The following is a 144,179-nucleotide window of genomic DNA, read 5'->3' on the forward strand; positions in this document are numbered from 1 at the left end:
GTGACAAACTGTGTCGAATGCTGCTGAGAGGTCGAGGAGGATGAGGGCGACTGTGTCTCCATTGTCCAATAGAGTTCGAATGTCGACTGTTGCTGCGATGAGGGCGGTCTCAGTGCTGTGTTTTGCTCGGAAGCCAGATTGTGAGGAGTCGAGGGATTTGTTGGCTTCGAGGAAAGCGGCGAGCTGGTTGTTGACGGCTTTCTCGATGACTTTGGCCGGGAATGGAAGGAGCGAAATGGGGCGGTAATTTCTGAGTTCGGTGGGGTCCGCTGTGGGTTTTTTCAGAAGGGCGGTGAGTTCAGCGTGTTTCCAGCTTTCCGGGAAGGTGGCGGAGTTGAAGGAGCAGTTGATGACGTCTCGTAGGTGCGGTGCTATGACGGAGTCTGCTTTGTTGAAGATGTGATGAGGACATGGGTCTGTGGGGGAGCCTGAGTGGATGGAATTCATCAGGCGGATTGTGTCCTCAGTAGAGATTGGGTTCCAGTCGTTGAGGGTGTTCACGGGGGGGGGGGAGTGTTCAGCAAATGGTTGGGTGGGTTGGTCTCCGGGTTGGTTGTCGAAGCTGTTGTGGATGTCTGCAATTTTGTTGTGGAAGAATGAGGCTAGGGAGTCGCAGAGGGCTTGAGAGGGGGTGATGTCGTTGGAGTTGGCTGAGGGGTTGGAGAATTCCTTGACGATGTTGAAGAGTTCCTTGCTGTTGTGGGCGTTGTTGTCAAGTCGATCCTTGAATGCTGTTTTCTTGGCCTTTCGGATTAGTTGGTGGTGAGTGCGGGCGGCGTTTTTGAAGGCGTCCTTGGTGCTAGTGGTTGGGTCTTTTTTCCAGGCCTTTTCAAGGGAGCGGCAGAGTTTCTTGGACTTCTTAAGATCATCGTTGAACCATGAGGCCTTCTTGTTGCCAGGTTTGCTTTGACGTTTTTTCAGTGGTGCTAAGGTGTCGGCGGTGTTGGATAACCATAGGGTGAAGTTGGCGGCGGCTTGGTCTGGGTTAGAAGAGTGGGCTGGAGTGTTTCGAAGGAGCGATGCGGAGATCTGGTCGGTGGTGATCTTGTTCCAGTTTCTTTGCAGAGTTGGTTGGAGGTGGTTAGTGGGTTTTGGCTTGTTGTAGGTGAAGTGAACGCAGCTGTGGTCAGTCCAGAGGAGATCCGTAGTGTGGCTGAAGGAGACATGATTGCTGGAGGGGAAGATGGGGTCGAGTGTGTGACCTGCGATGTGGGTGGGGGAAGTGACTAGTTGTTTAAGTCCGAGGTTGGCGAGGTTGTCCAAGAGGGTGGTGGTGTTGCGGTCGTTGATCTTTTCGAGGTGAAAGTTGAGGTCTCCCAGAAGGATGTATTCTTTGGAGGGGAGCGCGTGTGGAGTGATGAAGTCCGTGATGTCTTCACTGAATTTAGCGCGGGGTCCTGGTGGTCTGTAGAGGAGGGTGCCTCTGAGTGTGGTCTTGGGGTCGATGTGTATTTGGAAGTGGAGGTGTTCGGAGTTGGCGAGGTTGGTGTCAGAGCTGGTTGAGATGCGGATTGATTTCTTATGGACGATAGCGATGCCTCCTCCTGTGTGGCTGGTACGGTCTTTGCGTGTGATCTTATAGTCTTCCGGGATGGCAATGGTGATGTCTGGGGCGGAGGAAGCGTTCATCCATGTTTCCGTTAGGAAGGCGACGTCTGGAGAGATGGTGTCTAGTAGGTTCCATAGGTCAATGGCGTGCCTGTGCACCGAGCGGGTGTTGAGAAGGATGCATTGTAGGTGGTTGGGATCGGGTATCTGTGGTGTGGTCGTAGCGGAGATGTTGTCGGTGCCGCTGAATTTGCAGGAGTAGCAAGAGAATGGTCCATGGGTGTGTCCAGGAGCGACTTGGACGCAGGTGGGGGCGCGACCGGGGTTAAGGGCTAGGAGGGTGGCGGCATCGTAGGTAATGCGGGAGGGCTGGGCAGCGCGAGGGGCAGGGGGTCTGGCGCTGGGCGCGGTCCAGGCGCGGACGGGCGTAGACGGGCTTACCTTTGGCGCACCTTCGGCGCAAATGGGGCGCGGTCGCTGCGCGTGAACGCTGCGCGCGGGAGAAACTGTCATAAATGGATGGTGGAGGGGGGTCGGGCACACGGGGACGACAACAAACAAGCAAAATGGAGGCGGGGGGAGGAGCAGAGCGGAGCGCTATTGACAAATGCGCAATCAATGTTAGGAAACAAGCAGATTGAATAGCTACAGCGCTAATTAGGCAAAGCGCTATACAAGGCACAAAGCAGGCGAAAATAAATGCAAGTTTTTAAGAGCTTCTGAAACGGAGCAGCGCTACGATACCAGGTGTCTGCCAGGGAGTGACCACTCAGACCGTGAGGAGGAGCGAGTCACAGCGTCTGCAGGGTGAGGAGCGCTATAATAAGTTAGTGGGAGGGCGGCTCAGCTGGGAGGCGGGTCGGGCACACGAGGACGACAACAAACAAGCAAAATGGAGGCAGGGGGAGGAGCAGAGCGGAGCGCTATTGACAAATGCGCAACCAATGTTAGGAAACAAGCAGATTGAATAGCTACAGCGCTAATTAGTCAAAGCGCTATACAAGGCACAAAGCAGGCGAAAATAAATGCACGTTTTTAAGAGCTTCTGAAACGGAGCAGCGCTACGATACCAGGTGTCTGCCAGGGAGCGACCACTCAGACCGTGAGGAGGAGCGAGTCACAGCGTCTGCAGGGTGAGGAGCGCTATAATAAGTTAGTGGGAGGGCGGCTCAGCTGGGAGGCGGGTCGGGCACACGAGGACGACAACAAACAAGCAAAATGGAGGCGGGGGGAGGAGCAGAGCGGAGCGCTATTGACAAATGCGCAATCAATGTTAGGAAACAAGCAGATTGAATAGCTACAGCGCTAATTAGGCAAAGCGCTATACAAGGCACAAAGCAGGCGAAAATAAATGCAAGTTTTTAAGAGCTTCTGAAACGGAGCAGCGCTACGATACCAGGTGTCTGCCAGGGAGCGACCACTCAGACCGTGAGGAGGAGCGAGTCACAGCGTCTGCAGGGTGAGGAGCGCTATAATAAGTTAGTGGGAGGGCGGCGCAGCTGGGAGGCGGGTCGGGCACACGAGGACGACAACAAACAAGCAAAATGGAGGCGGGGGAGGAGCAGAGCGGAGCGCTATTGACAAATGCGCAATCAATGTTAGGAAACAAGCAGATTGAATAGCTACAGCGCTAATTAGGCAAAGCGCTATACAAGGCACAAAGCAGGCGAAAATAAATGCAAGTTTTTAAGAGCTTCTGAAACGGAGCAGCGCTACGATACCAGGTGTCTGCCAGGGAGCGACCACTCAGACCGTGAGGAGGAGCGTATATCACTTTATGCTTGGGATCGAGCCGTCATGGTCAATAAATTGGACTGGCAATAGTGAGGGGGTCTGCACTGATCTCACAACACCAGTGTTTGATCTGTTGACATATAGTGCATTGCTGCACTTTTTTTTCATCTGCTTTGGTAAACATGGTTACCAGTATCGTGAATGTAGCATTGATACAGTAGCCCTTATGCCAGCATCTGAAGATGCTAGCCCTTCATAAGCTGCACTGACTGAATTAACATGGTTCATTTAATAATTGTCTATCCCCTACTCCGGGAATAAAAACTATTGTAACATTATCGTGAGGGAGTCAGTGTCAATTCCTTCGCTTTTATTTCCATGGTGTGCTATACATGGACCAAAGGATACTTATCTTGGAGGGTAGCCACCTTGCCCTAAATTTGCTTATTCTATACTGATTTTCCTTTCGAATCTGTGAATCTGTCAAAGCACTAATGTGGTAAATTTACATTGTATCCATACACACAAAATGCTGAATCCAACACTATTAGTGTGGGAACTGATGGATGAGCCTTTAGTAGAGCAAATAAAAAGGCATACATTTCTGCTAGCTGAGCAATGGAATTGCCTAAACCGTTAGCGTGTGTGAGCATAGGGCCTTGAATTAGCCATCTTCAAAAACTGATTGCAGTGCAGCACAAGCTGCAGAATATTTGTTTAATACCAACCGCATACTCTGCAGAGCCGTCTAAGTAGAACACACTCTTGTATACATGTATGGGAGAAACATTAGGAGTTTTTGGAACATTTTGGGTGTACAGAAAAAATCTTGATTGTGGAGTATAAGATCATATTCACATTTTACATCAACAGAATTTTAAGAAGAGGTCCACTGCACACACCGCTGGTCTGATTGCAAGCATTAGGAATAATTACCTTTGTCGCTGCCTCTAGTGCATGTGCAGGAATAACTAGAATCATTTGTTCACCCTGCGCCAAAATGTGCTCTTTCAATGTGGCCGTCTATACTGCAATGAACATTTTTTTGATGAGTTGAATCTTCCGTGAGCAGGATTACAGATGGGCTCTAAATACTATGAAAGCTGTTTGACCCTCATTTTAAACTATGTAGTAGTAGCCTGAGCTACTAGGAACAACTTTAATAGGTTTATTTTATTATCTTTAATATGTAAATATTTAGGTCCTTATTATGAGAACAGGGGTCCTAGGACTGCCATACTTGAGGTCACAGTCCAATCACCGCCACCACTGAGGATCTGATCACCGCCACCACTACGGATCCGCCTGCTGTATTTTTAATGTAGCGGTCACCGCCACAGGACTGCAGCCTCTGCCAGGATCCCGACAAGGAGGCGCAGCTGTCAGGGGCAGGAATTTGCTGGCGGTGCAGCTGCACCACTTCCAAGCATATTTCCACCGCCCATTGCATGGCGGTGACCCCACCATGAAAAGAGTGGCGGAGATGCAACTAAGGGCCCGCTTCTGAGCCTGGGGTGCATGCAGGGATGCACATGTTGTGCCCCCTAGAAACTGCACCCCCTTTCCTGCATGGTGTGGCATGTATGACATGGTGCATGCCACACCATGCAGGAACATGCTACAGGCGCTGTCACTGTGGCGGTCTGCTGCTAAGGGTCTCCTTGGAGCCTAACAGCTGCCGCCATGAGACTGCCGCAGCATCTCCCGTTAGCCCTGGATTACACTCATAAAACCAGCTGGTGGGTACATCACGGGCTTGGCGGTCCTCCTGCCATCGCAGTGGTGGCAGTGCGGCAGGAGGACTGCCAAACTCGTAATAAGGCCCTTAGTCCCATAAATGTCTGCTTGTAGTCCACATAAGATAGCTGTGTGCTCTTTCTTCCAGAGTTTTTTCCGAAAACATGGGGTAATCAGATCATACAAGGGCTTCACTTGCTCATCATATTGTGGCATGTGAGTTTTCCAAAAGATAAGAAGTCCCATCAGAGCTTGAATTTCTTTTTTTATCTCTTTGGAGGTTGTAACGTAGCACATTTCTCAAAGAGGTCATATACCATGCCTTTACCCTCACTGGATTGTTTGTATGAAAAATTACATTCGAAAATGTAATTTTAGATTTTTTGCAATTACTTTTATGCCCTTATGATGGGTAAGCTCTGGTTGTCTCTTCCTGGATATACGCCAAGCCTTTGATACTCTGAGTTGGTCTTATACGTTAGCTGTCCTGACCAAGTTCGGCCTGCCTCCGGCATATTGTAACTGGATAAAATTATTCTATACTAACCCTACAGCCCGCGCAAAAACTGGTTCAATTATATCGCCAGCATACTTTATTTGTCGAGGCACGCGGCAGGGCTGCCCCATCGCCTTTATTGTTCGTCCTGGCGCTCCAGCCTCTAACCCAATATCTGCTGCAAATCATGGGCCCTTATGGTATTCTCGTACATAGTACAGTTCATTCTGAGTCTCTCTACGCAGATGACATGTTATTGTACTTCCAGGACTTGAACAGATGCATGCATACAATAGCGGGCATTTTTTCACGATTCAGGGGGTGTCGGGATTACATTACGAAAAAATAATATTGAATGGACAGAATATCGAATTGCAAAAATATAGTGGTGCAGAATATCGAAATTCAGGTCAGAAATATCGATTTTAATATTATTGAAGTTAGTAATATGGACAGTCATAATATAGTTGTTAAAAATATCGACTTTTTGTACAGTGTTTCAAGTGTTAGTATATGTGTTAAAAGTATGTAATATTTTTGTAAGGTATGTTTGAATTTTTTTTAAAGTAATGAATTTTATGTTATTTAATTTTTGCGTAGTTTAATTCTGTAGCGGGTTGTGGCTTTATTGGGGAATAGGGTGGAAAGTAATTTAATTATAGTAAATTAAATATCAATTTTTAATATTTAATTTTTTTTTTAAACATATTTTATTGCACAAAAGCATTACAGTACATAAGCAGACAGTGCATCACCCCGACAGAATTATGACAAGATAGGATGCAGAGCTGCAAGGAGACCTAGCCATGGATTACATCTTCGTACCTTGCTTTTGAGGGCAGCACATCATGCATAAATCAAACATCTAGTCCAATAGTACTGTGCCTATATATCACTTCTCAATTAACTTGTAAGAAACCTAAAAGGGAAACAAGACCCAGCAACCAGCCCCCCACCTCCTCCCCCCCTGGCTCATCCTACTTATAAATGCACAGCAGAACATGTAGTAGTGTCAACCTTATTTCTCTGTGCGCATCTGCGCTAGGAACCAAAATAAATGCGATACATTCCTGGCCAATAAAGAGTCTTGTTTACAGTGCCCATCTAATGGCGCAGGGCTCTGTACTCCAGAGACCACTGCCACAGCAATATATGAAGCGCAAGCGGGCATTGGGCTTAACCGAGAAACAGGTCCCGCCACCAGAGAACTGAGTCAAACGAGCCAATTGACCTACAACCCCCCGCCACCCCACCCCAGATTGCGCTACTGACCACCAAGCCCAACGCATGGAATACCAATGAATCACCCGCTGAAAACGACATATATACAGAGGAGTACCCGGAACAGAGTCCCCCCCCCCTTGGCCCAGCACCACTCGGGAGCACCCGTGCTAAAAAGGACCGATCTCTACAGTCAGCCCCTTTCACATCAATCACCAGAGGGATCATTAGACTCACCCGGGGGATCCAACCACAATCCTCTATAATCCGCCAACCTCTTCAATATTTTATAGTCTTTCCGCGAACAGCCACGGGCAACTAAGATGGGTTGTTCGAGCCCCATGTTAAAATCCAGACCATTCCTTCATGCAGAGAGCGGGGGCCCCAGATCATTCTTCCAGCCCCTGGCGATGTCCCGTTTTGCCAGGGTGAGCCCCAGGAGCAGCAGATGCCGTTTATAGGAGTTGCCACCGATCCCGTTCATCACATGGAGAAGAGCCAACCGCGGGGTGCGCAGGAGCATCCACCCCAACACCTCTGACGAGCATGCGAAAACCCCTCGCCAAAAGCGGTCCAGTGCGGTGCATGACCATACCGTATGGAAAAAGGTGCCTTCCTCCCGGCCGCATCAAAGACACTCCGGGGAGGCGATCAGACCCGCCCGCCACAACCGGGCACGGGTGAAATAGACGCGATGCAGAAATTTAAATTGAATGAGCCGCAGACGCATGGCTATCGTTGCCCCCCGTGGGGCCGCTGGGGCCTCCCTCCAATCCTCTTTCTCAAGAGCGCCGACGTCCTCCTCCCACACTTCTCGCAATTTGTCTGTCATCTAAGCACTATGAGTGACCAGGGTCTGGTAGATCCTCGAAATCTTTTTAGTCTCCAGATCTCCCATAAAGACCTTGGCCTCCAGGGAGCTAACCTCCAGGAGCGCCTCAATGCCCACCAAGCTAGGGGAAAGGGCATGGCGGAGTTGCAGGTAGCGGAAGAATTGAGAGCGAGGCATGTGGAATTCTTTCTGCAGGTCCTTTAAGGACTTAAGCGTCCCATTCCGCACCACATCACCCAGGGTCGAGATCCCTATGGTATCCCAATCCCGAAAGCCCTGTAAAGTCGCGAGCTCCGGCAAGCGCCCGTTGTGCCACAATGGGGTCTCATCCGTCAACTTATTCCACCACACCATGCGCTTCAAGGAGTGTCGCCAGACAAAGACTAGCTTCGTAGCCGACGGCAGATCCCTCCGTAACGGCGCCGAGCACAGCATCGTGTGCAGGGTGTGTGACTCCATCAAGAGCCGCTCCAGTGCATACGCCGGATCTCCTCTGTCCCCATACCACTGCTCATTCAAGATCAGGAGATGGGAGGCCTGATAATAGGAGAGAATATCGGAGGTCGTCAGTCCCCCACAGTATGTGGACAGAAAGCACGTACGAATCGCTACTCGGACCGTCTTACCCCCCCCCACAGGAACTGTCCCAGCGTAGAATTTACCTGTGCGAACCATCTGGGCGCAATCGGATATGGGTGGTTTTGCAGCTGGTAGAGTAACCGCGGGAGTGTGACCATCTTGAAAATCGCCGATCAGCCATAGATCGTGAGGGGCATACGGAACCAGAGTTTCATGTCCAATCTCGCGCGCTCCCAAACCGGTGCCAGGTTCTTCTCCCATGACACCACGGGCACGTCCGTGAGGAACACTCCCAGGTATTTGAGCCCACCATCCGGCCTCTGCATCGCGTCGGCCCAGGGCCCCACCGCTTCGGGATTTCCCAGTATCCATATCATGGACTTCCGGGGGTTCATATACAGTCCGGAGGACTCGCCAAAGATTCTCATGACTCCAGTATTCTCGGCCCGACCTGTTCAAGTCCGTCAGAAAGAAGAGGACATCATCAGCGTACAACGCAATTCTGTCAGAGGCCCCGGAGCCCACTCAAATCCCTTCAACTGCGCATCCATGCGAACCCACACCGCCAGCGGCTCCATTGCCAGGGCGAATAGGTACGGGGACATGGAGCAGCCCTGTCTCGTGCCACGCCGCACCGAGAAGCGGGAGGACACTTCCCCGGACACCCTCACAGACAGGGTTAGCTCGGTATACAGGAGGCGGATATATGACAAGAAACGAGGGCCAAAATTGAGTCTGCGCAGAAGGGCGAAGAGGTAGACCAAACTGAGGGAATTTTTTATTATTTGTAATTTAATTTTGTGTTTAGTTCTGTAGCACGTTGTGGGTTTATAGGGGAATAGGGTGGGAAGTAATTTAATTGTAATTAAGTCATTATTTATTTTTATTTATTGGTATTGATAATTAATGTATTGTTAATTAATTATGAATTTGTAATTAATTTGTAGTAATTGATTAATTGATAATTATATCAATTGCATTAATTTATGATTCAGAGCGGGTTGTGTGTTTATAGGGAATTAGGGAGGGAAGTAATTTAATTGTAATTAAGTCATTATTTACTTTTATTGGTATTGTTAATTAATTTATTGTTAATTCATTATTAATTGGTAATTCATTTTATTAATTGGTAATTCATTTTCATTAATTGATTAATTCATAATTAAATTAATTGTATTAATGTGTTTTCCGGAGCGGGTTGTGTGTTTATAGGGGAATGGGTAGGAAGTAATTTAATTGTATTTAAGTAATTATCGAAGTTATGTTCGAATGTTGATAATTAATTTACTGCAAATTATTTATTAATTGTTTTTTTTATTACTTAATAATTTTGGGTATTGGAAATTAATGTGTTGTAATTAGATATTAATAAGTAATTATTTTTTAATAAATAATATTTATTGGTATTTATAATTAAAGAATTATTAAATATTTTGAAATTGCTAATTCATTTTAATACATTTTTTTATTGGAATTGATAATTAATTAATTTTTATTTAAATATTAAATCATTACTTTCCCTATTGTTGCACTCACTGGAGTGGGTATAGTAATTTTTACCCCTACGCTGTCCAACAATTACCCTACTGTTGCACTCGCTGGAGTGGGAATAGTAATTTTTACCCCTACGCTATCCAACACTTTCCCTACTGTTGCACTCACTGGAGAGGGAATAGTAATTTTTACCCCTATCCTATCCAACATTTTCCCTACTGATGAACTCACTGGAGTGGGAATAGTAATTTTTACCCCTACGCTATCAAACACTTTCTCTACTGTTGCACTCACTGGAGTGAGAATAGCAATTTTTACCCTCCTGCTATCCAACACTTTCCTTACTGTTGCACTCACTGGAGTGGAAATAGTCATTTTCACCCTCCCGCTATCCAACGCTTTCCCTACTGTTGCACAAAATGGATTGGGAATAGTAAATGTTTACCCTCCCGGTATCCAACACTTTCCCTACTGTTACACTCACTGGAGTGGGATTAGCAATTTTTACCCTCCCGTTATTCAATGCTTTCCCTACTGTTGTACTCACTGGAGTGGGAATAGTAATTTTTACCCCTACGCTATCAAACACTTTCTTTACTGTTGCGCTCACTGGAGTGGGACCCTCCCGCTATCCAACACTTTCCTTACTGTTGCACTCACTGGAGTGGAAATAGTCATTTTCACCCTCCCGCTATCCAACGCTTTCCCTACTGTTGCACACACTGGATTGGGAATAGTAAATGTTTACCCTCCTGGTATCCAACACTTTCCCTACTGTTCCACTCACTGGAGTGGGAATAGTAATTTTTACCCACCCGTTATTCAACGCTTTCCGTACTGTTGTACTCACTGGAGTGGGAATAGTCATTTTTACCCTTCCGCTATCCAATGCTTTCCCTACTGTTGCACTCAGTGGAGTGGGAATAGTAAATTTTAACCTCCCGCTATCCTACGGTAATACTATTAAAAAATAAAAATGCATGTTTTTTTAAATTACATAAATTATTTATTAATTTTTAGGTTATTTAACTATTTTTAAGTATGTTTTACTTAATTATATTTATTGTTTCATTAATTTTACATTACTTTTAAAGCATTTAAAAGATTGGATATTTTAACAAACTATATTATCTACAACGATATTGTAGCGATCACCCAGCATGGCACAAGAAGGAAAAAGTGCATCTTTGTTATGGTTCCCAAATGGAGGAACTACAGGTCCCAGAAAGCAAAGCGGCACCAGGAACCAGGAAAGTGGGCGGACACTATATAGGTTCCTCCCTATCACTGGACTGGTGCTTGTCAATGAAGTTCCAGAGCCTGTTTTGTTTGCCTTCCTGTGAATGCCTGTTCTCACGAACCGTCAGGGTGAGCGGAGATCCACAGAACACGAGCCAGCGCTGCCAGATTCCCTGGAGTGTTTAACCCCCGCCGACCAAGAGCCAGCGAGGTCAGTTTCCGTGGAGCAACCCCCGCCGACGAAGAGCCAGCGAGGTCAGTTTCAGTGGAGCAACCCCGCCGACCAAGAGCCAGCGAGGTCAGTTTCAGTGGAGCGTTTCACTCTGTTCCCGAGACTGCGCGGGCAGAGTATTCCGACGCGCCTCTCTGGAAGTGAAGCCTGAAGGATTCCCGTCTCCGTGAACTTGCTCCAGCTGCAAGCAACGCACAGCAAGTATCACGGGGAGAGCGGGATTGTTTCTGTATATTACTTGGTGTTACACTTTATTTCTGAGGTCCGTATTGCCGCCTCACCATTTTCGAAGCCCTACGTGTGTGGGGAAGTTTGTTTATTCCTGTGCCCTCCCGTTGCAGGGGAGAAGAGGAAGATTACTTTGGTGTTACACTTTCTTTCTGAGGTCCGTATTGCCGCCTCCCATTTTCGAAGCCCTACGTGTGTGGGGAAGTTTGTTTATTCCTGTGCCCTCCCGTTGCAGGGGAGAAGAGGAAGTTCGCTCTTTTGGTTTAACTCTTTGTCCACACAAAATCGTGTGGTATGAATAAGACGTGTTGTTAACGTCTATTCTGAAATCCACTACCAGCTAAATACTCATCCGAGGTGAATGATATTTTTGAGAAGTGAAGTAACTTCTTGTACTCTAGCAGCAAGTCTATGTGGTTCTGATTATTTCTGGGATTTATACCGAGAGAAGAAGAATAGATCTCGGTAGGTTTCACTATAAGGGAAGGCGGGGAAGACAACAACTGCATGAGTACTAAGAGCCTGTTGTCTTTCTTTTTATCCTCCTGCAGTACTGTCGACCCCTGTGTCTCCAATGGTAGTGTGTATCTGAAGCAGTCGAAGAACCCTAGACGTCCTCTGCCCATTCACCTCGTGGCCTCTTTTCTGATTCCCTTAAACAGTGGTGGAGTACCCATTGTTGAGGTATCACGGAGAGAGGCTTTGAGGACTATCTTCTCATCGTCCCCGCTGGTCTTAGGAAGAAGGTTAGTGGCGCATGCGTGTTCTTGCGCCGCTTGTAATCACGACAGATTGACAAGCCCAAGAATACTGTCTAGCCTGGACGATGGATACAAACGCGGTCCTTACCTCCTTACTGGAAAGTTTCTCGAACCTGCAACAGGAAGTACAGACCTCCCGTGCAGAAAACCAAGCTCTGTACCAAGAAGTGGCAGATTTGCGTAAAGATCTGTCCGATCTTGCACAAAGAGATCCCGTTATCAAACCATTGTTGAGGCCAGCTACCTTGCCCCCACCAGCCTCCTTCCCGTCAGGAGGTTCCTTTGCTGCGCCCTCCACCTCTACTGAGACTACTCCTACCGTACACATTATTCAGAATCAAGGGATACCTCTTGCCCCACCCGAAAGATTCTATGGAGACCCCAGGAAATTCGAAACATTTTTGAACCAATGTCGTTTACATTTTTTATGTAAACCCAGGGTGTTTCAGGATGATTCAGCCAAAACAGCATTTATGATGTCGTACATGGGAGGGAATGCCTCCAGTTGGACAATCCCTTTGATGGAACGAGATGCTCCTGTACTCCAGAATTTCTCTGATTTTTGTCTAGAACTGCGGAAGTTGTTTGACAGAAAGTCGCACATGATGTCCTTGGACAGGGAATTAATGACCTTAAGACAAGGTTCCCAAGACCTCTTGTCTTATATCACCACATTTAATCGTCTTATTGTGGAAACGGATTGGCCAGTTCAAAAAAGAATATCCTTGTTTTACCAAGGACTGAGGAGTGAACTGAAGGACGTATTGGCTCAGGTGGTGCAACTACCGTCCACTTGTGAGGAACTCATTGATCTGACGGTCCAGCTTGATCATCGATTGCTGGAACGAAAGGGGGATCGAGGAAGAGGTGACTACAGGTTCTCGTACCCTTTGGCCAGAAGTCGACAAGGGGGTGAAGAAAAGGCCAAGGTGTCAGATAGTTCCGAACCTATGCAGATCGGTGGGATCCGTGGTCCACTCACCAAAGAAGAGAAGGACAGGCGAAGAAAATTCAAACTGTGTCTGTACTGTGGAAAAAGTGGGCACTTCGTAAATGATTGTCGAGCGAAATCTTACGTAACTGGGAAAAATCCTCCTTCCCGTGTACAGGCCCTTTCAAGAACGGAAGAACCGACGGAAAACTAGAGGTCTTGGATCAGTTGGAGGCCTCTGATTCGAGACACCCTTCTCCTATGGTCTCTCCTTTTGTGGCGAATACCCTTCATCCCGCTGTTGCCCATATGAATGTCAGCGTCTCCTTATGGATTACGATGCAAGAGTCTTTCCTGGTAGATGCTCTGCTTGATTCGGGAGCTACGGGCAATTATATTGATCGAGAATATGCCCTTCGCATGGGCATACCATGTGAAAAGAAACAAAAACCTGAGACCGTCAAGGCAGTGGACGGAACGGTTCTTTCTTCAGGACCTGTTGTGTCTCATACCCTTCCTCTCCGGATGGAATTTGGAAAGGAACACAGCGAACATATTCAGTTCGATCTCATAGACGCACCACAATTTCGCCTGATACTGGGAATGCCCTGGCTCACATTACACGATCCTGCGGTGAGCTGGTCCTCGAGAACAGTCAGTATGACATCTGAGTATTGCAGAGAGCATTGTCGAGGTCAGGCAATCTATAGTTCCACTCCCGAACCATCACCTGCTACTTACTTGGCAAATGCCTGTACCATCGACATGTTCTGTTGCGCCACGACATTGCCAGAAGAGTACATAGAGTACAGTGCTCTGTTTGACAAACAAAAAGCCACCCAATTACCTCCTCACCGGGCATACGACTGCCGAGTGGACCTTGTTCCTGGAGCAGACATTCCCTGCAGTCGAGTGTATGCCTTAACGGAGAAAGAGACACAGTATCTTAAAACCTACATTGAAGATAACCTGGCTACGGGTTTTATAAGACATTCCACCTCCCCTGCCTCATCACCCATGTTTTTCATTCCTAAGAAGGACTGTGATGAATTGAGACCCTGTATTGACTACAGAGCCATAAATAAAGTGACAATTAAGAACAGATACCCTCTCCCCCTGATTCCGGTCTTAATGGACCAATTAAAAGGCGCTCGATACTTCACCAAACTTGATCTCCGTGGAGCATACCATCTTGTACGGGTGAAACAGGGGGATGAGTGGAAAACCGCGTTCAGAACCAAATTTGGACTCTATGAATATCGGGTGATGCCTTTTGGGCTTTGCAACGCCCCCGCAGCCTTCCAGTACTTTATGGATGAGGTTTTACGGGGGTGCTTAGAGTCTTTTTGCATAGTGTACATTGACGATATCCTGGTGTATTCAGTTTCTTATCCTGAACACATCTCCCATGTGAAGGCCGTATTGGACAGATTGCAACAAAATTCTCTGTATGCGAAACTGGAGAAATGTCTCTTTCATGTACAAGAAGTGGCATTTCTAGGGTATGTCATTGACGCACAAGGATTCAGGATGGACATGAAAAAGGTTGAAGCCATTTTGTCATGGAAGACGCCTAGAAACGTGAAATCTGTGCAAAGTTTCCTTGGCTTTGCCAACTACTATAGGAGATTTGTTCAGGATTTCTCAAAGACCATCCAACCCATCACGGCGCTCTTGAGAAAGAATGCTCCATTCATATGGGGAGAGGAAGCAGAAAGCGCCTTTCGGCTGTTGAAACAGAAATTCACACAAGCCCCTGTCCTACGACACCCAGACCCCCACCTACCGTTCATTCTCGAGACCGACGCTTCACAGTACGCGCTTGGGGGAGTGTTGTCTCAAAGACATCCTTCTACAGGACAGCTGCATCCCGTGGCATATTACTCGAAGAAGCTCTCTCCCTGTGAAGTTAACTACACTATTACAGACAAAGAACTTCTTGCCATTAAGAGAGCATGCGAAGAATGGAGGCATTATCTTCTGGGGGCCTTGCACACGGTGGAGATCATTACAGATCACCGTAATTTGTTGTTTCTAAAAACGGCTAAAGCTCTGACCCCTCGTCAGCTGAGGTGGACTCTCTTCTTTTCCGACTTCGATTTCGTGATAAAGTTCAGACCTGGAACAAGAAATGGGAAGGCTGATGCCCTCTCGCGACTTGGAGAAGAAGAGACGGCTGCCCCCTTAGACCCACCGTCCATTCTTAAAGAGACACACATTCAGGATGACGTTATAGCCTTGATTACCTCTAAGGATTTTCTGGAGGATTGTAAAGTTGCCCTTTCTGTTCTTGATGTTTCTTCCTGGATACAAGAAGATCCAACCCATCGCTGTGAGAAAGACCAACTCGCATACCATTATCATGCATTGTATATTCCCCAAAGAGAGTTACAACTACAAGTGTTACAATGGGCTCACGATTCAGTACTAGGTGGACACATGGGTATACATAAAACCATTGCCACGGTGGAACGATCTTTTTGGTGGCCTAGTCTTAGAGCCGACGTGACAGAATACGTCAAGAACTGTGCTGTTTGCGCTCAAGGGAAGTCTAGTCATGCGAAACCTTCAGGTCTCTTACACCCTTTGCCGATACCACCTAAACCCTGGCATACTGTGTCTATGGATTTCATCGTGGAAATGCCCCCGAGTGAAGGCCAGACTGCTATTTTGGTGATAGTGGACCACCTCACGAAAATGGGTCATTTTATAGCTTTGCCAGGTCTACCCTCGTCATTGGTATTGGCCAAGGTGTTCCTGCAACAGGTCGTGCGGCTGCATGGCTTACCGAGTGTGTTGATCACGGATCGTGGAACGCAATTCACTTCCCATTTCTGGAAAGCCTTATGTTCCTTACTCCAGATCGATGCACGCCTCTCCTCTAGTTTCCATCCACAAACGGATGGAAAAACGGAAAGGCTCAACCAAACCCTTGAGCAATACCTTCGTTGTTTCACTTTGCAATGCACAACCGACTGGACCACCCTTTTGTGGTTGGCGGAGTTCGCCTACAACAATGCGGTGCACTCTACCTTAGGATGTTCCCCTTTCTTTTGTTTATATGGTTTACATCCTAACATGCTTCCCTTTGAGTGGCCGGCCACATCATTGGTTCCTACAGTTCAGGAACATCACGCTCATCTCCGGGCTGTTTTGATTGATGCTAGACACTGCTTGGAGAATGCTCAAAAGGCCCAGAAGCGTTATGCAGACACACATCGTTCCTTGGAACCTGAGTACCAGGTCGGGGATAAAGTGTGGCTATCTACAAGAAACCTGAAATTGAAAGGGATCAGTAAATTGAAGCCGAAGTTCATAGGTCCCTACGGTATCTGTGAAGTGATAAATCCTGTGGCCATGAAGCTTTCTCTTCCTCTGTCATGGTCCATACATCCTGTGTTTCATGTGTCACTTCTTCGCCCTTGTCTGCCTGATGTTCGGGTGCCGGTCCGACCTCCTCCTCTGGAGATAGAAGGTCAGGAAGAGTACGAAGTCGCAGCTATCCTTGACTCTCGGATGGTGCGAGGTAGGATACAATACCTCGTGGATTGGAAAGGATTTGGCCCAGAGGACCGTACCTGGGAACCGGCTGCCAATCTACATTGTCCTGACTTATTGGCGTTGTTTCATGATACCTACCCTGGAAAACCTGGTCGTCCGCCGGGACGGCGGTCCTCGAGAGGGGGTACTGTAGCGATCACCCAGCATGGCACAAGAAGGAAAAAGTGCATCTTTGTTATGGTTCCCAAATGGAGGAACTACAGGTCCCAGAAAGCAAAGCGGCACCAGGAACCAGGAAAGTGGGCGGACACTATATAGGTTCCTCCCTATCACTGGACTGGTGCTTGTCAATGAAGTTCCAGAGCCTGTTTTGTTTGCCTTCCTGTGAATGCCTGTTCTCACGAACCGTCAGGGTGAGCGGAGATCCACAGAACACGAGCCAGCGCTGCCAGATTCCCTGGAGTGTTTAACCCCCGCCGACCAAGAGCCAGCGAGGTCAGTTTCCGTGGAGCAACCCCCGCCGACGAAGAGCCAGCGAGGTCAGTTTCAGTGGAGCAACCCCGCCGACCAAGAGCCAGCGAGGTCAGTTTCAGTGGAGCGTTTCACTCTGTTCCCGAGACTGCGCGGGCAGAGTATTCCGACGCGCCTCTCTGGAAGTGAAGCCTGAAGGATTCCCGTCTCCGTGAACTTGCTCCAGCTGCAAGCAACGCACAGCAAGTATCACGGGGAGAGCGGGATTGTTTCTGTATATTACTTGGTGTTACACTTTATTTCTGAGGTCCGTATTGCCGCCTCACCATTTTCGAAGCCCTACGTGTGTGGGGAAGTTTGTTTATTCCTGTGCCCTCCCGTTGCAGGGGAGAAGAGGAAGATTACTTTGGTGTTACACTTTCTTTCTGAGGTCCGTATTGCCGCCTCCCATTTTCGAAGCCCTACGTGTGTGGGGAAGTTTGTTTATTCCTGTGCCCTCCCGTTGCAGGGGAGAAGAGGAAGTTCGCTCTTTTGGTTTAACTCTTTGTCCACACAAAATCGTGTGGTATGAATAAGACGTGTTGTTAACGTCTATTCTGAAATCCACTACCAGCTAAATACTCATCCGAGGTGAATGATATTTTTGAGAAGTGAAGTAACTTCTTGTACTCTAGCAGCAAGTCTATGTGGTTCTGATTATTTCTGGGATTTATACCGAGAGAAGAAGAATAGATCTCGGTAGGTTTCACTATAAGGGAAGGCGGGGAAGACAACAACTGCATGAGTACTAAGAGCCTGTTGTCTTTCTTTTTATCCTCCTGCAGTACTGTCGACCCCTGTGTCTCCAATGGTAGTGTGTATCTGAAGCAGTCGAAGAACCCTAGACGTCCTCTGCCCATTCACCTCGTGGCCTCTTTTCTGATTCCCTTAAACAGTGGTGGAGTACCCATTGTTGAGGTATCACGGAGAGAGGCTTTGAGGACTATCTTCTCATCGTCCCCGCTGGTCTTAGGAAGAAGGTTAGTGGCGCATGCGTGTTCTTGCGCCGCTTGTAATCACGACAGATATTTTGGATTCAATACTTTTGTACTTACCTGTTTGTAGATAGGAATTCGATATTCTGGTAGTCAATATTTTGTCATCAATATTTTTCTAGGTCGATATTTAGCTCCTCGATATTCTGTCAGTGATTCTTCAATATTACGTATGCTGACCACTTTTCACAATTTGGTCCCTTGCAGTTTAAAATTTAACCCATAACCTTTAAATACTTGGGAATTTATATATACAGGACTACCGCCAACACAATAGCTGGCAATGTAGTAGGAACCGTCAATTCCCGTAGGTCCCAGATTTCCTTTTGGAATACTCTACCGCTTACAGTAGCGGGCCGTGTGGCGGTGTCCAAAATGGTCATGCTGCCCTGGCTCTTATATCAACGTTGATCACGTTGTGAACCATCCTGTTATCCTCCTAGCATGGATTTATAAAACACCAGACACCCTTTTGACCTCCTTGCTTTAGGGTTCGAGTAGACATAGACTGGCATTAGCCAAGATGCAGCTCCCCATTGCTGCAGGAGGGATGGGGGCACATGATTTTAAAGCATATTGCATAGTTGAGCAATTGTAATGGCTGGCATACTGGCTAGCAGGCCCAAATTTATGTGAGATATTGTATTCTGAGGATTGCCTTGACCGTGGTACCTTACAGGCGTTGCTATGCCCGAGGGCAGACAAAGTACAAAACTCTCCCTTTCTTTTACACATAGCACTTCACTATTGGAGACCAGCTTATAAGTATGTGAAAATATTTTTTCCATATGTCCCGAATATCCCGCTCTGTGGGTTACCCACAACACGTGGAATAATAAGAGAGGTACAGATTCAAGTTTGGACACAGCTAGAGTTTGAGACAGTTGGAGATTTCTTTCATGTTTTTAACCTGATGCCTCATGATGAATTTGTATGCACCAACGCAGTACCTGACCCCCTAGTTCTTATTCATGCCACAATTACACACTTTGGCCCCCATTAGAATGGCGGGCGAACTTTACCCGCCCGCCATCCCCGTGCAAAACAAGACCACCCGCCATAGGAGCGACGGTCCCGCCTTGGCAATTTGGATGCGCATCCCGTATTTTTACCATTGCGGCGGGCGGTGCTAAAAGCGCCGCCCGCCGCAATGGTAAAAATGCACGTTGTGCATTTCAAAGCACAACATGACAAGCACTGCATGGTGCCTGCCATGTTGCACTTTGAAATGCGGGGGGTACCATAGGTATCCACCATGTGCACCCCCTCACCTCCCCCCTGGAGTCCCAGGGGGCCCGCAACGGGCTCCCGCAGGGAGTCTCCTCATGCCTTTTCGTGGCGGCATTGCCGCCATGGAAAGGCATGTCTGAAAGCCCGTCATAATATGACTGGCGGTGTCTAATAGACACAGCCACCATATTAAACATTTTCCTCCCCGGCCGCAAGGCGACCGGGGCGGAAAAGCGGCGGACGGTGTTTACGTCCGCCACGGTCCCCCCCGCCATAGTGATATGGAGATGAAGAAATGGGTGGCGGGCGGGCATGAATGTTGGGCGGATCGCCATCGCCACCATGGAGGTGGGAATCCGCCCGACATCGTAATGGACCCCTTTATTCGCAGATATTGGCTGGTGGACCAGGGTGAGCCTCCCACCTTTCCTTAGCTTGAGTCCATTCACATAATCGGAAATTGCCGTCATCTTGTTCGATGGTTGTACAGTGGGTTACATTTGAAACCTACTGAATCAGAAAGTGGTTAAATACTACGGAGAGAAAGAGAGAGAGAGAGAGGGAGAGAGAGAGGAAGAGAGCGAGAGAGAGAGAGAGAGAGATAATATTTGAATTCCTATAATCTAAAACTATGTATATGAAACATCCGATTTCAAAGCTGAAAAAAGAAGGGTATTCATTGTAGAACTGCAAAGAACCAGTATACTTTGATATTGTAGAGGTTCTAAAATAGATTTTATGTTGTGTTTCTCTTCTGGCTTCAGAGGTTATTGAGGGTCACTCCTTAAAGGAATGACATGTGAAACCAATCCTTTGCCCCCCCCCCCCACCTCGGTTTCTGTATAATGGCAGCCTGTTATAAAGCCCACTCAGTTACATTTTTGACCTGATTTCTTCAGATACATAGGAGGAAAATGCTTGCACTATCATCTCCTCACCCCAGGATGTTTTCCTTATAAAAACTGGAGGCCAGTAATGTTCTGAAAGAAAAAAATCTAAAGCATTTGACAATTGAGGGCAGAAGGTTTCACACTCCACGTTATATTCACCTCCATCTGTAATTCTACATTATAAACCCTATCTAGAAGGTCTACATGTCCATCCTTTGTCTCAACCTGGATATGCTCTTTAGCTGGAGTCACTACCAGATGCTCTTTCAAAGTCCGTCAAACCAGAAGTGCTACTGCCCAGCTTCCATTCTGCATAGTTCTTTGTTAGACCAGCTACTTTCTTCTTTTTAATAGTGAGTGATGGAGTCTGGACATTTCTATTTCTCCTTTCAATAACCTCAACTTCATGTCCTGATTAATTTTTCTGCTTGACCTACGGATCTCTGACAGAATATTGATTCAAACTTTATCGAGGTGTATACATATTGAGTCAAAAAATCGCTTGTAAATGGTGTATCCCTCTAGTTATAATGGTAAGTACGAAAATATTCATTAATAAATATCGTTTTACAGTAATATTGTTTAGAAATTTACAAAAATATATTTTTTTATATATATATATATAGTTTAAAATAGTAAGTCCTAAATATTTTAATATATAACATTACTATAATGTAAATTAAATAAATTTAAGTAAAATAAATACTATATATAAATCTATACTACTATTATAAAGAGAGAACACAAACCTTTTGGCAAGGTAAACTCGGGAACCACAGCGCCAATCCACACACCCAATACATTGTTGTAATCCTCAGGGTGTGCAGATGGACATAGGCTATAGAAAATACAAATAAAAACGTAAATTTAAAAATATAACTTAAAAAAAAAGTAGTGCCCTGAAAGTAGCGCCGGCCGCGACGCTGCGCTGGCCGCGACATAGCGCTGGCCGCAACGTACGTGATGACGAGAAGGAGCGGCGGTGAAGTGAGGAGTGCCGGGAGGAGCGGCAGCTCAGGTGCGTCATTACGAGGAGGAGCGGCGGTGAAGTGAGGAGCACGGGGAGGAGCGGCGGCTCAGGTAAGGCTCTGGGACACGGGAAATGTCAGGGCGTGAGGGAGCCGGTGTGGGAGGTTGGCCCTGAGCAAATGCTGCTGAGGTAAGGTTCAGGCTCTGGATGGCAGTATTTCAGGCTTGCGTGCACTCCCGCCCCGGCCCCCGCCTGCCACGACATTGTCCGGGACACAGACAATGTCGTGGCGGGCGGGGCTGGGGTGGGAGTGGACGCAAGCCTGAAATGCTGCCCCCAGCCCCCTTCTGCCCCAGGCAACGCTGGGGCGGGCTGCTAGTATATTTATATAAACATACACACAAAAATATAAATGCGTCTAGATTTATATATACATACTAGCAGCCCATCCCGACGTTGTCCGGGTATGAATTGCTGCCGGCCAGTAGTATATTGTTTTGTAGGATTTCGTTTTGATAGCATTTCTTATCTGTGACAGGCCTGTGAAACGCTCCGATTCACAGTGAGCTGCTGATGCACTTAAGAGTGCGCGTTCATAGTGTGTAAACTCGAGTTTCCCTACTTTATTTTTCCTTGCAATATTATATAGCGCGAACTCAACAACATGGCATAAGCACAATTTACTTTACAGAAGAACACATTCATTTGAGGTAGGCACGGGGAGACAAAGCGATTTGCCTGGAATCACAAGATGTTGAGCTGATGCCGAGATTCAAACGCAGCTCCCCAGCTCTAAAGTTCGCAATTCTAGACTAGTGGAGGGTGGTGTGTCTAAAAGTGTATGAAGTGCTGGCCCTCAATGAGAGAGACCTGGGCATTTTTCAAATGGGTGGTGAAAAAATATGAGTATGTTGCTGGAGATGTGGGCTGTACTTACCGGGGGGGGGGGGTAAACACCCATTGTTCCGCAACTTTCTTTGTGCATACCATCACTCTGCATACTTTCATTACGAAAAGTACCATGACTCCGCAATGCCATTATAACGCATGGCATTATTTATTTATTTATTTATGACATTTAATTAAGCGCGAACAAATGCCCTTGGGCTTCTCGGCGTGGCCCTTGGGCGTCTCGGCGCATACATTTTATATGCTTTTACCACGCATACATTTACAACGAAATTCGTTGTAAATGCATGAATGGTAAAAGCATGTTTTTTTTAATGTTTGGATAAGGTAAGTATGGGTATTGGGGTATATGTTTTGGGGTACTGAGGTATATTTTTTAGGGTGTTTGGGTATTTTAAGGGTTCAGATATAGTTTTGGGTTATGGGGTACAGGGGTAGTTTTAGGGTTTAGGGGTTGGTTTGGGTTTTGGGGTACATGGGTATTTTAAGGGTTCAGGGCTAGGTTTCGGTTTTGGGGTACAGGGGTATTTTAGGGTTCAGGGGTAGATTTGGGTTTTGGGGTACTGGGTTATTTTTAGGGTTCAGGGATAGGTTTTGGGGTACAGGGGTATTTTTAGGGTTCAGCGGTAGGTTTGGGTTTTGGGGTACAGGGGTATTTTAAGGGTTCAGGGCTAGGTTTGGGTTTTGGGGTACAGGGGTATTTTAGGGTACAGGGGTAGGTTTGGGTTTTGGGGTACAGTGGTATTTTTAGGGTTCAGGGCTAGGTTTGGGTTTTGGGGTACAGGGGTATTTTTAGGGTTCAGGGCTAGGTTTGTGTTTTGGGGTACAGGGGTATTTGTAGGGTTTAGGGCTAGGTTTGGGTTTTGGGGTACACAGTATATTTATAGGGTTAAGAAGGGTTAGTGTTTAAGGGTGTTGGGGTATTTTAAGGAGTAAGGGTGGGTTATGATTATGGGGTGCAGGGGTATTTAAAGGGTGCAGGGTGGGATTAGTCTTTAGGGTGTAAAGGGTAATAAAATAAAAGAATAAATAAAAATAATATAAATAATGCAATTTAAAAGAATACATGTTTTAACTAAATTAAAAAAAATGTGTGTGTATTTATATATATATATATATATATATGTATATATATATATATATATATATATATATATATATATATATATATATAATACACATATATACAAACATATATTTGAAGTTTTAATAATGTACTTTTACAATGTATATGACTTTACCACACATGCATTTTCGTTATAATGGCATGCGTGATAAAGTCATATGCGTTGTAAAAGTTTGAGAAATTATGGGGTCCATTAGTATGACGGGCGGACTTTGCCCGCCCGTCATCCTATCGTAAATCGGGACCGCCCCCCATAAGGGCGGGGGTCCCGGGGTGCCATTAGGATCCTGTATTTTCAGCATTGTGGCGGACGGTGCTCTCTGCACCGCCCGCCACAATGCTGAAAATGCGCTTTCACATTTTCGTATGCAAAGCGGCAGGCACCGCCGCTTTGCAAATGAGAATGAAGGGGGGTACCACAGGTACCCCCATGTGCACCCCCCTAATTGTACTTCACTCTGGGGGCCCGCAGGGGGCCCCCAGAGTGAAGACCGCATGCTTTCCATGGCGGCATTGCCGCCACGGAAAGGCATTGAAAAATGCCCATTATAATATGGCTGGCGGTGTCTGATAGACACCGCCACCATGTTATCCCTTTTCCACCCCGGCCGCAAGGCGACCGGGGCGGAAAACAGGCGGGCGGTGTTTGCCACCGCTGCGGTCCCCTCCGCCATCGTAATATGGCGGGGTGGAATGCAGGAAAGGATGTCGGGCGGATTGCCTCTGCCAGGGTGGCGGTGGCCACCGCTACCCTGGCGGAGGCAATCCGCCCGACATCCTAATGGACCCCTAAGTGTTTGCGGAGTAATAGTCCCGCGTTATAAAAATTGCGGAGTGATGGTATGCGGGATGGTGGTTTGCGGAATATCATCACATATTCCTGTGGGAGGGATAGTCCCTTTCTTGCTATTTCCGTGGAGGCGGGCCTTGTGTCCGGATGTGCGTGGCACAAGGCCTGTGCGCAACAGAAGTGGAAAATCTCCAGTGTGCGCATCAGGCGTCACCGGAAGTTAAGGCGAGATTACATTTCCTGCACAATGGCCCCTGTTTGCTCTCCTTCCGGCCCTTGGGAATAGCGCCATGCCTGACCGCCATACAGTAAAGCAGGTGCACGTCACTGGGAGCACGGGGCAAGCACACCCGGAGCTGGAATGTACAGAACCTGGGAAGAAAAAACAATAAAATATTGGGCACACCGCTTGCTTTTTTGTTTCTATAATCCTGCGCCCTGCACACGCCCACGCCCCCAGCACACGCCCACAGCACACGATATGAGACATGGCATGAAGGGCGGAACGTACCACACGCCACCAGCATTTGTCACACGCACAGCACACGCCCACAGCACAACGCAGACACTCCCACAAGGGACTACTTTGCTGGCACGGTTCTTTTACCTTTCAAATGTATATGGTGGGCGTCTGTATAGCCTATGTCCTTCTGCTGCAACTGCTCTTTCCAACGCTGTATTGAGTGTTGTGATTGGTGCTGTGGTTCCTGAGATTACCCGCCACAAAGGTTTGGGCTCTCTCTTTATTATATTAGTAGTAGCAGCCCTCCCCAGCGTTGCCCGGGGCAGAAGGGGGCTCGGGGCAGCATTCCAGGCTTGCGTGCACCTTACCTCAGCGCTTGCTCCCAGTCGCACAAACCCAGGCCCCTGCTCCAGTCCACCTCACTTCACCGCCCCCCACTACTCTCACTTAAATGTCTGCACCCTCCAGTCCACGTCACTTCACCGCCCCCCCAGTACACCAAGCCAGTCTGCACGCCGTGCTGCAGTCCGCTATCCCGCTCCATTCCGCCTCACTTACTGCTCCTCCCCACGTACTTCACCGCTCCTCCCCGCGTTTCACATACCTTATGGCGCTGCAGTCTTGCTACGTTCTCTGCTCCTCCATGCACTGGTGTCCTCCATTCCGCTCCAGTCCGCCTTACTTCACCGCTCTTCCCCGCGGTTCACGTACCTCATTCCCTCCAGTCTGGCTAAGTTTTCCGATCCTCCCCGCGCTGTTGCCCGCTCCTCCTCGCGTTCCTGTCCTCCAATGATGTCAGCACACACGTTGTTAGCACACACGGCCGGCACTACTTCTTAGGGACTACTTTTTTTTATTGTTTATTTTTTAAATAACGTTTTTTTTTTTTATATAGCCTATGTCCATCTACTGGACCCCCCCTTTCCAACGCTGTATTGGGTGTTGCGATTGGTGGTGTACTTTTCGAGTTTACCTGGCTCAAAGGACACAGTTCTCTCTTTATAATAGTAGTAGTATAGATAGATATCTATACTACTATTATAAAGAGAGAACACAAACCTTTTGGCAAGGCAAACTGCAAAAATGGTGTATCCCTCTAGTTATAATGGTAAGTACGAAAATATTCATTAATAAATATCGTTTTACAGTAATATTGTTTAGAAATTTACAAAAATATTTTTTTTATATATATATATATATAGTTTAAAATAGTAAGTCCTAAATATTTTAATATATAACATTACTATAATGTAAATTAAATAAATTTAAGTAAAATAAATACTATATATAAATCTATACTACTATTATAAAGAGAGAACACAAACAAGGTAAACTCGGGAACCACAGCGCCAATCCACACACTCAATACATTGTTGTAATCCTCAGGGTGTGCAGATGGACATAGGCTATAGAAAATAAAAATAAAAACGTAAATTTAAAAATATAACTTTAAAAAAAAAGTAGTGCCCTGAAAGTAGCGCCGGCCGCGACGCTGCGCTGGCCGCGACATACCGCTGGCCGCAACGTACGTGATGACGAGAAGTAGCGGCGGTGAAGTGAGGAGCGCCGGGAGGAGCGGCAGCTCAGGTGCGTCATGACGAGGAGGAGCGGCGGTGAAGTGAGGAGCGCGGGGAGGAGCGGCGGCTCAGGTAAGGCTCTGGGACACGGGAAATGTCAGGGCGTGAGGGAGCCGGTGCGGGAGGTTGGCCCTGAACAAATGCGGCTGAGGTAAGGCTCAGGCTCTGGATGGCAGCATTTCAGGCTTGCGTGCACTCCCACCACGGCCCCCGCCCGCCACGACATTGTCCGGGACACAGACAATGTCGTGGCGGGCGGGGGCCGGGGTGGGAGTGGACGCAAGCCTGAAATGCTGCCCCCAGCCCCCTTCTGCCCCAGGGAACGCTGGGGCGGGCTGCTAGTATAATATAAAACTACTATTAGAAATATATTTTACATTCTATTATTTTTTTACTAATATAAAAAGCATTTATATAAATATATATTTATATATATAAATACATAAAATATAAAAATAAAAAAATTTAAACTATTAAATATATTATAAAATTCAATACATATTTTAAAATGTACTAGAAATATTAAAAAACAAAAATATACAAAACAAATACATATAAATACAAACTTTAGAACATTTAACCTCTAAACAAATAATAATATGAGATATGTTTAAAAAACATTAAAAAAATATGAAAATCTGGAAATAATACATATACTTGACCTAGTCCAGTCTGTGCAACAGTAGGGAAAGCTTTGAACTACGGAGGTGTACAATTTTCTATTCTCTCTCCTGTCTGTGCAACAATAAGGAAAGCGTAAGATTTTGGTAGGATTACATTTACTATTCCCACTCCATTCTTTGCAACAGTAGGGAAAGAGCGAATCACAGCAAAGTAGAGGATTCCCATGTTTGGGGTTTCCAACACTCTCTTTGTCAGAGGAGGTAAACTTCCTGGGACAGGACAGAAGGCAAACTTTATGTCCAAGAATTCAAAATGCGAACCCAAACAAAGACGCAACAAAAAACTCAGTGAAAGACGCAAACAGTGCCAGAAATGGCAAAACGTACAAAAAAACAGTAAACAACAAATGGAAACGCATATAAATAACATCAATAAATATTCTAATACAATAATAAACTTGTCGTCAATAACTCTAAATAAGGCTGAGACACAACTGTTCTCCTTAGGGTTATCGCTCTGCCCCGAGAGCAACTTCAGCTATGCTCAAACCTTCATAAATGTGTACAAGTTTATTCGAAAGTTAAAATTGCGCAAATACCATCTTCTGCAAAACACAAATAAAAAGAACCAATCTCCAATAGAACATACTAGTGTAATAAGTCAAAGCATCCTAACATCAGCGGACGTTGAATTACTAACGGATCTCCATCAATTGCAACATGAAAATATGGAAGACACAGGCAAACTAATCAATCAATTGCCTAATACCTTTGGGACTCTGCAAACCAAATTCAAACCCAAGTCTACATTTCAACCTATCATGTTATGAGACTTATTAGATATTTTCAACGATCATGTAACCTCAGAAATAAAAAACTGAACTATTGAATATCACATGCTCACAAAAGATATCATTATAAGAGTGACAAGTATTAACAACTGAAATTACAAAGGAATAATCAAATCATCATACGGAACTCAGATAGAGGAGGAAACGTGGTCATTTGGCCAAGAAAGGATTGTATGGAAGGAGCAACAAAACAGCTAAATGATAGAGAATGTTACAAAAGGAGTAATCTCCAAAAAGTCAAGGCTTCTTGGAGTGACTTTTATGCCAAATTACTTGCGTGGAAGAGCTCTGGGATCCTGAGGGTTATGATGAACTGAAATACCTTAAATATGATCAACCAACCGGCATTGCCGGTGATATACATTATACCTAACGTACGCAGGAATGCATGTAGGAGGCGTGGCCAAGCAAGCAACCAAGATGGCCGCTCGCACTTGAGGCTCCACCAGCCAGGCTCCGCTTCTACCGATTATCCTCTTTTCACGGCATATAATCAGCATCGGACACACTCCCATACTGTCCGGGTGGAAATGCGGAGCAGATCAAAGCCCGGATTTGCCCGCTTCAGGGTGCGACGAAGCGTTTCCCTGGACCCGCGCTGCTGTACCATGAGCGAAGGCCTGACCAATTCTCTGGCTGTCGGAATCCCTGTGTGGCTCGATGCGGGAAATCTTTAGTAAGCGGCGGCATTGGTGGGGCCCCGGTGCTAGATTAGGGCCCCCCCGCTGGGCTTGATCAGCTTCTCCTCCCCTCGTCTTCCCCTGCTGGGGATGGGTGCCGGCTCCTGTTTTGTGCGGGGCGGTCGCGGGGCTCTTCCGGCCTCGTGGGCGCCGCTGCACCGGGTCCCTGAGTGCCTGTTCTCGGCGGGTGCGTGGCGGGCTAGGGAGGGGGGCCCTGGGTTTTGCTCGGGGGGCCGCGTCTGCGTTGGGTCCCGTGGGGCCGGCTGGCTGCCCTCATTTGCCATATGCGGACCTATCTGTGGTTGATGCCACCTAAGACTCCACTGCTTCTTCTGCTCCACCAACACCTTTGTGCCTTCCCAGTTTCTGCCTGACTGATCTCACTGAGCGGTGATCACTGCGGGAGGTGCGACTCCATTGAAGCTGTATCGTGAGGGGTTCCACGTTCTGTGCTCTGGTTTTCTCACTCCCTGGAGGCTCTTGGACTGCGCAATATCTGCCACACATGCTCCTGATGGCAGAAACACCACACGCCCTCACCTGCCCTTGCACTTTGGTGAGTTGCCTGTCTGCTGCCATTTGCATTTAGTGCCCGGGGGCTTGGTTTGCACCCTTTCGCCAGCCCAGTATTGCGGCGTGTGATGTGCTGATGAAGCTGCAATTTGAAAAAGCTCCTGATCCTACCTCGGATGAACTTTCAGGTAAGGCGGATGAGGCGCATGGTTCGGATGATACGGATGACTCTGCCCCCCTGACGGCGGCCCTGCTCAAGGAGATGAGAGCTGGGTTTAGGGCGCTGAACGGCAGATTAGATGCGCTTGACAAGAAAATGGGGGACATAGGCATGAGGGTCCAGGCACATGACAGGCGGTTGGATGTGGTAGAGGCCAGGGTCTCTGACATCAAAGACGGAGCGGCAACGCCACAAAAAAGGCAAGAGAGGGTGGAAAAGATTTTGAAAGCTGTGTCGATAAAGAATGAGGATTTGGAGGCTTGCAGTCATTGAAACAGCATCCGCATTATTGGTGTGCCGGAGACCGCCACCACTGGTCGGGTTGACATCTTTTAACAGACTTGTTCGGTAGAGAGACTTTCACGCAGGGGTTTGTGGTGGAGCGAGCCCACAGGTCTTTGAGTCCCCGCACCAGGCCTGGTCGGCCTTCGAGACCCATCATCGCCAGGCTCATGAACTTCAGGGACAGGGATACAGCTCTCCACGCTGCTCGTGAACGAGGAGAGGTTCAGTGGCAGGGGAGTAAATTGTCATTTTTCCCTGATTTTACAATCATTGTCCAAGATGTGAGACGCAAGTTCAACGGCGTTAAGGCCACCCTGAAGAATCTAGGGCTTCACTATGGCATGCTTTATCCGGCCTGGTTGAAAGTGGATGTGGACGGGCGATTCCGTATCTTTGAGTCCCGACGGGGGCACAGGAGTTCTGCCACGATTATAAACAGACACACAGCAAGGTGGCGTCCACACCTCGTGCTGCTTCCCCTCCGTAAAATGAGTCACAGGCCAGTGTTGACCTTTTCTCCGATCCCAGAACTGGTTGATCCATTGCAGCATTTATTCTCTTTGGTCCATTGTGTTTGTGTTAGATACAGAATTTTATCTATTTTTGTCATAGCAATATTCGACTATGCCTGGCTGGCAGGGCGTTGCTACGCCTCATGGCGAATACCAAGGTTTCTTTGTTGTATATGCCAAGTTTTCAGTGTGTAAGGTTGCTGACAGCATTGCTATGGCTGTCTACATTACACCGTCCTTTGGTTGGGTGGGTGGGGTTCTGCTTCGCGAGGGTTGGAACGAGGCTGGGTGGTGGGTGGGTAGGATATTTGCATGTTTTTCGTAGATCTTTAGTGAAGATAGCACAGTCTATTGGTACATGGCATCGGTTTTCTTCAACCCGCTGTATAACTGTTGTGATTGCCTTTAAAATGTACAATTAGTTTGGCAGCCCGGACCTTCCGGGCTTTCCTTGATTTCCTGGAATGTTAGGGGATTGAATAATACCCGCAAAAGGAGACAGGTCCTTAATTATATTGCACGGCACAACATTGACATTGTCTACATGCAAGAGACCCACCTCTCCAGATCTACCGAATCGCCTCTAGCGGCGGGCAGGGGCTCCCACAGATATTTTTCCAACTATAGTAGTTATGCCAGGGGGGGGTGACTATATTGATACACAAAATAGTCCCCTTATCTTTACACAAGACGGTGGAGGACGGGGAGGGCTGCACACTGATTGTGACTGGCTCGTTGATGGGACATAATGTTGCACTGGTCTGTGTTTGAGGTACCAATGTTGATTCTCCTGACTTCTATCATGAGTTGCATGTGCGTTTACTGGCCCTGGACCCTTGTTTTGGTGATAATGGGTTGAGATTTTAATTTATTTCTAGACCTCACTAGAGATAGTACAGCCTCCTCCCCTGACACAAAACCCCGCTCACGCCATGCGCTGGAGGACATCTGTGCGGATTTTTCTTTGATAGATTTTGAGAACAAGCACCCGCACCTTGCAGCCTACACACACTATTCTGGGTTCCTTATTACCTGGACTAGGATAGACTACTGGTTGATATCTCCTGAAGTGGTTGGATGGTTAGGTGGGTTGGTTACCTTGCCACGCACGTTCTCGATCACTCTCCGATTGTACTTAAACTTAACATTCCCAGGCCTGGAGGGTACGAGAGACAGTGGCGGTTCCCTGGGAGAGCTCTGTTAGATCAGGTTTTCCTTGAGGAGGTGCGGGAGTCCATTGAGGAGTACTTCAAAATTAACACTGGGTCAGTGGATACATGGGCAATGCTCTGGGAAGGTTTTAAGGCCTATATTAGAGGCGTCTGCATTGTAAAAAATGCAGGGGTTTGAAAGATCTCCGTTCTACTATGAGCCGCATTGAGGAAGAAATCGCTGCTCTAGAACACGATTTGGTGGGGTCTGGATCAGAGTCTTGGGAGGCCCGGCATCTGGCTCTGATGTTGAGTTTAGAGAATCCACTGAACGAGAGTTGTTATTCCTCAACAAACAAATGTTGCCAGACGACCTGGTAAGATCCTGGCACATATGTTCCACCCCCGCGTAATGCGATCCATGTTACTGAACTTGTAGGCCGGGATGATAAGTTGATACATTCCACCCCGGACATATGAAACACATTTCTCTCCTATTTTTAAACGTTATACACATCTAAGGTCACTGGGAATCTTTGTGGCAAGGGGAATATCTAGTGGAAATAGCGCTGGTATACCTGAAGCGACATATGCAGGATTTCCTGTCCATTTCCATATCCCAAGACAGCATTATTGAGGCAATAGATGCATTGCGGGGCTCCTCGGAGCCCGGTCTCGACGGGGTTTCCACTGATTTTTATAAAGCATACAAGGATATATTAGTCCCGAGAATGGTAGAGGTATATGCGGAGGCACTTGAGGTAGGCATCCTTCCTCCTACGTTCAGGGAAGCAGTCATCATCCTTCTCCCCAAACCGGGCAAAGACCCCCCGCTATGCGGCTCCTATAGGCCGTAATCCCTGCTAAACCGAGACTATAAAATACTGGCTAAAGTGATAGCTATCCGGTTATCTCTCTTGATGGAATGCATTATTTCTCCAGCCCAATCTGGTTTCGTCCCTCATAGATCCACCTCACTTAATTTGCGTACTCTGTTCCCAGTATTCATAGAATAGACCCTAATACACCTGCCGCTGCAGTGCTTCTTGATGCCGAGAAGGCATTTGATTCCCTGGAATGGCCGTTTTTAGGTCGAAGCCTGCATTGCAGGGCACGGCCCCTCGCAGGGGGATGCCTGGCTTTCACCTTGGGAATGCACAGTAATGGGTTATCTCGCAGGGGAATACCAGGACGGGTTCCCTAAGCAAGCGCTGAGACGCTTTCGGGCAGCCATGCGCTCTACAAATCAAATTTCATTTCATTTCATTTCATGGCCCTGCTGCAGGCAAAGAGATATTGTGAGCAGGGGATTTCAGTATGGCATGAAGCCACGCGCCTTTTTTCCATTGGCAGGCCTCTTGAAACGGAGGCCTGCCATTGGAAAAAGCTCCTGTTTAGCAGATTTGTCTGCTCTGGATCCCACCTCTCGAGGACTCCATGACCTGCCTTACGGTAGCACGGCAATATTTTCAGAAATATTGCCTTAGCAACCATGAGGCAGGTCAGGGAGTCCTGAAGGGACGGGAATCAGTATTGTGCGCCGCAAGTAACAATTATCACAGCATGAGACCCCACTTATCACAGCATGTCAACAGGCGCCCCAGGCTGCTGGAGCACTCAACTATAATTAATGTGCAGTTGAGTGCTCCAGCAGTGTGGGGCGCCTCTCTGCATGCTGTGATAATTATCACTTTGGGGCCTCATGCTGTGATAACTAGGGCCGAAGACGGCTGTAATGCCAGAAACCGGTCCCCGGAAGCTTGTTTCCTTCCCAGTATAAGAATTGGCTTGGTAGTTTGGTCTGCCCTGTTCCCATGATGCACTGGGCCAGGGACAGACTAATTTGCATATAGCCAGGTTCTGAGCTGGGATGGTGCAGTGAGCTAAAAAACGGTGATGGATCAAGCCCTGATCTGTTGACTGGGTATGAGTGTTCTGTTTATTTCAGATACTCTGTCCATCACCACCCCCTTTTCTGAATCGTTTTGTCCACCATAAGCGTGGAAGGGTATACTCAGATGTGTGTCCCTTGCTCATTGCACCATCAGGATTCAAGCAAGCCGGGCCGAAGACGGCTGTAATGCCAGAAACCGGTCCCCGGAAGCTTGTTTCCTTCCCAGTATAAGAATTGGCTTGGTAGTTTGGTCTGCCCTGTTCCCATGATGCACTGGGCCAGGGACAGACTAATTTGCATATAGCGAGGTTCTGAGCTGGGATGGTGCAGTGAGCTAAAAAACGGTGATGGATCAAGCCCTGATCTGTTGACTGGGTATGAGTGTTCTGTTTAATTCAGATACTCTGTCCATCACCACCCCCTTTTCTGAATCGTTTTGTCCACCATAAGCGTGGAAGGGTATACTCAGATGTGAGTCCCTTGCTCATTGCACCATCAGGATTCAAGCAAGCCGGGCCGAAGACGGCGGTAATGCCAGAAACCGGTCCCCGGAAGCTTGTTTCCTTCCCAGTATAAGAATTGGCTTGGTAGTTTGGTCTGCCCTGTTCCCATGATGCACTGGGCCAGGGACAGACTAATTTGCATATAGCCAGGTTCTGAGCTGGAATGGTGCAGTGAGCTAAAAAACGGTGATGGATCAAGCCCTGATCTGTTGACTGGGTATGAGTGTTCTGTTTAATTCAGATACTCTGTCCATCACCACCCCCTTTTCTGAATCGTGATAATTAGGGCGGCATGCTCTATTTGCAGCACTGAACATTTTCAAAGAAGGCGAAGCAGCGACATTCATTGGAGACACTCACCCTCATGCCCTCACCCCCCTCACTCGCCCTCACCCCTCACACCCCCTGACCCCTCACACACCTCCTCACCCTCACACCCCCTCACTCTCACACACCCTCACCCTCTCACCCTCACACATCCTCTCACCCTCACACACCCTCACACCCCCTCACCTTCACACACCCTCACACCCCCCTCACCCTCACACCGCCTCACCCTCACACCCCCTCACCCACACACTGCCTCACCCTCACACTGCCTCAACCTCACACCCCCTCACCCTCACACACTCTCACCCTCAAACCCCTCACATACCCTCACACACCCTCACTCACCCTCACACCCCCTCACTCACCCTCACACCCCCTTACCCTCTCACCCTCACTCACCCTCACACCCCCTCACCCTCACCCTCACATCCCCTCACTCTCACACCCCCTCACCCTCACACCCCCTCACCACCTCTCACCCCTCTCACCCTCACTCACTCTCAGCCCCTCACCCTCCCACCCCCTCACACCCCCTCACCCTCACACCCCCTCACCCCCCTCACCCTCTCACCCTCACACACCATCACCCTCAAAAACCCTCACCCTCACACACCCTCACCCCCCTCACCCTCACTCACCCTCACACACACTCACACACCATCACACACCCTCACATACCCTCACCCGCATAGCATAACAAAACATAGCATAGCATAACGAAACACAGCATAGCATAGCATAACAAACAAAAGCATAGGTTAGCAAAAGCACAGCATAACAAAACAAAGCATAGGATAGCAAAACAAAACATAGCATAACAAAACAAAACATAGCATAGCAAAACACAACAAAGCATAGCATAGCATAACAAAACACAACAAAACATAGCATAGCATAACAAAACATAGCATAACAAAACAAAGCATAGCTAAACAAAACATATCATAGTAAAACAAAACATAGCATAGCATAACATAACACAACAAAACATAGCAGAACAAAACATAGCATAACATAACATAAAACAAAGCATAGCATAACAAAACACAACAAAACAGCAGAACAAAACAGCATAACATAACAAAACATAGCATAACATAACAAAAAACAAAGCATAGCATGACAAAACATAGCAAAACACAACAAAATATAGCATAGCGTAAAACAAAACATAGCATAGCATAACATAACACAACAAAACAGCAGAACAAAACAGCATAACATAACAAAACATAGCATAACATAACATAAAACAAAGCATAGCATAACAAAACATAGCATAACTAAACACAACAAAACATAGCATACATAACAAAACACAGCATTGCAAAGCATAGCAAAACATAGCATAGCATAAGAAAACACAACAAAACATAGCATAGCATAACAAAACACAACATAGCAAGCATAACAAAACAAAGCTTAGCATAACAAAACATAGTATAACAAAGCATAGCATAACAAAACAAAGCATAACAAAACATAGCATAGCAAAACAAAGCATAGCATAATAAAACACAACAAAACATAGCATAACAAATCAGCAAAACACAACAAAGCATAGCATAACAAAGCATAGGCTACCAAAACTAAACATAGCATAACATAAAAAAACAAAGCATAGGATAGCGAAACAAAACATAGCATAGCATAACAAAACATAGCATAACATAACACAACATAGCATAACAAAACACAACACATAGCAGAACAAAACAAAGCATAGCATAACAAAACAACAAAACACAACAAAACATAGCATAGCATAACAACACACAACTAAACATAGCATACATAACAAAACATAGCATTGCAAAGCATAGCATAGCATAACAAAACATAGCATAGCATAACAAAATACAACAGCATAGCATAACAAAACGCAACATAGCATAGCCTAACAAAACAACGATTGGCATAGCATAACAAAACATAGCATAACAGAGCATAGCATAAAAAAGGATAGCATAACAAACCATAGCATAGCATAACAAAGCATAGCATAATAAAACAAAACATAGCATAGCATAACACAAAATAGCATAACAAAGCATAGCATATCAAAACACAACAAAGCATAGCATAGCATAGCATAACAAAACACAACAAACCATAGCATAGCATAACAAAACAAAGCATAGGATAGCAAAACTAAACGGAGCATAGCATAACAAAACAAAGCATAGGATAGCAAAACAAACATAGCATAGCATAACAAAACATTGCATAACATGACAAAACATAGCATAACAAAACACAACACATAGCATAACAAAACAGCAAAACACAACAAAACATAGCATAGCTTAACAAAACAATAAAACATAGCAGAGCAAAAGAAAACATATAATAGCATAGCAAAACATAGCATATCAAACACAACAAAACATAGAATAGCATAACATAGCATAACAAAACATAGCATAGCAAAACAAAGCAGAGCATAATAAAACACAACATATAGCATAGCATAACAAAACATAGCATAGCATAACAAAGCATAGCATAGCAAAAGATAGCATAGCATAACAAAGCATAGCATAACAAAGCATAGCATAGCATAACAAAACATAGCATAACAAAACATAGCATAGCAAAACAAAGCATAGCATAGCAAAACACAACAAAACATAGCATAGCATAACAAAGCATAGCATAGCAAAACACAACAAAACATAGCATAGCATAACAAAACAAAGCATAGGATAGCAAAACATAGCATAGCATATTAAAACAAAGCATAACAAAACATTGCATAGCATAACAAAACATAGCATAGCAAAACAAAACACAACAAACCATAGCATAGCATAACAAATCATAGCAAAAAACAACAAAGCATTGCATAGCATAACAAAACAAAGCATATGATTGCAAAAAAACATAGCATAGCATAACAAAACAAAGCATAGAATAGCAAAACAAAACATAGAATAGCAAAACAAAACATTGCATAGCATAACCAAAGACAACAACACATAGCATAACAAAACATAGCAAAACACAACAAAACATATCATAGCCTAGCAAAACATAGCATAGCATACCAAACACAACAAAACATAGCATAGCATAACAAAATATAGCATAGCAAAACAAAGCATAACACACACAACCACACACACACAACCACGCACACACAACAACACACACAACCGCACACACAACTATCTATCTATTTATCTATCCATCTATCTATCTATCGATCTATCTATCTATCAATCTATCGCCCTCACTCCTATCTATCTAGCTATCTATCTATCTCCCTCACTCTATCTGTCTATCGATCTATCACCCTCACTCTATCTGTCTATCGATCTATCGCCCTCACTCTATCTGTCTATCGATCTATCGCCCTCACTCTGTCTATCGATCTATCGCCCTCACTCTATCTGTCTATCGATCTATCGCCCTCACTCTATCTGTCTATCTATCGCCCTCACTCTATCTATCTATCTAGCACCCTCACTCTATCTATCTAATCGCCCTCACTCTATCTATCTGTCTATCTATCTATCTATCTATCTATCTATCGGCCTCACTCTATCTATCTGCCTCACTCTATCTATCGCCCTCACTCTATCTATCTATCGCCCTCACTCTATCTTGCTATTGCCCTCACTCTATCTATCGCTCTATTGCCCTCACTATCTATCTATCGCCCTCACTCTATCTATCTATCTATCTATCTATCTATCTATCTATCTATCTATCTATCTATCTATCTATCTATCACCTTCACTCTATCTATCGCCCTCACTCTATCCATCGCCATCACTCTATCTATCGCCCTCACTCTATCTATCTATCTATCTATCTATCGCCCTCACTCTATCTATCAATCTATCTATCTATCTATCTATCTATCTATCTATCTATCTATCTATCTATCTGCCTCACTCTATCAATCTATCTATCTTTTGCCCTCACTCTATCTATCGCTCTCACTCTATCTTGCTATCGCCCTCACTCTATCTATCTATCGCCCTCGCTATCTATCACCCTCACTCTATCTATCTATCTATCATTCTATCTATCTATTTATCTAGATACTGATCGCCATCACTCTATCTATCTGTCTAGCTATCTATTACCCTCACTCTATCGCCCTCCCTCTATCTATCTATCGCCCTCACTCTATCTATCTATCTATCTATCTATCTATCTATCTATCTATCTATCTATCTATCTATCTATCTAGCGCCCTCACTCTATCTATCTATCGCCCTCACTCTATCGCATCACCACAGCATTACTCAGCACCACCACAGCATCACTAAGGGGCACAACAACATCACTATGCGCTACCACAGGATCATTGAATGCCACAGCATCACTAGTCGCCACCACAACATCACTCAGCGCCACCACAGCATCAATCTGTGCAACCATTCAACAACAACTGGGTCAAATATGTTCTCTCAATGTTTTAAGCTTTATTACAAATGTCACAAAAAGAGGTTAGTATTTCACTTCTGTTCTTGGATTTTCGTCACAATAAAATACACTGAACATATTCTTCACAAAATTTATTTACAAAAGTTTAAGCTATTGCCATTATAAATTACAATAACTTTTATTTAAGTATTAATTATTAAAAAAATTAAAAGCCATTGTTATTTGTAATATCAATACATCTAAGTCATGTGAATACAACACATATTGCATTACAAATGCTATAGGTGTCACAAGTTATAACTATTGGCATTGTAAATGACAAAGCTATTATTTTTGCTATTTTCAAAACCAACACATAAATAAAAAATGTGTCATTTACAATACCAATAGCTCAAACTTTCCTAATGCGAGACCTTATGCATTGCAAATGCTTGTTTCTATCTGTCATGCGTCGCATGGGAATGCCCGAGTGTTTTGTCTCTACTGATGCTTTACTGTACACTGAGCCTACAGCTTGGTTGCGTCTGAATGGTACAATTTCTGAACCTTTTCGTTTATCTTCTGGCACGAGGCAGGGCTGCCCCTTATCTCCATTACTTTTTATTTAGGCTATGGACTCATTAGTTCGGCATTTCCAGGAAAAACATTAGCATCGTGGACTACAATTTCGCACGGGCCCACTTTTGGTGTCACTGTATGCTGATGACACAATTTCATATGTCAGACTACCCCATCTTAACCTCGACCCTCTTATCCGAGCAATTATTCGATTTGGCAGGTTCTCCGGTCTCAGTGTCAATTGGCACAAATCTGTCATTTTCCCATTGACTACTCGCACTATCCCTGGGTACTCGACTTCCCGCTTAAATAGTGCCAAGATGCTATAAAAATATCTTGGAGTTTATATACACCTGGATGCCGCTACTATCATCAGGCTAAACTCTGGCCGTTCGATTGATCTTTTGGAATCACAGGTCAATAGATGGTTGTGGCTGCCCTTATCTATGGCCGGTAGAGTGGCCATCATTAAAAATGATAGTCCTCCCTCAGGTTTTGTATCTTTTCAACAACATTCCCATCCCTCTTACCTAGACCTTCTTCCGACAACTGCGATCACTTCTGCTGCAACTCATTTGGGGAGATAAGACACCGTGTGTGAATTGGCAAACCCTGACCTTGCCATATGAAAGAGGAGGCCTTGGGGTGCCTGACAAGTATCTATATTACCTGACTACACAATGTTGCTATTCCTATGCCTGTTTTCATCCTGATGCTTGGATTCCCTATTTGAAACCGGAAGCTGACCTAATACTGCCGCAGAAATTGTCTGCCATTTTACCCACAGGCGTCCCGAGAGACCCTCGGAACATACAGACGGTGTCCACCACCTGCAGGGCATGGGACAAATTGCGTAGGATGTTGGGCATTGTTCAACTGTACTCCCCGGCACTGCCCCTGCCTGACCCATCATTGTTGCCCATAACAGGTTAGGTCTTGGTTCAGAGCACACTGGAGAAATTTCAGATTTGCACAGTTGGTGACCTGTTTCCGGACGACCACGCTTCCTCGGTGTCGGAAGACGCCCGGTTAAGTGAACACTCCTTTATGGATACTTTTGTACTTACATGTTTGCGTTCCATGTTATGTGCGACTTTTCCTACTTTTCCGTCTGCCCCCGAGCCGGCTCCGCCATTGACCCTACTTATAGACAGCCCATCGGGCGCACATTTGGTTTCCAAACTCTACACACAGTGCATGCTGTCCCGCCCGTTGTCTGATACTAAAGCCCGTTCAGCATGGGAGATGGATTTAGGCAGGCCTATTGCAGATGACCAGTGGGAACAGTGCTGCAGGGCAACGAGGGAGGTGTCCCTTAATACCCAATACAAGTTACGTCATTTTAAGTTATTGCTCAGGATGTATCACACCCCTGCACGGTCGATAGACCCCGCAAGACCCCACCACTGCCAGAAATGTTCGGCACCTTTTGCTGATTTTGCCCATCTCTCCTGGACCTGTCCCAATTTACAACAATATTGGGTCCAAGTGCACACTACACTTGGGAACATCCTTTCCATGACTTTAATCCCCACCCCTGAGATTGCACTGATGGGATATGTGGTGAATTTTCCCAAGAAGGTCCGGAAACTTGCAGCGCTTGGTTTTCTCCTGGCCAAACGCGAGGTGGCATTGCTATGGGGTAGCAAGAGGGTTCCTTCTATACAGTTGTGGCTCCGCAGCTTAGCTTTTTGTCATATAAATAGTGAGGAATATGCTGCACTCATGCCCAGCTCTTCGAGACCTGTGGACATTTGGGGACCATACAAAGCGTACATCACCAGCAAGAGTGCTGAAGTAGACACTCCGATAGATAATGCATTGTTCCTGAGGGTGTCGGCTAGGAGCCTGGAACGACACAAAGCGCACTTGTTCCACACGTATTTTCGTCCCTGCTGGGGTTTTTTAATTCTTCTTTCATTCTATATGTATAGCTTTATCACTGTGAATGCGGTAGTGTGTTGAGGTACTTGCCTCAACCTGACATCGAGAATGTAATGTAAGCTGATTGATCATATATCCGTGCGTCCCCCTGACTTATATTGTATACAGATGCCATTAACTGCTACCTATATTTTGTATCATATTGCATTTTCTTATGACTGTGCCGGGATTGTGCCTTGCTCTATTCACGCTATTTTGTGTTTGATTGTATAAAACTGAAAATAAAGCTTTAAAAAAAAAAAGGATACATGTAAACCGCCTTGCAGACTGATCATATCTGCATGAAAAAGCTTGCTAGAAAAGACCTCCCACTACATACTTTTTTCTACAGGAGCATGTACGATCATTGCTGTCGTTTATACAGGGCACTAGTGACTTTCTAAGAAATATACGGCCAGATGTAGGTAGGCATTTACCGGTCGGTAACGGCCGAATTCGGCCGTTACCGACCGGTAAATGCAATTTGAGATGTAGGGCCCTGTATTTTACAGTATCGGTAAATTTACCGATCGGTAAATTTACCGATTCTGTAAAATACCGAATCGGTATTTTTTCCGATTCGGTAAAATTGATATGTAGGTGGGACTCTTCTGAGTCCCACAAGCATTACAGAATCGGTATTTTACCATCAAATATTATTTGATGGTAAAATACCGATTCTGGTGTGCATGCACATGTGTGCATGCACACCTGTGCCATATGACAGGCAGACCTGCCCTTAGGGCAGGTATGCCTGCCACATGGCCCCCGAAGCTTTTTTGGGGGTGCTAGAGGGTGTCAAAGTGACACCCCCTGCACCCTTGTCAGAATCGGTATTTACCGATTCGGTAAATACCGACCGGTAATGCCCCATTCATTCCTATGGGCTTCAAAGCCCATAGGAATGAATGGGGCATTACCGGTCGGTATTTACCGAATCGGTAAATACCGTATTTTACCGATTCGGTAAAAGGGAACATCTGGATTCCCTACATACCAACCCCTCACATTTACCGAATCTTAATTACCGAATCGGTAAAATTCGGTAATTTTCGGTAATTAAGATTCGGTAAATGTTACTTACCTACATCTGGCCCCAAATTACTATAAATGGCAACCAAACTATCTGCTAATGTCCCTTAACGTTACTTCATTACAGGGGCGGCCTTAGGCATGTGCCAGCTGTGCACCTGCACAGGGCCACCAAACCCCAAGGGCCACCACACCAATATATATCCTTAATATAATAATCCTCTGAGGATGGATACATATTTGGGTGTTGGCCCCTGGCAGGGATGTGGCGGCCTCAGGCTCTGTTCCACTTCCAAACACCCTAAACCCCCTCTTCACTGGCCTGCGTGCCATGCCCCGCCCGGACCCCCTCTTCCGGGGCCCCCTACCTATGCTCCCTGCCCAGGGTCTCCATGAGCCTAGAGCCGCCCCTGTTCATTATACACCAGCATCCATCACCAAAACGACTTTAAGGACGTAGAACTTTATTTAGGTTCTAGGCCAATGCACCTGTATCAACATAACAAAATGCTTGTGAACATGATCTCATTCTGTTTAGAAAATAACTATTTTTTATTTCAGAATCAAGTATTCCAGCAAACGTGGGGTGTAGCAATGGGGGCATGCTTTTCACCTAGTTATGCCTGCCTCCATATGGGGTAACGGGAAGAACTAGTGGAGAGGTGTGGTGCAGCGGCCAGGGCAGCTGACTTTGGAGCCCAGGGTTCACGGTTTGATCCCTGTTCTCCGGTGGCAGCTCAGCTCAGCACCATGTGACTCTGGGCAATAGCTCACTTAATTTCCACGATGGCCCACAGCGCCTTGATACCCGTAAGGGTTAGTAGTTTGTGCTTTACGAATACGGATTTAGGGGAAGAACTAGTCTTAAAAGTCAAGTATGAGAGCATATTGAAGAATCATGTTATTGGCTCGTTGAGGTAAAATTATGATTTGTTAGTGATTTGCCTACGAAGTTTGGTGATCCCATCACCCCCTCTCACATTAGGTAATACACGGTCTATGCCAAATAGCGTAATAGGTCCCTATTACTGTGGTGTTCCTCGGCAAAATGCCTGGCCACTGGATACGTGGCATCCTTTGTGGCTATAAACAGGACAGTGGTCCCTAGACAAAGCAATTATATCAAATCAATATAGGCTCAATAGACGCTATATTCTTAGTCCAGCCGGACAGATTTATTTTGTGATAAACAATTTTTAGAAAAAGTTTTTTAAAAAAGTGTTACAGCAGGACACCAGCCGATGTCAACTGACACACTAAGGAAAACAAACAAGGCAACAAAAACAGTCTGTGTATTCAATTCACAATCAGACAATGATACAAACACACTATTGCCGGTATGCATTAGTACATTTCAACTGCATATAGTGTAGTACAGTCGAGGACGTTTCGAACCAATTGTAAATACAGGTTCATCCTCAGGACATTACATATATGCCTTTTTGATTTGCTCAGCCTTTGTAATTAGGCGCCAATAGCCTCGAGATTTAACAAGCTATCAACTGGTGCAGCAATGTAACCCTTGTAATAAGAGAGAGAGACATGAGGCTGGAAAAATTACGGACGAGCCGACAATGAGGTCAGGGTGAATTGTTCCACAGACGCTGACCGCATTGTCGGCTCGTCCGTAATTTTTCCAGCCTCATCTCTCTCTCTCTCTTATTACGAGGGTTACATTGCTGCACCAGTTGATAGCTTGTTAAATCTCGAGGCTATTGGCGCCTAATTACAGAGGCTGAGCAAATCAAAAAGGCATATATGTAATGTCCTGAGGATGAACCTGTATTTACAATTGGTTCGAAACGTTGTCGACTGTACTACACTATATGCAGTTGAAATGTACTAATGCATACCGGCAATAGTGTGTTTGTATCATTGTCTGATTGTGAATTGAATACACAGACTGTTTTTGTTGCCTTGTTTGCTTTCCTTAGTGTGTCAGTTGACATCGGCTGGTGTCCTGCTGTAACACTTTTTTAAAAAACTTTTTCTAAAAATTGTTTATCACAAAATAAATCTGTACGGCTGGACTAAGAATATAGCGTCTATTGAGCCTATATTGATTTGATATAATTGCTTTGTCTAGGGACCACTGTCCTGTTTATAGATTTAGTTACACTAAGGTCCCTAGCTTATTGCTTCCTTGGGTTCCCTTGTCCACTGAAAATGATCCTATGTGGCTATAGCACGCATCCGTTCGAGAATTCGAATTTTAATGGGGTGAATAGGGCTTTCCTATATACCTAAGTCCACATGGACATATTAGGCAATATCCTGCATAAACAGTGTTACACGTAAGAAACGTGCTCATTGTTTGACACTCTTTCAAACCTGGTACATTATCTGTTAGTGGTCTTTTACTGGTAAAACAGGCCTTACATTTCCCAAACGGGGGAAACCCCCTCATCTCTTTCGGGGTTCCCTTGTTATTAGACTTATATTATACTTTGAAAAAGCCCCAGGCTTGCATGCCGAAGATGGGGCGAAGCACTAGTAGGATGTGCTAATGTAAGGTTGGGATTTAGTGATTCTGATGCTCTAAGAATCACCTTTTTTTAGCTCTGGATAGCTCTGGATTTTGGGAAATAAAGACCTCACAACTACAGTGAATACGACATTATTCGTCAATATTCTGGTTTTCCAAAATACTATTCATATACTTACCTGTCCTGGTTCACATATTTCTACAAAATGAATGGGTGAGGGATTCCCCATTTTTAAGGCCAAGTGGTAACATACATATTCTCATTAACACAGGACCGGCAAATCAATAGGACCCATTACCTCTTACACTTTTGAACTACGACTTTCTCTAAGAAAAGGTGCCACGTACAGGGCTCGCGTGAGAACAGTTTAGTCTCGTGGCTCATGTAATGGCACTGTTGCCAGGGTGGGGGTAGAAGGGGTTTGATAAGTACATTCCAGTGCTATAAACTGACGTATTAATATCAACTTTTTCCCATCTTAATTTAATCGTTTTTGAACTTTGAAGGGATTCATCATCATATTTTATGCTATGTTTATTTATTTAAGGCAAACCTTTGCAGGGCTTTGCTTATGCACGAGCCGCAAGAGACAGCCAGACCCTTGGCTCGGCTCTAGCTCGGCTCGCCCTATTAATGTTTTGACTCGCCCACATCCCATTTCCTAAGTGATGAAGATATCGTCGCATGTCAAATGTGAGCAGATTGTCAGATCGGGTTTTTACTTTGAGTTCTGGTAAATTAAGCTATGAATTTGTGAAGGTAAAACAAAGTATAACATAGGCCAGACAGCGAAAGAAGGCAGCGGCGCGGTACTCACCCGCGGAAACCAGGCCTGGTGGGCGAGATTCTTCCTGGGCACGGAGGAGAGTATGTCCCGAGCAGCGGCTGAGCTGGGCCGTCGTGGGCCCGGGCATCGGCAGCATATAACAACATGGCAGAGAGACCCCACCCTGTGTGACGCAGTAAACCGCGTGACTTGACACCGCGTGCCGCCTGCAGCAGGGCCTCGTGGCTGAAAGCAAATAGAAAGATTAAAAAACGTTTACACGCGCCAGGAACTAAACCCGGAGTAAACATACGAGTGATCTTCAAGTTCACTCCTGGTCCTCCTCATTTGAGATGCCTCCGTCCTTCTGGTCGTGCTAAGTCAAACTCGATAACATCATAAGCAAGCATTTGCAATGCAATAGGTCTTGCATTTGCGAGATTTTGAGCTATTAGCATGACAATGCCTTTTATTTATGTGTTTAAAAAACCAGCAATAATAAAAGGCATTGTCATTTACTATACCAATTGGTCAAAGTTTCGAAAATGCGAGACCTATTGCATTGCAAATGCGTGTCAATACAAAGTTTAAAAAAAACAGATTTACAAAAAAATATATTGTACATTTACACCTCTAGATGTACGCTCAAGCACCAGTGCCAGTGTACTGAAATCTGTAATTCACAAACATTCTCACAAGTACACCTGGAAAGTTTAGCCTGTCGCAGCTTTCGTCCCTAACTACTTGAAATATTTTGTGACATTTGCTATTTTCCAAATCCACAGTTGTACGCAATGTACAAACGTAGGGGAAATTCAAGTAATGTGCAAATGCATTATTTTTCTCCTCATTGATTTTTAGGTCTCGCCTACCGTTGCAGCACATGCGTTGCTCGCTTTGCGAGACATATGGTATATACTATACGGGGGAAAGCTTTGTGTAAGACTTGCACACTCTCCACCCATCTTTTTTTGGACTACATCTGAAATGCTGCCTTCTGATTGGTTTTTAGCTTGTTAGTCCCTCCTCCTAACGTCCATGGCGTAATTTGTACACATCCTGGGCTATTGGTCCCTTTCCTCAACACTATTTTTTCCCCTGCGTGTCCCCCCACCCCCTCCCGCAGTTCGTAACTTTTTGCCTTACTATCACCCCCCACTCCCGTTTGTGTTTTGTTAAAAGTCCAGACTCCCATTTTTAATGCAATACGTCTTGCCTAAATGTGAGTCGTATTGCATTGCAAATGCTTGTTTTTAAAGTAGTTCCTGCTTTCTTCCATCGTCTGGCCGCACTAAGGAGGAGTAGAGAGCTGAAGATGGTAGAGTGTTTGTGAAGAAAGCATGCACAGTCACACGTCGGCACATAGGTTGAGTCACCACGCTCCCGTAAGCTGCCCTGCCCTCTGCAAGCAGCGGAGGTCCTTGCTGGCCCGGCCGCTCTCTGGTGATCCCACGTGCAGCCCCCGATGGACTCTGATACCAGGTCAGAGTCTGCTATGCTCCAAGGGACGGCCGGACAGGAAGGCTGGACGCGAGCCTGTCCTTCCGGCAGCTCCGTCCTTTGCCTTCACAGCGCTTGTGCTCTACTGTGTGCTCTGTGGTTGCACAACATGTCCTGTTTGTTCCTGTGGCTGCAATAGAATAAAACCCTCCATGAAACCAGGAGGTGCAAGCTCTAATTCCAATAGCACTCACCAGTACCCCCAGCGCAACGCACACCTAACAGCCCCCTCAGGGCCGAAACAGGCATCCACTCTAGTGCTAAAGCCTCATCTGAGGACGGCACTTGCTTTAAAATGAAAACAGCCTGTACAACAACATGAAAGCCAGTAAGTATATGCTGAGTGTTTTGACAGGCTTTTTTACGTCGCGGGTTGTTCCACTACGTGCGACTATTTGGTTTCACTTTCAGCCATTCTTTGTTTGATCAGCATTCTTTTAACTCTGTATTTCCATAGCTTGGTAGGCTTCTTTCTAATATATGCTCGTGTACAAACATATTACTGCATGGCTGCTCCCTTGTCAATTTAAACGTTCCCAAAACAAGTTTTTCCTCTTTAATTGCTGTTTAGTACTGTTATGGTCCGGGATGCCCGCCACCCCTTCCACCACCACCAATCCCAATGGTAGGAGACAGACACATTTTGAACTTTTGGAAGGCAGGGGGGCCTCGCGACCCCCCCCGGCCGTATTTATTAAAATGTGAAACAAAATTTAAAACTTTAAATTAAAAACGTTTCATTTATCATGTACAAAATTCAACTTTCCTTACACTTGATGAAGACAGGTATCCAGGCTAACCTTAACAAATCTTTAATACAAAGATTTTCCTAACCGAGTCAGTGGGGCCGGTGGGTGGGTCAAAAAACTGCTGCTTGTTCCCTTGAGGGCTCACGAGCGACGAGTGGTGCAGCCTTCAGAGCGCCGGAACAAGAGGACGCCTGCCTGGACCCCCGCGCCTTTTAACTTGCAGCGGGGAGGGGGGGCGACATCTCCCTCCCGCCCGAAAGTGCACGGACTTCCGGGCGGGTGTTAGGACAACCCTCTTAGGCGGCGGGGGTGTGCTCCAACCACGCCACTTTGGGCATACCGGCCGGGGACACGCCCCCCGCCTGCAAAGGTTTCCCGGACGGTCGGGGCACCCAGCCATACGTTCGGGGTGACCGAGAGGTCTCCCCTTTCCATATGGTCCGGGATGCCCGCCACCCCTTCCACCACCACCAATCCCAATGGTAGGAGACAGACACATTTTGAACTTTTGGAAGGCAGGGGGGCCTCGCGACCCCCCCCCCGCCGTATTTATTAAAATATGAAACAAAATTTAAAACTTTAAATTAAAAATGTTTCATTTATCATGTACAAAATTCAACTTTCATTACACTTGATGAAGACCGGTATCCAGGCTAACCTTAACAAATCTCTAATGCAAAGATTTTCCTAACCGAGTCTAACATCATGACATCATGCATTGCATACGAATTTTGTACATCCTATCGTTAGGGGCCAACGGCAAGGTCTTAACCGGTGTCAGATCCCTATCACCAAATTTGCGCCCTCACGTGTGAGTGGCGCATGCGCAGAGGGCTTTACCCTCGTAGCCAACCGTAACTTCCCTTGTCATGGGGGCCCCCATCCACTCGGCGCCATCCTAAGGACGTCCGAGTTCCCGTGCGGGGTAACCGTAAGAAGGACAGCATGGACTCCCACCCTTTCCCCGCACTCTCTTCCGCCGCAGCAGATATCGGGCCCCCGGGAAATTTGTGGGAGGGGCATATAGCCGTCTCCCCCTGGGAGGGGCCTATGGCCGTCTCCTCCTGGGCGATCCCATCCGTAATGGGTTCCGCCCCCCCATGGGAGGGGCCAATGGCCGCCTTCCCCCGGGCGCTCCCATCCTTAATGGGTGGCGCCCCCACTAGGGACCTTGAAATCCCTGCTCACCGATCATGGCCTTACCGCCCGACCGAAGACTAAATAAATACAACAGTTAATGACCTACCAGTGGGAAAAACCTATGCATAATTTATATCACAGCTAGATATATCCCTCACTGCTACCCCCGCCCTTGTAGAGCGGATGTCCCAGAATAGTGCCCAACATACTATAAACATTGCTACAAAGGAGAAAAAGGTCCTATAACAGAGAAACCATTTTATTGCATACAGTTTAACACACTTCTACAAAGGGAAAAAAGGCCTATAGACAAGTATTCAGTTGCATACACAGTCTTGGAATCAATCTACAATGGGAGAAAAGGCATGGACAAGACGTTTATGCATCACAATCAATTGCAAATCACAACTTTGTTTACTCCCAAACTTCTGCAACAGGGGCCGGTGGGTGGGTCAAAAAACTGCTGCTTGTTCCCTTGAGGGCTCACGAGCGACGAGTGGTGCAGCCTTCAGAGCGCGGGAACAAGAGGACGCCTGCCTGGACCCCCGCGCCTTTTAACTTGCAGCGGGGAGGGGGGGCGACATCTCCCTCCCGCCCGAAAGTGCACGGACTTCCGGGCGGGTGTTAGGACAACCCTCTTAGGCGGCGGGGGCGTGCTCCAACCACGCCACTTTGGGCATACCGGCCGGGGACACGCCCCCCGCCTGCAAAGGTTTCCCGGACGGTCGGGGCACCCAGCCATACGTTCGGGGTGACCGAGAGGTCTCCCCTTTCCATATGGTCCGGGATGCCCGCCACCCCTTCCACCACCACCAATCCCAATGGTAGGAGACAGACACATTTTGAACTTTTGGAAGGCAGGGGGGCCTCGCGACCCCCCCCCCCGCCGTATTTATTAAAATATGAAACAAAATTTAAAACTTTAAATTAAAAATGTTTCATTTATCATGTACAAAATTCAACTTTCATTACACTTGATGAAGACCGGTATCCAGGCTAACCTTAACAAATCTCTAATGCAAAGATTTTCCTAACCGAGTCTAACATCATGACATCATGCATTGCATACGAATTTTGTACATCCTATCGTTAGGGGCCAACGGCAAGGTCTTAACCGGTGTCAGATCCCTATCACCAAATTTGCGCCCTCACGTGTGAGTGGCGCATGCGCAGAGGGCTTTACCCTCGTAGCCAACCGTAACTTCCCTTGTCATGGGGGCCCCCTTCCACTCGGCGCCATCCTAAGGACGTCCGAGTTCCCGTGCGGGGTAACCGTAAGAAGGACAGCATGGACTCCCACCCTTTCCCCGCACTCTCTTCCGCCGCAGCAGATATCGGGCCCCCGGGAAATTTGTGGGAGGGGCATATAGCCGTCTCCCCCTGGGAGGGGCCTATGGCCGTCTCCTCCTGGGCGATCCCATCCGTAATGGGTTCCGCCCCCCCATGGGAGGGGCCAATGGCCGCCTTCCCCCGGGCGCTCCCATCCTTAATGGGTGGCGCCCCCACTAGGGACCTTGAAATCACTGCTCACCGATCATGGCCTTACCACCACAGGCCATATAGTTGACCGACTATCTGGCCCCCCCACAACTCCTATAGGTCATGTCTCCTCAATCCCACTAGCCAAGCTATCATGTCTCCTATCAATATGTCATTCCCCACCCTGGACAGATGTACCCCATCATCTGAATAACAGTGGTCCCCCCAGATGCACCCGTGAGGTATACTTTGAAGGTGGTTAGATCGAAACAATTTCTCCATTTTATTGTTGACCCTCTTTACCGAATGGTTCAACGCTGTTGTGGACAACCCACCCCTCCATACCCTCCTCGGAATCATGTGTGACCAAGCTATTGTACACCCCGGGAGTGTCTTTGCTAACCAACTAACTGCTGAAAGCATGTGTTCGATTAAAGCCCGTTTGACCAACTTCACCAAGTCATTGCCCCCAATGTGCACTATGACTACTGATGGCGGTGACCTGTGCCGCCCTAACAATTCTTCGACAAAACTTTGCAGTCGGTCAATACACAAACCGCCCTTCCCATGGAAGGTCACCCTGAAACCATATTCCTCAGATGTGTGAATCGCATCACCTGCCCTGAATATGTCCGCGGCCCGTCTCACGGTAGGATCGAGGCACAAGAGGTGGCAAAAACAAAGGGGGAAATGACCATAAGGGGGCAGAGTAGACCCCCCCTGACCCCCTAGGTTTGATGTGGGGGCTATAAAGTGTGACTCACTCGTGACCAAGGGGAGGAGCCCCGAAACGCGTCGGAGAGACATTGTTTTTGTTTGCCATTGCTGAATAAACGAAACTTTTTGAACACGCTAATTTGAGTCCGTACTTCGCACTGTCCTTTCACCTAAAGGACGTGAGTGTGACTTTCTGGAATTCATTGGGCTCGCTGCCCGGTACGGACCGGTGTTGCCAGAGGAGGGGACATAGCGGAGTGCAGCGGCTGCTGCGCTAAGAATGGATATATATATATATATATATATATATATATATATATATATATATATATATATATATATATCAAAACCAAGGGTGTCCCTAATAAGATATCACACATGGGGGAGTTACCGCTCAAACACCTCCGGCAGTGGCCGCTACAGCGTAACTTTGCACTTCCCTTATGCAAATCGCTGAACGCGTTTCGAGCCGTCGCTCTTGGTCACTAGCTTGCAATGAAAAGCCCACCACAGACTACAGTCAGGAAACCAAGCAGGTAAATCAAATACTAAAAAGGAATTGGAAGCTTTTACAGCTGGATCCAGTGATAGGAGAAAAAATGGGCAACCACCCCATACTGACATACAGGAGAGCGAAAAACCTCCAGGACCAATTGGTTCACAGTCACTTCCAAACCTCCAGTAAGAAGTCATGGTTGCAAACTAAAGGCTTTGTGAAATGCTATAACTGCAAGATCTGCGAAATAGCAAAACCAACCACGGAAATACTTATGCCCAACAACAAAGCCTGGAAAATCAAAGTATGCATCACATGCAATAGCAAAAATACGGTATACATGATTGAGTGCCCATGCAAGCTAAGATATATAGGCAGCACGATCTGCGAATTAAAAAAACGTATTCTTGAGCACGTAAGGGCTACCGTACACAAGGACAGAAGCAACGCAGTTGCTAAACACATGGAACTGAACCATGAAGGAGACTGGAAAAAACTACGCTTCTGGGGCATTGAGACCATGAGTATTTCAGCAAGGGGTGGACACAATGAGAAAGAACTCCGACGAAAGGAATCGAAACATATCTTGAGCTTCAGGACTATGACACCTTTTGGGCTCAATCAGTCGGAGGAACTATATATACACCTTTAATCAAATTGAACTCTTGAACCTTCTGCAACATCCCGCCAACCATGAACAATTTTAACATGATTTCTCCCTTATTTAATTTTTCACTACCTCACCCATTATTGTCACTTGATTTAAAGCTCACGTGTGAAACTGGCTGCTTTTCCACTGTACACTAACCAGCCCACCAGAGGGCAGTATTTCTAACAAATAGAAGGGAGGATTGGCCACACAGAACCCGAATAATAGGGATAAATGTGCCCCGCATATATACTGTATTGTTGCTTGATTAACGTGAACCATAGGAAACGCTATGACTTGCCAAGACTGTATAAATCTGTAAGGACACAGTGTAGGTTTTATGAGGAACGCAGTTCAAATGTAACCCCTTAGGGACTACCAGTTCCATCAAGCACCACACAGTATATTCGCCACCATAGCCCACTGGAGGGCGGGATTTCGGCACAAATGGGTTCCCGATGGCTTTCCCAAAAGAGATCGACATTTGCAATGAAATTGTTAATTTATACTTAAATGTTAAAATGAACAAATGTGATAGCATGCCATAATAGAATGATGAAAGGGAATGCATCCCCATGTGCTCGCTGATGAGAATGTTTAAAATGTTTAACCAGTGCAACGCAGGTAATTCACGGACTACCAGTCCCAGAACACCTAGAACTAAGGGGCGGGCCCCAGAGACCAAGGGGGTGTAACCTTAATGTTTTGCTTGTTTCATAAAACTGTGAGCCTCACAAACCAAACTGACCGTGATCAAGACAGCGGACGCTGTCGAGACGCGTTGGTTTCTTTTTGTTGTTTGAATCCCCCACATGGATTGATGAAAATAAATCTTGAATCTTCACTGAGATAAGAGTGTCAGAGCCGTCTTTTCTGCGACTCCACTCCTCCCCGGGACCGGGGAAAACCTGTTGTAATTGCCAGCGGTCGGCTCAACCGCAGGAGTAACGCGACCGAGAACAAAGGAGCGCCTAGCGAAGGGAAAGGGAGCCAAGCGGTGGATATATATATATATATATATATATATATATATATATATATATATATATATATATATATATATATATATATATATATATATATATATATATATATATATATATATATATATATATATATATATATATATATATATAAGTTGTTGTCAGCTGCCTCTTCTTCAGAGAGACAGTTCTTGGAAGGATGTTTCTAAGAGCTGGATAATGCAAGAGTGATAGTTTCCATTATTGATTTACAAACTTCTTGGGGGGGAGTGGAAATAGCAGTTCCTCGTTGTTTGGCATGCCCCCCAGAGATTAATCACCAGCTTGGCTGCTTCCAAGTCATGAAGGGGGGAGAGAGTCAGCCTCGTGCAGCTGAGGTGCACTGTGGTTTTATTAGCCCATGATTCATCGTCTCTTCAGCAGTCTCTGGGAAGGCAGAGACTGCTCCGCCAATCCTGAGCAGTGCCAGGATTGGTCTGAGCAGCCTGCTCTGCTGCTCAGACACTGCCTGTGAGCCTGAGGCATTTCTCCAAAACTCCTGTGAACTCAGCCAGATTGGAGAAATAGAATGCCTAGGGCAGCCGCCCAAACATACATGGGCACTTCTAAGTACCACCAACTGCCTGTCATGTCCCGGCCTGGCTCCACCCTGCATGCATGTCAGAATCAGTCAAAGAAAAATAAAATTATATTGTTTCATTATGGAGGCCCATAGGAATGAATGGGAAGCCATTCACTATTACCGATTAGGTAAATACTGAATCGGTAATAAGGGGAACATATTCAAAGGTGGCAGGGTGTCACATTGACACCCTGTTGCAGCCCTGAATCGTGCATGTGTGCACATGTGGCGCACATACATGCCCTAAGGGCATGTATGTCTGCCACATGGCACTTTTAAAAAAGCACAAAATTGCTTTTGAAAAGGTACTCTGTATTTACCACCAACTTGTAGTTGGTGGTAAATAACGAATCCTTAAACCAACAATGCACTCACTTGAGTGCTCCCTACATAGGAGTTAAGGATTCTGTAATTGACTGATTCCTTAAATTAAGGAATCAGTATTTTACCGATTCCTTAAAATATGGAATCAGTAAATTACTGAATCCTTAATTCCAGCCTCCTACATCTCAAAGGGCGAAATACCGGTCGGTAACGGGAAATTTACTGATTTTCGGCTGTTACCGACCAATATTAGCCTACCTACATCTAGCCCTTAATTCTTTATTTACAGTTTGTTACATAGTGCTACTCAGCTCTGAAAGGAGTCAGTGCGCTTTACTTGTGGATCACACAGTAAAAATTAAAAGAGACAATGTACATTTACTGTAACGATAAGTTGTAAATTTTAAATTAGGACTGAAAGATATTGGTTCAGCAAGAAAAGCTTGAAGAGAATGAGATAATGGAAGGGAAGACTGCACACATGAGCGCAATATGCAGGACAACAAGACCACGGACAAACAAAAGCAGTCCTGAGAAGAGAGTGTACAGGCGGAAGGTGGGGGTGAGAGTTTCACAGAAATGCATTTGTTTATGGCTCTGGGGCTGTTTTTATTAACATACATAAATACATTAATATTGTCAACACCTATAGCTCTCAGATTGCCAAAACGTATTGATTTTTAAAATGCTTACAGTCTCTGCAAGACTGTTCTAGTAGTATTAATGAATGGTTTCTAATGGATTATTATTGTGATAATTGACTGGTTACCCTGGCCATGCACCCTTGCATTTGACTATGGACGTGTAATTTCAGTACACTGGAATCACATCATAATTATGTCCTCTAGAACCTTCATTTTTGCAAAGGTAAGATTCTATGCAAGGTCATATATATCTAAAAGCAATTAGGTAAGTACCACACCTGTGGAGGAACATAACACATATTTGATTGGCGCTATTGTGTGCCCATGGTGGTAAGGCAGTGATGGGTGCAAACATCTTTTACAGATATATCATAAAAACAGATTTGTGAAGGTGGTAATGTATGGCAAGGATATGTGTACAGGTCTGTCGTGGTATGTTGCATTTTGTACTATATTAGTGTGGCGTGTTGTTGCTGTATTTTACTGTGGTTGTGTTGCATTCTAATTTAACTGTTTTGTTGTGTTTGGTATTTGTTTTGTTATTTTAATTTGTGCTGTGCTATTTTATTATGGTTTGTTTTGCTCTATAATTACTTTAGAGATGTCAACACATTGCCAGCTAAATTTTTATAGGAAGGACAATGGTTCAGGGGAGGCCTGATTAGGTCCAGTAACACAAGGTTAAATATTATTTTGTCTGATGAATAAATCATTTAGGGAGCAGGCTTCAAAGGGCAACTTGTAGACATTTAATCATAATAATATGCAGATTGATATTTAGACAAATACGTTCAGGTGCTCACCTAAGTGACAAGGGTGGGTAACGTGAATGAGTGGAAGTGACAGTATACGAAATATCATACAGATAGACAAAGAAATCCAAAACGATATGTACAAGTGGGGGGATTCTCAACAGGGGGTCGACGAAATTTCGATCTTTAGTTAGTTTAGATCATCATCAGGACAGGGTGAGCGTTCTGAAACTGGATTAAAATGAGCATGTATTAGCGCTGTGCTCTACTGGACAGTTAATTGCTTTAATACTGTGCCAATGTGCTCCCGGTGCTTAGTCATATACCAAGGAATGTTGGTTGCAGTGGACAACCCATGCAGCTCAATGGGAGGCCGGTACCCACATGCGGGGGCGCTTGCGCAGTCCTACAGGCCTAAATTAGCCGTACTAGGAGGGTGTGTTCCATTAGCAGATTCTCACATGGTGCCAAAAGTGCTAACCGTGATTATTCAAAGGCAATAAATGAGAATGTAATATGAATATAAAAGTATACTAGATTGCAAGTATACTTTCCTGAGGCACAGCCGGGAAAAGTCAGGAGTGTAGCATTGTGTTTTTAAAATTGATTACAAAGTTTATACTTTTGTGTGTCTTAATTAAAATTGAGTGCTGCTCACCCCACGTTACTTTCACTCCCTCCCGCACTGCCACCGCGACCCCTGCAGCCGACTAGGAGCTGTTCAGGGATTCACGCGGGCGCCATTTTTTCGTCCTGTTTGGTGGTGACGGTATAGTTGTTTGTTAGACGCCCGCCCTCCAGACACGCTGACGCTATATAAATCGCGGTAAAATCCTTGCGCTTCAGCTAGATTGCTAGTATACTTTCCTGAGGCACAGCCGGGAAAAGCCAGGAGTGTAGCATTGTGTTTTTAAAATTGATTACATATTTTATACTTTTGTGTGTCTTAATAAAAATTGAGTGCTGCTCACCCCACGTTACTTTCACTCCCTCCCGCACTGCCACCGCGAACCCTGCAGCCTACTAGGAGCTGTTCAGGGATTCACGCGGGCGCCATTTTTTCGTCCTGTTTGGTGGTGACGGTATAGTTGTTTGTTAGACGCCCGTCCCCCTCTCCTTTCTATATATGGCCACCACCAAACGTCCGGGCAGCGGGCGGGCGCAGCGGGAGCGCCAACGGCGCGCCGAAGGCAAGCTCGTCTGCGCCCGTCATCGCCAGGTCATCGCCTCTCGCCAGTCCCCCTGGTCGTTCGTCACAGGAGCATATTGTCTATGACAGAGAGGAACTTTTGACTTTGAATTCTGGTAGGGAGGAATGTGGGACGCTGCCAAACCAACTGGGGTTGTCAGGTTTGACCTGCTCCGTATGTAATTTTGCTGTCCCATCATCGGATCGAGTGAGTGCCAGTAGGAGTTTGGAGACATACACTCAGGTCACTGTACTTCAGCTAAACGTCAGATCACTTGCCAAGCACCATCTGGAGGTACATACACTTATTGAGGAAGAATCTCCTGATGTCTTTTTTATCTGCGAAACGTGGCTTCGAGATGAGGACATGACAGGCATAGTGAACCTCACTCTCCCCGTGGGATATTTGATTGAGACACTGAATAGGAATACCAGAGGTGGTGGAATCGCAGTTATCTACAAAGCCCAATACCCCTGCTCTTTTGTCAAGGAGGATCTATGTGGTAGTGAATGTGCCCGCTTTAAGATCACTATCAGTGCACAATTCACGCTCTCGGGTCTGTATATTTACCGACCTCCGGGGCCTGCCATGAAGTTTATTGAGGCTCTGTTGGAAACTGTTAACCCTCTTGTGTTGGGATCCGCCAATTTCACTATTCTGGGAGATTTGAATCTCCATCTCGATCAAACCCAGTATCCTACTATTTGTAAATTACTGGCGGACCTAGCCGCCCTCCAGCTAGATCTACTGAATAAAAAGGCTACGCATCTGGCTGGTCATAACCTGGACCCTGTGTTCTCGAACTTTTCATTTATGAAAGGGGAGGCGCCTAAGCCTATGGGCTGGACGGACCATTTTTTGGTCAAAGTCAACATGGATATCCCGGAGCCTCTATTGGTGAAGGGGGTGTACAGAGTCCAAAAAAGGCCTTGGCACAAACTCAAATTGGAGGACTTCCATGCTTCTTTAGGAGCATTTCCCCTTCAAGATCTAGCTGACCCGGAGGCGGCGTATACTGCCTTTTGTGACTGGATTGTGAAAGGTTTGGATGCGCTCATTCCTGTCAAATGGACTAGAGGGCGCAGGTCCATCGCAAACCCATGGTATAATGAAACCCTGAGAGCTCTAAGGAAGCAATGTAAGAGAGCCGAGCGCTCTTGGAGAAGGGACTACAAAGAGAGTGGTAAAGCAACCTATCTGGCAAAAATGAAGGTGTATCACAAAGCGATCTGTTCTGCGCGTGCGACCTTCTATGTAGAGGAAATAAAATCCAGCTCGAATCCCACCAAATGTATTTTCAAAATTGTGCAAGAATTAAAGAACTCTAGATCCAGGATATCTAAGATATCCTCTGCACAGCAATGCGAAGAACTAGCTATCTTTTTTATCGAAAAGGTGAATAATATCTATAAGACCTTCCCGCTGCACCCTCCTGGCCTACATGATCTTGCAGACATCAGGGCGGGAGACACCACTTTAACATCTATCCCAGAGATTTCTGGAGAAGAGCTAGTCAAACTTTGCAGGAAAGTGAAAGCGGGCTCGCCATCTGATCCTATGAGACCAGTGCAATTTATGGAGTCCCTGGTGCACCTTCAACAGCCGATTGATGCAATACTCCATCAATCAATCAATCAATCAATGCATTTATATAGCGCACTACTCACCCGGAGGGTCTCAAGGCGCTTGGGGAGGGGGGGGGTTCGCTACTGCTCGAACAGCCAGGTCTTGAGCTGCTTCCTGAAGGCGAGGTGGTCTTGGGTCAGGCGGAGGTGGGTAGGGAGGGAGTTCCAGGTCTTGGCGGCCAGGTAGGAGAAGGACCTTCCTCCTGTGGTGGCTCTTCGGATGCGGGGGACGGCGGCGAGGGCGTGGCTGGTCGATCGAAGCTGGCGTGTGGGAGTGTAGAAGTTGAGGCGGCTGTTGAGGTATCTTGGGCCTTGGTTGTGTAGGGCTTTGTGTGCGTGGGTGAGAAGACGGAAGGTGATTCTCTTGTTGATCGGGAGCCAGTGCAGGTCTCTCAGGTTTCCGAAAATGTGGCAGTGTCGGGGGATGTCGAGGATGAGTCTTGCTGAGGCGTTCTGGATCCGCTGGAGTCTCTTCTGGAGTTTGGCGGTGGTTCCGGCGTAGAGGGAGTTGCCATAGTCCAGTCGGCTGGTGACGAGGGCCTGGGTGACCGTCTTCCTGGTCTCAGTGGGGATCCACCGGAAGATCTTACGTAGCATGCGCAGGATGTTGAAGCACGACGAGGAGACGGCGTTGACTTGTCTGGTCATGGAGATGGAGGAGTCCAGGTTGAAGCCCAGGTTGCGTGCGTGGTCTGTAGGTTTGGGTGCGCTGCCCAGGGCGGTGGGCCACCAGAAGTCGTCCCAGGCGGAGGGTGAAGAGCCCAGGATGAGGACTTCCATCTTGTCTGAGTTCAGTTTCAGGCGGCTGTTCATCATCCACTTGGCTATGTCTGTCATCCCTTCGTGTAGGTTGGCTCTGGCGGTGGCGGGGTCGTTGGTGAGGGAGAGGATCAGCTGGGTGTCGTTGGCGTAAGAGATGATGTTGAGGTTGTGTTGGCGTGCGATGGCCGCGAGGGGGCTCATGTAGACGTTGAAGAGGGTGGGGCTGAGTGATGATCCTTGTGGTACGCCGCAGATGACTTCGGTGGCCTCGGAACTGAACGGGGGAGGCGGACTCTCTGTGTACTTCCGGCGAGGAAGGAGATGATCCATTCTAGTGCCTTCTCTTGGATTCCGACGTTGCTGAGGCGCTGCACTAGGGTGGGGTGGCAGACAGTGTCGAATGCCGCAGAGAGGTCCAGGAGGATGAGGGCCGCAGTTTCCCCGTTGTCGAGCAGGGCTCGGATGTCATCGGTGGCTGCGATGAGGGCGGTCTCGGTGCTGTGGTTGGCCCGGAAGCCAGACTGCGAAAGGTCGAGGGATCCGTTCGTCTCGAGCTGCTTGTTGACGATCTTCTCGATGACTTTGGCCGGAAACGGGAGGAGCGAGATGGGGCGATAGTTTTTGAGTTCGGTGGGGTCCGCTGATGGTTTCTTCAGTAGAGCGCTGAGTTCGGCGTGCTTCCAGCTTTCCGGGAAGGTAGCGGTGTCGAAGGAGGTGTTGATGATGTCCTGCAGGTGGGGTGCGATGACAGCGTCGGCCTTGTTGAAGACGTGGTGAGGGCAGGGGTCGGTTGGGGATCCGGAGTGGATGGAGTTCATCGTGCGTCGGGTTTCTTCAGTGTTGATCGGAGTCCAGGCGCGGAGGGTGGTGGTGGGGGGTGCAGGTGCGGTCGTGGGGTGCGTTGGCTGTGTGATGAAGCTGTTGTGTATGTCTGCGATCTTGTCGTGGAAGTAGGAGCTGAGGGAGTTGCAGAGGTCTTGTGATGGGGTGATGTCGTTGTTTCCGGCGTTGGGGTTGGAGAGCTCTTTGACGATGTTGAAGAGTTCCTTGCTGTTGTGTGCGTTGTTGTCCAGTCGTTCCTTGAATGTGGTTTTCTTGGTGGTGTGGATCAGTTGGTGGTGTTTTCGAGTTGCGTGCTTGAGGGTGGTCATGTTGTCTGCTGTTGGGTCTCTGCGCCAGGCTCGCTTGAGGGCTCGGCAGTTCTTCTTGGAGCTCTTGAGTTCGACGGTGAACCAAGGTGCTTTCTTACTGCCGGGTCTGCTGGGCGGGGTCCTCAGTGGGGCGAGGTCGTCTGCGCAGTTACTGATTCACTTCGTGAAGTTGTTGGCGGCCTGGCTGGGGTTGGCTGAGCTGGCAGGGGGGTCTTGGCTCAGGGATGCGGCGAGCTGGTCGGCTGTGATCTTGTTCCAGCTTCTGCGTGCGACCTGTTGCTGGTGGTGGTGGATTGTGTTCTTTCTGAAGCTGAAGTGGACGCAGCTGTGGTCCGTCCAGTGGAGTCCGGTGGCGTGGCTGAAGGCGATGTGCTTGCTGGATGAGAAGATGGGGTCGAGTGTGTGTCCGGCGTAGTGGGTGGGGGAGGTCACCAGCTGCTTGAGACCGAGGTTGGCGAGGTTGTCCAGCAGGGTGGTGGTGTTGCGGTCGTTGTTGTTCTCCAGGTGAAAGTTGAGGTCCCCGAGGAGGATGTAGTCAGCGGAGGGGAGGGCGTAAGGGCTGATGAAGTCGGCGATGTCTTCGCTGAATTGTGTGCGTGGTCCCGGGGGTCTGTAGATGAGGGTGCCTCTGAGGGTGGTCTTGGGGTCGGTGTGGACCTGGAAGTGCAGGTGTTCGGCGGCTGTGAGGGTGTCGTCGGTGTGGGTCGTGATGCGGATGGTGTTCTTGTGGACGATGGCGATGCCTCCGGGTGATCTTGTATCCGTCCAGGATGGCGATGTCTGGCGCTGAGGAGGCGTTCATCCAGGTTTCCGTGAGGAAGGCGAAGTCTGGGGATGTAGTGTCGATCAGGTTCTGGAGTTGGACGGCGTGTCTGTGGACCGAGCGAGTGTTGAGCAGGATGCACTTCAGGTGGTTGCTGCTGGTGCTCGGGTTGGTGGGTGCTGGTGCTGTGCAGGCCCAGATGCAGGTGAACTTGCAGGAGTGGCAGCTGAAGGGTCCGTGGGAGCATCTCGGGGTGGCTTGGTAGCATCCAGGGATCCATCCGGAGTTGAGTGCGTTGAGTTCGTGGCGTCGTAAGTCCGGCGGGTGGGCTGGTGTCTTCGGGGGCCAGGGGGTCTGGCGCTGGGCGCTGTCCAGGCGCGGACGGGCGCAGACGGGCTTACCTTTGGCGCGCCTTCGGCACGCTTAGGGCGCGCCCGCTGCGCGTCAACGCTGCACGTTTGCCACTCTGCCATATGAGGAGAGTGGGGGGGCGGAGCGAGGGAGGAGCAGCTGGGAGGCGGGAGCGGGGCGGCGAATGGGAAGGGAGTGAGAGGGAAGGGGGCGGGGCCGCAAGGGGGCAGCAGCGGGGAGCGGGCGGGAAACGCGACCGGGGCTGGACACACCAGAGGGGGAACAAAAACAGCACAGAAAAGTACGATACAATGTAACTTAGAATGCAGTCACAAAACGAAAGAAATTATAGCACAGAAAAGTACAATACAATGAAACTTAGAATGCAGTCACAAAACGAAAGAAATTACAGCGGGGAAAAACGCAGAGGCAGATCGATATAAAAACAACAGGGAACAGCACAGAGACAGAGCGGTGTAAATTACGACAGGAGCACAGCTGCGGGCAGTGGCGGCACTCGGCGGGATCGGGGGCAGCCTGGGCTCACTCGCAGAGAGTGTGCGCGGTGCGTGGGGTGACCGGCCCAGCGGGTCGAAGGTCACTGCCCCCCACCGCGTGCAATCAGCAATATATCGCCCAGTGGGAGGAATGAGCAGCTGGGAGGCGGGAGCGGGGCGGCGAATGGGAAGGGAGTGAGAAGGAAGGGGGCAGGGCCGCAATGGGGCAGCGGCAGGGAGCGGGCGGGAAACGCGACCGGGGCTGGGCACACCAGAGGGGGAACAAAAACAGCACAGAAAAGTACGATACAATGTAACTTAGAATGCAGTCACAAAACGAAAGAAATTACAGCACAGAAAAGTACAATACAATGAAACTTAGAATGCAGTCACAAAAACGAAAGAAATTACAGCGGGGAAAAGCGCAGAGGCAGATCGATATAAAAACAACAGGGAACAGCACAGAGACAGAGCGGTGTAAATTACGCAGGAGCACAGCTGCGGGCAGCGGCGGGATGGGGGCAGCCTGGGCTCACTCACAGAGAGTGTGCGCGGTGCGTGGAGTGACCGGCCCAGAGTATCAGAGGTCACCTCACTCAACTTGTCCTTCTCAACTGCCATAGTTCCTAAGGCCTGGAAACAGGCACAAGTTACTCCCATCATTAAGAAACCTTCACTAGATCCCTCCAAACCCGAAAACTTTAGGCCAATCTCCCTTCTCCCGTGGATGGCCAAGATTGCTGAGGCCCATGTTAATAATGTTCTTTCTGAGTACATGAGCCAAAATAACATTCTGGATCCGTCGCGAAACGGATTCAGGCCTGGCCATAGCACGGAGTCCGCCCTTCTTGCCTCTACTGAACATTTAAGGCTGATCCTTGATGCCGGTCAAAGTGCAGCGCTGATTCTGCTAGATCTCAGCGCTGACTTTGATACGGTTTCCCATGAGATCCTTCTGCACCGATTGGAGGTGGTTGGGATTACGGGAGCTGCCTTACAGTGGTTTCGATCCTTCCTAGAGGAGAGATCCTTTTGGGTTTCGGCACCACCTTACATTTCTCAGTCTCACTCTATCGGCCAGGGAGTTCCGCAAGGTTCGGCACTTAGTCCATCATTGTTTAATCTATATGTGCAACCCCTGGCGGTCGTGGCTAAAGAGTGGTACCTTGAGCTGGTATCATATGCGGTTGATACACAGCTGGTCATAACTCTAGCTGAAGGGCCATCAGTGTCTGCCACGAGGTTTAGAGATGGCATGGCAGCAGTGGCCCAGTGGATGTCTGAGAACTGCCTGCAGCTTAATGCCAGTAAAACTGAGGTTCTGCGGGCAGGGAAAAACATTGCCCTCTGGAACGAACATTGGTGGCTGGCATCGCTGGGTACTATACCAACGCACAAGCCCCTAGTGAAGAATCTGGGAGTATGGATGGATGCCTCGCTTAGCTTTCAGTCCCACAAAAAGAGAGTGGCAGCTACTTGTGTGGGCTTGCTAAGAGGCCTAAAACCTATCCTGAAGTACTTTGAGCCAACAGTTCGCCAGCTCATAGTTCAAGCCACGATCATCTCTCGCCTGGACTATGCTAGCGTGCTGCTCCTAGGGGCGAACAAAGCCGAGATTTTGCGACTTCAACGAGTCCAGAATCTGGCAGCTAGAACTTTGATTGGGCTCCCTCGCAGATGCTCTGCTAGAGCAACGATTGGAAGACTACACTGGCTCCCGATTGCGTCGCGGATTAAATTTAAAGCCCTTGTCATGGCTTTTAAAATCCTTAAAACCGGGACACCGGTTCTACTACGCCCATTGCTGACCTGGTACAGGCCAACCCGGAGCCTGCGCTCTTTGGGGCAATACTTGGTGGAGGTTCCACGTACCAAACTCTGTCGCATTGGTGGTCGTTCCTTTCGGTTGTTAGTGGCCAAACTATGGAACACCTTGCCGGCCCACATTTGTGGTATTGAGAATCTGCTGGCTTTTCGTAAAGCCATCAAGACCATCTTGTTCTCACTGCCATAGGCTCCTTTATTTGCCTGACTGTCCTTGAGCATGTGTTCTTTCTGATCTAGCAGCGCCGGGACGCCTCTTTGCTGGGGCAACTGTTGCGCTTTACCAAATCTCTAACATAACATAACATAACATACAACTGTGTTTTTATCTTCAGTAGGGGAATCTCGTAACTGCAAGGGTGCTGGCGCCACTACTTACTGATTAAGGGAGTCAAGGGATGTATTGGTGTCTTGGTCTGGTAAGAAAGGGAACTTCTCATAGTCTATTTGGAGGAGATCTGTCGCGAACAGAGCAGAAGTGTGAATACACTGGGTCATATTCAAACTAGACTGATTATGTGAAAGGAAGTGTAGGTGTCTTACTTCTCAGTTGGTATGTCGATCTTTTGCCACAGGAGTGATTATGCTTGTCTCAGACTGTGAAACTATTTGGATTGCGGCATCTTGTGTGGAGACTTTGCCTTCACCGCATTGCCAGCTAAAAGCACCACAGTCCTTTGTTTTAAAGTTATGCTCGTCGCTCATAAATGAAGTGGTGCATGCTGCACATGCCACACAGCTGAGTGATCTTCAGCGCTGTCTTCAGCCTCAGGTTGTGGGGCATAGGGCAGGGCAAGGCTGGGCTGGTGTGACTGAATTGTTATGCGCAGTTAGGGAATCTGCACATGCACTGGCTGGTGGGTCCAGGTCGGACACTGGGAACAAACCAAAATTTAATTTCTAGCCGCGGTCTTCTGCCGCCTGCATGTGCCTGCCACTGAAGCTACGGATCTCAGGTGAGTCAGTGAGAGAGAGAGAGAGAGAGACAACGGGATGACGAGTAGTCCAGTCACTCACTACTGTATTGAGCTCAATTAGGTTCTCACTTCACTTCTCTGCAAAGGGGGCTGTTTTTATTCAGGGGCCTGGGGCCCCCAGACAGGGTTGCTTGAGTACCGTTGTGAGACATGAGCCACGTCATAATAATAAGCCTTACATTAAACTTGTCAAATGACGACTTGTGCAACAGCCATTCTTAAGGCTTATAGGCAGCGATTCCATTGCACCCTGGTGGGAAATATGAAACCAGACAAATGGCAAGACAAAGATGTTTTCAATGATTGCATGACTCCTCTGGAGGAACAGTGTGGTTTTCTGTTAATATGGTAATGTTCATTTTTCATTGTACTAAAAACCCCAATCGTGCTTCGCATCCAAACAGAGTAAATTGCGTATTCCACCATTTCTTTATTTCTGTAACATTCATGTGAATATTAAGCAATAATTCAAGTGATTATGTTCTGCAGAGATGATGGTCGGCAACCGCTTGCTTGCTTTATTTTCAATGTGAGTGTCTATTAAGGGCATTTTGTACAGACATGTTGTGTTTGTGTTACATGCAACAGCCATAAAATCGCTTCTTTAAGATCAAATCAGGACATCACGTAAGAGAAATGGGAGACTGTCACAGAGATTATATGCAGTAATATTAGTGAGAAAATGCTGTGTTACTATTTTGAAAACACCCATCACTATCCCTGAATATTACATGTAAACATATTTAGAAGTTAGACAATTGTGCCTGTGCACTGTCAGTGGCCCGGCCAAAGAGGGCATGAAAGAGCTGAAACTAGATCATAAATTCAAAACTTTTCCTAACGAGGTCCCCTAAAATAAGCTTGGCCCAGGGCCCCCAAAATCCTTAAGATGTCCCTGGCGCCATCTGCGAATATTATGGACCTAATTACCATGTGTGCTGGCATGTCTAGGCCCATCATGGAAAATACATTTTGTGTAAGAGCTTCAGCAAAACAGAATTGTCGCAAAGGTACAGAATGTTTAAACCCTGCGTATGTGTATCTGAGGTTATATGAAATGCTACAGACACTGTGCATCTTTTCTCTTTGTATTACAAGTGTGCTCACATCCCATGCACTCAATGTGAAAAAGTACCTTAGTGAAAGAGCATCATGCTGCAGAATCGAACACTACATCAACAAATATACTTCATCCACACAGCATTGGGTAAATTAAGATGGACACATTCTGGATTGGCCAAAATTCACAAAATTGGGAGCTGGTTGAACCCACAAAGCCTTTTTGTATCAGTGACATAAAGTGCAGAAAAAAGAACTCTATGCTTTGGTCTATCATTCTGTCCATCCGAACCCTTCAATTATTAGGAAATCCGGATTGATATATACAAATTAATTAGGAAACTGAAATTAATGAAGTGGCACATCCTTAGGCCTACTGGACCTACAGGGTCGAAACATAAGAGGGGGTTTAAGTTATGACATCACATCAGGGCTGAAGGGTGATCCTAACTACCTAATAGATCTCACTGTAGGGGATATGGACACTCTTTTTGCCTTACATGGGTTAGAAATGGAGACAGGTACGGATCACACTAATGTCACTGATACATTTAGGGAATTTGATAATCTGTCTTTAGCCCAAATTGAGATTATCCAATCTTTAGCAGGAGACAGAAATATCATTGTAAGTCCAGCAGATAAGGGCGGGAATACCGACCTATGGACAGGGAACAATATATCACTGCGGCACAACGACTGGAGGACACCATAGTTTACAATAAAATCACCAAGGAATACTATAGTTATAGATTTCTAGAAATTTGAAGGAAGCTCACTGAATGGAAAGACAAAGGTATACTGGAGTGGGAGGAATACTGGGACCTAAAAAATGACTACTCTAAATTTCCTATACTGTAACTCCTCACCAAGCTTCACAAAGACCCAGTGAATCCTCCGGGAAGACTTAATGTATCATCCAAAGGCAGTGAACTAGAAAATATATTCAAATATAGATTTTCTTAGGGAGTACGTCACTGCTCTACCCTCACACGTGAAAGATACCAAAGAATTTTTGGCCAAACTGGAAGGGGTGGTGTGGGAAGATGATTTTCTTCTCATCACCTTAGATGTAAATTCCCTTTACACAATCATAGACCACAATCAATGTATTATGGCTTGCTATCATTTTATGAAAAACAGACGTATAGGGTACCTACAACACACAAATAAGCTGTTGGAAATGGCACGCACTGTCTCCGCAATAACATCTTTGATGGCACAATTTTTAAACAGGTTCTTGGTACGGCCATGGGGACATGTTTTGCCCCAAGTTTTGCTAATTTATTACTGGGGGTTTGGGAGGAGGAAATACGTGCAACCTACTCTGAAATGGGAGAAGATGGCCAAATGGCGATATGGCTATGGTACATCAATGACCTCTTCATAATTTGGAGAGGCAATGACGAAAGTGCTACTGCAATTATTGATAAATTGAATCAGAACAACTACAATCTGATACTTTCATCCAATATAAGCAGGGCTATGATTGAATTTCTTGAGGTTAGTATTGAGATAGTGAACAACACGACACACACCAATATTTTTCGTAAAACCACAGCAGGCAGCAGTCTTCTCCATGCTCTCAGCAGCCACCCAGAGAACTTGAAATGGAGTATCCCATTTGGGGAACTGCTCAGGGCAAGGAGAAACTGCAATACTGAAGATGCTTACAACATGGAGAAAGTTAATATGGTTAAGAGATTTCAGGAACGAGATTACCCAAACTGGGTTCTCAACAAAGCTGTAGACACGGCTATCAAAATAACAAGAGCTCATACACTGATGGGCCACAAAGTTCGAGAAAATGAAGACAATTCCAATAACACAAGGGTTATACTTACGTACAATACCAACTCACAGGAGATACATAAAATCCTGACCAAGAACTGGGGTATTCTGACTGGTGATCCAGTTATCGTTCACACCTTCCATGTGAGACCAAGGGTTACTTACAGAAGGGGCCAAAATGTGCGTGATATTCTAGTGCATGGCAATATCACTTTGGATTCCGAACTCTGCTGCCAGACTACTCATACATGTAAAGCCGCTAGTCCACATCTCCCCTGCCTTGAGGGCCCTACATTAGTTACCAGTTGCCAGAAGATCCACCTTCAAGCTGCTTTGTATTACCCAAAACGCAATACATTTATTTGTACTTATTTTTATTTTCAGTGTTTTATATTATGTGAGCTAGACTCTTTCAGGTGACAGAGTGCTTTATAGTATTAACTAAGGTGGTTATGATACAACAGTAACATATTTACAGAAAAGTATGTGACTAAAATTGGTGTCATTACATAAGGCAGAAAATTAAGACAGTCAGAAACACATAGTCGTTTGTAACTACTGGTGTGAGCAAAGCTCGACCGGTGTCAGTGACAGGAAACGGAAACAGCTTGAATCTTGGTGCTGTGGAGAGGTGTAATAAAATAAAGTGCTAGATAGGCATGTAGACATCTCAACTGCGGTGAGCAAGGTATCACCTCAATGTGAGATAGATCTGTTGGAAAATAGGATTTTTACGTCCTTCTTGAAGATGAAAGTGGAAGGGTTGCACCTGATCTCTGGAGGAAGGGATTTCCAGATTGTAGGAAAAAATCCGGAAAAGCATAGACTGAAGACTTTCTTTTTGTTTAATTTGTGCTCTTAACAAGGAGGAAGCTTGTGCAAGCAATTTTGAGATGGATCCAAGCCTCATAAAGTAGCCATGTTAGTGATTGCGGGTCAGGGGTGATATTACCTCCTTTCTTTTGAGCCAGTGATGAGCCTTGTAGTTATGTTCAAGGTAGCCTTCAGCGGTGCAATTTTGCTTTTTGTAAGGCACACCAAGTTGGCACTACCATAGTCTAGTTTGGATATCACAAGTGCTTGGACCACTGTTATCAGTTCTGACATGGTGAGGAAAGGTTTTAGTTCCCTTAAAGCATGTAGTTGGAAGGTGGCTCCTCTGGTGGCAGCACCGATGTGACTTTGCATGGAGAGAGCATTGTCCAAGATTATTCCTAGGGATTTAGCTGAGTCAATGATGTGTGGGGTGCAGTTCAAGGCAGCAAGTTGAGGATGCCATTCTTTGATGCTTGGTGCAATACTGGGTGGTGAGATCAGAAGAAATTCTGTGAGGGTGTTAAGTTTGAGGTGGTTATGAGTTAGCCAATGTTGAGTTTTTGTCAAGGTGTTATTAAGGATGCTGATGTCTTCAGGAGAGGTGATTTACATGTTGAGTTGAGTATCATCTGCATAAATATGGTAGGAGATGTGGGAGAGTTCAAAGATTTTGGTAAGGGGCTCCATGTATAGGATGAACAGTGTCGGGAGAGAGTTGAGCCTTGGGGAATGCCTAGAGTAACTGGCGTCTGATTGAAGAGAGTGTGGTTAATTAGAACCCACTGAGATCTGTTGTGAGGGAATGAGGTGAACCATTATACCACGGTAGCAGAGAGACCAGTTCTGAGTTCTAATAGGTTCAGTAGGGTTTCATGGTTGACAGTGTTGAATGCGGATTATAGGTCCAGTAGTATTACTAGGCAGGATTCATTCTGATCAAAAGAGCATAGAGTGTGATCAACAATAGGGACCAGAGCGGTTTCAGTGCTGTGACTCGGTCTGAAACCAGATTGACATTGGTCAAGTAGTTGTATTTCCTTGATGTGATTATAAAGTTGTATGTGCATGCATATTTCAAATATTTTGGCCAAAGTTAGGATGTTGGAGACCGGGTGGTAGTTGCTATGGTCAGACTGGTCTGAATTAGCTTTTTTTAAGATAGGAGTTACCTGACCAATTTTTTGGCAGTCAGGTAAAGAGCTTTGAGTAAGTGATGCACTGATAATCCGAGTCCATAGGGTGAGTAGGAGGTGAATGTATTCTTTAAGGAGTTTGGAATGAAGGGGCTCATTGAAGTGGTTGAAGTATTTCAGATTTCGTTCAATAAAGGAGGAGAAAGTTCAGTAATTAGGTAGGATTTACCTGTCAGAGGCTGGGACATTGCTTTTCCTGATCGTTTAATTTTAGACAATTTCGAACAGTTTATTTGGCCGGTTAATTGCCATACCAAGTTGGTTCTGAAAGAATGCTGTTTTGGAATTTCTAATGTGTTTATTGTAGACGTCCGTCTTTGTCATAGAAGTTTGAGGTTAGACAAAAACGTGTGTGTGTCTCCAGGTTCTCTCATTAAGTCTGAAGCAAAATTTTTCTTCATTAAGGTTGCAGTTGAGCCAAGGTGTTGGTTGGTACTTTTGGATGGGACTCTCTTTAGATGCTTGGGATCAACCGAATCCATGAATTTTGACATGGAGTTGATGTAGTGGTTGGTGAGGGCATGAGCGATATGCATGTTAGAAGGAGGTAGCTGGTTGTGTTTACAGATAGCAGACAATGTGAGTGGGTTGATGTTACAGGTGTCTCTCACTAAATGTTTGTCTTTCATAGGTTGGTGGTGGAGTTTCTCAGATATGAAAAATGTGATGCAGTCCAATCGCAAGGTAGGATGGTTTCAATTTGAATGATGCTATCTTTGTGGTATCTTTTGTGGCGATTAAATCCAAAGTGGCCGCTTTGTTATAGGTAGGGCTGTTGCATGATTGTATAATGTTGAGGTCACAGAGGAAGGGTTTAAAGCTGTTCACCAAAGAGTCATTAGAGTTGTTTCAGTGAATGGTGAAGTCACCAAGGAAAATCTGGTTGCTATGCTCTTCATGGTTGGAAAAGATGATCTCCATGATCAGTTCTATAAATGTCGATTATCGCCAGGAGGGTGGTAAATCATTTTGAGAGGGTACGTAGAATTGTAATTGGTTTTGACATTGATCCTAAGGTATTCACAGGAGGGCAGTGATAGGGAATCTGTTTGTTTCATGGATAGTGTTGATCTGTGTATGCGGGCGAATCAACCCCCCGGAACGTCCTGAACGGTCTAGGCTGAGGGTGTCATGACTTAGTGGGATAAGTATGTCAAGAATTGGGGATGAGGATTCATTCAGCCACGTTTCAGTGAGTATTAGGGATGTCAAGGGGTAGTATAAGATCTGCTATATTAGCTGTGTGTTCCATAGCTGAGTGACAATTGATTAAGAGCATTTAGGGCATGTTTCGTGGTAGCAGTAGGGGTGTGTGAGATGTTATCATCTAAATAATGATCATGTTATTAATGTATCTAGTGTTAGGGTGGGATTTCCTAGGTCGAGGAGGGTGATTTATAATAGTCTGGATTTTACCAGCAGGTAATGCTTGGAAAATTGGAACAAAGATATAAGTGGCAAGGAGGAAGAGGATATCATTATTTGATAGATATCTGACTAGTCTATTGGCTTGGGAGTAGTGTTCAAGATTCGGCTTGGGACACTGGTATTGGAATAGTAGGTACCAGAGAGGCAATTGGGCAACAAATGATGTGCTTCTGGCGGTGAGTCAGCTGTAATAACCTAGTGGGTACCAGGTTGGAGGTGATATGCACTAGTTTAAGGATATCAGCCCTGTTCTACCGTAATTATGATTTTATGGTACCGAGCCTAGAATGAATGTCACGGCTCCTACAGGGATCTTGACTGATAGAAGCACATAGGTCTGGAGAACGAACCGAGTCAGACTGAATTAGGAGGCAGTTGCAGGTAATATCCACTGTCGGAGTCTTGATAGTGGCTGGTTGATATGTAGTGAAGCATGTACTATTCCGGCCGATGAGGGATTTAGTACTAGGTTCCTTAAAAGGATAGGAGGGAGTGTTGCCAGAGTATTTTTGTTGTAAGACCTTGCAAGCAATTAGAGTTGAGGAAAGGGTATGATGCACTGAATGTAAACTCATGGGTGAGTTGGAGTCCGCCAGGGAAGAGAGTTGGGATGAGGGGTATGGGGGGATGGGAGAGATTATGTTATTGCATGTAGAAGACTCAGTGGGGAGTTGTGAGGGGATAGCAGCGGGTGAGTCTAATTTGTTCTCAATGTAGAAGATATTGATGAATAGTTCCAGGTTGCAGTCTGAAGAATGAATGAGCACGGGTCCACTGTTATAGGTGGAGATGGTGGTTTTCCCATTGGACAGGGAGAGGGTGCGATAGTGAGTTTCTGGCTATGCAGTATTTTCTTGAAGACGGTAGTATTGGGTAGAGAAGATAGCACTTTCTTCCATTGCACGCGTCGGTTGGTGGCGAAGATGAGGTCATTTAATATATTGCCCTTGTTGTGGCAGATGTAAGTGTCTGTGATAGGAGTTTATTTATTTAGGTTGAGAATTTTATGTTTGAGATTTTTTATAGCGTTTTTTGTTAGGTTAGGAGGGTAGTTTATGCTGATCGAATTGTTTCTTGCAGAGGAGAATAGGGCACTCATCTTGCTGTCTTGGGATGCTTCCATGCTGGGTGATATTGTTGTGTAACGCTAGAGGACATAGGGTGAGGAAACCTCTTCCAAGATGTCTTTTCTGGATTAAGAGTTAGGCTACTGTATAAAGAAGTTTAATTTCTGTTTTAGTTATCTTATAGAATAAGATAGTCCTTTGTCAATTTCTATGAAGATTGCTGTGCAATGGCTCATGAGAATCCTTTGTCATTTTTTATGAAGATAGTTGTGCAGTGGCACATGTGAACACAAATAAAGGAGTCATCTTAGGTGGAATAAATGATTTGAGCAGTAGACTAAAATTACGACTGAGGGGTCGAATACGATGATGTTTGGAATTGGATTCGGGTCTTTTGAATCAGATTCGAAACTTGTCTTTCCCACCGATTGGGAAAGGTTTTCTAACGACCAATTACAATGTTCGTAAGTGTTCGGACTTTCTGACTCAATTTCGGATGGCATTCGGGAACCGAGTCATCGGAGCCGACTCGTACATGTCGACAGACTGCGTTTCCCACCGAGTGATTACGATGTCAGCTTCGGACAGCCTTCCAAATAGGTTGTTCTGACTCAGATCGCAGTCGGAATCTGGCTTTGGGGGACTGCAGCAGGCCCCCCTTCACCCGGGGCCTTCTGAATCGGTCCTGTGGGGGTGCCCAAGGGACCTTCCCCTTTCCAACCATGCACAGTGTGCATGATATTCCCCAACCACCCCTTTCTTCATTGGGAACCTATGTCTTTGGTTGGAACACAGGCTCCCATTGAAGTCAATGGGAGTCCAACCAAATCGTATCCAGAAGCATTGTAATCGGTAGGTCAGACTCCCCAGATCTGTTTCGGTCAGAAACCAATCCGACACCGATTCCGTCAGAATGCTTTCCAGTGGCATAGTAATCGACCCCCTAGTGGGGCATCAAATGGTTTTGGTAACAGAGTTATTGAAGATTGGTCAGGGGCGACATGCAGGACCCAAGTAGGCTAACATTCCACCCAATAGAGGATCACCCTGCACAGATACCAATAAAATACCCAGCGGCTTGGGCTCTGTGGGGACTGTAGGAGCTGAAGTTCTTGTGTCAAGCCCACTGAAGATCTGACTTTTTTCAGGAGTGTGCCTATGTGTGTTTATGTAAGCAAGCGACAGACTAATATGGACTTTTGTACTTTTGGCTGCACTACTGCTTGTAAACCAGGTGAGGAGTGCACTTGAGATGTTTGCCACTGTTGCCATGTGAAAGACGCTTACCTGCTAATATTAACAGTATTAGTGTGTGTGTGTCATCTTGGGTAGCACTGTCATTGTCTCTCTGTTTTCTTCATTGAGGTTGTCGCATGGAATTACGGGGTGTGTCTCTTTTCTTGCCGAATGGTGATTGGCTTTTGCTGAATAACTTTGGATTACAGCAATACATTGTGTCCTTCTTCGCAATGCATTCTGGGGCACTCACATGACGGAATCTCCAATGCTATTCAAAGCACACCAGGTGAACTTTGATTGGGCTCCCTCGCAGATGCTCTGCTAGAGCAACGATTGGAAGACTACACTGGCTCCCGATTGCGTCGCGGATTAAATTTAAAGCCCTTGTCATGGCTTTTAAAATCCTTAAAACCGGGACACCGGTTCTACTACGCCCATTGCTGACCTGGTACAGGCCAACCCGGAGCCTGCGCTCTTTGGGGCAATACTTGGTGGAGGTTCCACGTACCAAACTCTGTCGCATTGGTGGTCGTTCCTTTCGGTTGTTAGTGGCCAAACTATGGAACACCTTGCCGGCCCACATTTGTGGTATTGAGAATCTGCTGGCTTTTCGTAAAGCCATCAAGACCATCTTGTTCTCACTGCCATAGGCTCCTTTATTTGCCTGACTGTCCTTGAGCATGTGTTCTTTCTGATCTAGCAGCGCCGGGACGCCTCTTTGCTGGGGCAACTGTTGCGCTTTACCAAATCTCTAACATAACATAACATAACATACAACTGTGTTTCTATCTTCAGTAGGGGAATCTCGTAACTGCAAGGGTGCTGGCGCCACTACTTACTGATTAAGGGAGTCAAGGGATGTATTGGTGTCTTGGTCTGGTAAGAAAGGGAACTTCTCATAGTCTATTTGGAGGAGATCTGTCGCGAACAGAGCAGAAGTGTGAATACACTGGGTCATATTCAAACTAGACTGATTATGTGAAAGGAAGTGTAGGTGTCTTACTTCTCAGTTGGTATGTCGATCTTTTGCCACAGGAGTGATTATGCTTGTCTCAGACTGTGAAACTATTTGGATTGCGGCATCTTGTGTGGAGACTTTGCCTTCACCGCATTGCCAGCTAAAAGCACCACAGTCCTTTGTTTTAAAGTTATGCTCGTCGCTCATAAATGAAGTGGTGCATGCTGCACATGCCACACAGCTGAGTGATCTTCAGCGCTGTCTTCAGCCTCAGGTTGTGGGGCATAGGGCAGGGCAAGGCTGGGCTGGTGTGACTGAATTGTTATGCGCAGTTAGGGAATCTGCACATGCACTGGCTGGTGGGTCCAGGTCGGACACTGGGAACAAACCAAAATTTAATTTCTAGCCGCGGTCTTCTGCCGCCTGCATGTGCCTGCCACTGAAGCTACGGATCTCAGGTGAGTCAGTGAGAGAGAGAGAGAGAGAGACAACGGGATGACGAGTAGTCCAGTCACTCACTACTGTATTGAGCTCAATTAGGTTCTCACTTCACTTCTCTGCAAAGGGGGCTGTTTTTATTCAGGGGCCTGGGGCCCCCAGACAGGGTTGCTTGAGTACCGTTGTGAGACATGAGCCACGTCATAATAATAAGCCTTACATTAAACTTGTCAAATGACGACTTGTGCAACAGCCATTCTTAAGGCTTATAGGCAGCGATTCCATTGCACCCTGGTGGGAAATATGAAACCAGACAAATGGCAAGACAAAGATGTTTTCAATGATTGCATGACTCCTCTGGAGGAACAGTGTGGTTTTCTGTTAATATGGTAATGTTCATTTTTCATTGTACTAAAAACCCCAATCGTGCTTCGCATCCAAACAGAGTAAATTGCGTATTCCACCATTTCTTTATTTCTGTAACATTCATGTGAATATTAAGCAATAATTCAAGTGATTATGTTCTGCAGAGATGATGGTCGGCAACCGCTTGCTTGCTTTATTTTCAATGTGAGTGTCTATTAAGGGCATTTTGTACAGACATGTTGTGTTTGTGTTACATGCAACAGCCATAAAATAGCTTCTTTAAGATCAAATCAGGACATCACGTAAGAGAAATGGGAGACTGTCACAGAGATTATATGCAGTAATATTAGTGAGAAAATGCTGTGTTACTATTTTGAAAACACCCATCACTATCCCTGAATATTACATGTAAACATAATTAGAAGTTAGACAATTGTGCCTGTGCACTGTCAGTGGCCCGGCCAAAGAGGGCATGAAAGAGCTGAAACTAGATCATAAATTCAAAACTTTTCCTAACGGGGTCCCCTAAAATAAGCTTGGCCCAGGGCCCCCAAAATCCTTAAGATGTCCCTGGCGCCATCTGCGAATATTATGGACCTAATTACCATGTGTGCTGGCATGTCTAGGCCCATCATGGAAAATACATTTTGTGTAAGAGCTTCAGCAAAACAGAATTGTCGCAAAGGTACAGAATGTTTAAACCCTGCGTATGTGTATCTGAGGTTATATGAAATGCTACAGACACTGTGCATCTTTTCTCTTTGTATTACAAGTGTGCTCACATCCCATGCACTCAATGTGAAAAAGTACCTTAGTGAAAGAGCATCATGCTGCAGAATCGAACACTACATCAACAAATATACTTCATCCACACAGCATTGGGTAAATTAAGATGGACACATTCTGGATTGGCCAAAATTCACAAAATTGGGAGCTGGTTGAACCCACAAAGCCTTTTTGTATCAGTGACATAAAGTGCAGAAAAAAGAACTCTATGCTTTGGTCTATCATTCTGTCCATTCGAACCCTTCAATTATTAGGAAATCCGGATTGATATATACAAATTAATTAGGAAACTGAAATTAATGAAGTGGCACATCCTTAGGCCTACTGGACCTACAGGGTCGAAACATAAGAGGGGGTTTAAGTTATGACATCACATCAGGGCTGAAGGGTGATCCTAACTACCTAATAGATCTCACTGTAGGGGATATGGACACTCTTTTTGCCTTACATGGGTTAGAAATGGAGACAGGTACGGATCACACTAATGTCACTGATACATTTAGGGAATTTGATAATCTGTCTTTAGCCCAAATTGAGATTATCCAATCTTTAGCAGGAGACAGAAATATCATTGTAAGTCCAGCAGATAAGGGCGGGAATACCGACCTATGGACAGGGAACAATATATCACTGCGGCACAACGACTGGAGGACACCATAGTTTACAATAAAATCACCAAGGAATACTATAGTTATAGATTTCTAGAAATTTGAAGGAAGCTCACTGAATGGAAAGACAAAGGTATACTGGAGTGGGAGGAATACTGGGACCTAAAAAATGACTACTCTAAATTTCCTATACTGTAACTCCTCACCAAGCTTCACAAAGACCCAGTGAATCCTCCGGGAAGACTTAATGTATCATCCAAAGGCAGTGAACTAGAAAATATATTCAAATATAGATTTTCTTAGGGAGTACGTCACTGCTCTACCCTCACACGTGAAAGATACCAAAGAATTTTTGGCCAAACTGGAAGGGGTGGTGTGGGAAGATGATTTTCTTCTCATCACCTTAGATGTAAATTCCCTTTACACAATCATAGACCACAATCAATGTATTATGGCTTGCTATCATTTTATGAAAAACAGACGTATAGGGTACCTACAACACACAAATAAGCTGTTGGAAATGGCACGCACTGTCTCCGCAATAACATCTTTGATGGCACAATTTTTAAACAGGTTCTTGGTACGGCCATGGGGACATGTTTTGCCCCAAGTTTTGCTAATTTATTTCTGGGGGTTTGGGAGGAGGAAATACGTGCAACCTACTCTGAAATGGGAGAAGATGGCCAAATGGCGATATGGCTATGGTACATCAATGACCTCTTCATAATTTGGAGAGGCAATGACGAAAGTGCTACTGCAATTATTGATAAATTGAATCAGAACAACTACAATCTGATACTTTCATCCAATATAAGCAGGGCTATGATTGAATTTCTTGAGGTTAGTATTGAGATAGTGAACAACACGACACACACCAATATTTTTCGTAAAACCACAGCAGGCAGCAGTCTTCTCCATGCTCTCAGCAGCCACCCAGAGAACTTGAAATGGAGTATCCCATTTGGGGAACTGCTCAGGGCAAGGAGAAACTGCAATACTGAAGATGCTTACAACATGGAGAAAGTTAATATGGTTAAGAGATTTCAGGAACGAGATTACCCAAACTGGGTTCTCAACAAAGCTGTAGACACGGCTATCAAAATAACAAGAGCTCATACACTGATGGGCCACAAAGTTCGAGAAAATGAAGACAATTCCAATAACACAAGGGTTATACTTACGTACAATACCAACTCACAGGAGATACATAAAATCCTGACTAAGAACTGGGGTATTCTGACTGGTGATCCAGTTATCGTTCACACCTTCCATGTGAGACCAAGGGTTACTTACAGAAGGGGCCAAAATGTGCGTGATATTCTAGTGCATGGCAATATCACTTTGGATTCCGAACTCTGCTGCCAGACTACTCATACATGTAAAGCCGCTAGTCCACATCTCCCCTGCCTTGAGGGCCCTACATTAGTTACCAGTTGCCAGAAGATCCACCTTCAAGCTGCTTTGTATTACCCACAAAGCAATACATTTATTTTTACTTATTTTTATTTTCAGTGTTTTATATTATGTGAGCTAGACTCTTTCAGGTGACAGAGTGCTTTATAGTATTAACTAAGGTGGTTATGATACAACAGTAACATATTTACAGAAAAGTATGTGACTAAAATTGGTGTCATTACATAAGGCAGAAAATTAAGACAGTCAGAAACACATAGTCGTTTGTAACTACTGGTGTGAGCAAAGCTCGACCGGTGTCAGAGACAGGAAACGGAAACAGCTTGAATCTTGGTGCTGTGGAGAGGTGTAATAAAATAAAGTGCTAGATAGGCATGTAGACATCTCAACTGCGGTGAGCAAGGTATCACCTCAATGTGAGATAGATCTGTTGGAAAATAGGATTTTTACGTCCTTCTTGAAGATGAAAGTGGAAGGGTTGCACCTGATCTCTGGAGGAAGGGATTTCCAGATTGTAGGAAAAAATCCGGAAAAGCATAGACTGAAGACTTTCTTTTTGTTTAATTTGTGCTCTTAACAAGGAGGAAGCTTGTGCAAGCAATTTTGAGATGGATCCAAGCCTCATAAAGTAGCCATGTTAGTGATTGCGGGTCAGGGGTGATAATACCTCCTTTCTTTTGAGCCAGTGATGAGCCTTGTAGTTATGTTCAAGGTAGCCTTCAGCGGTGCAATTTTGCTTTTTGTAAGGCACACCAAGTTGGCACTACCATAGTCTAGTTTGGATATCACAAGTGCTTGGACCACTGTTATCAGTTCTGACATGGTGAGGAAAGGTTTTAGTTCCCTTAAAGCATGTAGTTGGAAGGTGGCTCCTCTGGTGGCAGCACTGATGTGACTTTGCATGGAGAGAGCATTGTCCAAGATTATTCCTAGGGATTTAGCTGAGTCAATGATGTGTGGGGTGCAGTTCAAGGCAGCAAGTTGAGGATGCCATTCTTTGATGCTTGGTGCAATACTGGGTGGTGAGATCAGAAGAAATTCTGTGAGGGTGTTAAGTTTGAGGTGGTTATGAGTTAGCCAATGTTGAGTTTTTGTCAAGGTGTTATTAAGGATGCTGATGTCTTCAGGAGAGGTGATTTACATGTTGAGTTGAGTATCATCTGCATAAATATGGTAGGAGATGTGGGAGAGTTCAAAGATTTTGGTAAGGGGCTCCATGTATAGGATGAACAGTGTCGGGAGAGAGTTGAGCCTTGGGGAATGCCTAGAGTAACTGGCGTCTGATTGAAGAGAGTGTGGTTAATTAGAACCCACTGAGATCTGTTGTGACGGAATGAGGTGAACCACTATAACACGGTAGCAGAGAGACCAGTTCTGAGTTCTAATAGGTTCAGTAGGGTTTCATGGTTGACAGTGTTGAATGCGGATTATAGGTCCAGTAGTATTACTAGGCAGGATTCATTCTGATCAAAAGAGCATAGAGTGTGATCAACAATAGGGACCAGAGCGGTTTCAGTGCTGTGACTCGGTCTGAAACCAGATTGACATTGGTCAAGTAGTTGTATTTCCTTGATGTGATTATAAAGTTGTATGTGCATGCATATTTCAAATATTTTGGCCAAAGTTAGGATGTTGGAGACCGGGTGGTAGTTGCTATGGTCAGACTGGTCTGAATTAGCTTTTTTTAAGATAGGAGTTACCTGACCAATTTTTTGGCAGTCAGGTAAAGAGCTTTGAGTAAGTGATGCACTGATAATCCGAGTCCATAGGGTGAGTAGGAGGTGAATGTATTCTTTAAGGAGTTTGGAATGAAGGGGCTCATTGAAGTGGTTGAAGTATTTCAGATTTCGTTCAATAAAGGAGGAGAACGTTCAGTAATTAGGTAGGATTTACCTGTCAGAGGCTGGGACATTGCTTTTCCTGATCGTTTAATTTTAGACAATTTCGAACAGTTTATTTGGCCGGTTAATTGCCATACCAAGTTGGTTCTGAAAGAATGCTGTTTTGGAATTTCTAATGTGTTTATTGTAGACGTCCGTCTTTGTCATAGAAGTTTGAGGTTAGACAAAAACGTGTGTGTGTCTCCAGGTTCTCTCATTAAGTCTGAAGCAAAATTTTTCTTCATTAAGGTTGCAGTTGAGCCAAGGTGTTGGTTGGTACTTTTGGATGGGACTCTCTTTAGATGCTTGGGATCAACCGAATCCATGAATTTTGACATGGAGTTGATGTAGTGGTTGGTGAGGGCATGAGCGATATGCATGTTAGAAGGAGGTAGCTGGTTGTGTTTACAGATAGCAGACAATGTGAGTGGGTTGATGTTACAGGTGTCTCTCACTAAATGTTTGTCTTTCATAGGTTGGTGGTGGAGTTTCTCAGATATGAAAAATGTGATGCAGTCCAATCGCAAGGTAGGATGGTTTCAATTTGAATGATGCTATCTTTGTGGTATCTTTTGTGGCGATTAAATCCAAAGTGGCCGCTTTGTTATAGGTAGGGCTGTTGCATGATTGTATAATGTTGAGGTCACAGAGGAAGGGTTTAAAGCTGTTCACCAAAGGGTCATTAGAGTTGTTTCAGTGAATGGTGAAGTCACCAAGGAAAATCTGGTTGCTATGCTCTTCATGGTTGGAAAAGATGATCTCCATGATCAGTTCTATAAATGTCGATTATCGCCAGGAGGGTGGTAAATCATTTTGAGAGGGTACGTAGAATTGTAATTGGTTTTGACATTTATCCTAAGGTATTCACAGGAGGGCAGTGATAGGGAATCTGTTTGTTTCATGGATAGTGTTGATCTGTGTATGCGGGCGAATCAACCCCCCGGAACGTCCTGAACGGTCTAGGCTGAGGGCGTCATGACTTAGTGGGATAAGTATGTCAAGAATTGGGGATGAGGATTCATTCAGCCACGTTTCAGTGAGTATTAGGGATGTCAAGGGGTAGTATAAGATCTGCTATATTAGCTGTGTGTTCCATAGCTGAGTGACAATTGATTAAGAGCATTTAGGGCATGTTTTGTGGTAGCAGTAGGGGTGTGTGAGATGTTATCATCTAAATAATGATCATGTTATTAATGTATCTAGTGTTAGGGTGGGATTTCCTAGGTCGAGGAGGGTGATTTATAATAGTCTGGATTTTACCAGCAGGTAATGCTTGGAAAATTGGAACAAAGATATAAGTGGCAAGGAGGAAGAGGATATCATTATTTGATAGATATCTGGCTAGTCTATTGGCTTGGGAGTAGTGTTCAAGATTCGGCTTGGGACACTGGTATTGGAATAGTAGGTACCAGAGAGGCAATTGGGCAACAAATGATGTGCTTCTGGCGGTGAGTCAGCTGTAATAACCTAGTGGGTACCAGGTTGGAGGTGATATGCACTAGTTTAAGGATATCAGCCCTGTTCTACCGTAATTATGATTTTATGGTACCGAGCCTAGAATGAATGTCACGGCTCCTACAGGGATCTTGACTGATAGAAGCACATAGGTCTGGAGAACGAACCGAGTCAGACTGAATTAGGAGGCAGTTGCAGGTAATATCCACTGTCGGAGTCTTGATAGTGGCTGGTTGATATGTAGTGAAGCATGTACTATTCCGGCCGATGAGGGATTTAGTACTAGGTTCCTTAAAAGGATAGGAGGGAGTGTTGCCAGAGTATTTTTGTTGTAAGACCTTGCAAGCAATTAGAGTTGAGGAAAGGGTATGATGCACTGAATGTAAACTCATGGGTGAGTTGGAGTCCGCCAGGGAAGAGAGTTGGGATGAGGGGTATGGGGGGATGGGAGAGATTATGTTATTGCATGTAGAAGACTCAGTGGGGAGTTGTGAGGGGATAGCAGCGGGTGAGTCTAATTTGTTCTCAATGTAGAAGATATTGATGAATAGTTCCAGGTTGCAGTCTGAAGAATGAATGAGCACGGGTCCACTGTTATAGGTGGAGATGGTGGTTTTCCCATTGGACAGGGAGAGGGTGCGATAGTGAGTTTCTGGCTATGCAGTATTTTCTTGAAGACGGTAGTATTGGGTAGAGAAGATAGCACTTTCTTCCATTGCACGCGTCGGTTGGTGGCGAAGATGAGGTCATTTAATATATTGCCCTTGTTGTGGCAGATGTAAGTGTCTGTGATAGGAGTTTATTTATTTAGGTTGAGAATTTTATGTTTGAGATTTTTTATAGCGTTTTTTGTTAGGTTAGGAGGGTAGTTTATGCTGATCGAATTGTTTCTTGCAGAGGAGAATAGGGCACTCATCTTGCTGTCTTGGGATGCTTCCATGCTGGGTGATATTGCTGTGTAACGCTAGAGGACATAGGGTGAGGAAACCTCTTCCAAGATGTCTTTTCTGGATTAAGAGTTAGGCTACTGTATAAAGAAGTTTATTTTCTGTTTTAGTTATCTTATAGAATAAGATAGTCCTTTGTCAATTTCTATGAAGATTGCTGTGCAATGGCCCATGAGAATCCTTTGTCATTTTTTATGAAGATAGTTGTGCAGTGGCACATGTGAACACAAATAAAGGAGTCATCTTAGGTGGAATAAATGATTTGAGCAGTAGACTAAAATTACAACTGAGGGGTCGAATACGATGATGTTTGGAATTGGATTCGGGTCTTTTGAATCAGATTCGAAACTTGTCTTTCCCACCGATTCGGAAAGGTTTTCTAACGACCAATTACAATGTTCGTAAGTGTTCGGACTTTCTGACTCAATTTCGGATGGCATTCGGGAACCGAGTCATCGGAGCCGACTCGTACATGTCGACAGACTGCGTTTCCCACCGAGTGATTACGATGTCAGCTTCGGACAGCCTTCCAAATAGGTTGTTCTGACTCAGATCGCAGTCGGAATCTGGCTTTGGGGGACTGCAGCAGGCCCCCCTTCACCCGGGGCCTTCTGAATCGGTCCTGTGGGGGTGCCCAAGGGACCTTCCCCTTTCCAACCATGCACAGTGTGCATGATATTCCCCAACCACCCCTTTCTTCATTGGGAACCTATGTCTTTGGTTGGAACACAGGCTCCCATTGAAGTCAATGGGAGTCCAACCAAATCGTATCCAGAAGCATTGTAATCGGTAGGTCAGACTCCCCAGATCTGTTTCGGTCAGAAACCAATCCGACACCGATTCCGTCAGAATGCTTTCCAGTGGCATAGTAATCGACCCCCTAGTGGGGCATCAAATGGTTTTGGTAACAGAGTTATTGAAGATTGGTCAGGGGCGACATGCAGGACCCAAGTAGGCTAACATTCCACCCAATAGAGGATCACCCTGCACAGATACCAATAAAATACCCAGCGGCTTGGGCTCTGTGGGGACTGTAGGAGCTGAAGTTCTTGTGTCAAGCCCACTGAAGATCTGACTTTTTTCAGGAGTGTGCCTATGTGTGTTTATGTAAGCAAGCGACAGACTAATATGGACTTTTGTACTTTTGGCTGCACTACTGCTTGTAAACCAGGTGAGGAGTGCACTTGAGATGTTTGCCACTGTTGCCATGTGAAAGACGCTTACCTGCTAATATTAACAGTATTAGTGTGTGTGTGTGTCATCTTGGGTAGCACTGTCATTGTCTCTCTGTTTTCTTCATTGAGGTTGTCGCATGGAATTACGGGGTGTGTCTCTTTTCTTGCCGAATGGTGATTGGCTTTTGCTGAATAACTTTGGATTACAGCAATACATTGTGTCCTTCTTCGCAATGCATTCTGGGGCACTCACATGACGGAATCTCCAATGCTATTCAAAGCACACCAGGTGTTTTAATCATCCTAAATGTACCATGCAGGATATTGTCAATTTCTATTTGCTGTGTTATTGTTTTATCAGTGGTTTTCCTCCTGATTTCAAGGTTGGTCTTTATTTCACTTTGAAAAGGTTTGCGTGCACGATTTCAGATTATGACATCTCACTTACATCCCTTGCAAATTATTCCTTTCTTGCAAAATCTAGGAAAACATATGCGTAAGTGGTATCAACAGATTAGAACCTTTAAAAATTACATGGTTGCTATTAATGGGAAGAATTATTCAAATGAAAGAAAGACAGCCTTGTTATTTGGGTTGCTTGAAGACGCTGGACAAGAAATTTTTGATAACCTTCTGGAAACTCCTCCTGGGCAATTCTTTCCATGAGATGTATACACTGAGGCTATTAAAAAACACACTGGGATTTTGCAAGCAACCCAAAATTATGATTGAGAGGCATAGTTTCTTTAATAGAAAACAGATTGTAGATGAAACACTAGAGGAGTATATTTCCAATGCGCACATTCTAACTTCCAAATGTGAGTTAGGAGAGCATTTGGTTACATCTTTACATGACCAGTTTGTCTTTCACTGTTCCAGAAAAAAAAATACAAGAATATCTGCTTGCTTTCAGGAACCCCACGCTGAGTGAAGCACTTTACATTGCCAAAAGCATAGAACGTATAGTGCTGATCTCAACAATGATTCTGTATGTGCGGTTTCTAGTATGAATAGGCCGCATGATGGTTCTGAAGGGAAATTCAATGCAAGTAATTTAAAAAACTGGTGTGTTACAGATATGGACCCAAAGAGCATCTTCGTAATATTCCCAAGTGTCCAGCTGTCAACAATAAAATGCACCAAGTGCAAAAAACTAGGACATTTTCAAAGCTCATGTACATCCAACATTAGGACAAGTAATATGCCACTGAAGGTGAACACCTTGGAATCACCTAGTGATGAGTTTGATGAGGGCATGCTTAACAATCTTATATTGACAATTGATGATAACTTAACAAGGTTCTTCTTTCAGAGCTCCTTTGGGTATTGCATAGGTTGGTGACAAAGGTCTAGAAATAATGTCTGACTCTGGTTCGCCTGTTTCAATTCAATTAAAAAAAACAACTTGTCACTACCCCCACCCACATTGCAGGTCACACACTCGACCCCATCTTCACCTCCAGCAAACATGTCTCATTCGGTCACACCTCAGCTCTTCATTGGACGGACCACAGCTGCGTTCACTTTACCTACAATAAGACCACAATCCACAACCATCCTCAACCTACCCTGCAAAGAAACTGGAACAAAATCACCATCGACCAGATCTCCTCATCGCTTCTTCTAAACCCCCCCGCCCACTCCTCAAACCCCGACCAAGCAGCCATTAACCTCACCCAATGGCTATCCAACAGCGCCGACATCCTAGCACCGTTGAAAAAACGTCAAAGCAAACTAGGCAGCAAAAACGCCTCTTGGTTCAACGATGATCTTAAGAAATTGAAGAAACTCTGTCGTTCCCTCGAGAAGGCCTGGAAAAAAGACCCAAACACCAGCAACAGGGACGCCTTCAAAAACGCCACCCGCATACACCACCAACTAATCCGATCTGCCAAGAAAGCTGCATTCAAAGACCGACTAGATAACAACGTCCACAACAGCAAGGAATTATTCAACATCGTCAAAGAATTTACCAACCCATCAGCCAACTCCAACGACATCACCCCATTCCAAGCGCTCTGCGACACCCTAGCTTCCTTCTTCCACAACAAAATCGCAGACATCCACAACAGCTTCGAGAACCGACCCGGAGACCAACCCACCCAACCTTCTGCAGGACCTTCACCCCCCTTGAACATCCTCAACGACTGGAACCCAATCTCCACTGAGGACACCATCCGCCTGATGAACTCCATCCACTCAGGATCCCCAACTGACCCATGCCCTCACCACATCTTCAACAAAGCAGACTCCATCATAGCTCCACACCTCCGAGATGTCATCAACTGCTCCCTCAACTCCGCCACCTTCCCGGAAAGCTGGAAACACGCCGAACTCAGCGCCCTCCTGAAAAAACCCACAGCTGACCCCGCCGAACTAAAAAACTACCGCCCCATCTCGCTTCTTCCATTCCCGGCCAAAGTCATCGAGAAAGCTGTCAACAACCAGCTCGCCACCTTCCTCGAAACCAACAATTCCCTCGACCTCTCACAGTCCGGCTTCCGAGCCAAACACAGCACTGAAACCGCACTTATCGCAGCAACAGACGACATTCGAACTCTACTGGACAATGGAGACACAGTCGCCCTCATCCTCCTCGACCTCTCCGCTGCCTTCGACACAGTCTGTCATAGCACCCTTCTACAGCGCCTCAGAAACGTCAGAATCCAAGGAAAAGCACTGGAATGGATCACCTCGTTCCTCACCGGAAGAACCCAGAGAGTCCGCCTCCCACCATTCAAGTCAGAGGCCTCTGAAGTCATCTGCGGCGTGCCACAAGGATCCTCACTCAGTCCCACCCTCTTCAACGTATACATGAGCCCCCTTGCGGCCATCGCTCGCCAACACAATCTCAACATCATCTCCTACGCTGACGACACTCAACTGATCCTCTCACTCATCAAAGACCCTAACACCGCCAAAACCAACTTTCACGAAAGAATGAAAGAAGTAGCCGAGTGGATGAAGCACAGCCGTCTGAAACTGAACTCAGACAAAACAGAAGTCCTCATCTTAGGCACCTCCCCCTCCGCCTGGGATGACTCTTGGTGGCCAGAGGCCCTTGGAAAAGCACCCATCCCTACGGACCACGCACGGAACCTGGGCGTCATCCTGGACTCCTCACTCTCGATGACCAGACAAGTCAACGCCGTTTCATCATCTTGCTTCAACATTCTTCGCATGCTCAAAAAAACATTTTGCTGGATCCCCACCGAAACCAGAAAAACGGTCACCCACGCACTGGTCATGAGCCGCCTGGACTACGGAAACACCCTATACGCCGGTACCACCGCAAAACTCCAGAAAAAACTCCAATGCATCCAGAACGCTTCAGCCAGGCTCACACTAGACATCCTGCGTAAAGAACACATCTCTGGCCACCTGAAAAACCTCCACTGGCTCCCCGTAAATAAAAGGATTACTTTCCGCCTCCTAACCCACGCACACAAAGCACTTTACGAACTTGGGCCCGAATGCCTCAAAACACGACTGTCCTTCTACACCCCCTCCCGTCAGCTACGTTCCTCCAACCAAGCCCTTGCCACTGTACCTCGCATCAACAAAACCACCATGGGAGGTAGATCCTTCTCCTACCTGGCAGCTAAAACATGGAACTCACTTCCCGCTCACCTTCGCCTTCCTCAGAACCACCTAGCATTCAGAAAGCAACTTAAAACTTGGGTATTCCACAAGTAATTCCCCACCCTTCCTCAAGCGCCTTGAGACCCTATGGGTATGTAGCGCGCTATATAAATCTCTTGACTTGACTTGACTTGACTGATGTAACTTATTATGCTAAACATGCACAGATGTTCAACCATAGGCGGTCAAGATATTGAAATGATGGGTTATTTTATTGACGTGAGTGTGTTAGGACGTATGATCACTACAAAAGTATATGTTGCAGTGAAAGGACACGACATAGCAGATTGGCATGAATTTGCAAAAATGGGAGTTGATGGAGCACGGGAGAGACAAAAATATTTGTGTACCCCTTGTAAAGTCATTCTCTCATAATCATAATATTATTAATTATGTGAAGTATGCAAACTAATCAACCACAAGCACCTGAATTTGACACAACATGCGGGAAAACTAACTGCTGTTTTGCAAAACATTAATTTGCTAATAAAAACAATGAGCCATACTAATATAGAGTTGTGCTTATGTTAGAAATTTATGTGGCAAAAAGAATGCAGATGGGAAGTAAACAACGCCTATTTGTTCGCTTTGCTAGGTAACACCTAACATAGGAAGATTAGAATGGTGGGAGGTAAACAGAAGGGTTAAATTTCTATATATAATTTCTATTGTGCTTGTTTTCATATTAGTTCCCATTGTGGCCTGCGCGGCCCAGTCTGAAAGTGGCTGTTTAAATGCGATGGTGGAATTGGATTCCAAAGATGGCCCCCACGCATGCGTGATACAAACACCAAGTTACGAATGCATGGCCTATGCCCGGAGCAAGAGATGTCAAGGCCAGCCTGGCCTATGAATGGGAATTGTGCCAAAGTTGCCTGCATTTAAAGGTCTGGGAAAGGAAGAAGTTGAAACTTGAATACGTGGAATGGTTACAATAGAATGAACAACAAGTACAAATGTGAACATTAAGTCATGAGAAAGCCTTGAAAATGACTGTGCAAATTCACGAACTGGTTCAAACAAGGAGGACATGAGGTGATCATCACCACCCCTATAATGGACCAATGAGAAATGAGTGCGGACCTTAAAAGTTTCAATTTTGGGTTTAGATAGTTAGTGAAAAGGGCATAAAAGAGCTTGTGTGAATAAGGTGTTAAGTTTTTGGTTCCATGGACTTTATGTGGCACCACGAAATGCTGTTGGTTTGAACAATTTTATGGTGCAAGAGACTTCAAAATATTTTGGACTTTAAGCTTTTGATAGGGAAAACAAATAAGATCAGTTGCAGAGATTCTATGTCAGGAGGGAGACATGGAGGAGGTTAGAAAGACAAACAGCTTGGGAACCTGTTCTATGCAGTTCTGTCATCTTCTTATGGCAGATTGGTAATGCGTTTTCTAAATTTTCATTTCTTACATGTATTCAATAATGTTTAAATGTGCATGTCTAATGAGATTGTGCAATATGAAAATGTCGTTCCTAAATGAATCTAGATAAAAATTCTATCAATATGAACTAGAGTTTGTTTGAGTTAGAGCTAGCTGGTCCTGTAGATGATGTTATTGGTTAAATAACCAGGTTTTGAGGTTTCTGCGAAAGTGGATGTAATCCGTTTCTTTACGTATGCTAGATGGGAGTGTGTTCCAAATGGACGGACCCAAAAAGGAGAAAGATGTTCCTCCCATTCTGGAGAGTTTGACCCTGGGCACAGAAAAATTGCCCAGTGTTTCAGATCTCAAGCAGTAGGAAGGTTTGCAGGGTCGAGCTAAGGCCTGAAGGTAGTGAGGCGCAGTGCCAGCCTTTATTTTGAACATATAGCTCAGGGCTTTGAACCTAATCCGGTTTTCCACCCTGGGCCAGTGTAATTCACGTAATTGCCCAGAAAGGCTGAAAGTTTTAGGGACTTTACAGAGTAACCTCGCAGCTGAGTTCTGAATTAGCTGCAGTCTGCGGACTACGGCTTTATTAGATCCTAAGTAAAGGATGTTGCCGTAGTCCAGTCTCGATGTAATAAGTGCTTGGACTACAGTCTTTTGAGTGCAGACGGGCAACATCCATAAGATTTTCTTAAGCCCCTTCAGAATTGTAAAACAGAGTGCAGTCAGTTGGACTGTATGTTGATGCATAGATAGTGTGTCGTCAATAATGACGCCCAGATTCCGAATGTGACTGATGGGTTTCGGGATATTACCCATTTGAGTGGGCCAGTGAGAAAGCTTCCAAAGGTCTTTTTGTTTGCCCAAGATAAGAACCTCGGTCTTCTCACCATTAAGTTTAAGCTGGTTCATTGTCATCCAGTTGGAAATATGACTGTGCCCTAATTTAAGATCAGAGGATACCAAGGGATTAGAGTTGGTGAGGGAAAAACGAATTTGGGAATCATCTGCATAAGTAAAAAGAGTTAGTCCAGCTTGATCTGCAATGTACGCTAGGTGTCTAACATAAAGGTTGACTAGTAGCGGACTAAGAATCGAGCCCTGGGGAACTACATGCGGTGCGGTATAGGTTTGGGAGCGGGAGGTGGTAGACATAATTTGAAAAGTGCGGCTATTCAAAAAGGAAGTAATCCACTCAAGTGCCGAGCCCCCTATACCTGAGTTTTTTAACGTATGCACCAGCAACTTGTGTGAGATGGTGTCAAAGGCCACACTGAGGTCCAATAGGATCAGTGCGACCGTCTGACCTTCATCTAAGAGTTTTTTTTAAGTTCAAACCGTTTTTATTGAGCAGTAACAAAAATGATAACAGCATTAATGCATCAGTAAAATTACAATCGTATCGGAGTAATGCCGCAGCAAACATGGGTCAGTATATATAAAAAAAATACATACATACCTACAGTAAAGGAAACAAAGTATAATGAAAAACAAGAAGATAAACATCAGACCAGATCTGCAAAAAAAGATGATAAGATGAAAGAATAAACAAAGTAATATACCATCATTGCAATTTTACAGTTGCACACAGTTCCGTAGGATCCTCCATCCAAAACTAGTCATTTAGTATCATACAAATTTTGTCGTCCCTGTACAGTATAACTAAGGCTGTCTAGCTCATGGACACAGGTCACAGGTCACACCCAGAGCAGTACATGAAGCGGGCACCCCCCATTTACTAAGCCTTGACCTCATCAGTTAGTACTTCATGGTGGGTCAAAGGTGAAGGATGCCTGATCTAAGGAAGACCATAGTCTTTTGTTGGTAACTTGCCATGGAGACGATTGTAGAGCTGGATTGTCAGTGCCCCTGATACAGGACAGCCATTCCCTCCAGGCAGCGAAAGAGACCCCTGCTGTTGATTTCCAATTACATAAGATCACCTTGCACGCTAATGTAAGCAAGAGATCCAAAAGCTGGCGTCATGATCTCCCTTTAGTAGTGGGTCTAAGGCTCCTAGGATAATGTAGATGAATTCCCTTGTAGGATGTATGGCGAACGTGTGACCAATGTAGTCAAAGATTTCGGCCCAATATGTGTGAAGCATGGGGCAATTAAATAGCATATGCGGGAGGTCACCAACACCCAAGGAGCAGTTCCAGCAAGTCGGTGTGTCTCGCAGGCCAACCTTAAACAAACGCTGTGGGGTCCAGAATGCCCTGTTAAGAATCATATACTTGGTCTGCGATAATATCGGCGAGACCTTGTGTGTGAGTGCTGATGCATGTATCTTGACCCAGTCTATGTCTATGCCAGTGTTGTTTGGTTCTGATTCCCATTTGACTTCATTGCGCCTCATCGCTTTATTGGGTGTTGGAGCAAGAAGTTTATATATTTTTGAGACAAAATGTCCAGAGGAGTGAAAGTAAGGAAGCATAGATTTTAGCCAAGGTGTCGCTAGCTTGAATGTTCTAGTGGAGAGGGCCGACTTCAGCTTCAAGAAAGCGTAGAAGTCAATCGGTAGTAGAGAGTGTCTAGCCTGCAGAGCCGAGAATGGCAGTGGCATGTCATTGTCGTGGAGATCTGCAACCACATTAATACCTTTATCAGACCAGTGATCCCATATGACGGGCGATCCGCCGATTTTGATTGACGGGTTACGCCATAGAGATGCAGAGGATGAATTGTGGATCTGCAGACCAGTACTGTGAACGCGATCCAGTCACAAAAGAGCCCTCTTGGTATTAAGCATGATGTATTTAGAATTCGTAAGATGTGAGAGGTCCATCGTAAGCGCGGCAGAGAGTGGGGCCTTGCCCACAATGGATCTCTCAATATCAATCCAGAGAGGCACATAAATAGGGGCTTCGGCAAACCAGGAAGCTCCCTGCTTGCAGAAAAAAGGCGGTTTGGTAATTTCTGAAATTGGGCAACCCTAATCCCCCTTTAAGTTTCGGAAGTTGCAGTTTTTTCATGGCAATTCTCGGTTTCTTCCCTTTCCATAGGAAATCCGTGAACGACTTCTCGATTTTATGTAGAAAGTCGTCCGTGAAGGTCATGGGGAGCATACACACCATATAGTTTACCAAAGGACTGATCATCATTTTTAACGTTTCGGCCCTACCCCACCATGAGAGGAATTTCGGAGACCAGCCCTCTAACAGCTTTGGTATTTTTTTATAGAGTATCTCTTTTAGGGTGGTTATCAAATCCCTCTCAAATTCCAAACCTAAGCATTTAAAACTCTTCGGCTGCCAAGTAAGCCCGGAGTCGCCCAGGATGTTTTTATCACACAGGTTATTTAATGATTTAATGATTTCACTTCAGTTTTATCCTTGTTCAGGGAGTATCCGGATACATTTGAGAATTCTTCGATGGTGGAAAGTAATGCTGGTATAGCCTTATCAGCTTTTTCACTCATGACCAATACGTCGTCAGCATAGGCCGTGAGTTTAATTGTACAGTCTGCGAACCGGATTTCCGTGATGTCAGGTTTTCCCTTATATTGTACAGGAAAGGTTCAATTGCCAGGAGGAATAAGGACGGGGACAATGGACAGCCATGCCTCGTGCCTTGCTCTAGACCAAAGGGTGAGGAAAAAGCGCCACCAGCCCATACTCTAGCGGAGGGACAGGCATAGAGGGACATGACTAATTTAGTGAATAGAGGACCCGGGTCAAATTTGTGTAGTACAGCATTTAAGTAAGTCCAGTCTACTTTGTCGAACGCTTTCTCAGCGTCTAGAGTAATTGCTACGGTGGGTGTGGATAAGAATGTAGCTTTTTCAATAACATGCGCCAGAATTCTCGTGTTATCGCTCGATAGTCTGTTTTTCAGGAACCCCGCCTGCGATGGATGTATTAGGGACGGCAGGACCTTCTGAATGTGTTTCGCTAAAATCGAGGCCAGGAGCTTACAGTCCAAGTTTATCAGCGAGATAGGCCTGTAGTTTTTGGGTAGTTTGGGGTCTTTACCTTCCTTGGGTATTACCGCAATTACGGCTTCAGCTAAGAGTTGACGGAGTTTCTCCGTGACTCCCAGTAGTGCAGTTTCAGTAGAGCAACCTGCTCAAATGCCGGACTGATGGGGGTGGGGGAGCAGTAAATTGTTATTTTCAGTGAAATGTGAGAGTATTGAATGGACGTATCTTTCCTGTATTTTGGAGAAAGTAGGCAAGAGGGAAATAGGTCTATAGTTAGCCAGGACCTCAGGGTCTGCCATAGGCTTCTTCAAAAGAGGGGTCACCATTGAATGTTTCCATCTGGCTGTCATCATAGACTGTAATAGTGAGGCATTTAGAGTATTCGGAATTACCTGCAAGTGAGGGGTGTCAATTTGTTTTATGATAGAAATAGGTAAGGAGTCGTCGGGTGACCCTGATTTAATTTTATCAAGAATGGATTTCAATTCATCCATTTTTATAGGAGGCCAACAGTCTAGGTGGTCCTTAGGAGCAGAGGGGGATACAATGTCCTCGTGGTTGATAGGGTAGCAATTGTTGAAATTGGGAACATTCCTTTCCACAATAATTTTTTCAATTTTTCCTCTGAAAAATTATGCAAGATTGTTGCATTGATTGTCATTTAAAGGGCGGGGAGTAGCAGCTGTTTTAGCTCTTGCAAAGTTTCTGACCATGCCAAAAAGTGTTTTTGGCCGATTAGTAGCTTCCATTATAGTTTTAGACACATAGGCGGCTTTGGCTTTCGTACACAAGGTATGATAGTCGTTTCTGGCCTTTATGTATGCAGATTTTAGCTCAGGTAGGTAGTTTTTCCGCCATTTCCGCTCCAGCGCTTTGCATTTAGTTTTTACAATTCTAAGGGAGTCGTTAAACCATGGGGCAGGGGGGTGGTGATTGTTAGTTTTCCTATGAGTTAGGGGAAGACATAATTCCACTGCTTTAGAGAGCCAAGACTGCATAGATTCAGCAGCCATTTCAACATTACATTCGTTTGAAGGGGCCTCAGAGCAAAGGACTTTATTTAAGGCAGTGAGATCTAATTTTTTCCAATTCCTGCTCTGGGTTATAGTGGGTACAAAGAAAGAGGTAGTGTGGGTAGATATGGTAAGACTAAATTTAGATAGAAAGTGATCTGACCAACAAATAGGAATGGCGGGGGAACAGGTCATCTCAGAAAGAGTGGAAAAAATAGGGTCAAGTAAGTGCCCTGCTATATGTGTGGGGCCCGAGTTAAGAAGTTTAATATTAAGGGCTGCAAGGTCATCAATAAAATTGGTACAGATATTGTTCAGAGGGTCCTCTAAGTGTAAATTCAGATCACCTTTAAGAGAATTATTTTTAGAATTATGGTGAAGCGGAGTTATATGATCAGCTAGTGTACTTGCCCACTGTGCCAGATTTCCTGGTGGACAATACACCAGCATACCTGATAAAATTAAATTAGGATTGAGAATTAGTTTAAATGAGGCAGCTTCGCAGTTGGGGATGTCTAAGGGATCAAATTTGCAAAGAAAAGGATTTTTAAAGATGATGGCTATGCCACCTCCTATTTTCTGAGCTCTATCTCTTCGCATGAAGGCATAGTTAGAGGGAAGAGCTGTGGCTATGTCAGGGCCCGTACTATCGTTCAGCCATGTTTCGGGCAAAATGAGAGCATCAGGCTGTTCTTCGCAAATGAGATTAAAGATATCAAATTTATGTTTGGGAAGTGAGCGACAATTTAAGCTCAAAAATAGAAAATTATTAGTGTGGGGAGTTGTGTGGGGGAGGTGCGTACAACAATTTTTTTTAGTTTCCGGGGATATGGCTGGAAATTAAGGAGCGAGAAGTTACATTTACTGCATATTGCATTACCTGTATGTTTGGTTGTGAGGGTTTGACATCCTTTCAGGAAAGGTGGCCGGAGAGCCCGTAGTTGGTCAGATGAAAACACGATTTCATGGGGGGAGATTTGGGCAGGGGTACTGGCCCCTGATCCCGTTCGGGCTTGGACGGGCACAGACGGGCTAGTCTTAGGCTCGTCTTCGGCGTGACAAGGGCGCTACCGCCACGCGCGTCCGCTGCGCGGGTTGTCTGACATGAGTTTTAAATAGAGGATGGGCTCTAGGTCAGCTGACCGTCTGAGCTCCGCCTCTATTAGCAAGCTTGCCCAATCGCGCTAATTACCAGCAGGACAGCTTCCGCCCTTCACCCTCCACAACAATCAAGCCGAGTGCTTGCGATGGACCGGGGTGGATGTTAAAGTAATTTTTACACTGCCAGCGATGTTCGAGCACTTTGTTTAAAAAGAGCACACTGGTATTAAAGTAAGTTTAAAATTAGCTCAGATTCGTGAGGTTTTAAAAACAATAACTCTTTCTCCAAATACTACGCAGGCAGAACAGAGCCACTTACAGGTCGCACTGCAGTTCTACTCAATTAGCACGTCCGCTGCGCGGGTTCTCTGCCATGAGTTTTAAATAGAGGACGGGGTCTAGGTCAGCTGACCGTCTGAGCTCTGCCTCTATTAGCTAGCTTGCCCAATCACGCTAATTACCAGCAGGACAGCTTCTGCCCTTCACCCTCCACATCAATCAAGCCGAGTACTTCCGGTGGACCGGGGTGGATGTTAAATTAATTTTTACGCTGCCAGCGATGTTCGAGCACTTTGTTTAAAAAGAGCACAATGGTATTAAAGTAAGTTTAAAATTAGCTCAGATTCGTGAGATTTTAAAAACAATAACTCTTTCTCCAAATACTACGCAGGCAGAACAGAGCCACTTACAGGTCGCACAGCAGTTCTACTCAATGCGCGCGCGAGTATGAGTTAATGAGGTACCCCGCTTATCTAGCAGCTCGCCTTCTTTCGCTGATTCTGGGGCAGTGTGTTTCTTGTGTGTGAATGAGTGACTTGTGGTGCTATGGGCCCCACGGTCGAGTAAAAATAAGTGCTCCTGAATTAGTGAGATGAGTTTGAGGGTTTTTTGAAAGCCACGCTGCGTTAGTATCTTACTCAAACCTGGAAACAATCAACCTCTTGTATTGGGTGAATTATCTGTTGTACCTATTGAAGTGGTAGATGACTAGTATAAGTGACATGAATGAAATTCTGTATAAGTATTCAAACATTTGTTGTGCTAAAGTGGGGTGTGTCAAGGATGTAATTCATGATATCAAACTTAAGTCTAATGCTGTTCCACTCAGTGTAAGAGCTGAATTGAGAACCTGATTCGATGAAATATGTAAGGATGGTATTATACAGCCTGTTCATTCATCTGAGTAAGTTTCAGCTATGGTTTTGGGCAAGAAGAAAAATGGCAATTTGCGTCTGTGTGCTGATTTAAGGTCACTTAATAAAAACAGAGTTGTGGATTGCCATCCATTGCCTAAACTCCAGCAGATGCTTATGGCAATCGGTGGAGCAACTTGTTTTTCCACCCTTGACCAAGTGGCGTTGTCAGCAAGATCCCAAGAACTTACTAAGTATGTTACACCCTTTGGCACCTTTACATTTCTGAGATTACCATTTGGTGTAGCATTTGCTGCTAGTGTTTTTCACAAATTAATCGACTCAATGTTTAAAGGTGTCAGGGGTGTACAGGCATTTCAGGATGATATTCCTGATATGGAAAGAGTATAATTCAGCAAAATGTAGTAAAGGATTACATTTTAAGAATTTTGAGCAAAATATGCATGACTATGTCAATGGAAAAGTGTATATTTCTTGTGAAACAATTTGAATATTTAGGGTAGCACCATAGCATCTGATGGCATTAGGCCTGAGCAAGATTTGATTGATGCAATTAGCAGAGCAACCACTGATTATGACTAACTAAGGTCTTTTTTAGGCCTACGTGAGTACTACGCAAGATTTGTTATGGTGTAGTCTATACTGGTGACACCTTTAAAGTGACTAATCAGGAAAAATGAAAAAAGTATATGGACAGAGGAGCAGGATATAGCCTTTCCCACAAGGAAATGATTATGCATGCACCTGCATTACAACCTTTCAACATTGCTAATAGATGTGCTGTGTTTGCGGATGCTAGTTCCATTAGATTAGGAGCTGTGCTCACCCAGTTCCATTATGGGAGAGAGTACACTATAGCCTTTAGCTCAAGAAATTTGAATAAATATGAGTACCACTACAGCTCTATTAAAAGGAAGCCCTTACCCTGTGAATGGATCGTTGAAAAATGTAAATCATATCTTTGGGGATACACTTTTGACTTACTCACAGATCAGAAATCCCTTAAATATTTTGGGAGTAGAATTGGTACTGGAACAGCTTCGACAAGGCTTGGCATGCTACTATCAATTTTTCAATTCAATTCAAAAATCGTTACTCGACCTACATAGGTCATAAAAGAAAACCACAGATTTTTTTTTAAACACTTTATTAAGGCAGATGAGGCAATCCACAGCAGTAAAACAAACACTGTGACAAGTTCTGTACGTATGGTCACCAAGTAACTCAGTCAGCATAACAATGAGTACAGCGGGGCGTACAATCGGGTTGCACCATAGAGCACTGTGAATGTTACAATAGGAACTTTTTCTGATAAAGCAACTTAAATACAAAATAAACATAAGCAGTAGCTCGAAAAGCAAAGAAAGGATAAAAGGGACAGGAATCATGAGAATCAGATTGCAAGACCAGCACAGTAAATCGATCTGTATAACGTCAAGTGGCACCGTTGACAATAACCACATCACAGTAAAAGCAATCAATGAACCTTTCCACCCTGCAATAAGCTGGACTAAGAGCAGGAGTTCGCACACATCAAAATTGTCGTGAAGGGCCAAGAGTGGAGCCGCATGTGTGTGAAAATAACAACCTCCATCGCTGGCATAAGGGCCCCGGAGTCGGGAACGGTGTTGTGTACTCCTGGAGAGGGTGAACCTGTCGGTGACAGTGCCATTAAGGCGAATACGTGCCGTGGGTGCTGTGTACAGTAATTCAACTGTCGCCACAAACATAGCGGGCATGCCCATCCTGCGCATCACATCCAAAAAAAAGGGCCACTCCAGAGTGTCAAAAGCTTTTTCGGTGTCCAGAAAGACCGCGGCAGCCGGGATGGCGGGATCAATTCTGTGCAGGACCGAAAAGACCGTGCGAAGGTTCAGGGATGTCGACCTCTGAGGGACAAAGCCAAATTGTACCGGCAAAATAATAGAGTTCACCAGCAGCGCAAGCCGCATTGCGAGCACTTTGGCCAGGATTTTATAGTCCAGGTTCAGGAGTGACAGCGGGCGGTAAGAACTGCAGACCGTTGGGTCGCGGCCTGGCTTGGGCAACAATACTATAACCACCTCACGGAGCGTAGGAGGGAGAATACCGGATTACAGGGCCTCGGCATAGACCTCGACCAGAATTGGCCCCAGTTCCTCCTTGTATTCTTGATAGAAATCAGCCGTGAAGCCATCCAGGCCCGGCGCCGAGGACCCCTTTAGGGAGTCTATCGCTTCGGCGATCAACTCGGGCGTGATGGGATGCGCCAAGAAATCTTGCATATACTTCTCCAAGAAGACCATAGCAATTTCGTTAATATACGGACCGGGGTCACGACGCTCGTCAGTAAGGACAGACTTGTAAAGACGTCTATAGTAAGTCAAGAATGTGTTGCAAATGGCGTGAGTAGTGAAGTGTGGCATGCCGTCGGCATCAGCTATTTGTGTAATGTACGCAGCCTGCCGAGGTGGGCGCAGCAATTGGGCCAGCAGCCTGCCCGGTCTATCCCCCTCGCCATACCGGCGCGCCGAATGGTACTTGCCCAGATACTTCAGTTCCTTGTCCGCCACATCCCTGAACTTCAAAAGGAGCTCAATGCGTCATGTTTCATTGACCGGGGAGGGGTCGGCAAGGATCCTGGATTCAATAGGTCGGTTTCTAGGCGGGACAGGGTGGCTCGAACTTCGCGGAGCGTTCCAACATGTTTGGTGATGCACACCCCCCTTATGGTAGCCTTGAATCCCTCCCATAATGTGGTCCATGTGGTCACCGAGCCAGTGTTAAGGTCGAAATAGTCTTCGATCGCTGAGCGAATCTCTTCAGTGAAGACAGTGAAGACAGGGTCCACAAGTGCTCGCCCAGGAAATTGCCACTGCCGCTCACACCCACCCAATCTGGGAACCGCAAGCGCCAGAACCACCGGAGAGTGATCAGAAAGGGTGCGAGGCAGGGTGCGCAAATCAGTGACCCAACCCGCCAGGCCTGGAGAAAGGAGCCAGTAGTCAATTCTGGTACTCGTGTTGTGGTAGCCGGAATGGTGCGTGAAGGAAGGGGAGGCAGTGTGTCGCGAGGCTTCTATGTCCTGAAGTGAAAAGTGAGAGCATATGTCCGCCATCGCAGCGTGGGAAAGCGGTTTGCGGTCAGGGGAGGGGGATGTGCTGTCTCTACCGGGGTTCATCAGTAAATTGAAATCGCCCCCCATTGCCAGTAAGTCAATGTCTGCGTGTAATAGTGACAAGTGTAGCTCCTCGAAGCAGGCCGGGGAATCAACATTAGGACCATACACCCCCACAATGGCAATTTTATAACCAAACAGCAGCCCATGGAGTATGACATATCTGCCCTCCCCATCAATTTTGCTACCCGTCAAGACAAAGGGTATCCGCTTGTGTATTAAAATCGCCACTCCTCGTGCATATCTACTGAAGCATGAAAACACTCTGTGGGCGCCCCAACCCCGTGCAAAGGAAGTTGTGTCCGTTTGAACCATGTGCGTCTCCTGTAAAACAAGTACATCAACATTATGTCTCTCTGCATATTGTACAACTTGTTTCCGCTTCCGGGTGGAGTTCAAGCCACGGACATTCCATGTCATCAATGTTAGACTAGAAGGGCCAGTCTGCAAACCTATCCGGGCCATAGAGTCAAATCAAGGATCGTGGGCAAGAAGTGGTCATTGAACAAACCAGTGCCTTGTGTCTCGCAATCAGATACCAAAAAAAAGAAAAAACATGGAAAATACAAACACCCCCACCCCCACCCACCTCCCAGCCTCCCAGCACCTCATGAGAGGCAGAACCCCACCAGTTTCAAAACAGCAATGCAGGACGATAAATGCAGAGTAGTAAAAGCACACAAAAATAGCTGCATAACGAAATCTAAGAAACCCCAAGAAAAGGAGCAGAACATATTGGCCCGCGCCATGGGGGGAAGCAACGCTAACCCCCGAGCGGGCAACCCAACGGAACGAGGAGAATGACATTAACGAATAGGAACCCAAGGATTGTTAGCCATCCCTGCAAGTAGAAAGTGAACCAGGACCAGAGCGTTATGGACAGTCAGCCCAGACCAGCGTCAGTGAACAAGTCAGAGCTGGCTTGTGTATCCGGCTGCAGGGGAGAGGTGGGTCTGGAGCCAGAGGCCGATCCCGGCCCTTTTTTGTAAGTGTGGCAGAAGTCCTGGACCTCAGCCGGAGAGTCAAAGATGCGAAACCGGCCATGAACGTCCACTTTCAGCCGGGCTGGGTAGAGCATGCTGTACTTAAGGCCAAGATTACGAAGTGCCGCCTTGACGCTGGTGTATTTCCTCCGAGCCTCTTGCACCATAACTGTATAGTCCGGAAAGAAGGACAACTTGCTCCCCTGCCACTGTACCTCGCCCATCTCTCGTGCCACCCGAAGCGCGGCATCTCGGTCACGAAAGTTCATTATTCTGGCAATGATGGGTCGGGGCAGTTGTCCAGTGCCTGGTTTGGGCCCCAAGGACCTGTGAGCTCTTTCCACGACAAAGCCAGCCGTGAAAGTGTCTTTTCCGAACAGTTCAATGAGAAGGTTTTCCACAAAAGTATCGAACCGGCCAGTGGCTGTAGTCTCCGCCATGCCAAGGATTCTGATGTTATTCCGCCGGCTGTGCGCTTCCAAATCCTCGTTCTTGATGGCGACATCTTTAAGAATCTTTTCTACCCTCTCCAGCCGCTTTAGAGCCTTGGAGGACCCGTCCTCCAGATCAGATATTCTAGACTCAGCCAGGTCTAGGCGCCTGTCGTGGGCTTGCACAGTGTAGCTGATGGCAGACAGTTTTTGCTCCAGACTGTCGAATCTGGTATCAAGGGCCTTGAAGCCAGCCCGCATCTCCCCCATCATGGCGGCCATCATGGACGTCGCATCGCCGTTGTCATGTGCCACTTGGGCTCCCGAGGAGGCCCCCGGAGGGGGGTCGGCCGCAGGGAGAGGAGTCTTGTTGAAGTTGAGGGTCCTCTGGGCAGGATCCTTTTTCCCCATTGTGGAGGACGTATGGCGGGGCCGCAGACGCAGCGACAGCGGCGGAGAGCAGGGATCAATGGTAAAGCAGGCCGAGCCGTAGACCACCAAAGCCCGGATAGTGTGGGTAATGCGACAGTCAAGTGGCCAGGCCTCAGACCAAGAAGCAGGAGCAGGGGCGACCCAGGCAGGAACAGGCAGCGCAATGAAGTGCCACGGTAGTCAGGAAGGAGCCACCTCAATCGTGGCGTAGCAAGCAGAGGCCTCGTGGCAGCAGTGCAGGATGGCGTGCTGTTTGGTCGCACGGCGGGGCCGCTGTACAGTACCGGGGAATGCTCCCAGGCCGCCCAGCAGTGACGCGGACCGCCCCTCCCCCGCCCCCGCAAACGCCCGCAGCTATTCCCCCAAGTCCGCATGAGCCCGTAATCTAGTCCCCGGCTCCCGCACTCCACCGGGCCGAAGGCCTCAGCCGCACCCGAGAGCCAGGAAAAACCAGGGAAAAGACGGGACCGAGCGGCAGGGGGGGTGCATGCGCGAGGTCGTCGGGGGTAGGAGCAGAGAGGAGCGGGGCCGCGGCCGCAATCGGCTGAGCCGCACTCACCCGGCGCACCAGCGCAGAAGGAAGATGGCGCCGAGGTCCGAAGGCCTCAGATCTCCTCCGCCGTAGTCGTCGCGACCAGCCTCTCAAGCGGCTCAGAAACTTCTCGCCGGCAGCCCCGGGTCATCTGCAGGCAGGACACGGCGTTTGGTGGCAGAAGGGATGCAGATTACATCCTTGCTCGTCCGTATTGGGAGCCCGCCCGGAGGAGCTTCACAGCGGAGCGGCCATTACGGTTGCCACCGTGGCCACGCCCGCAAGAAAACCACAGATATAAATACAGACAAATATAAAATATGAATAGATAAAAACAACAGCAAAATACAAATGTGACTCTTCAATATACAAACTCTAAAAGAGAGGCACTTTGATCCAATACAATAAAATCATGCCTATATTAAAATCTTCCTATAGGGGCGTGGCCAAGATGGCGTCGGAGTAAGACGCACTTTCGAGTCTCTCCGGCGCCCGACCAGCTTAGCATTGTATAGCATCGCTCACGGGGTGCTAACCGGCCTTCAGATACCCGCAGAGGCCACTGACATCGAGTGGAGCGGTCCGGAGCTGCCGGCGGGGCAGCAGGAGACCGGAGAACGCCATTGTGGGAGAGTCGACATCCGAACTAGTAAGCAACGGGCTTGCGTGAGGGGGTGGCCGACCCGTGAGTGCGGAGGCGCCGACGCCGGCTGGGCGTGGCATCGCGGAGCCGCCAGTACTGCGGCACACCATCGAGGCACTGAGGCGGTATAGGGCGCTCTGTTGCAGCTGACCAGAGGGACTTGGTGGCCGACCAGCCACGTGGAGAGTGCTCCTCGGGCTATCGGCGGAGCTGTGAGAGGCCGGGAGCGGCCATTAGTGGAATGCACCGAGGAAGCTCCTTGCAGCCACTGGTAGAGGGGGACGTCCCTACCGCACCTGCGAGCGACTTAGCACTCTGATGCACTGACCGTAGCATGAAGCGGCTAAGGGCCGAAGGAATTATCCCTGCACTGTGGACCCCGATCCGGCGAGAGGGCGGATCTAGACCTTGAGGACGCCGCAAGGCTCCACGATAAGATGACTGCCACGACCACGGGGCCTTGTGGTCGGATTATAAGCCATCTGGGGCCGAGGTACGGTCTGTGGTTCCCTGAGGGAGCCAGGAGACAGGAGCTGGTGGGTCTGGAGACCAGGGACACGACGACATTAGCGGTGGTGGTGCGGCCTATCTCGCCTTGCGATCTGACAGGCTGGCCTGCTCTGTTCCCTCGACGGCGGCTGAGACATAGTCTTGAGAGGAGTGCGGGGGAGCGTTGCTGGAGCCGGGGGTCCGGACTAGTGGCCCCGATCTACAGTGGCGGAGAACCCGGGATCGGTTGCCGAACGAAACTGTCCTTGCATTGACTCTGGAGGGCGCCTTCTGGCGGGAAGCTTTTGTGATGCCATCTTGGCCGGGTGGCCATTGACTGTGGCGCAGATACACGGAGGTCGAATCTGAATACTTGGCGAGGTCTTACAGTGCTCAGCTGCGCCTGAGCACTCCTTGTCCCTGGAGAGGGTACGATAGCCCTGGTCCCACGACATAGCCGGACCTCCATGATGTCTACCACGCTTCGCAAGGGAAGGCCGGGTAAGGACGGTGCCTCCAAGTCCTCGCAGCAACCATCTTCCCCCAGGGCCAGTGGTTCGTCCAGGCAATCGGACGATGAAGCACCCGCCACCAAGGCCTTCATGACGGAGCTGTTCACCTCTATTAAGGAGGACATTTCTGAGCTTCGCGCCCAGTTGGCGTCAGATCTCCGGGAGGTGCGGAGAGATGTAGATGGAATTGGTGAACGGGTGGCAACCCTGGAAGATCACGACTTGAGTGTGGCAAATGATTTGCACCAACTACAACAGGACATTATTCATCTTACGGAACAGAATTTGGATCTGCAGGCCCACGCGGAGGACTTGTAGAATCATTCCCGAAGGAACAACATTCGCATTAGGGCGGTCCCATGGGACGGAGAAGCTGGAGACCTGCGAGAGTATGTCCAGGCCCTGTTCTTACAGATCTTAGACGAAGAGGACGTGCAGGAAATTAAAATGGACAGGGTGCACAGAATCGGTCTGCCTAGAAGGGGGGGGGGCCCCCCTCCGGACATCCTCGTTTGTGTGCATGACTTTCAGGTGAAGGAGCGTATCCTGCGGAAGGCTAGAGCCATCTCCTCCTTACAATTCAGGGACCACCGTCCGCAGCTCTACCAGGACTTGGCGGCATCGACACTCCAGAAGAGGAGAGAATTCCGCCCGGTAACTGCCTTCTTGCTGGAGCGCAACATCTCGTACTCCTGGGGGCACCCCTTCCGTATCATATTTCGATGGCAAAATAGACTGGCACAAATCCGCTCCTTGCAGGTCGCGAAGGATCTTCTGGGCCTAGAGGACGTTCCTCCCTCCCAAGCGGCTCATCCCTCCCCGTCGAGGAGACGACACCGATCTTCCTCATGGCATAGAATTGGTTCTTCCCCGAACCGGAGGCGTTCGGACCGCACTGCTAGCTTGCAAGAAAGGGGTGCTGCGGTGGCGTCGGTGGTCTCGGCCACAGTAGCAGATTCTCAACAGAGCTCTGGAGCAGCGTGATCCCCAATTCCGTGATGGTTGGGCGCCGGAGGGTCTCTGGCCCTAAGGTCCCGGGGTACTATGGTACTTTTGGAGAAGACACCCCGGACCGTGGCCCTGGGGGTCCCTGAATTTGTGCCCCCACCCGATCCCAGTCTGATGTGGACCTTGTGAACCGTGGCCCATTGGAACTGCTGAGTACTTTGTTCAGGTTTAGTGCCTTGATTTATGTCTTCTTGCCTCTTTGTTTGAAGGAGGGGTGGGAGCTGGGGAGTCCTGGGGGTTGGGGATGCAGGGGGAGTGTTGGGGTTGGGGTCGGGGGTCGGGGGGAATTTGGTGGCAACCAAAGACGGTATGTGTGGGGTGTTGTTGGCGCTAGTGGTGTTCTCCATTGCAATTACTATCTTGTGCTGTGCTGAGGATTATACAATTTCTGCTGTTTGCATGGGGGAGAACTGTTTGGAACGCTGGGGAGGGGTGTGTGCGGTTCCACATGGATGGAGGGTGCCTGGGACATTGCACTTGGTGTTTCTATCCGATTGTTCTCAGTATACAGTGCTCAGCGTGTCATTTTGTCTGAGGAGCTTTGGGAGGTCCGGTGAATTGGAGTTGCTGGAGGGGTGGGGTGGACTAGAGTTTGGAGGAGGTTGTTGGGAGATGGGCCTGATCCAGGGGTGTGTAGACTGGTGGCTGGCGGAGACCGGGGAACGGGCTCTGAGTATCTTAGCAAACACACAGAACGGAGTCTCATGCCATCATTATGCCTGTTAGTATAGGTACCTGGAATGTGAAGGGTCTCAATTCCCCACAGAAACGCCAGAAGCTCTGGAAGTATCTATCAGATCACCATCTGGATGTGGTTGCCCTCGGGTTAGTATATGTAGGGAAAACTACACGCAAGGTGAAAGTGTGAATTACAGAGCATAAGAGCATGATAAGAACTTGTAACCCCAAATCTAACCTGGCCACACATTGGAAAGAACGACAACACACCATACCTCAATTACGATACACTGTGTTAGAGAGTATAGACAAAAAGTCACATGCTGACACCAATCGCCATCTGTCCCAAAGGGAAACATATTGGATCCGCCAGTTGAATTCGCTTGAACCACGTGGTCTCAATGATAAAATTGAATACATGTGTTTTCTGTAAATAAGGATGTTGTAAAATGTACTGAATCACCACTCCTGTTGTTTTTTCATGTTATTTCCTATATTGATTATGTAGCATCTCGTTTATTGTTGTATGTAAAGACTGTCCCTTCTGTATAATGTCATACCTCTGTCTATTGTATACAAACGCAGAAAATTTCCTGTCAGTACCCAGAAGCATGTTAAGTTGCAGTTTCCGGTGCGCTAGTGATGTACATATGATTTTACTTGGTGCACAGACACTCACATCCACTCCAAGATGGCGCCCGTCACTAGAACACAACTGTAGTCCGTCACTTATGTTTAGTTCTGATTAGAAGACACTGCACAGGACACGGAAGGTAGCCTCCACGCCACACGACAGGATTAGGAGCTAGTCAACAACCGACACGCCAGGTAAGAGACTTCGGTAGCGTCTCAGTATTAACACTAGCAAGCAACACGTTCTTCGTGTAGCAGGGCGGATTAGTAACACGGTGTCCGTTTGTTGGCAGAATAGACGTTACGTGGCAGCCTGAAATACAGCGACATTGAGAACACTGAGCGTTGGTAACATCGGCAAGCCTTTAAGGTACGCTGTTTTACATGATTCAGGCACAGTCAAGGTTTTAGATAAGAGGTGTAAATATAGTGACATTATCTCTTTTTCACAGCTTTTCGTTAGCTCTTAGCAACTTGCATATATATTGGTGTGACATAGGAGCATCAGAGCAGGTATGAGTAGCATGTTATTGACCAGCATGTGGTCGTGATGCAGCACAGGGTGAACTGGCATGTTGGAGGTTAAATAGTTCTAAGATCACGGAAATACATAGACATTAGCATGTGCACAGAGATGGTATCGTTCATATAAATATCACACGAGTGTTTGCATGTACATGAGGTGGGGTCCTCTGATCCCCATGTAGAGGTCTGATGATTGTTTTACGTTAATTTTCAGTACTCCCCTGACGAAGGTATAATATACCGAAATGCATTGGGGGCGACTACCATAATGATGTTAAGAGGAATTACTGTACATGATGTAATGTACTAAAAGAAGAATATTCAAGCAAGAAAAAAGTCATTAAAACATATGACATCGACAAGCATTTGAGTCATTTTGGTTTCTCCACAAGGATTATGCATCATATGGACAATTTGTTTTGACAATGTATCGTTTGAAAAAGATGGAAACATAAAGTAAAGAATTGGGTTTCTCACATAGCATCCCACGGGAGCCTGTGAAAAGTGCTTCGCTCTCAAACAGTTTTTGTTTGTTTTTCATGTTATGCACTGACCAGGGCCAGTCAGTTTGAGCGGGAGCACCGTATAACTAGTAAGATTAAAGTACACTCTTGGATTACAGCTGACATAGGTGTGCAGAGTGCCATATCTCTTTGTAGTATTTGCCCTCCAGGAGACCCACTTGGCCAGGAAAGATGAACTGAGACTCCGGCATAGACATTTCCCCCTTATCTATAGGGCGTCAGCATCCACCAAGCATAGAGGGGTGGCCCTCCTATTCCGGGCCTCTCTCCACTTTCAGCCCCTGGGGGTGAGTGGTGATAAGGAGGGTCGTTGGCTAATGGTGAAGGGGTCATTATATGGCCGCCAATGTACGTTTGTGGTGGTTTATGCTCCGAATGCTGGCCAAAATGGTTTTTTACAATGCTTGATGGACAAGATGGGGGATTTTGTGGAAGGGCATTTGATACTGTTGGGGGACTTCAACATGGTGTGGGACAAGGATTTGGATAGCTCGGGGGCACGCAGAGCAGATACTGGGGTCTTTTTGGAAGAAACGCAGCGACAATTAGGCGAATTGGGATTGGTGGATAGCTGGCGCTTCGTACACCCTCAGACCAAGGATTATACATTCTTTTCTCATGTCCATCGCTCGTACTCTCGTATAGATCACATTTTTATTAGCCAGGCCCTCAGGGGAGATGTTCGAATGGCTAGTATTTTCCCACTCTCAGTATCTGATCATAGCCTAGTGGTGCTTGGGTTACATTGGTCTGTGGTGGGGGACGGCTGGCGGAAGTGGTACTTCCCAGCAGCGTTGGTACGGGATGAGGTGTCTTGTAAGGAGCTGCGAAGGGCTATAGGGGAGTTTTTCGCTCTTAACCCACCTTCTGATACATCGGTATATACCACGTGGGATGCGTGCAAGGCCTCCATACGAGGTACATGCCTCGCCCTCAATGCGAATCTTAACAAGCTTCGACGGAAGGAGAGGGAGGCTCTGGAGACGGAGCTTGCTACACTGGAGCAAGCACACAAGTCGAACCCCTCTAGGGTGACCCTCAGTCCGCTTACAGCGGTACGAGGGAAATTGAGAGCCCACTACAACAACCGGGCTGAATTTACCCTCCTGCGTCTCAGACGCGTCTCCTACTCCCAAGGGAACAAGGCGGGGCGTCACCTGACCCGGCAGCTTCGAGATAAACGTGAGAGAGATTACATTGGGGGCATACAGGACCATACGGGTTCTGTCCGGCATAAGGATGCAGGCAAGGGGGCCCTTTTTGGCCGCTTTTATGCAGATCTCTATTCGAGCGACGCCCTGGATTCAGAGGCCCAGTCTGCATTTTTGGGTGGTCTTCCTATCCCACAGGTCTCCAGGGAATGGAACGATTTGCTGTCTTCCCCCATCTCTAGGGAGGAGGTACTGGACGCCATTAAGGCTCTGAAGCTCCACAAGGCCCCGGGTCCTGAGGGTTACACTGCCCTGTTTTACAAGACGTTCGTGTCGGAAATCTGCGATTACCTGGTTTCCCTTTTTAACGCAATGGCGTCTGAGGGAAGAACCTCGGACAATATGGCTGAGGCTCTGATTACCGTCCTCCCCAAACCGGGGAAGGATCTTACCAAATGCGCATCTTATCGCCCGACAGCGCTCCTCAATCTGGACGCTAAGTTGTACTCATCTATACTTGCTAGCAGGTTACAGGATTTGCTGCCGGCTCTGGTCCACCCGGACCAGTCCGGGTTTATAAAAGGTCGACAGACTCACGACAACTTGAGGCGCGTAATCCATCTGATTGAGAAGGCTGAGCGATTTCGCATACCGGCGGTGTTAGTAGGGCTCGACGCGGAAAAAGCCTTTGATCGCGTTGATTGGGGCTTTTTACATCGCACTCTGGAAGCCTTCGGGTTTTCACCCCAATTCATAAGAATGCTTGAGGCCAATTACAACAACCCCACCTCCCGGGTACTGATTAATGGACATAGGTCCGGAAGTTTCCGCCATTCCCGCGGAACGCGTCAGGGTTGCCCGCTCTCGCCACTTCTCTTTGCGCTAAGCATTGAACCGTTGGCCCTAGCAATTCGGGAGAACGAACAGATCTTGGGCCTCCCCTTTACAGGTGAACAACACAAGATTTCGCTCTTCGCGGAGGACGTGTTACTTTCGGTTCGGGATCCGGCGCTATCGTTACCCCATGTCCATACAGTGCTTTCTGATTATGAAACAGTGGCAGGGTTCAGAGTCAACTTCGATAAATCGTATATTCTGAACCTGACTCTACCGCCCGAAGAAGTACACCGGATTCGATCGCTTACTCCACTCTCATGGTCGACCTCATCCCTGTTATATCTGGGTGTGAGGCTGACCTCTACCCTGGGCGCACTGTTTCAGGCCAACTTCCCTCCGATCCTGGCAGCGATACGTACCGAGCTGGAGAGATGGAAACCAAAATATATCTCGTGGTTGGGTAAGATTCATGCGCTTAAAATGGTCCTCCTATCAAAACTCCTATATCTCTTCCAGGCACTGCCCATTCCGATAGGGGTGGATTATTTCCGTCGGCTTAAGACCTTGATGTTGAAATTTGTCTGGCAAGGCGGTCGGGCGCGACTTTCTTATGCGGTTCTTCGACGTCCGCGGGTGGAAGAGGGGTGGGGTTCCCAGACATGCACTTGTATTATAAGGCTGCCCAATTAAGAGTACTGGTGGAATGGTCTTAACAGCTTTCAGAGAAGCACTGGCTCCATATGGATCGGAGTGTGGCCGGAAGATCCATCTGGGACCTAGCCTGGAAACCTAAGGTGGACCGGCCCAGAAACGCGTATATTAGCACCCCTACCAGCACGGTGTTGAAAATCTGGGACACGGTCAGTGGCGACGATCGATGGACCACATTCCCGTCCCCATTTACTCCTATCCATTTCAACCCGGCCTTTCCTCCGGCACTGACAGATGGACCCTTTGGTGTCTGGAGAGAGGGTGGTTGTAGGGCCCTCACCACCCTGTTTCACGGTACAACGCCTCTTACCTTCCATAATTGTATGCGGGACTATGGTGTTATGCCTACTGAGCGCTTTCATCACCTTCAGCTCCTCCATTGGGCGACGGCACCTGGGGTGATGGGTGCCGCTACAAGACCATTGACAAAGTTTAAAACCTTTATTCTTGGCACGTCCACCATGAAGGGGATGATCTCCTTCCTTTATGGGTTGCTACTAGACACCGCGGTGTCCCCCCGTACTCGATATATGGACCACTGGGAGACTACATTAGGGAGGGACATTTCTGACAACGAATGGAGGAGCCTCTGGCGAGATGTGGCGGCACATAATCATTCCACAGATCTTAGAGAGTCTCATATGAAGCTTATATTTGATTGGTATCTGTATCCATCCAAATTACATCGGATATTCCCAACGACCTCGGATAGGTGTTGGCGAGGCTGTGGGATGTTGGGTGACTTCAGCCACATCTGGTGGGATTGCCCCACCATCCGGCCATTCTGGTCCGAGATCCTCTCCCATCAAGGATGTGATGGGTTACCCAATCCAAGATTCAATGGAATTTGTCCTGTTGGGACTTAGAGATCCGCAGCTTGAACATCAAACGAGAGCTGATAAACGCATTATATGGCTATGCCTGGGGGCGGCCAAATTGACTTTGGCGGCCGCTTGGAAAAGCCCGACAGCTCTGGCCATTTCTTTATGGCATGCACGACTGTGGCGACTACTGAGTATGGAGAGACTTTCAGATATCTTTATGGGGAAATTTAAAAACTTCATGTTCAACTGGGGACCCTTGGTTAGGTTTTTGTCTCGAGGTTTGCCTTCAGCAGTTTGCCCCTCAGCGCTTCGTGCGCTACATCTCTTCCAAATTTAATCGCCTGCCTGTATGATGATGTTCTGAATGCATGATGGTCGCCACCACTAGGGACGGGGCGGGGGTGGGGGGGAAGTGGGGTGGGTGGGGTGTTGAGTTGGGATTGTTGAGTTTCTTTTGGTTGCGACACAAATCGCATATGAAGACGGACTGCACTGCCTTCCTCTATGATTGTGATTATGATTGGGACACCCTTTACTTCTGAGAACCTTGAACTAACTGCTGAGACATGGGTGCTCCTCCTGATCGATGGAGATTGGCGAACAATAACACTTGCATTGCTTTTGACAACGCTAGTTGCCATCCCTTTTGCTGTAATTTTGGTCTTTTTCCTTGAAGTAATGTTCTCCAGCACCCCCTGTGTGGGGATTTTTGGCGGAATGTCGCCTGTTCCTTTATTCTCATTCTCCTTCTTTTTCTTGCCTTTTTTTTCCTCCCTTTCTTCTACTTAAAACCTTGCAAAATAAAAATTTTATAAAAAAAAATCTTACTATAACTTGAAAAATACTTCATTTTAAGATTACAATAAAAATTATGAGACGGGGGCGTGGCCAAAATGGCGGAGTGAGCGGTCGCACCGTGAACCCGAGCCCCTTTACCGCCTTTATTTGCAGATCTCCCCCCAAAAAGACCGGGGATCTGCTAAGGGATTGCGAGATCTTCCTACAAGTACATCGGCGGTGCTGGTAGCCCTCAGAACCGCTGCCTGAGAGCCGGAGGAGTGTGTGCGGAGGTTGAGCCGGCTCCGCGAGAAGACTGCGGGCCGCGGCCACGAGGCCCGAATCGGCCAGAGGAAGTCCTGCGGTGGAGCGGCTGGCTGAAGTATTGAGGCAGGACCCGCCTCAGCGGACCCCAGTACCGCACGGAGAGGTGCATATATCCAGTGCTTGGTGGCGATAGGCTGTTAACCGAGGCCCCCGGGTCGGATCTTCACGCGAGACCGGGGTTGAGGCCCAGCGGCAAAATCTCCTGAAATGAAGTTTCACCGGTGGCGGAGACACGTTCGAGGTCCGGAGTTGGAGTTCCTGTAGCTGGCCACGGCTCTGAACGGCTGAGTGCGGATGCCCGATGCCCGGAGGTGTGCGAGTGGGAACCGAAAGGCCGACGCAGGAAACTACGCGAGGCCGGGGATGAGGCCTAGCCGTACACGCCCTTGACGCGCGCCTCTTCCGGAAGTGGAGGTTGTCGCGGAGCCGGAGCGTAATTCCCTGTGGCAGAGTACAGCGCCCAGTGGAGAGGCGAAGAGGCCCAGCGCCCAGAGGAGGGAGACCGGACCCCGGAGTATCGATGAGGACCACCGTGTGAGATCTAGCAGCTGGCTCCTTTGCGGCAGACCCCTCCCGACGGCGGCAGCTGGCCTATAGATTGGACTTGGAACTTTTGCAGATGACTGCCGCACTGACTGGGGAAGTGCGACTAGCCAGGGCCTGGGGCTAAGAGACTGGCGCTGATCGCTACAGCAGCCCCCCAGCGTCGGCGGTCCATTAGAGGAACAGAGCAGGCTCCACGATTGGTTGAGGGCACGTGTGTCTGCCGCTGGGACACGACGGACTTTGGTTCGGAGCGCCAGACCGACCCACACGTGATATCGGGCCTAGTTTGGAGCTCTTCCGAAGCGAGGGTTACCCACCCAGCCACCGGTTTGATCAGTGGGACCTGTGGCAAGCCGGGTTTGAGACGTCCGATACCAGGAGTGAGGCTACCTATGGAGCTTGGAAGGCGCCAGCGCGCTCCCTCACCGGCGATATGGCCAGTAACAGAGGTAACAGGAAGGGGGACCGGACACTGCCTGAAATGTTGAACAGAGGCCCAGTACAACAAGAAAGGGGGCAACAATCACCAGGCCACTCGAGCAGCTCCCAAGGGGCAGCAGGGGGAGAACCCCCAGTGACTAGATCTTTCCTCGAATCCCTCTTCAGCTCGCTTAGGGAAGATTTCCAAACGCTAAAGCAGGAAGTCGCAGGGGAGGTCCGTGAGGTGCAAAGAGAGGTCGATGGTCTTGGCGAGCGAGTGGCCACTATGGAAGAAGCCGGTCACTCCAGGGACGAGGAGATTGCACAGCTGCAGCAGGAGGTGCTGCGCCTACGGGATCAGCAACTCGACCTCCAATCGCATAACGAAGACCTCGAGAACGGTCCCGTCGCAATAACATACAGGTCCGGGGAATTCCATCCGGAGACGAGGGTGAGGACGTTGCTGGGTATCTCAGGGAACTCTTCAGAGAGATACTGGGTGAGCCGGATGACTTTGTCATCAGAATAGACAGGGCTCACAGGGTGGGCCCGGCTCGCAGGGCCTCTGGGCCTCCTCCTGACATATTGGCTTTCCTACCTGACTTTCCCCTGAAGGAGCGGATTAAGCATGGGCGGAAAATCCGTTTCGCTCGCGGATTTTGCGGATTTTCGGTAAATTCGCAATCCGCGAGATTCGCGAATCTCCCGCAAAATCCGCAAATCCGCGAGCAGCGGATTTTATGGCTTGCTCGCACTGTTCGCGTGAGTTCGCGGCTTCCCAGTACAACTTCGCGCCCCGCGAATAAGCGCAAAATTGCAGAAATACGATCTTAGCAAAACTGAAACTACTTACCAGGTTCAAAAGTTCAGGCTCATCATTAGTAGCCATTTCCTGTAGTGCTTCCTGAGGGGCCCCTCCAGAGTTCAGTTGCCAGTTGCAACAATTATGTGACCCTGCTCTGAACCTCAGAATAGTTACACATATGCCACAAAGGTCCTGAATTACAGCTAAGGGAGACAAGCAGGAGCCAGGCTGGAAGTTCAAATCCATTAATCAGCCTCTAATTCATTATTGTCAGTTGGGGCAGGGCAGGTGTTGTAACTAATTTTGCAACAATGAAAGCACTTAGCAAGTGCAAAAGATCACTAATCAGGAAGCACTACGGAAGCAGGTGCCAGCTAAAAAAATATTCTGTGACACATTAATCAGCCCCAAATTAATTCAGGTCACTTGAGGCAGGGAAGGTGTGCTTGCTTTGCCACAATAATGTACACTGACTGGACAACCAGAGGGTGCTGTGATGAAACAGAGGGTGGCATGGGTGGGCCAGAGGGTGGCATGAGTAGTCAGAGAGTGGCAGTGGTGACAGAGAGTGGCAGTGATGAAGAAGAGTGTCCCAAACAGGCTGGACACGTAGAAACAACAAGTTCGCGAAACTTGCGACCCGACAGGTAAGTTCGCGTGTTGCGAAATTGTACAAAACCCTCGCGAACTGGCAGAAACCCGCGCTAACACAAAAAAAGAATCCGCAAATTCGCGAGAATTCGCGGATTTTGCGGATTGCGAGTTCGCAAATCCGCAAAATTCGCGAACGCGAGATTCGCAAAATTCGCCCATGCTTAGAGCGGATCATTCGTGAAGCACGTCAGCAGCAGTCCCTGCGCTTCCGGGGGCACCAGGTTGCTCTCTATCAGGACCTCTCGATAATAACTCTCCAGAAGCGTAAGGGGTTCAAAATCGCTACGGACTTCCTGAGGGAGCACAATACGCAGTACTCATGGGGCCATCCCTTCCGCTTGATTTTCCGATGGAACGGGACTCTGTCTGCATCAACTTTGCTCCCTCCAGGACACCTGCCGGGTACTTGGCATTACCGCGACAGACAACGCGACTCCCACTCCCCGTCGACGGCGTGCTACCAGAGACGGTTGGCAATCGATCCCAGCACGCAGGTCTTCTACCTCTTCTGCCCGTCCAGACTCACCCACTATCCGAGCGGACATGGCCAATGCAGTTCAAGCAGTGGCTGGAGACACAGCGCCTAATGAAGTCGCTCTGACGGCCTGAATATTCTCCGGGGGGAGATCGACATAGCCATTCTGACAATGCAGGTTTGGGGGCACGGGGTTGAGGGGTGGCGGGGGGGGAGGGCAGTGGCTGGACGTCCACTTGAGTAACTTTCCGCAGACTTGTCCGTTGAGGACCGGACTGGGACAATGGAATCTGGGGAACAGTTGGGGGAGCAGGGGGGAGGGGAGGAGGCCGTTGGGGTGGTTGCAGTTGCGAGTCGGGGTTGGGGACAGTTGGGGAGTTGGGATGGAGGGGTGGAGGGAGGAGGGGGGTGGGGATCCGGGAGTTGGGAAGGCGGGGGGGGGGGTGGGTCGTCCAGTGCACTGTGCGGCTATTAGATAATCTAGCGACTTTCATACACCCTGGTCTGCCTGAACGGAGAAGCTGCGCAAACACCTACACTCTTTTCTTTGCCTTGCAGCCTCTGGTACCGTTGGAGGCGCTTATACACGCCGTCTTATCTGAGCGGGGTCTTCACGCCTTCGTCCACATATTTCCCGATGCCTCCTAATACTTTTAAGGTTGTGACCCTGAACATCAGGAGTTTGAATAATCCCGTCAAACGGCGGGCAGTGCTCTCTCTCCTGGAGAATACAGGTGCGGACATATGTCTCCTTCAGGAGACACACCTAGTTTTTCCGGCCCACCATCTAGGCTACGGACTACAGCGCCAAGATGCTCCTTGGAGCGATAGAATGCGCTTTACAAAAGCTGTTTTACATTTACATTTACATTTACACCTGCTGCCACAGGACACACACAGAATGAGCTCCCATAAGTTCCCGTCCCAATTCTTTTCTTCCTGTGCCACTAAGACAGCGGGAGTGGGGTGATACTGGTGGCCAGACACTTTAAAGGGGCGATCCTCCACAAGCTCACCGAACAGAAAGGCAGGCTGTTGGCATACCGGTTTAGGATTGGGGGTCTTACCTTTACGATTGGGTCCTTGTATAGCCCTAATGAACGGCAGGAACGTTTCCTACAATCGGCGGTTGAGGATATTACTGCCTCGCAAGATAGACATATTATTCTCGGGGGAGATCTTAACATGGTTTTTGATTCCGCTATGGATAGGTCGGCGCAGCGCTCCCCGCAGGTCGGGAAGTTCTCCACCGGCTGTAGGGCGCGGCTGGCGGAGGTAGACCTCCTTGATCTTTGGCGACACATGCACCCCATGGATAGGGATTATTCATATTATTCCCACGCACACAAGATGTATGCGAGGCTAGACCACCTTTTGGTCACGTCTCCGGTGCAAGCGCTGGTTTGGGGTCGGATATGGGCGTGTTGTCTCTATCGGATCACGCCCCGGTCGATGCTACGTTGTGTCTGCCTCCGACAGCTCGCCCTTCCAGAACAATGCGCCTCCGCGACACCCTGTTGCACAGGAAGGTTGTGGTGGACCGCATTGAAGACGCGATCCGGGAATATCTAACTCACAATGACAACTCTGACACTGCCCGGGCCACACAGTGGGCAGCCTTGAAAGCAGTCCTCCGGGGGGAATTTTTGGCGATCTCCTCTGCCGAAAATAAAGAGCGACAGGCCAAGAGGGAAGAACTCACCGATAGGGTCCGTGAGCTCGAACAGATACATCGACGGACAGGAGCCCCCAGAATCTGGCGGCAGCTCAAGGAAGCGAGAAAGCTCCTGGCGGCCCTTGACCTGGACCGAGCGGAGTACGCTGCACTCCGGTTGCGCCATACCTTTTACACAGGGGGGGACTGCTGCGGCAAATTGCTGACCAACAGGCTCCAAGTAGCTTGCCAGAGTCAGCTGGTGAGGGAGATCTCTGACCCTACGGGGATGATGAAGACGGAAGACGCTGACATTGCAGCCGTATTCCGCATGCTTTACGCGGATCTCTACACTAGCGAGCCATCGGATGAGACGGCCATGGCCGCTTATTTGGATTCGGTCTCCTTGCCTTCCCTTGATCCCTTGCAGGCGAAGCACCTCAATCGGGATATCAAGATAGAGGAAGTGATCTCTGCCATCGACAGGCTTAAACATGGCAAAGCGCCAGCCCGGATGGATACACCTCGCTCTTTTACAAAACGTTTTGCACGTCGCTGGCCCCTATCCTTACTCGTCTGTTCAACTTGTTTGCTGAACCGGGGGCCATCCTGCCTGATCTTCTACAGGCCTCCATTACAGTTATCCCCAAACCTGGGAAGGACCCGAAGCACTGTGGATCTTATAGACCGATATCTCTTCTGAATGTCGATTCAAAATTATACACTGGAATCCTGGCCGCCCGACTAGCCCCTCACTTACCCAATCTCATAGATCCTGATCAGGCTGGTTTTGTCCCGGGGAGGCAGACGGTTGACAACACGAAACGGATCGTCCACCTGCTAGAGAAAGCCTCCTGGATTCCGGGGGAAAGAATGATGCTGGCGGTGGATGCGGAGAAGGCGTTCGACCGGGTGCACTGGCCTTACCTGGAACGAGTTCTGGTGAAGGCGGGCATAGGGGATAAGTTCCGCTCCATGATCCTCAATTGCTACAGACAACCGACCGCTATGGTCCGCGTGAATGGGTATAACTCTAGGGACTTTAACATCGAAAGAGGCACTAGGCAGGGATGCCCGCTCTCGCCCTTACTCTTCGCGCTTTATTTGGAGCCATTCGCCCAACGGGTCCGCGACAATCCGGTGGTGATGGGGGTGCGGATGGGAGGATTCACACACGCTATAAGCCTCTACGCTGACGATGTCATCTTGTCGCTTGACGAGCACAGAACGGCCCTGCCGGCCTGCATTGAGGAGCTGGCCTTCTTTTGGGGCGGTCGCGGGTTTTAAAATGAACATGGGAAAGTTGGTTGCTCTGGATATCTCCCTTGAACCGACCACTAGGGCCCATCTACAGAACCAATTCCCCATGGTTTGGTCATCAGAGGCGGAACCCTATCTGGGGTTCCAGATAGCCCCCACTTTGCCAGCCATGGTATCGGCCAACTACACGGCTTTGGGCGCGAAGATCAGGGACGAATTGGGCCGATGGAACCGCGGCACCCTCTCCTGGTTGGGCAGGGTAGCTGCCGTAAAAATGACGGTCCTGCCTCAAGTGCTTTATTTGTTCCGGGCACTACCGCTCCAGCCACCGGTCGGATGGATTCCGCAACTACAGACGGATGTCTTGCGCTTTATATGGGTGGGGAAAAAGCCCAGGATGCGCAGGGCCCCCTAACTGTTGGCCCCTGAAGCGGGAGGTTTGGGAATACCTGATTTCCGTAAATATTTCCAAGCATCGCAGTTGCGTTATCTCGTGGAATGGAGTAGGTGGGAGTCCGATAAGCACTGGCTCTTTCAGGACCAGGCAGTGGCGGGCAGACCCCTGCAGGAAATCCCATTTCTACGCCGGACTCACCGACCCAAAAACTTGTACGCCTCTTTTGTTACAAGAGTGCCCTTGCGGGTCTGGGATGCCACTAGCACTGCGAATGGCCTCACCTCGTTCCCGTCACCACTCACAACGATGGTGGACAACCCGGACTTTACCCCAGGAATGGAAACAGAAGCATTCACCCACTGGAGGCGGGCAGGGTGTAGGGCCCTGTGTCACATGTATGGCCCAGAGGGGGTTGTCCCCTTCTCGCAGTTCCGCCAGGAGTTTTCACTCCCTGAGACTGAGAGACACCGCTATATGCAAGCTCGCCATTGGGCTCTTCAGCCACAGGTGCGAGAGACAGCCGATAGGCTACTGTCGCGTACATCGGATTCGAAATTGATTACGGATCTCTATAGGTTTCTGCAACCGCCTTCAACACACCTCTATAACCCGGGGAGGGAACGCTGGGAGCGGGAGCTGGGAAGGACATTGATCCCTAAAGAATGGGAGTACATATCCTATAGAGCGAGGCATTCGGCATACCACATGGGTCTTACTGATACGCTGACTAAGGTCTCCACCTATTGGTACTATACACCGAAGCGGGTTCACGAATTTGACCGTAGCAAAGAGGACACGTGTTGGCGAGGGTGCGGGCACCGGGGAACACTTACGCACATTCTATGGGACTGCCCACTCCTGGAAAACTATTGGAAGGAGGTGCTGGACGAGGTTGATTCCAATTTTGGCATTGAACTACCACACTTTCCAGCATACATCCTGCTAGGACTCCCGAATGGACTGATGTACCCACTCAGATCCCGTAGGGGGAGGCAAATAGCCATCGCGCTGGGTTCAGCTGTACAAAACATCCTGATACATTGGCGCACTTCCACTACACCCTCTATCACTGGCTGGCTCCATAGATTGTGGCACGTGTTGGGCATGGAGAAATTGTCGCTCACGGCGGCAGGAGATATAGCGCAGTTTAATGAGCTTTGACAACCATTTCATTCCTTACTGCTTTCAGAATTTAAAGAACTCACCTGTCCCAAATACCTCCGCCTACTGCGGCTCACGAGCCCGGCAACGCCAGCCCCGTGAATTGATGAGAGATTCGCTCTCCCTGTAGGAGGTGGCTTTGGTGTACTTTTTGGTTAGGGTCTGTGCACTGGACGAGGGGTGGAGGGGGGGTCGGGCCAGAGAGTTGGGTAGTTGGGGTTTTGGGGGGGGTGTGCAATAGAAATGTCACCTCATACTGCGACAATGCATACTATGTACTGCTGTACTGGACTGGCACACACGACCTGCACCTGATAGTTCTTCGCCGGGGCTGCGGCTTCGCCCGCCCTACCTAGTCACTCCTTGATGATGTATGTTTGTCCTTGTATGTTGTGCTGAATAAAATACTTTAAACTTAAAAATTATGAGACAATAAAAAGACCAATGTGCAGTTACTCTATCATTGTTTTTCTTATCCGGATAGCTGATTTTAGAGAGGCACAGACACAATAACAATTTTCAGGTGAGCTGAGAAACTGTAAATAAACCAAAGCTACTCTACACTCACTGTCTGAATCATAAATTTCATAATAAGGGTTTCAAAAAGTGCTTAAATGTAAATGTAAATGCATTTGAGCTTATATAGCGCACAGCTACCCGCAGTGGGTTTCCCTGCGCTTGCTTAGGGAACCCGTCCTGGTATTCCCCTGTGAGATATCCCGGCAGGGTATCCACAAGGTGAAAGCCAGGCATCCCGCCGCGAGGGGCCGTTGTGGAGATTAAGCAAGCTATTGCCCAGAGTCGCAGAGTGTGAACCCGTGAGTCGAAAAGGCACCGGAGCGAGAATTATCGAGGCCGTGGAATTTTTAGCCCAAGACCCGCCGAGGCGGGGAATTGAACCCTGGTCCAGGGCCGATCTCAGCTTCCGGGTCTGCCGCCTCTAGCCCCTGAGCCACACTTCTCCAAATTGCAAAACTGCAAATTACCCAAAAACATAAAGTGCACTAGTGTTTGCGCCGATTGACTGTCACATGGGCAAGATAATATTATATTCCCCTCTAGGTCTGGGACATTTTTGAAGCACAGGGACCAATACATTGAGCCCACCTTAAAGCGAAAAAGAAGTGATCGCTCCCATTTTATGAGATCAATAGATAGATACATAATGGGTTCTCCTGTAGCTAAATATCTTAAATAATTCAGGACTGTGCATTTAACTAGCTACTTTTAATTCTTAGGTCTTCACAGTGTTCCAGGAGTATTGCTTTCACCTTTTTTTATCTGCTTTAGAAATGCTACTGGGCTCAGTTAACAGAGAAGGCTATTCCAGAGTGTCAGGAATATAACTCAGCCATGGAAAAGAAAAAGCCTTTTAGAGGTTGAGACACTTGAGATTAATATCCCTGATTTGTCCAGATACTGATCCACACCAAAAAGGGGCCTAGTGGAACTTTTCAGAGATAAATCCGTGGTTCAGCTCAGAATGAATAATAAAGCTAGAAGTAGTGGAAGGTAAATTCAACAGACGATGAAGAAAATGATTTTCCTCTGCCTGTTGGGAGCAATTTTTAATAAAACCCCACTAACCTACTCCATAGGTAGCAACACAAATACACTGCGCAACAGGAGGCATGTTTTACGCCGCTGATGCCTCACAAAAAGTGACGCATCGGAAACGCAAAACTGACGCAAGGCCTCATAAATGAGGCCCTGGAAGATTTACACCTTTAATGCTGCCCAGTCTAATAAGACTGCAAACTATCTCTGCAGTTTTGCTAAGTTTGAGACTAGGGCTGTTAAGCTGGGAGTACTTAGTCCCTGAGGAAGTCAAAATAAAGAAGTTGCTATCTAAATTACAGGAATATACATTTTCTATAAAATATATTCCTGGTGGAAAGAATTACAGAGCGGGTTGTTTATTTTGCATTCCACTGAAGAACCTATTTGGATTGTGATGTGAACCACGATCAAGAATGCGTTGTCTCTACCACTGATTCATCTGTCCATTCTTCTGGTTGTATGAGTGAAGATGAGTAGATACAGTCTTCTAACAGAGATGTTGTGGTGTCAGAAGTCAATGTACCTCCTTTGTAGGGGTGACCACCAGTTAGGAATTTAGGGGCTCATTACAATGGTGGACAGACCCGAGTCCACCCACCATCGTTGCGGTGGTTGTAATCACCCGTCAGTCATGTGGCGGTCACAACACTGAAATTGTGATGCGCCCGCCAGTATGGGGGGCGCATCACAGGGATTTAACATTGCGGACGGTGCTGCTGGCTGCAGCACCGTTTGTAATGTTAAAATGTCATGCAGTGCATTTACCTGCACTACATGGCAGGCACCATGCGGTGCCTGCCAAGCAGTGCAGGGAAATGCAGGAGGGTACCATGGGTACCCCCCAGTGCAGCAACACCCCCCCCTAAGACAAGGGGGACCCACAAAGGGCCCCCAAACCCAATCCCTGCCAGCCTTTCCATGGCTGTTTCCCTGCCATGGAAAGGCTGGCTGAGGCCAGCATTGTGATCTGACGGCTGGTGACTGCTAGGCACCGCCAACATTCAACTCCATATGCCCGCTCCGCCAGGTAAGCGTAACGATTGCCTGTGGCGGAAGTGTGGCGGGCAGTCTTTGCGTCCGCCACGATTGCGGAACGATTCCACCCGCCATCGTAATGTCGTGAGGGACATTGCCAGTCAGATGGCAGAAGGCCCGCCATCACACAGCTGGCAGTGGCCGGCCTACCGCCATCCTAATGAGCCCCTTAATTAAACGTTTAGTTTCATACGAGCAAGTTACTGTGGAATTAACTTTGGAAAATGCTTTGGTAACTAAGAATGGTTTGCTCATACCCCTTGAAAGTTTGAAGCATAGATTAATGGATGTTGCTCATGAAGGGCACCCTAGCATGTCTGGCACCAAGAAGTTGTTTGAGAAAGTACTATTGGTGGCCAGGTATGGATACCTATGTATAGTAATTTCTGAACAAGTGTTCAGAATCTGCCAAGCATTGGAGACTTAGCAAATGTCAAACTGCTGTAAATCCTCTATCTGAAAGGCCATAGTACAAGTTGGCCGTTTATTTGTTTGGTCCATTTCAAAGGTTACACACAAACATGAAGTATTTAATTGTTATGACAGATTGTTATTCTAAATGGATGGTTTATGATTTTCTGCTTATGCCTACTACAGAAGCTGTCAGGATTTTTTGGGAGAAGGTATTTGTTATTGAAGGAAGCCCAGAGATTTTGGTTTCTTATAGTGGCTCTCATTTTGTTTAAAAGAGAAGACAGGTTTTCTGATTAACCATGGAATCAAACATCAGAGAACACCTCTTTATTTTCCAGTAGCCAGTGGTTTGATGGAAAGGTGCAATACATTTTTAAGGAGGGCATACAGACTGCATTAGCCTCCAACATGGACTTTCATTTATGTTTGCGGAAAAAGGTTTGGAGCTATTTAAACACACCACATTCTATCACAGGGTTTTCCCCTTTCTTTTTGCTAAAAGCAAGAGATGTCAAAACCAATTTAAAACCATGTTGGAATAATCAGACTTCTTTTCAGGAAACTTTAAAGGATCATTCTAGTGTTGATGAATGTGTCAGAAATAATTTTGCAAGTAGATATAAAACCATGGACTCTGCGTGTGACAAGTCTTGGGTTCATAAGCAAAATAATTTTGAAATAGGGGAATGGGTGATGGTTAAGAAACCCAGGAAAACTGTTAAGGGTGAATCAAAGTTTTCTGAACCTGCACAAATTGTTAGGGTGACACGTTCAGCAGTTTTACTCAAGAACTGAATTTGGTGGAACAAGGGAGTTATTGTGAATATTAAACCTTAGTAAACAGAGATTATTGAAAAGAAGAAGTATGGCATTGGGGAGTCAGGAGATAGTTGTGTTGCGTGGGATTTTGGACAAGATTGTGATGCACATAGTCCAGAATGTGTCTCAGTCGATTCCACAACTTGTTCAGATTTTTGCAGAAGTCTCAGGGTTTGTAAGCTACATCTGATTTATCGAACTCTTATTCCAATGTCAACCGGATAAATAGGAACATTGTCTTGCTTGCAAGGTACAAGTATTATCATTTATCTTAATTGTTTAGCAGCATTATTTCTCTTTGTATTTTGTTTTTTTAAGAAAGGAAAATGTTGTATTGTGGTTTTTAGTTTATTGTAGGACAAATGTATTTGCATGTGTGCATGTCTATTTCTTTAAGCAGGACACTTGTATTCTTTTAAGTGTGATGTTGGCTCCATTGCTGTGGTTGCAGCTGTTGGTCAGCTGAGCATTCAATCTGTTCTGCTCGGCTGTACGGCAGCTGTGTCTGTGGCTAGATTTATCTTCTCCAAATCACTTTGTAGCCCACTGCTTCTTCATTTCCTGGGATCCAACAAGTCCCTAGAAATCAGCATTTAGAGAGGAGACAGAGCATCGGAGCTGAACTTCATATTGACCAAGATGAGTAACCTGCAGGGCTCTTAAGACCACTGAGCTCTTCAAGGGGCCACCATCTTTTCACAGGCATTCACTCTTAGCCACGTTGTAGAACCGGACTGCTTTTCATCAGGAATAAAATCACTAAATAAATTCAACAAAGGAACCTCCAATCCAGATTACACCTCGCCTCAAAATCCCACCATCCAAGAAAAAAACATAGGCAGCACATCTTTCTCTGTTCAAGCAGCCAAACTATGAAATTCATTATCCCTAAACATAAGCTCCATCTTAACTTCAGAAGACTAGTCAGGAGTTGGCTCTTTCCTACATAATCGCCATACTCAAACACTGATGTACAGCAGGTCCCTATACATATACATATACACACCATCCCACTCCACAAAGAAGAAGGCACATACTCGAGGAAGTTGGTTATGGCCTTCTTTATTCTCCTAGGTCTCACTTGACCTCGCTGTAAACAGAGATATGTATATATATATATATATACTAGCAGCCCGTCCCGACGTTGTCCAGGAGCAATTAGGCTACAGGGCCCCCGCCTGCCCCGACGTTGTCGGTGGGTCCCCCGGAGCCTTCCTCCATATATTGCAGTATTATACCTCTATGTTTACTTTGTACGCTTTTGTAACCTGCACACGTAACTTTTTCCTCCTGTAATGCACCGTTTGGCTCACTTTTTTAATGCTCCGTTTGCTTCCTCTTGCTACCTGCACACGTCACTTTTTCCTCCTATACCTCTATGTTTACTTTGTACACTTTTGTAACCTGCACACGTAACTTTTTCCACCTGTAATGCACCGTTTGGCTCACTTTTGTAATGCTCCGTTTGCTTCCTCTTGCTCATGATGTACACTTTTGTAACCTGCACACATAACTTTTTCCTCCTGTAATGCACCGTTTGGCTCACTTTTGTAATGCCCTGTTTGCTTCCTCTTGCTCATGATTTTCATTTTTACTTCATTTTTCCGCCGCTCATCGCTCCTACCCGCCTGTCCGCCGCTCCTCCTCTCCTGTCCGCCGCTCCTCACAGCCTGTCCGCCGCTCCTCACCCCTCCTCCCCGCGCCATGTCCGCCGGTCCTCCTCGCGCTCCTGGACGCCACTCCTCCGCGCGCTCCTCATGTCGGGAACGCACGTCGCGGCTGGCGCTTCTTCCTATGGACTACTTTTTTTACGGTAAATTTTTTAAGTAACGTATATTTATTACGTTTATATAGCCTATGTCCATCTGCACACCCTGACGATTACAACAATGTATCGGGTGTGTGGATTGGCGCTGTGGTTCCCGAGTTTACCCGCCTCAAAGGTTCAAAGTTCTTCCTTTATAATAGTAGTATAGATATATATATATATACATATATATATATACTAGCAGCCCGTCCCGACGATGTCCGGGAGCAGAAGAGTTATGTGCAAGTCCTGGCCCTGTTCAACTGATTTGGCCCACTTGTGTTATTTTTTTAATTTGCATGTATTGTTTTCCGCGTTTTATGTTGTCCGCAAGATGTGAGGAAAGTGTTGTGTCACCTGTTTAATTTTATTTTTCCTTTCGAAGGCTCTTTCCATGTGTTCGTTTTTGTATCCCTTCAAAGAAGTTTCCCTTTCATTTTGTCAATTGTGTGGTGAAGTCCTGGCAGTGCTCGAGTGATTATGGGCAGTTGTGTTATTTTCGTTATTCGTATGTCTTATTGTAAGCGTTTTATCTTGTCCGCAAGATTTGAGGAAAGTCTCGTGAATGCGCAGTCAATTGCGTTTCTCCGTTAAGAAATTTGGGGGGGGGTTTTTTGTTCGCGTTTACCCCCCTGTGACGTCGTTGGTCAATGGCCAATGGTTAAAGACTTTTTTTTTTGGTAAGCAGAAGTTGTGTGTGTGTTTTCTTTAGTGTGTTGTGATTGGTGTAGTATGGGATTAATCCTGCCCCCTGTGTGGCGTCATTTGACACTCCTCGTCGATGGAAGGCCCGCCCGGTTTTTAATGCGAAGGCGTCAATGTTGTCTGGGTAACTGCAACGAATGTGTGTATATTTCTTATAGCGCGCACCTCTGCTGTTTTTGTATATTGGTGTTACCGCGCTGTATGTGTGAATTTAAATTCATTGAAAGTGCATTTCCGCTGTATGTGTTGGGATTTGCAAATGTTTGTTAGAAATTCATTGAAAGCGCATTTCCGCTCTATGCATATTGTGCCTTCTAAATTCAGTGAAAGCGCATATCCGCTCTATGTGTGCATATGTAAGTGTGTTGTGAAGTCGCTTGGCCTATGTTTGTTATTTGCACTTGGCACGGCCTTGTAAACGCCCACATTTGTTGTTTGAGACGCCCACTGCCACGACCACGCCCCCAAGGGACTACTTTACCACTTTTGGCGTTTTTGCTTTTTTAATGTATATGGTGTACATATCTATAGCCTATGTCCTTCTGCTACATCTCCCCTTTCAAATGGTGTTTTGGGTGTCGTGATTGGTGCATTACTTTTGTAGTTTACCTGGCTCAAAGGTTTGTGTTCTCTCTTTATAATAGTAGTATATATATATATATATATATTTGGTGTGAACAAGCTCCCCAGTGGAGTGAAACGCGTTACTTCAAAATAAACGTTTAAACCTGCTACTCACTTGAGTTGGATCGTCTGTGAGCTTTACATTTGGCTGTCTGCTGTGGCGCTTTGAGGTCTGCACCCTGTTGTTGCCTGTCATCTACTGACAGGTTGGGATTCCTTTTTCATATATATATATATATGTTATGTTATGTTATGTTATCTGTTTTATTGAGCGCGCAGCTGCCCCAGCTAAGGGGCGTCCCGGCGCTATCACATGAGGAGACAATAACAATTTGGGCCGGCCAGGAAATTACCAGAAGAGACTAAGGTGATGGAAACAGAATGGTCTTGATAGCCTTTCTGAAGGATGTCAAACAGTTCATGGCGCGGATGTGAACCGGAAGAGAATTCCAAAGCTTGGGCGCAAGATATCGAAAAGCCCAACCTCCTGTCCTGGAAAGCCTAATTCTGGGCACCGTAGCTAAGTGTAGTTCTGCTGAGCGAAAGGAGCGCAAAGGAATATAGTGTGAAATCAAGTTGCTCAGCAAGGCTGGGCTAGCACTTTTCAGAAACTTAAAGGAAATACAAAGCGTTTTATAGTGAATGCGTCTGTCAATAGGGAGCCAATGCAATTTACGGATGGTACTAGAAACTGAGCAGAAAGGTGGCAAACCCACCAAGGCTCTGGCTGCCGCATTTTGAATGCGTTGCAGTCTTGTTATCTCTGCTTTGTTTGCCCCCAGAAAAAGAGAGTTTGAGTAGTCCAAACGTGAAATGATGGTAGCTTGCACGATGAGTTGGCGGACCGAGGGGGCAAAGTATTTTAGAATTGGTCTTAGGCTTCGCAAGATACCAAAACACGATGCGGCTAACTGCTTGGTATGTACCTGGAACGAAAGGGAAGAGTCCATCATGACCCCCAAGTTCTTGACTTCACTTTTTGGGGTGGGAATTGATCCCAGGGCTGCCGGCCACCACTGATCATTCCAAAGATTGATGTGCTTACCCACCAACAGAACCTCAGTTTTTCCGGCATTCAGCTGTAGACAATTGGCTGCCATCCAATTGGCCACTGCCGTCATGCATCTTTAAATTTGGAGGCTGAGGGTGAGGCACCGTCCGCCAAGGTAACCACTAGCTGCGTATCGTCAGCGTAAGAGACGATCGTGAGGTCCCATTCCTTGGCGACCGCAGCTAGAGGCTGGTCGTATATATTGAAAAGAAGTGGACTTAAGGCTGAGCCCTGGGGGACCCCCTAACCGATGGCATGGGTCTGGGATGTGTAAGGGGGTAATGAGACTCTGAATGATCTGTTGGTCAGGAATGAGCTAAGCCATTCCAAGGCCAGGCCTGTTATCTCTACTTCCTCGAGTCTCTGAAGTAGAATCTCGTGGGACACAGTGTCGAAGGCGGCGCTGAGATCTAATAAGATCAACGCCGCACTTTGACCTTTGTCCACAAGAGACCGGATCTGCTCCGTGGTGGCCAGAAGGGCCGTTTCTGTACTGTGGCCCGTTCGGAACCCATTTTGGGAAGGGTCTAGAATACAATTATTGTTCACATATTGGGTCAGTACATTGTTAACATGAGCCTCCGTTATTTTTGCCACCCTGGGCAGAAGGGATATTGGTCGAAAGTTTTCTGGTTTGTTGGGGTCAGCATTAGGTTTTTTCAAAATTGGAGACACCCAAGCGTGCTTCCAAGAAGTCGGTACGGTTCCGGTTGACAAGGAACTGTTAATTATGTTACAAAGTGGGCCCTTCAAGATTAAAAGATATATACTAGCAGCCCGCCCCAGCGTTGCCTGGGGCAGAAAGGGGCTGGGGGAAGTACACCCGCTCCCGCCCCGACCCCCTCCCGCACCGACCCCCTCCCGCACTGACTCCCTCCCGCCCCGACTCACTCGCGCACCCCTCCCGCCCCGACTCACTAGCGCCCCCCTCCTGCCCCGACTCACTAGCGCCCCCCTCCCGCCCTGACACATTCGCTCTCCAACATTTAGATTTACTGCTGCCTCCTTCTTGCCTCCCCCTGCATCACACAGTCTCACTTTCCCTTTCCTTACCTGTGCCGCCGCTCCTCACTGCACAGCCGCTTGTCACTGCACCGCCCTCCTCCTTCGTCATCACGCACGTCGCGCAGCAGCCAGCGCTAGGTCCCGGCCGGCACTACTTTCAGGGGACTACTTTGTTTACAAACTTAATTTTTTTAATTTACTTTTTTTTAAAATAAAATGTATATAGCCTATGTCCATCTACACACCCTGACATTTTCATAGATGTATCGGGTGTGTAGATTGGCACTGTGGTTCCCGAGTTTACCTGGCCAAAAGGTGCAAGTTCTCTCTTTATAATAGTAGTATAGATATATATATATAATTCTTTGCTTATGGGCCTCTGTTTTATTTACCTATCACAATATATAAATCTACAATTGCTTCACTACTAAAATATTGATGAACATATACAATTTAAAACAGTAGTGAATAAATACACAAATAAATTAGCTTAAAGTACAGCAGTACTTGAAAGTCACATTATATAAAGTTCAACTTGAATCTTGATATATTAACTTCCTTGTACATATATACCTTATATATGTACTTATGTATCTATATATTCCTACTGTAGAAGTAAAGAAGAAATACAAACTGTTTACTCTCTCCAATGTACTACCCTATGTCTCACCCTATACCCCTCTCAGTATATCCTCTACCGCCACTCTCTGACTCATACCAAACCTCATTCTACTACTATGATCTCCAAAATACTCCATCCTAGACTCTTCCCTCCTCTTTCCCTCCTTGGATCACCACACAACTAATTTAACTATTATGATCTCCCAAACAACCTTTTCTAAATTATTCCCTCATGTATCCCTCCTTTGACTCATCCCAAACTTCCTCCTCCTACTATGATCCCCAAAAAGGACATTTTAGACTCTTCCCGCTTCCATCCCTCATTTTCCTGTTCAATCCAACTACCAGACTTACATTTCCACTGTTCAACTTAACTAATACTTCCCAATAGTAGTCCACCAGTAATTCTTTTTGAGTTTCAGAGTTGCGTCCTACTTGTCAAAAAGTGCTTTGAGACCCCGCAAGGGGGTAGTAAGCGCTATATACATACAATTACAGTCTTCAGTCAGTGCCCCAGCCTGGGGCGAAGGAGGGTGCACAGTCCAAAGAACTCTCTCTGTGTCCCCAAATAGCCTAGCTCATTGTCCTGACAACTTGCAGTGTTCCTGGCTAAAGTAGGTGTGGGATGGCTTGGCACATTTCCCAGTCAGAGAACACTCATGCCAGGGAGCGACTGCTACGTGATTTGATACCAAGTTGTGCAGCCTGCGTCAAAGCCTCGGCTCGTGGGCATTCAGATGGAGGCTGCGATGTAAGGTACATTAGGTGCAGTCAGCTGCAGATTGTATAAAAAATTAGACATCACAGGAGACTCATGTTTTAATGGAGACATAGCGCCATGTGACATATAATTTTGTAAATATGCACGCTAAAGGGGGAGCGGTCTGAAAGCAAAACATCCGTTTAAAAGAGGATGTGTGCCAGGAACCTAAACCGGAATGAAAACATGTGACCCTCAGGTTCACTTCTGAAACTGCCTATCCAGGATGTCTGTGTCTTTTGGTGGTACTAAGTCAAACTCGGTACGATTACAAGAAACATGTTTTCATGGATTTGACTATGCTTATATGTGTAGTGTCCTGCTGGACTCATCCTGCAGCAGCCCCTCCATAAGGGCAGTACTTACACCTACACCCATACAACACAGGCGTCACAAGTCGGATTACTCTGTTAACAAGTTCTGGCACGGCCATTAGTTCTCTGCAAATCAAGTGATATTGGCATTGTCATTATCAATGTCTTTTAGCCATTTGTTATGGAGTGGAGTGGATATACATGGTGTGGATTGGAGTGGAATTGATTGTTTTGTAATTGTGTGGGGTAAAATTGTGTGGCATGGAATTGTGTAGTGTCGAGTGGAGTATTGTGCAGTGGAATTATGTAGCATGGTGTGCTGTGGAAGTATGTGGATAGTCATTATGGAGCATTGAGTATAGTGGAATTACGTGGAGTAGGATTGTGTGTCATGGAGTGCAATTATGTGTAGAGGTATTGTGTGTTGTCGGGTGGCATGTAGTGGAGTAGAATTATGTGAGCTCGTGTTGAATTGTGTGGTTTGATGTGGATTTCTGTGGTGTGTATTGGATGTATGTGGTGGGCAGTGGAATTATGTGTGGTTGAGGGGAATTTAGTGGAGTTGAATTCTGTGGCGTGGAACTAAGTGGCATTGGGAGAAATTATGTTGAGTAAAATTATGTGACATGGTGTGGAGTGTAATTATTTAGAGGATGGATTTATGTGGAGTGTATTTATGTGGTATTGAGTAGAGTGAATTATGTGATGTTGAGTGGTAATATGCAGAGTATAATTATGCGGCGTGGTGTGGAATTGTGTTTCGCTGAATTGTGTAATGTGGGATTGTGTGGAGTTGCATGGAATTATGTGGCATGGTATGGCGTGGAATTATGTGGAGTGGAATTATGTGGCATTTTGCCAAGTTGGATTTTGTGGAAAAGTTTTTTGTGGAATGTGTTTTGTGGTTGAGGGGATGTGTGTGGTGTGTAAATAAGTGGTGTGAAGTGTTAATATGTAGGTTGGAGTGTAATTATGTGCAGGGGAATTATCTGGAGTTGAATTGTGTTGCATGAGGTGGAATTATGTGGTTTAGAGTGGAATTATGTTGCATGGAGTGAAATTATGTGAAGTGGAACTATGTGGCATGGACCAGAGTGGAAATATGTGGAGTTTAAATTTTTGGGATCGTAATTATGTGGCATGGTGTTGAGTGGAAGTGTATGTAGTTGACTTGTGTGGCATGGAATTATGAGTTGTTTAAATGTGTTGTGTGTGGGAAATTATGCAATGTGATTTGTGTGTTGTAGAATTATGTGGTACTTAATTGTGTGACGTTGTGTTGAATTATGTAGAGTTGAGTGGTTGTTTCCTTCACGGGCCAGCTTGTCCAGTGATCTCTGCAGGTCTTAGATTGCTGCAAGCAGCATATCTACTGCAGTACTGCGGGAGCAGCCTTCAAGAGAGATGAGACAGTGTTGTTTCTCTTTTCTGTCCTCTCACCCCTTCCCCCCCCCTCTGGAGATCGACTAAAACAAAGTGAATAGCATCCAGCAGATGTTTCTGCCTCCCCTGCCAGAGCACACCAGTCTTTAGATGACTTCGGCTTCAGGTGGTTGGATTTATCACTGCTTTGAAGTTTCAAGGGGGCTCTGCAGGGACATTAGGGCTTTGTAATTAAAGGTGGCTGGTTATAGCCTACGCACTGAAAGTACTTTTTATTGGAAGACCATAAATGTCCAATATCTTGCAGATGTTAATCTTGCAGTGATCCATGTTGTGGAAGTTCATCCCTTTTTTTTAAGTTCAAGAGAAATTTTATTTGGTAATAAAAAGGAAACAGCAAGGTGTCAGCATAGGATACAATAAAAATATACAACGTTAAAAAACTGTGATATATAAAGCAAGCATAAAATTGCAAATAGTAATAAAAGCAGAATCTGGACATGAAAAATCAAAAAAGGAAAAAGAAAAGGAATAATAAACAACGATCATAACAGCATGAAAATATCTGAAGGAAATTGAAAAGCAATACAATGGAAAAAAGAAAAATGGAATGTATTGAGCAATTAAGGAGGCTTAAGAACTTCTTGTTGTGAGGGGAGTAGAGCAAACTTGCGAGCTGCACAAGAATCCAAATAAAGCGTGACAGGAAACCATAAGTCCATACGTTTTGTAGCCATGTTAGCCGGGGAAAAAAAGGCAGTATCAAGTCTATGGTTGTGGCAAACGTTCAGAAACTCTGTCCATCACCTTTTCCAAAATTGATTTTATCCACACTATGTGTGGGAGGGTATACTCAGACGTGAGTCCCTAGCTCATTGCACCATCAGGATTCAAGCAAGCCGGGCCGACGAGGCTGAAATGCCAGAAACCGGTCCCCAGTAGCTTGTCTCCTTCCCAGTATAAGAATTGGCTCGGTAGTTTGGTTTGCCCTGTTCCCATCATGCACTGGGACAGGAACGGACTAATTTGCATATAGCCAGGTTCTGAAGCTGGGATGGTGCAGTGAGCTAAAAAACGGTGATGGATCAAGCCCTGATCTCTTGACTGGGTAGGAGTATTCTGCATCATTCAGAAACTCTGTCCATCATCTTTTCCAAAATTGATTTTATCCACACTATGTGTGGGAGGGTATACTCAGACGTGAGTCCCTAGCTCATTGCACCATCAGGATTCAAGCAAGCCGGGCCGACGAGGCTGAAATGCCAGAAACCGGTCTCCGGTAGCTTGTCTCCTTCCCAGTATAAGAATTGGCTTGGTAGTTTGGTTTGCCCTGTTCCCATCATGCACTGGGACAGGAACGGACTAATTTGCATATAGCCAGGTTCTGAAGCTGGGATGGTGCAGTGAGCTAAAAAACGGTGATGGATCAAGCCCTGATCTCTTGACTGGGTAGGAGTATTCTGCATCATTCAGAAACTCTGTCCATCACCTTTTCCAAAATTGATTTTATCCACACTATGTGTGGGAGGGTATACTCAGACGTGAGTCCCTAGCTCATTGCACCATCAGGATTCAAGCAAGCCGGGCCGACGAGGCTGAAATGCCAGAAACCGGTCCCCGGTAGCTTGTCTCCTTCCCAGTATAAGAATTGGCTTGGTAGTTTGGTTTGCCCTGTTCCCATCATGCACTGGGACAGGAACAGACTAATTTGCATATAGCCAGGTTCTGAAGCTGGGATGGTGCAGTGAGCTAAAAAACGGTGATGGATCAAGCCCTGATCTCTTGACTGGGTAGGAGTATTCTGCATCATTCAGAAACTCTGTCCATCACCTTTTCCAAAATTGATTTTATCCACACTATGTGTGGGAGGGTATACTCAGACGTGAGTCCCTAGCTCATTGCACCATCAGGATTCAAGCAAGCCGGGCCGACGAGGCTGAAATGCCAGAAACCGGTCCCCGGTAGCTTGTTTCCTTCCCAGTATAAGAATTGGCTTGGTAGTTTGGTTTGCCCTGTTCCCATCATGCACTGGGACAGGAACGGACCAATTTGCATATAGCCAGGTTCTGAAGCTGGGATGGTGCAGTGAGCTAAAAAACGGTGATGGATCAAGCCCTGATCTCTTGACTGGGTAGGAGTATTCTGCATCATTCAGAAACTCTGTCCATCACCTTTTCCAAAATTGATTTTATCCACACTATGTGTGGGAGGGTATACTCAGACGTGAGTCCCTAGCTCATTGCACCATCAGGATTCAAGCAAGCCGGGCCGACGAGGCTGAAATGCCAGAAACCGGTCCCCGGTAGCTTGTCTCCTTCCCAGTATAAGAATTGGCTTGGTAGTTTGGTTTGCCCTGTTCCCATCATGCACTGGGACAGGAACGGACTAATTTGCATATAGCCAGGTTCTGAAGCTGGGATGGTGCAGTGAGCTAAAAAACGGTGATGGATCAAGCCCTGATCTCTTGACTGGGTAGGAGTATTCTGCATCATTCAGAAACTCTGTCCATCACCTTTTCCAAAATTGATTTTATCCACACTATGTGTGGGAGGGTATACTCAGACGTGAGTCCCTAGCTCATTGCACCATCAGGATTCAAGCAAGCCGGGCCGACGAGGCTGAAATGCCAGAAACCGGTCCCCGGTAGCTTGTCTCCTTCCCAGTATAAGAATTGGCTTGGTAGTTTGGTTTGCCCTGTTCCCATCATGCACTGGGACAGGAACGGACTAATTTGCATATAGCCAGGTTCTGAAGCTGGGATGGTGCAGTGAGCTAAAAAACGGTGATGGATCAAGCCCTGATCTCTTGACTGGGTAGGAGTATTCTGCATCATTCAGAAACTCTGTCCATCACCTTTTCCAAAATTGATTTTATCCACACTATGTGTGGGAGGGTATACTCAGACGTGAGTCCCTAGCTCATTGCACCATCAGGATTCAAGCAAGCCGGGCCGACGAGGCTGAAATGCCAGAAACCGGTCCCCGGTAGCTTGTCTCCTTCCCAGTATAAGAATTGGCTTGGTAGTTTGGTTTGCCCTGTTCCCATCATGCACTGGGACAGGAACGGACTAATTTGCATATAGCCAGGTTCTGAAGCTGGGATGGTGCAGTGAGCTAAAAAACGGTGATGGATCAAGCCCTGATCTCTTGACTGGGTAGGAGTATTCTGCATCATTCAGAAACTCTGTCCATCACCTTTTCCAAAATTGTGGCAAACGTTGAACCACCACGCCTTAAAAGAAATTTTGGAAAAGTCTTTCCAGTTTACCGTTATCTGCTGGAACGCAGTGGCCAACAGTAAATCAATAATTTGGGGTTTCAGTTCAACATCATCCCAACAGGGGGAGAGGCTTCCTAAGAAAATGTTAACATCAGAAAAAGGAATGCATGTATGATATATTACATTAATTTGAGCCCAAACCTGTAAGCAAAAATCATGAACAGAGGCACATGAGAATAACATGTGAAATAATGTTGCATGCGAGGAGGAGCAAGACCAACATGTATGAGAGGTACTCGGAAAACGTTTATGAAGAGCAGAGGGTGTATAGAGAAGCCTGTTATAAATGAAAAACAAGGATTGCGTCAAAGTGGCTGACCTCGATGATTTGCGGATTTTGTTCCATATCTTATCCCATAGTGGGATTGGCCAAGAAATGGAGAAATCCTGTTCCCAGCACTCCTCTACCTTGGATTTGGGTCTGATAGAATCAGTAGTGTGAAGATATACATAAATGGAAGAGGCCTTAGGAGTAGTGCGTAAAAAAGAATGAAATAAAGTGGTAGAATTAGGAGTAATGGGAGAGGAGGGTAGCCGAGACAGTCGAGTGTAAACTGCTATAGCAGCGTCTTTGAGCAGGTGGTAGTTGCGGAGGAGGAGGCAGGTAAACCATAAAGGGAACGGAGAGTAGCAAAAGGTATAAAAGAGGATTGAGAGAAAAGTTGGGAGATCCATAGCAACCCCTTTTGGTGCCACGTCTTCCAAAAGAAGGGTTTGTTGCGAATAAGGAGGGTGGTATTATGCCAGATAGTAGAAGAGAGAAAGTCAGCAAGCGTAGAGGGAGGAGGGTGGGAGGAAGAACGGAGCAATTTAGTGGTGAACTTGTGTATGGGGGTAGAGATAGAGGAGGGTTTACGTGAGAAGGAGAGATACTCAGAAAATGACATGGGGGAGAGAAGAAGGCGTTCAAATTTAGTCCAAAGAGGGCATCTATCAGTGGGATCTTGCAACCAGCAGGAAGCTTGTCGTAACAAAAACGCCCTATGATAGGCAGGAAAATCTGGGAAGTTAACTCCGCCCTCTGCTTTAGGCCGAATCAGTCGAGCAAGGGACATTCTGGATTTTTTCTTGTTCCAAAGAAAGGATGTCAAAATAGAATTACTTTTTTTGAAAAATTTAGAAGGAATGGACACTGGAATATTAGAAATGGTATAGAGGACTATGGGAGATAACATCATTTTAATAGTGTCCAGACGTCCCCACCAGGATAAATAGAGGGGGTGCCATTTGGAAGTTAAATCCACTAATTTTTGAGTGCATTTAGCTAAACAGAGGGAGACAGTATCTGGAATGGAAGAAGTAATATGTAGGCCAAGGTATTTAATATGAGAGGATTTCCATGTAAAGTGTGAGGTGGCAAAGTCAGGTTTAAATGTAAACTTTGTCAATGGTAAAATCTCACATTTATCATTATTAAGTTTATAACCCGATATTTGAGAGTAATCGTGCACGTCAGCAAGGAAAGCAGGAATTGAATCAGTGGGATTAGAAATAAAAAGAAGGATGTCATCCGCATAGGCAGCCAACTTAACCTGAGAGCCTGAAATTTGGAAGCCCTGTATATTAGGATTCTGACGAAGTTTGAGAAGGAAGGGTTCTAAAGCTAAATTAAATAAAAAAGGAGATAAAGGGCACCCTTGACGAACACCCCTGTTCAGGTAAAAAAAGGAGGAGATTTGACCATTGGCACATACCGCTGCACGCGGATTTGAATAAAGTAAGGAAATCAAGGAGATAAATTTAGGACCAAAGCCAAACCAATGGAGTGTATGGAATAGATAAGTCCATTCAACCCTATCAAACGCCTTCTCAGCGTCCAGGGCGATGGCTGCGAGAGAGTGTTGTGAGTGACGGGATTGAGTTAAAACATTAAATAATAGTCTAGTGTTGTCTGTAATGAAACGACCCATGACGAAGCCTGACTGTTCCTCACCCAAAAGATCAGGGAGAAGAAGGTCAAGGCGTGCCGCAAGAGACTTTGCAAATATTTTATAATCAATGTTAACCAAAGAAATTGGTCTATAATTTTTACAGTATTGAGGATCTTTTCCCTCCTTGGGTATCAGACATATGTGTGCGTCAGAGAAGGAACCTGAAGAGGCACCTGAGGTAAGGAAAGCATCAATAAGGGAGTGCAGTTTTGGAATGAGAATCTTCGAAAAATGGAGGAAAAATTCAACAGTGAAGCCATCCGGGCCAGGGGCCTTATCTTTTTGGAGACTCTGAAGTGCTGTGAGTAATTCCTGTTGGGAAATGTTAAACTCCAGGTGAGAAAGATCAAGGGGAAAGTGGGATGGTTTCTGTATGGTGGAGAAAAAGCGGTCCAAAGAGTGAGAAGAGGGCTGGTTTTCGGAAGTATATAAGGTATTGGAAAAGGCAGAAAATTCGGCAAGAATATCCACATCTTTATGTTTAAGAACAGAATGTGAGTCGTAAATTGATTCAATATTTAACTTATGTTTTACCTTCAAATAATTAGCTAAAATGTTCCCAGCCTTATTTTTGCCTCCATAAAACTTTGCACTCGATTTCAGCAGATATAAAGACGCATCTTCCGTAGATTTCTTATTGAATCTCATTTTGGCGTTAACCAGGGCTGTTAAACTGTCTTGCGAACGGGAAGTGAAATAAGAATGCTCCAATCTCTTAATGTCTAGGAGAAGATCTGTTGTGAATTTACGGGCAATTTTTCGCTTCTTTGCCACAAAGCCAATTATAAAATCTCTTGCCTCAGCTTTAAAGGCATCCCAAATGGTATGCTTGGGAATGAATGGAGTATTATTAAACAAGAAAAATTCATCTGAGAATGCTGTGAAAGAAGCAGTGAATTTGGGGTCCAGAAGAAGGGCATTATTGAAGCGCCAACGTTTGGGTCCAACTGATTTGGGAATAATGTCAAGCTGAACCAAAGTGAGAGCATGATCCAAAAGTAGAATCGGACCAATCTCTGCATGAGTAAGGGTTTGGGCAATGTTATGGGTAACAAAAATGTAATCAATTCGGGATTGGGAATGGTGACAAGGAGAGTAAAAAGTGATTTCCCGTGTATCTGGATTACACAACCGCCAAGCATCGGTGAGCTTGTGTTGAGAAACAGCCTGAGTGAAAAGTTTATGGGATTTGTTAGAAATAAAGTGGGCCTTAGAGTGTCTATCCAAAAAGGGGTCAAGAGGCTGATTGCAGTCTCCCGCTAGGATAAAATTATCGTCAATAAATCTGGTGATATGATGAGAAAAAGTATGCCAGAAGGTAGGATCACCAGTAGTAGGGGCATAGACATTCAGAAGTGAAATTGGAACATTCTTAATAGATAGTCTAACGTATGCCCAGCGGCCTGAGTCTGATTCCTGAGCAAGCAACGAATGTGACAAGTTCTTGTGACATAAAATAGCTACTCCATTGCGTTTACCATCCCCCTGAGAATAATAAACATCACCCACCCATCCTCTTTTCAATTTAACAGATTCTTCAGCAGACAAATGGGTTTCTTGCAAAAAAGCAACATCAACATTTAAACGGGCCAAATGCGATAAAATTCTCTGCCGTTTAATGGGAGAGTTTATGCCCTTAACATTCCAAGTAACTACTTTTAACGACATATTGGGAGAGATGGAAGGAAACTATCGAAAGGGAAAACGGAAGAGAAGAATCCAGAAAAGAAAAAAAGCAGAAAAAAATATAGAAGTGTTAGGGAATCAAAAAGAAAAGATAAAGTATAAAATTTAGGGCTGATAGCCCCGAGAGAGTAAAAAGTAGACATCATAAGAAAAGGTGAGAAGAGGATGGAGAAGAAAAGAAGGAAAGAGCATAGATGGAGCATACAACGATAATGGAAAAAATTGATGGTGAAAAACAGTCGAGTAAGTAGATAAAGTAGAAGAGTAGAAGTGACAAAAAAAGGACATGATAAAGGAGAAAACAGGAAAATAAATGGTAACAAGAAAAAAAAAGACACCTTGTAACTGAGGAGAACCAGGTAAAACACCGAGGTCAGGAATATGAGGAAAATATCAGGCAACGAGGGGAGGAAGGAAAACATACTTACGGAGGATGAAACTGGGGAGGGATGATCAAAAGGGAAAAGAGACGAGGAGAAAAAGCTGAGGGGGGAGCGCCAACTGAAGGAGGCGAGACAACCGATGTAAACGAACCGTCAAACCAAACGGGAGACAACAGTGAACTGTAAAACCTGTGGGGGAGAAGAGGAAATATTAGAAAGAGCATGAGGAAAAGAGGACAACGAAAAATGCTATAGGAAGAGCAAAACATGAAACAGAAACAACAAAACAAAAGAGCAACAAATGGAATCACAAGGGATCATATAACAACGAGAAGGGTGATATATATAAGGGGTATATCAACAGGACAAGCTCAAGCAGAGATGATATCAACACCAAACGTGTTGATAGATTAATCCACACCAAGTCCTGAGAGTCAAGGAGGAAAAGCCGATGAGGAGCTGGAAAGATCCATATCCGGCGTTTGACACGCATTCAGAAAGCTCCGAAGGCGAACAGGATCTTCATAGGTCGTAGTTTTGTTATTGTAGGTGACTCTGAAAAGACAGGGGTGAAAAAGGCCATATCTAGCACCAATAGAGCGAAGCTCCGGTCGCATATCCAGGAAAGCTTTACGGCGTGTGGCTGTGGCTTTGGCGTAGTCCTGCGCAAAGAAAAGGGTAGATCCTGACCACGTGAGCCGAGGGGAAGCACGGGCCGCTGAGAGGACCTTAAGAAGATCGGTGTATTCCAGAAAGTACATGATGACACCTCTTGGTCTTGGAGAAGCAGCAGTAGAAGAAGATATACGACCGAGCCTGTGCGCTCGCTGAATATTGAGAGTGGTACCTTCAGGTAGGTGCAGAAGCTTGGGCAGGAAAGATTTGAAGAAGGCAACAGGATCATTCCCCTCACAATTCTCCGCCAGGCCGTAGATCCGAAGGTTATTGCGGCGATTGCGATTTTTAAGCTCCTCAACTTGCTTCTGAAGGGATGATATCTGCGACTGCATGTGTGTCACCTTGGAGGACGATTCCTGGAGGGAAGAGACGGTGCGCTCCACAGTCGTCACTCTTGTATCCATTTGCGTCCAGTTATCTGTGAGGATCTGCAGCTTGAAATTAGTGTCCTCTATGAAAGGTCGTAGAGCACGGATCTCTTCCAACAGCAGTTCCATAGATACCTCAGAGGTAGAGCCCGTCAGTGATGGAGAACCCTTTTTCAGACGCTTTCTCATAGTTTTCCCTGGAGATCGAACAGGGCGTTCTGCACTAGACTGCGACATTTGGAGGACAGTGTCCTGAGAGGCTTCCAAGCGTGCCAATGCAGAGAAGACTTTCGAGTTCTTGATGAAGACACGTCGTGAAGGCTTGGAAAGACGACCACTTGTACTTTTTTCCATATGAAGGGAACCAACACTGAGGAAGAAGCAAGGGAAAAATCGAGCAGCCTGGAGACAGTGCACCTCAGATGCAGATAGTAATGTCTATGTGTCAGAAATAGCCATTTCTTGAGTTAAAAGGTCATTATAAAGAACCGGAAGTCCAACTGGTGAAGCACAACAATCAATTAGTTAATAAATGGCTGAGGTGAATGTTCGTTGAAGTAAATGCGCAATTAGCGCAGAAAACTAAAGAAGCAGGTTGAGACCCAGACAAGGGAAGAACAAAAGAAGTATAGCATGCCTGTCAAGGAGAGAACATAAAGTCCTTCTGTAGTTGAGCTGTGTGAGGAGAGAGCTCACGAGAAGCAAAATGGCCGCCAAAGTTACAGCATTTCTGAAAAGGCTCGTGGGAGCAAAGATGAACAAGTCAGGCGTTTTAAAATGGGAAGAATATCAAAATTAGCTCACCACGAGCATGACTGTGAGGAAACGGCATCCCAGGAAGGCAGCAGCCTCACGAAACCGGCAGCGCGTCAGAAGCGCGTCTTTCAGACAAAATGGCGGACGCGGCCGACCGGGAGCCGCGGTCGCACAGGAACGTGCCGAGAAAGAGGGGAAAATGCCGAAATGCGCTCTACAGGCAGCGCTGGCACACGTCCCTCATGTTCCACCGCAAAAATCTTCTCCCAAAGTGCAGCTAGATGAGTGCACGGCAGACGAATCTCCCGTCCGGTGCGGAGCGCTCACATCAGAGCTGCCGTCCGCGCCGGGCGCTAAGCCACGCCCCCCTGGAAGTTCATCCCTGAACCCCAAAACCAGGTCCGGTTCTAGAATTTGCAGGGCCCTGGGCCAAAAGGGAATGTGCCAAGCCCCTCTAGTTTACATAAGTGACCCCTTGCAAGGAGACCATTCAGAGACACTATGGGGGGCCCTTGACCAGCATTTTAGCACCCCCACAGTTTTAACTTTCAGCCCACAAGCAATTCTCATACCTTCAGCCCGATAGGTGTGAGAATTGCTTGTGGGCTAAAGGTTAAAACTGTGGGACGCTAAAATGCTGGACAATGGGCGTACCGTAGTGTCTCTGAATGGTCTCCTTGATATTGGGACAGGAGGAAGCGTCTCCCTCTCCTAGGCCTCCAGACACCATCTCTGAGTGGCCCGGGGAGGGAACCCTACCCCTCCCGTGGACCCTAATTGCAAGGAGACACCTTTCTTTTAGTTGGATCAGCAGGGAATCAACAGGACAAACAATCGGTGCGGACCCCATGCTGGTAGTCTGAGTGCGAGGCCCTGGGCAGCTACCCACACTGCCCATGCCAAGCACCGGCCCAGCCCAGAACGATGTGAAACAAATGGTCTCAGACTGCTCTTTCAATTACAAACGCTCCTCTCGGTTGAGCTTTTTTACAGAAAGGGAGCAAAGGCTTTAAGTAAAATAGCATGAAACATTAACAAGCGAGGGGAAGGTAAAGCTGTCAAGTTTTCCAAGACCCCGTTTGGGAAGCTCGTCCAGTCAAGGTTGATTGTTTTGCATTTTGGGATTAGCAGTCGTGTTTTTATAATGAGACTAACAGGACTACCAATCCCAGTCTGCAAGAAAAACTCTGACCTGGAAGATCTACTCATGCATGGTCTGGTAAACTTCCGAGCCCCAGAAACATCAAGATTTACTACAGGATAATTTTTCCTGGAATGGGAAAGATTTTTAACAGTTTTGTACAGTACCTGTATGCTTCTTCACACCCACAGCCAGCAAGAATCCTGCTGCAAATGTCATGACAGACAGGCAGGGTGCCAGAAAAGAGAGAGACAAAGGTTCCAACACACTTGGTGTTTGGCTCCAGGTCTCAGCTCTCTCTCGGATCTCAGCTGCTAATGCTCCACTCTTGTACACTGACGGCGAAGACAAGCTCCCAAGCATCCTAGGACCATGCGCGAATAGTTTGTCCAGTCCCTGTTCATGTTCTCATTTTTAGGTCGAGTCTCCGAGGCCTCTTGTATCACTTTTAAGACATGTCTTGGCAGTTCGTGCTGGACTGTTCCCTTGAGGCACAGGGTCAGACTGATTTGCATATAGCCATGTCTGAACTGGGGTGGCAGAGTGGGCTAAAGAACGATGATGGATTCAACCCAGATCTGTGACTGGGGGTGAGTGTCTGAAAAGTTTCAGCGCTCCGTCCATCATCTACTTGTGCTTGCTCTGTATACACTCTGTGGGTTTACATCCCGTCCTTTGCTTTTTGTTTGTTACTTGGATTGTCCTTCCAAAATGCTTGCTTGCTAGTGGTGAATCCTTCCTCTTTGTTCCTTCTTTTTGTCTTTTCTTTCCTCCCATGCAGCACGCCCAAGTCCTTATGCTTTGGTTCTTTATGTGTTCATTTTGTGGGACTATTTTTTGTGTTTGTTTCATGCTCGTGTTACTGTCTGCCTGCAGCATTCATCCCTTCCATGTCGCTACATGCCCGCCCCACCTACCCCCACATCTCTGATTATATCATTTATGCGCAGTATTCACGTGGAGGTTTTCAAGAGATTTCTTCTCTTGCCCGTCTTCTTTGCAGTGTGCACTCATGCGTCAAATTGACCCTCATCCCAGAGAAACCTGCCCTTACCCAATATACTGCTGATGTTATGTAAAACTTGATAGCATGCAGCTTTCCCGACCCTAACTCACTTCCAACCAGGTGTTGTGATCAATGTGTGTTGTTTTTTTTGCCCTGCATTGTTAGTGTTATTTACACTCCTTGAATGGGATCTGGGGGGCAGCCAACCACACGGAGGTTTGCCCCCCAGAATAATTTGAGGACTGGAGGAGTCTGGAAACTGCTGTGGGATTTGGGCTGTATTTGGGCTATAATGTAGCCCAGAGGTATATATTTGTCCATTTTCTGCTACCAGCCACCATTTTGTAGTGGTGACACAGTGGTTGGTAACAGTTGGTTGAGCGTTTTTTTGTGCTTTTTGAGTGGCTCTTCGTTAGCTTTTCATTGGTGTCACAAGTATCTAATTGTAGGACTGGTGAAATGTTGGTGGAAGTAAAGGCCGCGGCAGTGCTGCGACTCGTAGAGGATGCAGGGAGGATTGATTTGTTGACAGGTGATGCAGTCTGTCATGGCGGGCCAAGGTGTAGAGCATTGGTTGCAGCCTCGATAATGCGGCTGTCTGATGCCCCCCCAGGGGGCCACTAAAGAGGGCAGCCCTCTAGTAACATCTGGGCACCCAACACTCCCCCCTTAGGGGTAGGGGCTTGGGGAGGAGTCCCCCCAGCCTGGTTGTGGCGCTCGAGGCAGGCGTGACTTCTTTGGCGCGAGGACAGGTGGAGGGGTATATAGGCCTCCCCCACCATTTTGTCCTCCTCTTTACGTGCCGGACACGCCGTCGCCGGACACGCCGTCTGCCTCTCCATGGCCATGCAGATCCCTTGGAAGCTGTTTGTGGTAAGTGTTTACATCCCGCCCCCTCCCTTACAACTCCCAGTTGGGTCAGGCACGACCGGCTTACGCTGGGCAACGACCCACCCGTTAGGGGCGGGGGACCACAGCTTCTGGGGTGCTGGAATGGCGTAACTCCTCCCGGACCAGGCCAGGCAGTGCCGACTGGCGAGGGGGCGCAGAGCTGAGGTTGGCTGCATACCCCCCCTGGCAGGGCTTGTTGGCCTAAGCGGGGATCAGGATCTGCACGCAATGGCTCTCGGGGTGTCCCAGGGGTGGATGGCGATAGGGTTGTCTGTCCCGCATGTGAGCGGGAAGAGTGGGATGCTGCTAATTGTGGTCCTCCTCAGGTTGCCAGACTTCCGCTTTGAGCGGACCTCTCATCCTTGGGCACTGATTAGAGATCTCTGGCTGCAGGCCGCACATACGGGCCGGGGCACGAGTGTTGCTGTAATGATGTAAGTGGTCCCCACACAGTACACATAGGCTCTCTGATGAAGCTTCGTTATTTATTCAACAAGAAAATAAAGGTACAACTGCCATAGAGCGCCGAGCGTCCAAATGCGACAGCTCCGGTTGCTACTGCCGATAAAACTCCTTTCGCGCCTTCAATATCTTGCCGCTGCTCATGTGCGCGTCTCACGCTCTAGCTACGTGCGTCACGCGTCATCGCGTTGACGGCCGTAGGCTAGAGCGCAACACCACATATCTCCCCCTTTTTAATCCAAACATTAACAACTGCTAGAGTCTTAATTCAATGTTCACTCATGTCGTAGTCTCTGAATCTGGAAGGCAGGTTTACTGTCCTCCCCATGCGGGTGCGCCTTACCAAGTTGTGTTCTTCACTGTTGCCTCCGTCGGGGAGACTACCGGTGTCCACCTGGTTACCGCTCACTCTGACTCCCGTCGGGACTTCGTTGTTTCCTACCTCCGCCGGTGCCGGTGATTCTTCATTCTCTTCCTCTTGCCTTTACGCGAGCTCTTCCTACTTGATGCTTTCACCTATTTGTATTTCCTCTTCACTTCCGGATGGCTGTTCCTCTGCCTTGACCGCTGGCCATTTCATGATCCTGTTGACTCTTGCCATGCGGTCTTGGGACCACACTTTACCGTCGCTGAGTAGGGCTGCTCTCCCACGCACCTCTCTAACTTGTAAGGGTTGACTGTACTTGCTTTCTCCTTTCTTTTGAAGAGTTGGGAGTTTGACCCTGACCCACTCTCCTTTTTTCCAGCAACACCTCTTTGGTGTCGTGCCGTCTGTTGTAGTGAGCAGCATACACCTTTTGGGCCTTTTCCAAGTTGTGCTGTACCACCGCTGGAGACCATTTACTTGTCACAGTTTTCTCTCTCCACACCACATTGTCTCTCGTGAAGGGGAAGCGGCCCCTTAAGATCTGGAAAGGGCTGTACCCTAGCACTGTCGGGGTAATCCTGTACGCCCACAACATGCTCTGGACTTCGGTTTCCCAGTCTTTACCTTGCATTATGGCAGCTTGTATCGACCCCATCAGTACTCGGTTGAACCGCTCCACTTGTCCATTACATGCTGGGTGATAAATTGCCGTGTGCTTTGACTTTATTCCGTTTCTTGCCATGTACCTGGTCTATTTGTCGGAGACGAATTGTGGTCCATTGTCACTCAGTATTGTCTTTGGTATTCCTTCCCTCAAGAACAGTGTGGTGAGGAATTTTAGTACTGTGTCTGTGTCCATGGATTCCTGCACATCTATCTCGGGCCATTGGAGTATTTGTCTATGACTACGCACAGGTATTTGTTGATGCCTCTGTTGTCAAGTACCGGTCCTAGGATGTCCACTGCGATATCCTCCCACGGGTTCAGGGGACGGTCAAATACTCCCAGCGCTGGTCTTAGTGGTCGGAGTATTTTGTCAGCTCCTTGACATTGGACGCATTCTCTCACTTGCCTTTCTATCTGACTGTCCATGCCTGGCCACCAGTACATCTGCTTCACTCTGATTTTTGTCTTTACGATGCCAAGGTGCCCCTCGTGAAGTTGTTCCAATAGTATAGGAATTATGGTTCCCGGCGGTATCACTTTGTCTCCTCGATACAAGAATATGCCTGAATCACTTAACGACAATTCTTCTCGGATCTCATAGTACCTTCTCAATTCCACTTTTAGGTTCCTCTTGTCAGGCCAACCGGCGGTGAGATATTGCTTGACTTCTACTATCTCGCAGTCCTGCATGTACGTCTCGGCCCATTCCTGCCTGCTTATCGTCGTCTCCGTGTCGACCATGTCCGCTACCATCTCGTCCGTGTCCAATGAGGTCACAGGGGCGTCCTCCATGGCTGAAGCTCTACTTAAATAGTCTGCCACTTTGTTCTGTGTCCCTGGCAGGTACTCCACATCGTATGTGTAGTCCAACAACTTGAGGGTCATCTTGGCAATGCGTGGCGTGGCTGTTTCGTGGCCGGATGACGTCAGGACTTTGACCAATGGCTTGTGGTCGGTTTGTAGTTTGAATCTTGTGCCCCAGACGAATTGCCTAAACTTTCCCATCGCCCAAGTGACTGCCAGCATTTCTTTCTCGATGATGCTATATTTCTGTTCTGTGGGGGACAGGGCACGAGATGCGAAACTGATGGTTTCCACTGTGCCATCTTCTCTTTCTTGAGCGAGCACTGCCCCCAATCCTTTGTCGCTGGCATCCGTCGTAAGGATGGTGCTGCCATTGGGGT

Source organism: Lissotriton vulgaris, chromosome 6 (assembly GCF_964263255.1).
Source record: "Lissotriton vulgaris chromosome 6, aLisVul1.2, whole genome shotgun sequence".
Lineage (NCBI taxonomy): Eukaryota > Metazoa > Chordata > Amphibia > Caudata > Salamandridae > Lissotriton > Lissotriton vulgaris.